The following is a 144,179-nucleotide window of genomic DNA, read 5'->3' as shown; positions in this document are numbered from 1 at the left end:
TAAAGACAGAAACAATAAGTGCCCTGCAAAGAATTGGGAACCAGAATTGTTTCAGTAACTCTGGATATTAGAAAACAATAGGAGAGGGCTTGACAAAATCTAAAACTGGAAACTAGAATTCAACATCTAAAAAGGGACTGGATACATGTAAGAACTCATAAAAAATGTGTTCCACAAAACAAAAAAGAAATCTTTGAAGGGTTAAAAATGTGCTTTGAGGAGTTATGGACTTAATACAAAATATAAAAGTAAGAAAATTACAGGATGGTATCTATACACTAAGACTAGAAACTACTAATCTAAATTAATGCAGAAGTGAAGAAGGCTCTGTGAAACATCACTTCAGAAAGTTAGTAGATTATTTTTTTAAAAATATGAATATGAAATGTGAATTTCTTCTGTCAATAAAGAAAAGAAAAAGTAATCAGAAATTTAGAAAAACACAGAAAGTTGCACAAGAAAAGTTATTCTAGGAGACAAAAAATGTGGTATGCTTTTCAATAATTAATTAATGTTTTTTCAGAACAACACTCATTTAACTTAATCTTAAAACATTCAATTTTGAGCAATAGTTTTTAACGACCTGCCATTAAACCTTTTTCCTCTGCAGTAAATTATACAATTTGTATGTCAGTGGGTATATTCTTTAAATATTACAAATGCTGTTTTTAGTTTATAAATTTTAGATTTAAGTTATTATCAAAGGTCACAAAATCTTTGCTTATAGTCATAGAGTGATTTAAGTTAAATAGCCCCTTGTTGTTGTTCAGTCACTCAGTCATGTCTGACCCTGGGACTGCAGCACACCAGGCTTCCTTGTCCATCACCAAGTCCAATAGCTTGCTCAAACTCATGTCCATTGAGTCAGTGATGTCATCCAACTATCTCATCCTCTGTCATCGCCTTCCCCTCCTGCCTTCAATCTTTCCCAGTCTTTCAGGGTCTTTTCTAATGAGTCAGCTCTTTGCATCAGGTGGCTAAAATATTGGAGTTTCAGCTTCAACATCAGTCCTTCCAATGAATATTCAGGACTGATTTCCTTTAGGATTGACTGGTTGGATCTCCTTGCAGTCTAAGGAACTCTCAAGAGTCCTCCAACACCAAAGTTCAAAACCATCAATGATGGAACACTGTCGGCAAAGTAATGTCTCTGCTTTTTAATATGCTGTCTAGGTTGGTCATAGCTTTTCTTCCAAGGAACAAGCGTCTTTTAACTTCATGGCTGCACTCACCAATTGCAGTGATTTTGGAGCCCCCCAAAATAAAATCTCTCACTGTTTCCCCTTCTATTTGCCGTGAAGTCATGGGACCCAATGTCATGATCTTAGTTTTCTGAATGTTGAGTTTTAAGCCAACTTTTTCACTCTCCTCTTTCACTTTCATCAAGAGGCTCTTTAGTTCTTCTTCACTTTCTGCCATAAGGGTGGTGTCATCTGCATATCTGAGGTTATTGATATTTCTCCCTAGAATCTTGATTCCAGCTTGTGCTTCATCCAATTCAGCATTTTACATGATGTATTCTGCATATAAGTTAAATAAGCAGGGTGACAATATACAGCTCCTTAGAATGTGAAATTATAAAAATGACTGCAACTGGAAGATGCCATGAAGAGATATGGAAGAATATGTAGGGGAGATCAATTCTCATACAATATAAAGGGAATTCAGTAGGTTACACCTAAATTTTGTGAATTAAGATATAGAACTGTAAATGTTTAAAATCACAATACTAACCACAAGAGTAATTAGAACCATAAACTGAGTGGTTCAGTTCAGTTCAGTTCAGTCATTCAGTCATGTCTGACTCTTTGCGATCCCATGAATTGCAGCACACCAGGCCTCCCTGTCCATCACCAACTCCCAGAGTTCACTCAGACTCACTTCCATCTAGTCGGTGATGCCATCCAGCCATCTCATCTTCTGTCGTCCCCTTCTCCTCCTGCCCCCAATCCCTCCCAGCATCAGATTCTTTTCCAACGAGTCAACTCTTTGCATGAAGTGGACAAAGTATTAGAGTTTCAGCTTTAGCATCAGTCCTTCCAAAGAACACCAGGACTGATCTCCTTTAGAATGGACTGGGTGGATCTCCTTGCAGTCCAAGGGACTCTCAAGAATCTTCTCCAATACACAGTTCAAAAGCATCAGTTCTTCAGTGCTCAGCTTTCTTCACAGTCCAACTCTCACATCCATACATGACTACTGGAAAAACCATAGCCTTGACTAGACGGACCTTTGTTGGCAAAGTAATGTCTCTGCTTTTGAATATACTATCTAGGTTGGTCATAACTTTGCTTCCAAGGAGTAAGCATCTTTTAATTTCATGGCTGAAGTCGCTATCTGCAGTGATTTTGGAGCCCCCCAAAATAAAGTCCGACACTGTTTCCACTGTTTCCTCATCTATTTCTCATGAAGTGATGGGACCAGATGCCATGATCTTAGTTTTCTGAATGTTGAGCTTTAAGCCAACTTTTTCACTCTCCTCTTTCACTTTCATTAAACTAAAGTTCCTCTTCACTTTCTGCCATAAGGGTGGTGTCATCTGCATATCCGAGGTTATTGATGTTTCTCCCAGCAATCTTGATTCCAGCCTGTGCTTCTTCCAGCCCAGTGTTTCTCATGATGTACTGAGTAATAAAGGAAGGGAAAGGGAGAAGTAGAAAACAGTGTAACTGTGGTCACTTTCTACTTGCAACATTGATACAGCCAATACTGCCTACATCATAAAGTACTCCACATATATCACTTAGGGATATACTAGTAACCTCCAGAAAAACCAATTTTTATCATTTTTAAAATAAGTAAATAGTCAAATGAAAATTGTAAAATTCTGTGTATCAAGGTGACACCTTGGCTGAAACCAAGTTAATTAGTCCTCATGTCATCTGGCTGAAAAATGATAAAATTCTATTATAAAGTGGTTATATATAATCCTAAAAGAATGAATTATAGCAGCTGTGTTAATTATTTTTGATGTGAATTATGACCATTCCTTAATTCAGCTAAAGAGCAAGAAATTTAAGATAAGCAAAGATGAATAAATAAAATGCAAAATGTGCTTAAACATACATATTAGGTTTTGCTACCTAACAATATCTCACTGGCATCCAGTAATAAGCTTTTATTACTATTATTACTGTTGTTGTTGTTACTATTGTTACTATTATTGTTGTTGTTGTTACTCTTATTGTTATTATTTTGCTTACAGGATTACAGGCTGGCTAGAACAACTTCAGCTTTTGGGTCCAGTGTATACTTTTGGGAGTGGCTCAAATCCATACTCCTATTAAGTAGCCCAGGCTGATTTGGGGCAGCATTCATCTGCAAAATGCTTTTCTCATGGTAAAGCCTGGAAGTTCCCGTAGGGATAAGTAAAAACATACTACCTCTTAGGGCCTCCATTCAAAATTCACACATTCATTTCTACCTTCAGTCCCCTGGGCAAAGTATATCACATGCCCAATCTCAAAATCAAAGGAGGCAAAGAATATACTTCCTGAGGAAGTAAAGAGGGGAATAAACACTTGCTCAACAATAATTTAAGCCATCATAGACTATATATGAAGTTATTTCTGCTGAATACTGTTGAATTTACTCAGAAATACATTTTAGAAAATTATTATTCCAATCATGACTTTACCTATATTTGTTTCCCCAAAAGTAAAAAGGCCAGCAAAAGCCTTGCGAGTCAAGTTACCAGTAACACTAAGCTAATAGAGTAATATACAACCAAACCTTTATTTATCATACCACTAAAACCAACACTAAGGCAAGTCACGTGATAAATTATTCTCAAAAAGGAGAAGTATCATTTTTCATTGTCTCAGCACACACAATTATGTATACATGATATTAATTCTAGAAACATAACATTTGTCATTTGTGTGAATGAGTATATATACAGCATTTGGCGGGAATTGCTCACTTTGTTGAATAGCAATATCACTTAGAATATTAAAAATAAATTAGCACATTGGACACAACAGAGTCTGGTGAAGGTTGACTAAGAGGAGCAGCATTTCTCAAAACAAACAAACAAACAAAATTATTAGTATATATTTGAAAGCTCTTTAAACATATAAAATGTTGCTTTTAACCAAATATATATATATATATATATATTATACAGTAACAGAACTTTCTTTCTTCCATCCCTCTGCAAAAGAAGAAATATTATCAACTTTTAGATAAACATTGATTTGAATTTCACAAATCAAGTATGGCTAGTCATTACTCTTTGTGACCCTATGGACTATAGCCCACCAGATTCCTCTGTCCATGGGATTTTCCAGGTAAGAATATTGGAGTGGGTTGCCATTTCCTTTTCCAGGGGATCTTCCCAACACAGGTATCAAACCCGAGTCTCCTGAATTTCAGGCAGAAACTTTACCCCCTGAGCCACCAGGGAAGTCCTTACATTATTTAGACATTGTTAAAAGATTGCCGGAAGAAATATCAATAACCTCAGATATGCAGATGACACCACCCTTATGGCAGAAAGTGAAGAGGAACTAAAAAGCCTCTTGATGAAAGTGAAAGAGGAGAGTGAATAAGTTGGCTTAAAGCTCAACATTCAGAAAACTAAGATCATGGCATCTGGTCCCATCACTTCATGGGAAATAGATGGGGAGACAGTGGAAACAGTGTCAGATTTCATTTTTGAGGGCTCCAAAATCACTGCAGATAGTGACTTCAGCCATGAAATTAAAAGACGCTTACTCCTTGGAAGCAAAGTTATGACCAACCTAGATAGCATATTCAAAAGCAGAGACATTACTTTGCCAACAAAGGTCCGTCTAGTTAAGGCTATGGTTTTTCCAGTAGTCATGTATGGATGTGAGAATTGGACTGTGAAGAAAGCTGAACGCTGAAGAATTGATGCTTTTGAACTGTGGTGTTGGAGAAGACTCTTGAGAGTCCTTTGGACTGCAAGGAGATCCAACCAGTCCATACTGAAGGAGATCAGCCCTGGGATTTCTTTGGAAGGAATGATGCTAAAACTGAAACTCCAGTACTTTGGCCACCTCATGCAAAGTGTTGACTCATTGGAAAAGACTGATGCTGGGAGGGATTTGGGGCAGGAGGAGAAGGGGACAACAGAGGATGAGATGGCTGGACTCTATGGACATGAGTTTGAGTGTACTCCAGGAGTTGGTGATGGACAGGGAGGCCTGGCGTGCTGCGATTCATGGTGTCGCAGAGAGTCAGACACGACTGAGCAATTGAACTGAACTGAACTGAAAAACAGCATTAAATTTAAACTTAGAGACATAAAGCAATATCACTTGGATCTGCTTGTTTGGCCAACATGCTCAACAATAAGTTCACTTTAGACTCAGTTTATACAAGTTAGCTGATAATAGTCCAAGCAGGGACAAAGGCTGATTGAGAAGCAGGTCATCTTTCTCTTCATGTATCTCTGTTTCTCTTTTTCATCTTCTTTCTTCATTTCCAGTTCAGGAAGTACAGTCCTCAGGCAAACCTAGTTAAAAAGCTATTGCCAAGATGCTCTCTTGGACCTCCCAGTGTATTCCCTTCCCTAAATTTCTGAACTTTTGAGATCTACACATATTTTAATGATTAAAACAAATATACATATCTGTACTGAATAGAATAAAAGCCCTATAAAACTTTGTATCATCCTCAGACTGTAGAGAACCTATTAAACAAAGAAAAAATCAATAAAATTTCAACCAAATTGAATAATTTAACAAAGCCTTTTGCTGGAAAAAAACATGTATAGATACCAATATCTGTCTGTCTATAGACAGAGAGCAAGACATTATTATATGTATACACATAATAAGTATCTTTGTATACATATGTATACATACATGTGTATATATATATGTATATATATGCATGTGTGTACAGATATATATCCCAATAAACTTATGCAAATATAATATACACTATTTTCACGATTTTCCTGAATAAAAAACATCTAAATAAACCTACCTTATATGTTTTCCTGACTTATACTTTAGTAACAAATCAATAATTTAGAGCAGTAGTGTCAGTGGGGCATACAGATTGTCCAAGAAATATATCTCAGGGTAACTTCATAAATTTTGTTTAATTTTTTTGTAAGACATATGCATATATTCTTATCTTTTGCTAAGTGATTTGTCCAGCGTTTTTGAGTTGAACTTTTGTCCTTAATGGTCTTTCAGGTCTCTACCAATCAAATATCTCGCTCTTATAATTGCAGACTTTTAAATAAGTAAATAAATTGAACTTTTCACTAATTCAAATTAATTCATGTCTTCCTAAACCAGGCAAATTTGTGATACTTCTTGGTACATATATAGAGAAAGTGGAATGCTTAGTTAACAAAGATAACCCACTTCATAGGTACTCACTAAATATTTGTTGAATGATTCAATGTATGAATTCTATAAAATCAGAACTGAAAGACTAACTTGGTTCATTTTTCTTTATTTCACAAAACTTCAACCCCCCAAACATGAGGAAAATTACTTAGTGAAAGAGAATGTAGGTATCTAAATTAATTCCTTCTGAATGCTTCAAAGATTTAAGTACAGATTTACAAGATGAATTTGTCCTGGATATATTTCTTAAATGATCTTTTTTTTTTTCACTTTCACGACTCCTTTAAATTATTGATTAGTCACTAGAATATAAGTCAAGAGTATATTTAAAGAACGTTTAGTGAGAGTCATTTATGCAGGAGCACCATGAAATGGACATGAGTTTGAGTAAACTCCAGGAGTTGGTTGATGGACAGGGAAGCCTGGCATGCTGCAGTCCACGGGGTTGCAAAGAGTTGGACATGACTGAGCAACTGAACTGAACTGAACCATGAAATAGGATTCTCTTTAAGTTTTGGGGTATGAGGTTCCCTGAAGACTCAGTGGGTAAAGAATTCACCTGCAATTCAAGAGACACAGGAGATGTGTGTTATGGGGAAGATCCCCTGGAGGAGGAAAATGGCAACCCACTTCAGTATTCTTACCTGAAAAATTCCATGGACAGAGGAGCCTAGTGGGCTACAGTCCAAAGGATCCCAAAGAGTCAGACACAACTGAGCAACTACATACACATGTAAATATTCCATTAAGGGATTTGGTGATGTGGTCATGATAATGTGCTGCTTATACATCTTGCGGGAAGCAAAATTCATTGAAGGCCTCAGCAGCCAAAGCTCCTTTAGATCCACCCCATTTGGAGACTGATTACATCAGGGTTATGGGCTTCCAGACACAAACTGAACATGGTGAAGGGGAAAAGATTAGGCTTACAAGACATGGTACTCTTAATGAGTGGCTTTGGCTCAAGGACTCTCTGTTAGACTGATCAGAAGTTTCTCAGAACTGAGCTTCAGTTTAGAACTCTTCGCATTGGTCTATCCTTCCTCCTCCTCTCTTCACAAGTATCAAACCCACCTGGCAGTCTGAATGTTCTCCCCATTTTGGGGGGCACCGATCCCTTTATCTTTTATACCCAATAAATCTCATGGACCTCTAATCTTCCATTGGTTTCTCAGACTACCCAAACAAACAACTGAACAACTGAGTTGAAATTATTTTTTTCTCTTTAAAATCTTCTCCAGGTTGGAGAATAATGTAGGCTTTTATAGAACTCTTACTCTGTCCAGTACAGATATATGAATTCGTAGTAACCATTAAAATATGAATAGATTCCAACAGTTTGAAACTTTGATTTACGGTAGAAATGGCAGAAGGGCAAGGCAAACCCAAAATAGCTTTCAGCTAAGTCTGCATGGGTATATTACGCCCCTGGGTTGAAAATGGAGATAGGAGATGAAACAGAGACTTATGGCCTACTTCTCACTAGTCCAGAGTGTCTCTGCTTAGAGTTTCACTGGCTAATTCATTCAAAATGCCTCCAAAGTGAAGTCAGGTAGCTAAAAACAATGGTTGTTGAACACAATCAAATCCAAGAGTTATTGCTGCTTTATTTCTGACACCAAGAATTAGTATTTTTTTAAGCACAGTTTAAATGTCATTAAAAAAATTTTTTTTGATAGGTAGCCAAGCTTCATTTGTGAAATTCAAAGCAAAGTTTATCTTAAAAGATCTGATCAAACTATTCTGTTTTAGTACAGGTAAAAAAAAGTCAGGATTTTTTTTTTTTTTTTTTTTGCCAAAAAAGTCTGTCTAAGGAGGCCTCAAATACATACTTATATGTTATCTAATTTTTAAAACAGCAGTTTATTCCAATTTAACTTCCCTAGGTTGGCAGCAATGCTTTGGATGTACTTTACCTATTCAATGTAGCAATTCTTTTTTTTCATTAATTTTACAGTTTGTTTTATTGAATTTTAATATTATTTTCTTATTATAAATATGAAAATAGTTTTGAAACAATGCCTGGAAGAAGTGATGAATTGCATAAGCTGTAGAAATATTAAAATATAACATTAAAACTACAATATATAAATACTTGCATTGGTTGACAAAACAGAGGAAACATTACTTGAAGTCATTACAATTGTATACCTACACAACTATCAAAGAAAAATTATCTTAGTATGAACTATTTAACAGACACTACTGGGACACCTTGAGGACATCTAGAAAAAGAATAAAATGGTGTTAAAAATATTGAATGTAAATGAGAATAAATGGAGACAGTAGATAGTGTTGCTTAAAATGGGTGTGGGACTCACTGGCCTATAGAGGAAATCATTACAAAGACCCACTAAGGTAGCAAGTTCCTTGGTCCCAGACATATTACAGTTTCTACTTCATAGGTACAAAGTTAGTTTTCCTTGGCCCAGCAAATATGCCTTTGGGGGCTTCACTGGTGGCTCAAAGGTAAAGAATCCACCTGCCAAAGCAGGAGACATGGGTTCAATCCCCCATCTGGGAAAACCTCACATGCCGCGGAGCACCTAAGTCTGAGCACTACAACTATTGAGTCTGTACTCTAGAGCCTGGTAGCCACAACTACGAGCCCATGCAGTCTAGAGACTGTGCTCTGCAATGAGAGAAGCCATCTCAATGAGAAGCCTGAGCACTGCAACTAGAGAGTAGCCCCCTGTTGCTGAAGCTAGAGAAAAGCCCACACAGCAGGAAAGATCCAGCACAGCCAAAATAAATAAATAATTTTTAAAGTGTCCTTTGGAGGATATGTAATTATAATTATATCGTTACTTGCCCACTCAGTGTCTCTGCTTGACCATGTATGAGTGGAGATGAGTCATAATGTAACCGTTTCAAGTGAAGGGAAATTATGACACAGGCCAGCCATACCTGCCTCCAAAAACCTCTGACAAACACAAATCCTGGGTTTAAATCAGAAGATTCATCATTTACTAATATATTTCCCTGATTGTAAATCGGCTGTCTTCCCCAAAACCACTCCTAAGAGAATATAAAGTCCTTCGGGGCAGGAGTCTTCGTAGATGTGTTCTACTGTTGCATCCCAAGCACCAAGAATAGTGGCTAGCATAGAGTACATACGCAAACAATAACTGTGTATTGAGTGAATAGGTCTCCCTCCCCTAGGAGACTGTAAGACACTTGGGAACAAGAACCATATTGAATTGGGTTTTGTACATCCAGCATCCAGTTCACTGTCTGAGACCTCTTTGCATCAGTGAATATTTGTTGAATTAATTATTCGGAAGTAGAACCAGTAGAAAAAAAAAATTTTCTTTCCAATCCAGAGATAGTGCATTGGAATCTACCTTTAGGCCAAGCATAGATGTCTTTTGTTTATCAGGTATCCTGCAACTTTTCTAGTCAGCTGTAGGGTTCAAAGACAAGTATGACAATGCAATTCATTTTTCTATGAAATTCACATAGAAGCTGATTCAATTCTCAGGAGAGAGCATGAACTAAGGTGGCATTTACTGGACCTCAAGCATTTAAATATCACTTTTAAAGTTGCTTCTTCCCCTACATCACAGCTGCACTGATATATTTTTCAATTATTTATTATAAAACAATTTTTGATTTAAAGAAGAGTTGTAAAGATAGTACATAGAGTTCCCGTATACCCTTCACCCAGTTTTCCCTAATGCTGACATCTTATACAACCATGAAACATTTGTCAACACATGGAAATTAACATTGATACGGCACTACTAATTGTATTGTACTTGTATTTTACCAGTTTTTCTACTAGCATCATTTTTTGTTCCTGAATTCAACCCAGAATACCATGTTGCATTTATAATGATTTCTTAGTCAATTTCTAAACTGTTATAATTTCTTGGTCTTTCCTCGTTTCTTCATGATCTTGACTAACAGACACTTATGAAGATTTGTGGTCCATAATTCTGTAGACTGTCTCTTAATTTGAGTATGTCTACCGTGTCATGATTAGACTAAGTTTATAGATTTGGAGGAAGACTCTCACAGAGGTGAAGTACACTAGTCCATGAATTTTTGTATTCCAAGTGATGTTGCTATTTTACAAAACAAAGTGAGCATTTTGCGTCACATGCAACACCTATCAAAACTGGTGCCAGTATTGGGTTGTGCTAAGCCTAGAAATCCTGGTATGTAGTTCTTTTGTTTTAAAGCAATGGAATACATGCACTAGAGACACAAAGGTAAGCTGGATGCCTAGTCTGGAGTGGAGGTCAAGGCCTAAATCAATTGTAAGGGTGAAAACACCTGCCCCTGTTTTGGTCCTTCCAGTGACTAATCTCAGAAGCTTCTGGAGAAAGGAAAATGAGAACGAGACTATTTGGTGGGCAAATATCCAAGTTTCTTATATAGATATCATGAGTAATGACAGCATAATAAATGATATATTGTAAATGCAATAAGTATTTGTTGATGAATAAACAAATAAATGGCCAGACAACAAAACCACATCATCTATATGACTAACAGAATACTGAGCTCTCTGGGCAGTGGATCTGACCCAAGATGTCTGGCAGTTTTTCTCTTCAGATGTCATAGTAACCTGCAAAATTAGCTTTACAATAGGTAGTTGAAGAGAAACTGCTGGTAAGATCACATCAAAGGTTACATTAAGTATAAAAGTTAGAAATTAAGTCTAACCACACATAATAAGCTTCTTCTTGCTGCCTTTTTAAGCCAAAAGGAAGATCCTAGGAAAAATCTTTTTGTTTCCCTTTTTTAATTAAATCAATATATCTAACAATCTTAAGGCACTTACATTTTTAATAACATTAAAATGAAGTATATTACAGACATGGCTGACAAGAACTTACTTTCTCTTGCCAAACTTAATGCAGAATATATTATTGGTCATATTTTATTTTCATTATTTTTAAGGGCTTCACCTGGAGGAATCTAAAAACGCACACATCACTGAAAAGGCAGTTTTGCTATTTCAGAAATAATTCCTCCTTAAAGAATGTCCCTGGCTTAAAGAAAATTTGGAAAATGTTTTCTCTTTGAAAAAACTCATGTGATTGAAGAGATTTCACCTTCAAAGAGTTTTACTCCAGAGGGAGCCCCCCCTATGAGAATTTTAAGCATTACATGGGAAATGTATTTGAAGATTTTCATGTTAAAAAACAGTTGCATGACTTGGGTATCCTCTTTGAAGCTTTTTTTAAACAATATTTAAAGGATTTCCCCCTTTGAATGTTTTCATGTTATTGAGTACTGCTTTTCTGAAAAATGTTATTCTCTATTCAAGTGGTTTGCTTTTCCTTTTTCCCTATTATTAACATACCATTAATTATTTTGTTCTAATAAGAGAGATTGAAGACATTAACATACCAGGACTCCTCCTAACTGCTATAAAACTAGGATTGGATTTCTCAGCCTCACCCTGCATCAGATCAGATTCAGAAGTATTGTAAAAATTACTACCCCATTTAAGGAACCAACATAGAAATATGACCTAGCATAGGAAGCTCTGTAAGAATTGGCAGTGTCTGGATGAATTACTCAAGAGCAGCATTAAGTGATTATAGATAATAGAGAACACCTTAATGAATTTTATCATCGTGTCCCTAAATCAGATACAGCTCAAGAATGGACAAATCTTTTAGAGTAGATTAGATGAGGCATATAAAGACTACTATCTGATTTCTTTCATTTGACTAACTTCCTATGAGACTTTACAATATTGTATCAAATAGGACACAAAATAAATAAGATATCAGCCTTATTCTTGAGAAGTTTACAATCTTACAAGAAGGCATAAAATGGACACAAATAACTATAATGTCAGATTTTATGTTAATTAAGTGCATCAGTAGTAAAAGCCCTTATCAGCACAGAGAGAAAAGAAAGGCTATTTCTGATTAGAGGGATAAAGGTCTTCATATAGGAGGGGAGGGGGACATTTTAGATAAGCATTAAGGCAGTGTTTCCAACTGGAGAATATAACAGTAACCCACAATTGGGTTGAGAAATCAATCTAATGGGATGAGATTAGCATTTTCTTTTAGTGATATGGAATGGTAGAGAACAAAACACAATACAATCAAGAAGAAGTTTTCTATGACTCAAAGTAAGGGAAAATATACTTTCAGGAGAATTTTGCTTCTGTTTTTAATGTACATATACATGTGCATTTGGTTGCAAGTAAAATACGTTTCTTTCAGTAGGTCTCAGCAACACAAAGCAAACAAGGCAAAAAGCATTTGAAACTCACTATGTTAAAAACGGAAAAGATTCAAGGAAGAAAATGAGCTAGGAAAATAGAAATAGTTTTGGCAGACGTCAAAATATAGAAACACACTGAAGAATAAAATAACTCAGTGTTTTAAAGATAGAGTTCACTAGAGGAGCGAGAAATGAGGTGAGGAAAGGAATGAATTTTGGAGAAATTTGAAGTCCAAGCCAAAGACTTGCCATATTATTCTAATATAGAAGGAACCCCTGAAAATCTGGGGGAGGAAGTAACAGTATCAGAGTTTGTAATAGGAAGATTAATCCATCAGGGATAGGTTGCAGGAAGTAGAAATTATACATGGGAGAGAGATTAGTGGTATATTGCAATACTGGCTGAACAACAGTGGAGTCTGTCATTTTTTAACTAAATATATATATAACATCATAAATACAAACTTTAAAATTCTAAAATAGGGTTAAGAAGCATGACTTACTGTGTTTTTCTTACAAAGAAATAAGCTTTAAAAAAAAAACCTTTCCTTTTAATTGTATTCTTTAAATAAGAATGAAAAAAATTACACAACATTGTGACTGCTACAAGTAAACACTGCAAAAACTGGGAATGAATTCATAGGTCTTTTCTTGTTTTTTTTTTTTTTTCTTTATTATTATTAGCTTTCTTTTTCCTAATCACTTAAAAATTAAAACTTCAAGAATTTTTGAAGATATGTCACTGTTATATTTAATAACATTTATATAAAGGCAGAATTCATATTGCTAATATGGCTAGGCATAACCATAACTTAAGAAAACTACTCAAACGCCAGAATTCTATCTCATACCCCACATATTTCAGCCTCTAGCATAATATCTGATAAATAGTAAGTTCATGGACATCACCAGATGGTCAATACCAAAATCAGATTGATTATATTCTTTGTATCCAAAGCTGGAGAAGCTCTTTACAGTCAACAAAAACAAGACCAGGAGCTGACTGTGACTCATATTATGAACTGCTTGTTGCAAAATTCAGACTTAAATTGAAGAAAGTAGGAAAAATTACTAGACTATTCAGGTATGACCTAAATCAAATTCCTTATGATTATACAATGGAAGTGACAAATAGATTCAAGGGATTAGATCTGATAGAGTACCTGAAGAACTATGGACAGAGGTTCATAGCATTGTGCAGAAGGCAGTGATCAAAACCATACCCAAAAAGAGGAAATGAAAAAAGGCAAAATGTTGCGTGAGGAGGACTTACAAATAGCTGAGAAAGGAAGAAAAGCAAAAGGCAAGGGAGAAAAGGAAAAATATATCCATCTGAATGCAGAGTTCCAAAGAATAGCATGGAGAGATTTAAAAAAAAAAAAAAAAGTCTTCCAAAGTGATCAGTGCAAAGAAATAGAGGAAAACATCCTGGAGTGTGAAGTCAAGTGGACCTTAGGAAGCATCACTAGAAACAAAGCTAGTGAAAGTGATGGAATTCCAGCTAAGCTATTTAAAATCCTAAAAGATAATGCTGCTAAAGTGCTTCACTCAATATGCCAGCAAAATTGGAAAACCCAGGAGTGGTCACAGGACTGGAAAATGTCAGTCATCATTCCAATCCCAAATAAAAACATTGCCAAAGAATGTTCAAACTACTGCACGATTGCACTCGTCTCACACACTAGAAAAGTAATGCTCACAATTCTCCAAGATAGGTTTCAGGAGTACAAAAACCAAGAGCTTTCAGATATTCAAGCTGGATTTAGAAAAGGCAGAGGAACCAGAGATCAAATTGCCAACATCCATTGGATCATAGAAAAGGCAAAAGAATTCCAGAAGAACATCTACTTCTGCTTCATTGACTATGCTAAAGCCTTTGACTGTGTGAAAGTCACTCAGATGTGTCCAACTCTTTGTTACCCTATGGACTATACAGTCCATGGAACTTTCTAGGCCAGAATACTAGAGTGGGTAGCCTTTCCCTTCTCCAGGGGATCTTACCAACCCAGGGATCAAACCCAGGTCTTCCGCATTGCAGGTGGATTCTTTACCAGCTGAGCCAGGGACTCTTTACCAGGGACTGTGTAGATCACAACAAACCATGGAAAAGTCTTAAAGAGATGGAAATATAAGACTACCTTACTTGACTCCTGGGAAATCCATATGCAAGTCAAGAAGAAACAGTTAGAACTGGACATGGAACAACAGACTGGTTCCAAATTGGGAAAAGAGTATGCCAAGGCTGTATAATGTCACCTTGCTTATTTAACTTATATGCAGAATATATCATGAGAAATGCCAGGCTGGATGAAGCACAAGCTGGAATCAAAGTTGCAGGGAGAAATATCAATAACCTCAGATATGCAGATGACACCACCCTTATGGCAGAAAGTGAAGAGGAACTAAAGAGCCTCTTGATGAAAGTGAGAGAGGAGAGTGAAAAAGCTGGTTTAACACTAAACATTCAAAAAATGAAGATCATGGCATCCGGTCCCATTACTTTGTGGCAAATAGAAGGGGAAACGATGGAAACAATGACAGACTTGATTTTCTTGGGCTCCAAAATCACTGCAGACAGTGACCACAACCACGAAATTAAAAGATACTTGCTCTTTGGAAGAAAAGCTATAATCAACTTAAACAGCATATTAGAAAGCAGAGACATTATTTTACCCGCAAAGGTCCATATAGTAAAGCCATGGTGTTTCCAGTAGTCATGTATAGATGTGAGAGTTGGACCATAAGGAAAGCTGAGCATTAAAGAATTGATGCTTTTGAACTGTGGTGTTGGAGAAGACTATTGTGAGTCTTGGACTGCAAAGAGATCCAACCAGTCCATCCTAAAGGAAATCAGTCCTGAATATTCACTGGAAGGACTGATGTTGAACCTGAAGTTCCAATACTTCAGCCACCTGATGTGAAGAACTGACTCATTTGAAAAGACCCTGATGCTGGGGAAGATTGAAGGCAGGAGGAGAAGGAGATGACAGAGGATGAGTTGACATCAGAGGATGAGTTCACAGGATGGATGACATCACTGACTTCATGGACATGAGTTTGAGGAAGCTCTGGGAGTTGGTGATGGACAGGGAAGCCTGGTGGTCTGCAGTCCATGGGGTCACAAAGAGTTGGACACGACTGTTTGACTGAACTGAACTGAATTTTCCTATGCTTAGCATGTAGAACTACAGGATTCCCATTGAAATTTGAATTTCATATAAACAATGATATTTTAGTATAAATATGCTCCATTTCAGAAAACAAATACCTTTTTACTATAAGTAGGTCCCAAATATTCAAGTTACACATTTACACTAAAAAAATTTTGTTTTTCTGACATTCAGATTTCACTGTCTCATATTTTTATTGACCAACTCTAATGTTCATTAATGTTTATTAATATTAAATTTAAAAATTAATGCTTATATTTTTTTTACTGTGGCAAAATAGACATAAAATATATAATTTTAACCACTTTAAGTGCACAATTCAGGGGCATTTAGTACATTTATGTTGTTGTGCTACCATCACTATGATCAGCCTCCAGATTTTTCACCATCCTAAACTGAAACTCTGTACCCATGCACACACTATTTTACCTTTTGTCTCTATGAATTTGTCTATTTAAAGTCTCTCATATAGCTGGAGTGGGCTTCCCGAGTGACTCAATGGTATAGAATCCACCTACAATATAGGAGACACGGATTCAATCTCTGGGTCAGGAAGATCCCCTAGAGAAAGAAATGGCAACCCACTGCATTATTCTTGCCTGGGAAATTCCCTGGACAGAGGAGCCTAGAGGGCTACAGTCCATGGGGTCACAAAGGACTTCAACATTACTTAGTGACTTAACAACAACAACAACAGCATAACTGGAACCCTGAACCTCTGACACATTTTCTGACCATGGATCCCTAACAAAGCCTTCTTCCCAACTGCTACTCTGTACTGGCGCAATAACCTGTTACAATATGTTCAGTAAGCAACCATAGCAGATATTTGTTAGTGTAAGTTGTATTCTTTTTTATTATTTTGAAAAATTTACAATCACTAATACATCACTGGCCATTTTGAAATGATGTGTGGTGACTATAAATTTAATTTTTAAAAATCTTTGAGATATGTTTGTATACTAATATTTTGATATAGCTGAGATTTGTTTAATTTTCAGCTCTATTAAAGCAATTTTGTACCATTCTCCATATAGATGAGATGGTTGCTAAGGAACTATTCAATGTAAATATCAAGTAATTCAGGTTTGGGCTTCAAAGGGCAAAGGGCTAAATTAATTTTAGAAAGCATTGGAAGATAATAGTGGTTTTCTTTTTTTTTTTGTCCCCACCTTGAAAATGCAGAGATATTCTGAAGTCTCCTTTTGTTTCTGCGCAAGATGGATCAACCATGACGCCTGTGCTTGTCTATCATGACCCTCATCCCATCTTATGGTAATTAACACCCTCCTTTGAACTAAGAATTATGCTGTGTGAAAACTGTCTTGTGTACCCTCCTCAGTTCCCTGGGTCTAATAAATTGCTATTTATTTTTGCTTTAAGAAGTCAATTATGTTTTGAAAAAATTTTTTAAATGAAGAAAAAAAATACTTCAAATATACCACATATTTACATTTTCCAACATTTTCATTCCTTCATTAGGATTCAATCCCCTCTCTAGTATAATTTTCCTTTTATCTGAGGAAACTATAGTACCAATATGCTGATAATTTTCTCAACTTTATCTGTCTGGAATAAGATTTCATTTTCCTTAACTTCTGAAAGATATTTCCTGTGAATATAGAATTCTAGTTTGAAAGGAAAATTTTTCAACACTTTAAAGATGTCATTGCACATCATCTGGATTGCAATTTTTTCTGGAAAGAGATCTGCAATCATATTTTATTTCTTCTGTCTGGTTTTAAGATTTTCTCTTCATCACTGATTTTGAACAATGTGATTATGATGTGGCATATGTAGGGGGGTTTTGTGTGCTTATCAGGCTTGGTGTTTCTTGAATTCTTGAATCTGTGAGTTAGTAGTTTTATCAAATTTGGAAATTTTTCATTCATTAATTTATCAAGTATTTCCAGTCTTTCCCTCCCTATTCAGAACTTCAATTATCCATGTTTTAGATTATTTACTATTGTACCATGGGACATTGAAATTCTGTTCATTTTGTTCAGTCTTTTCTTCCTTCTTATATATCAGTTTGGATAGTTTCTATTGATTTTTATGTCTTCAAATTCATTGATTTTTTTCTTCAGCAGTGTTTAAAAGCTCTGTTAAACCTATCCACAAAATATTTTATTTCAACTATTTTCTTTTTCAGCTCTAGAAGTTCCATGTGATCTTTTAATTTCTTAGTTATATATGTTATATAAAATAATCTTTTAACCATCTTTTATTTCTGTCATAATATTTATATTTGTCATTATATTTATAAGCATATGTATAATCACTTTTAAAACTTCTGTTGCAGGAAGGCAGACCCCTTCCAGGGCCTGAAACTGGGCTCTTGTCTAACACTCAGAAATGAATTGTTCGAGGAGACACATATGCTGACAAAGCAAGAGATTTTATTGGGAAAGGGCACCCGGGTGGGGAGCAGTAGGGTAAGGAAACCCAGGAGAACTGCTCTGCCACATGGCTGCAATGTTGGGTTTTATGGTGATGGGATTAGTTTCCGGGCGGTCTTTGGCCAATCATTCTAATTCAGAGTCTTTCCTGGTAGCACATGCATTGCTCAGCCAAGATGGATGCTAGCGAGAGGAATTCTGGGAAGTGGACAGACATGCGGTGTCTCCTTTAGACCTTTCCCGAACTCTTCCAGTTGGTGGTGGCTTATTGGTTCTGTATTCCTTATCAGGATCTCCTGTCATAAAACAATTCATGCAAATGATTACTATGGTGCCTGGCCAGCGTGGGCGGTTTCAATCAGTGTGCTTCCCCTAACACTTCGGCTAAAACCCATCATCCCTATAATTTCAAGGTATATTTCTATTAATTGACATCTTTCTTGCATGAGTCTCTTTTTCTGCTTCCATACATGTCATGTAAACTTGTATTGAGTTATAGACATAGCAAAGTTTACTTTGTTCTGTGTTATGTTTTGCTGTCTTTTAAAAAGAGTTGAATTATTTTGGTAGACATTTAAGTTAGTTTTGGGCTTCCCTGACAACTCAGATGGTAATAAAGAATCTGACCGCAATGCAGGAGACCCTGGTTCGAGCCCTGGATCAGGAAAATCCCCTGGAGAAAGAAATGACAACCCACTTCAGTATTCTTGCCAGGAGAACTCCATGGACAGAGGAGCCCAGTGGGGTACAATCCATGAGGTTGCAATGATTTGGACAAGACTGAGTGCCTAATACCAACTAATATTGACTTCAGATCAATTTAGCTACTTTCAGGTCAATTTAACTTATTTTTTGGCCAGGCGGGGGGCGGGGGTGGGTAGGTGCTTGGTCAGGGAAGGTAAAGAGTAATCCTAACACCACTAAGGGTTGTTTAGCTCCACTATTAAAGCATGACATTTCTGGGGTCTCCACTGAATACACAGGACTTTCAATGAAGACTCTCTTCCATGGTTTATATGTGTGCTTAGTCGCTCAGTTGTGTCTGATTCTATGTGACTCCATGGACTGTAGCTCTCTGTCCATGGGATTCTGCAAAAATACTGGAGTGGCATGCCATTTCCTTCTCCAGGGAATCTTCCCGACCCAGGGATCGAACCCGGTTCTCTTGTATTGCAGGCAGATTCTTTACCATCTGAGCCACCAAGGCTATACCCAGACAAAGATACTGGAGCTCAAATATCTCCTGGCCCTGTGAGAGCAATGATCATTACTCAGCTTACAGATCATCAGTCATTCTTTGACCAGCTTTACAGAGGTTTATTCTATGCATGTGTAGCTCAGTATTCGCCAGTAGACTCTAGGGTAACTTACAGATTTCTGGAGCAATTCCTCTGCTTTCCTTCTGTTTCAGTTTCTCATCAGTTCAAACTTCAAATGATTTAGCCTCTTCTAAATCTAATATCTGTCACCTCAACTTAGTGAGACTGTCATATTGTGCTTTGTTTAATTCTCTCTCCACCGTATTTCAGAAAGTGCCTTCAGGGACAAGTTGGAGAGATCATAGGGCTCACTTCATTTTTTACCTTTTCTCAGTCTTGCACTGTTTGTTGTCCCATGTATGAAAACATTTGTTTACATTTTTCAAGTTTTATAGTGTTTCTTATCATTTTAATGGTAGGAGGGCATGTCAGGTCCCAATTACTTTTTATGGCCAAGGATACTAATGAGCCTAGCCCAGATTCTTATCTGTGATTGACTTGTCTTGGCTATTTACAAGCAAAGTTTCCATTTTTCCCTGCTGTATTAGCCAAGAATTCTGATCTCACTATATAGAAATATGTTCAGGTTGATTACTCCTGGGAGTTGGAGATAGAACATAGCAATCTTAGAAGAAAAAGTATATAGAGTGGCCTACTCCCTGTGGGCATAATTTCTGCTTTAGGGCAAGGACCTTTTCCACATTGCAGCTGGGCCAGATGCCCAGATTGGTGAACTTTATTGCTACCAGGGATTTACTCAGGTCTTGGCCACTTATTTCTTAACCCAGGTGGTATTAATTCCATTAATATTCTTTGTTTATGAGCACTTGTGTCTGGTATGGATAAAATATTTCACAGTAAAAATTCAGAGTTTCACATTGCAATACAATAAAGGATTTGGTAGATCAAGGTTGAAAAATAATATAGTTTCTACCCTCAAGGACCTATAAGGTATGTGGGGCTCAGACTTAAAAAGGGAATTAGAAAATAACAGATAAAAATAAGTGATGGAGAGCCACAGGATATTATTACAGCAAAAAAAGAAAAAGTTTTAGTGTGACATATTAAATGACTCCAGTAAAGTAAGCAGAAATTAATCGGGCAAAAGAAACGTGTTATTCAGTGTAGCATACTGTGGGAAAGTTGGCAAGGTCATAAACAGGTGTAAACAAGGGCATTGAGACAAGAATGACATGCTAGGTGCAGGAACTGTTGGTGTCCTATTTGTCTGAGGCATAAAGTGGGAGGCTGGGAGTGTCCAAAAGTGAGATTCAACACCATGAAGAGTTTGCATACCATGTAAATAAGCTTGGACTTTATCTACAGTGAAAGGGAGTCATTAAAAATTTTTGAGGAGGATGATTCCATATTCAGATTTGGTTTTACAGAGATCCTGTGGAGTGTAGAGTTAATATGAATAAGAATAGTGGTTAGAAGAGTCAAATTGAGTTAAGAAAAGATGCTTGTCGCTGAACAAAATTAAGTGATAGTGGGAGTCATTGAAAGATTAAAGACCTGGATGATATAATATCCAAGAACTACAAGAGGTACCCTTCATCCTCAAAATTAGAGAAAAAGAGTAAGTGTGAATGGTTTATCTAAACTATCTCATAGGTGAGAGATGTCCAGTTGAGAAAATTATATATCATCCTCAGTTTTCTCAGTGGAAGTGGCCTAAAACTGAATGGAGGGTTTGATAAGATTTGTGCCAATTTGGATTCAGTAGTTGAGGGAGAGGAAGCTGAGTACAACTCAAGGGATTAATAAGAGAAGCTAAGGATCCAATTGAGTTTTGAAAATGTGATTTTATGGAGGCAACATCTGTAAGATTGGGAGATGTTTCACAAGTGGCACTTAACTGTTCAGGTGGAGGAAAGAGAAGGTGATAAATTAGAGCCTTGATTGGAATGCTACTAGGAGGAGTTGGGAGTATAGTACTTGGGAGTTTTGTTTTTGTTTTTTGAGCAGTAGTTAAACGCTTTCTCTAAATAATCAAATCTAAATTTTAAATCTTTTTAAAATTTCTAAATTTTAAATTCTTGTAAAATTTCTCTCTCATACTCCTATAAGGAAGGAGAGAGAAATGTAGTCATCAGAATTCCTCTAGGGAAGAACAGTATTACAAGGAAGAATTATTTCCTGATGTTTTGAATGAGACTCTCAAAGACAAGTTGAAGCAATAGGTGATGGTCACGAAAACTATACCCATGAGAGAGGAAGGACATTTTGTTTTGCTTCAAAGGAGAGGAGAGTACAAAATCAGGAAGAGAGAAGAAAAAGAAAGTCATTGTAGAAGTCTAACCTCAGCACAATATAACTTCATTTTCACCTCCAAATATTCAGGATCAATCTCCTGGACACTTGGTGGAAGCTGATTTATTATGTAAACTAAACAAGGGATTGAATTTCACATACATGTTAGTGCAAGGTGTAAGGATATAGAAAATATAGACACAGGAGCTGGAGGCAAAGTAGATCATGAGAATGTAAGCTCCCAGGAGTGGACACTGGTGATTCACACCAACTTTATCTTTAGTGGCAGGAAAGCCTCCACAATAGCTTCTCAGGGGCAGAATTCAAACCAGTCCCTCCATATCTCCTGACTGCCTGGCATATGCCTTACACATGGGGAGCATTCAATTGATAAACTCCATTCTGAGTCATCTGTCTCAAGGATGCATGCTACCTTTTATAAGAGGAACAGGAAAGAAAAGAGTGACTGGACCTGTAAACTTTCACTGCCTTCAAATAAACAACTCAAAGCACAGTTCAGCATTGTCATTTTCATATAACAAGGGCACAACATTTTCAAACACTGGAGTACTAGGAAAGCACAGGTAAATTTTCTAAGAGAGACTGGACTAACAGAAACACACTTGCTTGCATTCAGTATCCACTGTAAGTTTATGTGGCTGGGCTGCAGGTAAAGCCACCCTTATAGCAACCTGTACCCAAAGCCATAGGTATCTATTTCTAAAGGTTAAATGCTGGCTCTCTAATCTCCTCTGTCTGGTTCAGGACATTATCTGCCAAAAACTTATCATGTTGGCCACTAGAGTGCCTAATACCAATTTAACCGATAATCAAGCTAAATTCATGCTTAGGATTGTAGCAAGATAGGAGCGCCACATTTTTTTTTTCAATGAAAGGCTTCCAATAGTCACTAGAGGAAAATGTATTGGGCAAGGTTTAGGAATTTTTCCCTGCCCTAAAGTTTGGATTAAATTGTGAGCTGCAGAGATTTGGGGGGAGGGGGAGTTTTCTTAGGCCTCTTTAGAGTCCCTGGATGGGTCTATAATCAAATTGACAAAGATTAACAAGGGAAAAGCATAAAAATTTTATTGAATTTTTACATGTACAGGGAGCCTTCACAAGAGAACAAAGACCTGAAGAAGTGACTAGAACAGGAAGCTGTTATTTTATTCCTCTTAGAAAAAGAAGTAGTAAGTTTGTGAAGAATTGACCAAAGCAGTTTGGGGTATGGGTGGTGAACAAATAACTAGAAAGGTAAGGGTGAGTTTAACAAGGTTTGTTTGTGCAGATTTCCCCACCTCTGGTAATAAGAATGTTGTCTTTTGTTCTGGTACAGGGGGTGAATCTTTCACATATTGTCCTTCTTCTTCAGAGAAGAAGGGGATGTGTGTGTGTGTGTGGGCGAGGGGGTGGGGTGGGGTGGGGTGGGGGTGATGGGAGGTCAGAGTGACCTTCCTGCTTCTGCCGTTTTCAAAAAATAAGATATTAACTGTACTAAGGTTACCTATTTTAGTGAGTCCAGACCCCATATGATGGAAACTTTAATTTTGTACCTAATTATGTCTTCAAAAAACCACTCTGGCTTATAAAATATCTGGTGGATATTTTCAGCAGACATATCCAACTTGGTGGCTCAGAGGGTAAAGAATCCACCTGCAATACAGGAGACCCAGTTTTGATCCCTAAGTCAGGGAGATCCCCTGTAGAAGGGAGTGGATACCCACTCCAGGATTCTTGCCTGGAGAATTCTATGGACAGAGAAGCCTGGCGGGCTACAGTCCTTGGGGTTGCAAGAGTCAGTCACGACTGAGTGACAAACACTTTCACATTTCAACAGACATAATGGTGATGAGTCCTAAGCAAAAAAATACCAAACAAGATGAGATAGTCACTGAAGAAAGGGGAAATAAATGTCCAAGTTCACTTGACAAAGATGAAAGGCAGCAACTACTTCACCATTTCCTCTTATTCATTTGCTGTCAAGTCTGAAGAAACTCAAACTCTTCCAGTTAACAATATGCTGACTAATAAAAATCCTTAGGGGACTGATTGAACAAATAGATAAGAATTATTCATAAATTAACCATAGTTATCATATCAATTGTATGTAAATTAATTACTTCTGAAGTACTTGAGGGTGTTGAAGGTGCTTAGAAATAGTTTATAGTTAATGTATTTTAAATATTCTGCTTACACTTAGACAATTAAGTCGTGTTGTTTGTAAGTAAGGAATTCTTTTGGGGAAGATGAACTTTATATAAGTCTGACTCAATCTCTGAAGTTCTAAAAGCCACAAAAATCTGAATATTGTGGAGTTTTTCTTCTAAAGGTTTTATTGTAGCTTCTAAATCTTCTCTTTTTTCTTTCTTTTTTTTAGAGATTTTGGGAAGGAGATACAGAAGATATGCCTACACTTGACAAGTATTAAAAAAAGGTCCAAAGATATATTTCATAAATTATTAAAACCTTGGCTTAAAATATACCCTAATTGGTCACTTTGCATTCCAAAGCACATATAACATCAGAGTAGCCAGGCTGCCATCTTCTATTTAACTATATTCATGTGTCCGATGGAATGTAGGGAGGGAATAATCTCTTCCTCTGTTTATTTTAGGTTCTCCAACTTGGGCCTGTAAATTAGACTGACAAAAGACAGATTAACAAGAGAAAAGCAAACAGAAGTTTATTAACATGTATATCCCATGTATGAAAGGAGAGACTCAGGGATTAGTAACTCAAAGGGATGCCTAGACCTTCCGTTCATACAGTATTTAAACAAAGGAATAAAAAAATTTTTTAAGAAGTAACAAGACAAAGGAAGAGGAGCCTCTAGGTCTCAAATTGATATAAGATAAATATCTGTATATCCAATGGCTAGTAAAGGCTAGTTAGTAAACTTTGTTATGCTGATTCTTCTGGTGCTGTCTCCAAGCTGATAAGGGTCTAAATTTCTAAATTTGTCTCCAATGGGGGACATCTTTGTAAATGTTTGTCCTCCTTGTAAACAATTTAGGAAGAGAACAGAGGACTTTCTTTCATCTGCTTCTTCTCAATTGCCTTCAGCTCAAAATCATTCTTATGCCAAAGTGGCATATTTGAGGTGGCAAATTCTTCTACTCTCAGGGACAAGATTTGTTTGATGCTGTTAAAACTCAGCAAACCCCTGTATTGGTAGACAATATGAAAACGAGATAGCTTTTGATGAGACATAAATAAGCTATGCTGCATGTTAATAACAAAAAATATTTGTCCATTGCATTCAGTTCAGTTTAGTTCAGCTGCTCAGTCGTGTCCGACTCTTTGCGACCCCATGAATCGCAGCACGTCAGGGCTCCATGTCCATCACCAACTCCCAGAGTATACTCAAATTCATGTCCATCGAGTCGGTGACCCCATCCAGCCATCTCGTCCTCTGTCATCCCCATCTCTTCCTGCCCCCAATCCCTCCCAGCAACAGGGTATTTTCCAAGGAGTTAACTCTTCACATGAGGTGGCCAAAGTATTGGAGTTTCAGCTTTAGCATCAGGCCTTCCAAGGAACAGGACTGATCTTCTTTAGGATGGACTGGTTGGACCTCTTTGCAGTCCAAGGGACTCTCAAGAGTCTTCTCCAACACATCAAAAGCATCAATTCTTCAGCGCTCAGCTTTCTTCACAGTCCAACTCTCACATCCATATATGACCACTGGAAAAACCATAGCCTTCACGAGATGGACCTTTGTTGGCAATGTCTCTGTTTTTTAATATGCTATCTAGGTTGGTCATAACTTTCCTTCCAAGGAGTAAGCATCTTTTAATTTCATGGCTGCAGTCACCATCTGCAGTGATTTTGGAGCCCCCCAAAAAATAAAATACGACACTGTTTCCACTGTTTCCCCATCTATTTCCCATGAAGTGATGGGACCAGATGCCATGATCTTCGTTTTCTGAATGTTGAGCTCTAAGCCAACTTTTTCACTCTCCTCTTTCACTCTCCTCTTTCACTTTCATCAAGAGGCTTTTTAGTTCCTCTTCACTTTCTGCCATAAGGGTGGTGTCATCTGCATATCTGAGGTTATTGATATTTCTCCCAGCAATCTTGATTCCAGCTTGTGCTTCCTCCAGCCCAGCATTTCTGATGATGTACGCTGCATACAAGTTAAATAAGCAGGGTGACAAAATACAGCCTTGACGTACTCCTTTTCCTCTTTGGAACCAGTCTGTTGTTCCATGTCCAGTTCTAACTGTTGCTTCCTGATCTGCATTTAGGTTACTCAAGAGGCAGGTCAGGTGGTCTGGTATTCCCATCTTTTTCAGAATTTTCCACAATTTATTGTGATCCACACAGTCAAAGGCTATGGCATAGTTAATAAAGCAGAAATAGATGTTTTTCTGGAACTCTCTTGCTTTTTCAATGGTCCAGCGGATGTTGGCAATTTGATCTCTCATTCCTCTGCTTTTTGTAAAACCAGCTTGACATCTGGAAATTCACTGTTCTTGTATTGCTGAAGCCTGGCTTGGAGAATTTTGAGCATTACTTTACTGGCATCTGAGATGTGTGCAATTGTGCGGTAGATTAAGCACTCTTTGGCATTGCCTTTCTTAGGGATTGGAATGAAAACTGACATTTTCCAGTCCTGTGGCCACTGCTGAGTTTTCCAAATTTGCTGGCAATATTGAGTGCAGCACTTCAACAGCATCATCTTTCAGGATTTGCAACAGCTCAACTGGAATTCCATCACCTCCACTAGCTTTGTTCACAGTGATGCTTTCCAAGGCCCACTTGACTTCACATTCCAAGATGTCTGGCTCTAGGTGAGTGATCACACCATCATGATTATCTGAGTCATGAAGCTCTTTTTTGAACAGTTTTGTGTATTCTTGCCACCTCTTCTTAATATCTTCTGCTTCTGTTAGGTCCCTCCCATTTCTGTCCTTTATTGTGCCCATCTTTGCATGAAGTGATCACTTGGTATCTCTAATTTTCTTGAAGAGATCTTTAGTATTTCCCATTCTGTTGTTTTCCTCTATTTCTTTGCACTGATCACTGAAGAAGGCTTTCTTATCTCTCCTTTCTATTCTTTGGAACTCTGCATTCAAATGGGAATATCTTTCCTTTTCTCCTTTGCTTTTCGCTTCTCTTCTTTTTACAGCTATTTGTAAGGCCTCCTCAGATAGCCTTTTTTTTTTTTGGTATGGATGGTCTTGATCCCTGCCTCCTGTACAATGTCATGAACCTCCATCCATATTTCATCACGCACTCTGTCTGTCAGATCTAGTCCCTTAAATCTATTTCTCACTTCTACTGTATAATCTTAAGGGATTTGATTTAGGTCATACCTGGATGGTCTAGCAGTTTTCCCTACTTTCTTCAATTTAAGTCTGAATTTGGCAATAAGGAGTTCATGATCTGAGCCACAGTCAGCTCCCGGTCTTGGTTTTGCTGACTGTATAGAGCTTCTCCATCTTTGGCTGCAAAGAATATAATCAATCTGATTTTGGTGTTGACCATCTGGTGATGTTCATGTGTAGAGTCTTCTCTTGTGTTGTTGGAAGAGGGTGTTTGCTACGACCAGTGTGTTCTCTTGGCAAAACTCTATTAGCCTTTGCCCTGCTGCATTCCATATTCCAATGCCAAATTTACCTGTTACTCCAGGTGTTTCTTGACTTCCTACTTTTACATTCCAGTCTCCTATAATGAATAGGACATCTTTTGGGGGTGTTAGTTCTAAAAGGTCTTGTAGGTCTTCCTAGAACCATTCAACTTCAGCTTCTTCAGTGTTACTGGTTGGGGCATAGACTTGGATTACTGTGATGTTGAATGGTTTGCCTTGGAAATGAACAGAGATCTTTCTGTCATTTTTGAGATTGCATCCAAGTACTGCATTTCAGACTCTTTTGTTGACCATGATGGCTACTCCATTTCTTCTAAGGGATTCCTGCCCGCAGTAGTAGATATAAGGGTCATCTGATTTAAATTCACTCATTCCAGTGCATTTTAGTTCACTGATTCCTAGAAGGTCAACATTCACTCTTGCCATCTCTTGTTTGACCACTTCCAATTTGCCTTGATTCATGGACCTGACATTCCAGGTTCCTATGCAATATTGCTTTTTACAGCATCAGATGTTACTTCTATCACCAGTCACATCCACAGCTGGATATTGGTTTTGCTTTGGCCCCATCCCTTCATTCTTTCTGGAGTTATTTCTCCACTGATCTCCAGGAGCATTTTGGGCACCTACCGATATGGGGAGTTCCTCTTTCAGTATCCTATCATGTTGCCTTTTCATACTGTTCATGGGGTTCTCAAGGCAAGAATACTGAAGTGGGTTGCCATTCCCTCCTCCAGTGGACCACATTCTATCAGACCCGCCCAGCATGGCTTAGTTTCATTGAGTTAGACAAGGCTGTGGTCCGTGTGATCAGATTGGCTAATTTTCTGTGATTATGGTTTTAGTGTGTCTGCCATCTGACGCCCTCTTGCAACACCTACCGTCTTACTTGGGTTTTTCTTACCTTGGACATGAGGTATCTCTTCATGGCTGCTCCAGCAAAGCACAGCCGCTGCTCCTTACCTTGGACGAGGAGTATCTCCTCATGGCTGCCCCTCCTGACCTTAATCAAGGTAAAATCAAAATAATATCATCAGATTACTAGCATTAACTTTGTTATGATATCAGGTTCAATTTTCACTGCTCAAAAGCCAATAATTTGAGACAGGTGTCAGTAGAAAGGAAATGTGCTCTATTCAGAAAGGCAGGCAATCTGGGGAGATGGTGGATGTGTGCCCAGAGACCAACTCCAAAGATTCTGCTGTGTCATGACAGTTTTTAAAGTTTTAAAAGGGGGAAGAATCTCAGTAAGTCATCAGGTCAGGAGGATGGGTTCTAGTCACTCTCCATTGAGTGCTGACTGGCTGACTCTCTCTTCAGATGTTATTTTCAGAGTGATCTGCCTGGAGGAATCCTCTGGGAACTGTTAGGAGTTGAGAGCAAATTATTCTTTACTTAATTCTTCATTCTTCTTTATAGATAGGAAAAAAATCAACAAGTTAGACAAGGCTGCTGCGCATTCAGGAGGGCATAAGTCAGGTGTTAGTTTTGACAGGTTAGTGATCTCTTTCCTATAATTAGATTCTTTTAAGGTTAGAGGAGAATAGAAATTGGCAAACAGGAAAGGGGCAAAAAAGCTGCTTTCAGTATCAGTGGGGAAATATCCAATTCTCCTTTTAAGAAGCTTCAAATCAAAGACAATCTCCAGGCTATACTAAGTGTCATGAAAAAGTTAGTGACATAAATATCTTGGTGCTTTATGTATTTCAGTATTATAGGAAAACTATGAACTCTCTTCTGGCCTTTCCCCCTCTTCTGAGATATCAAGAGTCTGCAATGGGTAACAGTTTTATGAAACAGTCTTGTAACTCCAAAAATTTTAAAGTGGAAATATCTACCCTGAGTTCCTACCAAACTTACCAAAACCTCATATATTCTGCTGCTTAAAATATTCCAACAGCTTCTTGTTTCATTGCCTTTAGGATAATGTTCAAAATCCTTTCTTTTTGTTGTTTAGTTGTTAAGTTATGTCTGGCTCTTTGTGACTCCATGAACTGCAGCACACCAGGATTCCCTGTTCTTCACTATTTCCCAGAGTTAGCTCAAACTTATGTCCATTGAGTCAGTGATGCCATCCAACCATATCATCCCCTGTCGCCCCGCTTCTCCTCCAGCCCTCAATTGTTCCCAGCATCAGGATCTTTTCCAAAGAGTCAGCTATTTGCATCAGGTGGCCAAAATTTTGAAGGTTCAGCTTCAGCATCAGTCCTTCTAGTGAAAATTCAGGGTAGATTTCCCTTAGGATTGACTGGTTTGATCTCCTTGCTGTACAAGGGACTCTTAAGAGTCAAACTCCATAGGTAGGCATATACAGACATTTCATTACCAGGTTCTCTCTTCACACTTCATTCCTTACAACAAAATCTTCAACACCATTGTTACCTCTCTGTACAGGTTCCATGGGAAAGGAAATGGCAACCCACTCCAGTATTCTTGCCAGGAGAATCCCATGGACAGAGGAGCCAGGCGGGCTATAGTCCATGTGATCTCAAGAGTCAGACATGACTTAATGAATAAACCACCACCACCACAGGTTCTAAGCACTTCATTCTTTCTCCTGATGCCCTTTTGCACGTGCTGTTTCCTCTTATCTGAAATGCTCTTGCCTGTCTCATTTATTGGCAACCTGAGGCCTGAGGCTTCAATCACTCAACTCACATATTCCCCAATACAGTGGGCCCTCCTTTATGCTTCTGGTTTTACTAGAGCTGTATTGAATTTTTTGTTTTTGAACTGAATTTCAATAATTGATTTTCCTAGCTCCTCCTTAACAGTTCAGTTCAGTTCAGTCACTCAGCCATGTCCAACTCTTTGTGATCACATGGACTGCAGCATGCCAGACCTCCCTTTCCATCACCAACTCCAGGAGTTTACTCAAACTCATGTCCATTGAGTTGGTCATGCCACCCACCATCTCATCCTCTGTTGTACCCTTCTTCTCCAGCCTTCAGTTGTTTCCAGCATCAGGGTCTTTTCCAAAGAGGCAGCTCTTTGCATCGGGGGCCCAAAGTACTGGAGTTTCAGCTTCAGCATCAGTCCTTCCAATGAATACTCAGGACCGATTTCCTTTAGGATGAACTGGTTGGATCTCCTTGCATCCAAGTGATTTTCAAGAGTCTTCTCCAACATCACAGTTTAAAATCATTAATTCGTCAGCACTCACCTTTCTTTACAGTCCAACTCTCACATCCATACATGACTACTGGAAAACCATAGCTTTTACTAGAAGGACCTTTGTTGGCAAAGTAATATCTCTCTCTGCTTTTCAATATGCTGTCTAGGTTGGTCATAATGTTTCTTCAAAGGAGCAAGTGTCTTTTAATTTCATGGTTGCAATAACTATCTGCAGTGATTTTGGAGCCCCCCCAAAATAAAGTCTGACACTGTTTCCATTGTTTCCCCATCTATTTACCATGAAGTGAGGGGACCAGATGCCATAATCCTCATTCTCTAAATGTTGAGTTTTAAGCCAACTTTTTCACTCTCCTCTTTCATCAAGAGGCTCTCTAGTTGTTCTTCACTTTCTGCCATAAGGGTGGTGTCATCTGCGTATCTGAGATTATTGATATTTCTCCTGGCAAACTTAATTCCACCTTGTGCTTCATCCAGCCCAATGAAATACATTTTGCCTGATGTACTCTGCATATAAGTTAAATAAGCAGGGTGACAATATACAGCTTTGATGTACTCCTTTCCCGATTTGGAACCAGTCTGTTGTTCCTTGTCTGGTTCTAATTGTTGCTTCCTGACCTGCATACAGATTTCTCAGGAGGCAGATCAGGTAGTCTGGTATTACCATCTCTTTAAGAATTTCCCAGTTTGTTGTGATCCACACACTCAAAGGCTTTGGCATAGTCAATAAAGCAGATGTAAATGTTTTTCTGGAAATTTCTAGCTTTTTTGATGATCCAATGGATATTGGCAACTGAATCTCTGATTCCTCTGCCTTTTCTGAATCCAGCTTGAACATCTGGAAATTCTTGGTTCACATACTGCTGAAGTCTGGCTTGGAGAATTTTGAGCATTACTTTGCTAGCATGTGAGATGAGTGCAATTGTGCGGTAGTTTGAGCATTCTTTGGCATTGCCTTTCTTGAGATTGGAATGAAAACTGACATTTTCCAGTCTTGTGGCCACTGCTGAGCTTTCCAAATTTGCTGGCATATTGAGTGCAGCACTTTCACAGCATCATCTTTTAGGATTTGAAATAACTCAACTGGAATTCTATCACCTCCAAATTAGCTTTGTTCATAGTGTTGCTTCCTAAGACCCACTTGACTTTGCATTCCAGGATGCATGGCTCTAGATGAGTGATCACACCATCATGATTATCTGGGTCATGAAGATCTTTTTTGTATAGTTCTTCTGTATATGCCCGCTACCTCTTCTTAATATCTTCTGTTTCTGTTAGGTCCATACCATTTTTGTCCTTTATTGTGCCCATCTTCACATGAAATGTCCCCTTGGTATCTCTAATTTTCTTGAAGAGATCTCTAGTCTTTCCCATTCTGTTGTTTTCCTCTATTTCTTTGCATTAATTACAGAGGAAGGCTTGCTTATCTCTCCTTGCTATTCTTTGGAACTCTGCATTCAAATGAGTATATCTTTCCTTTTCTCGTTTATGTTTTATTTCTCTTTTCATAGCTATTTGTAAGGCTTCCTCAGACAAACATTTTGCCTTTTTTGCATTTCTTTTTCTTGGGGATGGTCTTGATCCCTGCCTCCTGTACAATGTCACAAACTCTGTCCATAGATCCTCAGGCTCTCTATCGGATCTAATCACTTCAATCTATTTGTCACTTCCACTGTATAATCATAAGGGATTTCATTTTCCCTACTTTCTTCAATTTAAGTCTGAATTTGGTAATAAAGTGTTCATGATCTGATCCACAGTCAGCTCCCGGTCTTGTTTTTGCTGACTGTGTAGAACTTCTCCATCTTTGGCTATGAAGAATATAATCAATCTGATTTCAGTGTTGACTATCTCGTGATGTCCATGTGTAGAGTCTTCTCTTGTGTTGTTGGAAGAGGGTGTTTGCTATGACCAGTGTGTTCTCTTGGCAAACTCTATTAGCCATTTCCCTACTTCATTCTATACTCCAAGGCCAAATTTGCCTGTTACTCCAGGTATCTCTTGACTTCCTACTTTTGCATTCTAGTCTCCTTTAATGCAAAGGACATCTTTTTTTGGTGTTAGTTCTAGAAGGTCTTGTAAGTCTTCATAGAACCATTCAACTTCAGCTTCTTCAGCATTGAGGGTCAAGGCATAGTCTTGGATTACCATGATATTGAATGATTTGCCTTGGAAATGAACAGAGATCATTCTGTCCTTGTTGAGAATATATTGAAGTACTGCATTTTGGACCCTTTTGTTGATTATGATGGCTACTCCATTTCTTCTAAGGGATTCCTGCCCACAGTAGTAGATATAATGGTCATCTGAGTTAAATTCACCCATCGCTGTCCATTTTAGTCCACTGATTCCTAAAATTTTGATGTTCACTCTTGCCATCTCTTGTTTGACCACTTCCAATTTGCCTTGATTCATGAACATACCATTCCAAGTTCCTATGCAATATTGCTTTTTAATAACATTGCATTTTACTTCTATTACCCATCACTTCCACAGCTGGTTGTTGTTTTTTCTTCTGGCTCCATCTCTTCATTCTTTCTGGAGTTATTTCTCCACTGATCTCCAGTAGCATATTGGGCATCTACTGAGCTGGGGAGTTCATCTTTCAGTGTCCTATCTTTGTCATTTCATATTGTTCATAGGGTTCTCAAGGCAAGATTACTGAAGTGGTTTGCCATTCCCTTCTCCAGTGGACCATGTTTGTGCCTCTTGGAGGGCACAGACAGAACCTTTTGTGCACCAGGACCCAGGAGAAAGGGGCAGCGTCCCCACAAGAGACTGACCCAGACTTGCCCATGAGTGTCCAGGAGTCTCCAGCAGAGGCGTGTTTTGACGGTGGCCTGCTGCAGGGTTGGAGGCACTGAGTGTGGCAGTGCATGGGGCCTTTGAAGGAGGTCACCATTATCTTTATAACTTCCACCATAGTTTGGCCCCAGATAAATAACAGGGAGGGTACACGGCCCCACCCATCAACAGAAAATTGGATTAAAGTTTTACTGAGCAAAGCCCTGCCCATCAGAACAAAACCCAGTTTCCCCCTCAGTCAGTCTCTCTGTCAAGAAGCTTCCATAAGCCTTTTTTCCTTTTCTGTCAGAGGCCAGATAGACTGAAAACCACAATCACAAAAAACTAACTAATCTTATCACATGGACCACAGCCTTGTCTAACTCAATGAACCTATGAGCCATGCTGTGTAGGGCCACCCAAGATGGATGGGTTATGGTGGAGAGTTCTGACAAAACATGGTCCACCGGAGAAGGGAATGGCTTCTCCTTCTACCAGAAGTCAAATTACATGAGGCTGAGGACTGTTGGACTGTTTTGTTTCTTTGCTTGTTTTCATCCTTGTGGCTGTAGTACCTCACACAGAGATTTAAAATATGGTACATTTCCAATAAATTATATGTTAAATAACTTAATTTTCAAAAATTTTGAACAGCCACAGTCAATATATTTCCATACTTACACAGAAAGTGTTAAAGTGCAGTCTCATACTGTTTTATCTTCTTTTAAGTTTCTGCTTAAATATTACTTTATCAGAATTGGCTTCCCTAATCTCCCTATTAAAACACATCACTCAGTTCTCATTTATTGCCTTTTTTTCTACCCTGCCTTGCTATTTTTCTATCTAGCAGTTATCATCTCCTGACATATATATGGACATATGTGTGTGTATGCATACATGAATATATATATATATATACACATACACACACATATAGTGTGATTATATTCCTAGTCCCTAAAATAGAGTCTGAAACATAGAAAGTGTAAATTCTTTCATTTAACAAATATTTATTGTTAATAAGATTAATATTTTATAGATCCATGCTTATAGATATAGGCTATAGATAAAGGCTTGGGGTACATTGATGAGCAAAGAGCTTTCCCTTGTGAGTGTCCATGGTGAGAGACTGTTGAAGGAAAGAAAGGAAACAAAAATTAAATTTAATACAAAAGGAAATTGCTTACTATATTGAAAGATGTTATGAAGAAGTGAGAGTAGGGTGAAGAGGATCAGATTTGCTACAGGGACAATTTACACTATTAAATAGGACAGTCAAATAAATATTTATGAATAAACATTTATTGATTATACAAATATGTACTGTGTAAATACATACTTGTCTAATGAATGAATGAATATCTCTTATTGCATGTGGTCAACTATTTTATACATATTTAAACTTGCATTAGTTAAATAACTGTCTCACCAACAACAACATGAATGGTAACTTATAAACCAGAAACTTATTTTTGTTCGAACTGGATATTTTGCCTCACATAAAAAGGAATCAAAAAATTTATGTTTTCAAGTAAAATAACCTGATCATAGACTCTTTGAGTTGGAAAGAAACCTCTAATCATGCCATTTCACAATATTTATTTTAGCAAAAAATCATTTAGTGCCACCCAGTTTAGGCAACTGACACAAGAGCCAGCTCTCCTGAACTACTTATCCTTTGCTCTTTCCATTTCTAATTCAGATAGTCTTTTCTGAATCACATTACTAGCCTTATATAAATGCAACACACTTTATATCAATAGGTAAAGTCATTTGTTTTTCTATATTTCAGTCTTCCAAACGATGAAGCAGGATAAGGAGGAAAAGATATGCCATCTACTGTCCAGGCAGATCACTAGAAATAATTTCTAAGTAAACTTTCTTCTAACTTTCCACTTTAGCTCATTTGTCTTATATATCTAATCACTTATTCATATATTCAAACATTTTTATTGAGTGTCAATTCTGGTCCAGGCACTGTGCTAAGCACGTACAATAGAGAGATGATTACCACTTGATTTAGCGAAGTCTATTCATTAATTCATTTCATAATGATTTATTGACTGTTTGCTTTGTGCCAGGCATTGTTCTAAGTGTTTGAAGAGTAACAAAGGACAAAAAATGCAAATTTATTACTCTCCTGTAGTTTGCATTTTGGGCGATGAGACAAATAATAATCAATTAAACATTTAAACATACAGTATACTCTTAGGCTATTAATTCTTAAGGAGAAAAAAAGAAGTAAGGCAGAGAATAATGGAAGAGAGTTGTTATTTTAAGCAGAACTGTTTGGGAAGGCCTCTCTGAGGTGGGGTCACTTCTGAACAAGACTAGAAGGCAGGCAGAAAAACATGCAAAGGGAGAAAAGCATTCAAGACAGAAGAGCCCAGCCTGAGGCTGATGTGCTTGGAAGTAGATTCTGGATTTAGTAAGGTGGCCTGTATCAGTGGTATGCTGGAACTGGCTTGTACACAGGCTTGAGAACCAATTAGGCTCACATCTTCCCAAATTCATGTTTGTGGCTTGAAATCAACCATGGAGGAAGTATTTGAAAGTGAAAGTGAAAGAAAGTGAAGTCGCTCAGTCTTGTCTGACTCTTTGCGACCCCATGGACTATAACCCACCAGGCTCCTCTGTCCGTGGGATTTTCCCGGCATGAAGACTGGAGTGGGTTGGCATTTCCCTCTCCAGGAGATCTTCTCAACCCAGGGACTGAACCTGGGTCTCCCGCATTGTAGGCAGACGCTTTACCATCTGAACCACATGCAAATCAGCACACATGACCAATCAGAGCTTTTCTCCCAGTTGTGAAACATTTTCCCGTGTTCTGCCTATGTTCCCATGCACTGAGGGAGAGGATAGTAGTGGTGGTGAGATTATTTCAGGGGGCAGATCTGACTTCCATGAGACCGGTTCACATGGTGGAGATCTGGCCAAAAGCTTATGCTTGTTTTCGTATGTATCCCTACAATTTCCCCACACTACATTTACTTTTTTCAATTGGCAGAGTATGCATCCCAATTAATGTGTATAGAGAATATTACCTTTACCCTTTATATATAAATGGTAGATTTCATTTATTAATCCAGAACCTAAAAATGCAGATAAACAGGGGTTAAAAGTGAAATAAAATATTTATTAAATGCAAGTAATACAAAGAATTTGACTACCTTACTAGAGCGAGAGTGAAAATGAGAACGAGAGAGACTCAAGAACAGGAAAACCATTGGGCCTTAGGAAGGACTGAAATAGGAACTGGAAAGCCTGATAGTCAAGCAGCATAAACACTCATTCAGTTTTATTTCTTTGCATCAGCTACATTCTTTTAATCCTTCTACAGACCAGTTATCTTCACTTATTAGCTCATATGGTAGAATTCATATGCTAGAATATGATTGTTCATTACTTCTGGATTCAGATGTTACCTTTCTAATCACATAAGAAGACCAGTTGAAAGATTTTTCTCCTATCTCTAAATTTCTAGGTGGAAGAATCTGACTGATTCAGTTTCCTAAGCTGCCCATTCCTAGTCTAATTACCTATGTCCAAAGGAGCTGGGTTCTCACGATACAAATCTGACTGCTGGAAGACCATCCAAGTAAAAAGAGTCAAGGAATGAAGAAAGAGGTAGACGTTTTTATGGGTAAAGCAAATATCCTAAAAGTGCTCACATCAAAATACTTCAGATCTGATTCTAGAGTAGCAAATGACTCTAAAAATCGGAGTTCAATCTACTGCCAAATGCAGTGACCTCTGCTATCCTCTCTCTGATCCATGGATGTATTCAGTATCTGCTTGGATAGCAGAAAGCTGGCTAAAGCCGGAGGCAGCTCATTCCAGAGTGAGGCAGTTTCATTGTTAGAAGGTCCATTTGTACACAGAGCTGAGATCTCTATAACTTCAATCCATTCTGCTTTGTGGAACAATATATGCCTATATTCTTCCTAGCAGCCCTTTATTTATTGGAAGATAACTAACACGTTCTTCACTGATGTTCCACAGGGTAAAAACATCTCCAACTCCTTCATTCTTTTTCTCTGGTATGAATCTCCTATCCTTCAGTACGTTAATAATTAGTTTGCTTTCAGTTGCCTAAAAAGGATATTTTTGTTTCAAGTGTATAAAGCCCTGAAGGAATCACCTTGGCTCACATCATTGGCAAGTCCACAGTCAGTTTTCTGCAAGTGATCCAGCAGCTAGGTTGCTCATTCATCCTTTAACAAAGGATTGAGGAGCACCTACTATGTGCCAGGCATTTGTAATAGGCACTCAAGGTATGTCAGGCCTCAAATAAACCACCATTCTAGAGCTTATATTCTAGTGGAGAAAGACTGATGGTAAACAATAAATGTACAAATATAAACAAATTGAATAGTAAGTTAGAATGTGGCAGGTGCTTTTAGTAAAATGAAAAAGTAGAACAGGGAAAGGGGGCTGAGATTGTTGAGAGTGGGGTACAAAGGCTATATCAGGGTAATTTTCTTTGAGATTTGAATGAAGACTTGAAGACTTTATTGCGGGTGTACATAGGAGGTGGGCAGGGGATATTTGAAGGAAGAGCAGAGAAACAGATTTAGAGAAGATACTAAGGTGAGACAGTACCTGGAATATTCTAACAACAAAGGCCAGTACATCAGTAAGGAATGAGTATAAAAAAGGAGAGTCACTACAGATGCGGAGAAGGCAATGGCACCCCACTCTAGTACTCTTGCCTGGACGGAGGAGCCTTGTAGGCTGCAGTTCATGCGGTCACTAAGAGTCGGATACGACTGAGCAACTTCACTTTCACTTTTCACTTTCATGCATTGGAGAAGGAAATGGCAACCCACTCCAGTGTTCTTGCCTGGAGAATCCCAGGGATAGAGCCTGGTGGGCTGCCATCTATGGGGTCGCACAGAGTCGGACAGGACTGAAGTGACTTAGCAGTAGCAGCACTACAGATGAGGACAGAGAGAGGACAGAGGACTAGATCATGTCAGATTTATAAACCTTTGTAAGGACCTTGCCTTTTACTCAAAGTGAAATCAAGCTCCATTTCCAGCTTCTGGGCAGAGCAGTGACAAGATTTTGCTTACAAAAGAAACTCCCTGGCTCCTATTAAAAATAGATTTTTGGAAGGCAAGAGTTTCTTTCTGTCTTTCTGTAAGGTTTATGTTTAGGCAGTCTCCTGTTGTGATTCTAGTGTGGTTACCAGCACTGATCAGAACTACATGCTTCCATGTTTGTGTCTATGGGATTTCATGCTGACTGACCCATCCTTGACCCAACCTCTGTTTTCAATGGAATGCCATGCTCTGATTAGCCTTAGGTCTGGATGACCTGATTATCACTCTGGAAGGAGAGGGATGATTACTTTGATTGGCTTACCCCTCACCAAATTGCATGGCTATCCATAAAGAGAATAGGGCTGCCAACAATATTGTTCTCTACCATTATCCTGGTACAACTATTTTTTTTTAAGAACACATTCCAACTAAACAAAGTCCATGGTAAAAATTTGAGTCAAATATAATGGAACTATTACCTTCTTAATTGAATACTTTTATTTTATTAAGAATCCTAATTGCTTTGGGTCCATGCTTCATATTTTCTGTATAGAATGTATCAGCAAACCACATACCCCTGAATATGCAGAATCTTTTACAGTTGTTTTTAAAACCTAAATAGGAGAATTTACATTTATATTCCTATTGAATTCCTTCCAATATCATTTTGAATACTGATTTTATCTTCCTAATATAAAGTACCTGTCACTTGCAAATTTGGAAAAAATACTTCACCATAAATATTAAATACATTAAATAAGGACAAAATCATATTCATTTCTTCTTCCTTAAAAACATACGTTATTTTCTCTAATAGCAAATGGGTGTAGAGGGTAAGAGATCAGACTTGAAGTAACAATGCTGCAACAGAAATATCCGTTGCAAGATAATTAAGAGATTTAACCAAATCTGAACAATTTTCAGCTCTCATTTCTCAGCTTTTCATTGCCAGTGTTAAGGAGCAAATGTATTCAAATTACTTTGAACACTCTAGATTATTAAAATAGATTTTGAAAAGGCCGAAGGTTTCATTTGTTATTTGTTAATTTGTTCATTTGTGTGAAGTTAACAAAGAAAGTTAGTTTGGAAGAGTTACTCATTCCAGGAATGAGCTTCAAAGCTGTAGTTTTATTTGCAGACCACTTGTCAGTCATCATTTGTGTGGTTATTTGCATAAAGGTAAGTAAATTATAATGTGGATTTTATAATACATTTATACTACTTCATAGTTTATGATATTATAAAGCAAAATGATGTTGTTTCTTTTGTATTTAGCATATTTTTCATCTTTTACTTTTCTGTGCATTTTTCTTTATTTTTCACATTCGCTCCCCTAGTTTAGTTCTTTATGCATGATCATTCTAAAAACTGCTGATCCGCTTAAACTATTGTGTTCTCTTCCAAGAATAATCTTTATTATATGCACAATATAGAAAGGACAGCCAGCTATGCTGAGCTTTTTTCAGTTAACATGTAGATAAGCAGTCATTTTTGCAGAATACAAAAGAGGCAATGTTTGTGCTAAGACAGTCCTTTGCTAGCTGCCATCTAATCCTTTCTTTTTTTAATGTAAAATTTATTTTTACCAAAGTAACACATGCACAAAACTTAAAAAGTAAGTAGTTTTAGAAGATTTACCATGAAATAAACAAAATCCAAACTATACTCTTTTGTCTCACCCTTTTCTTATCCCCAAGTATTATACCCCAGAAACAACTGCATTCAACTCTTCTTCCTGATTTTCCTGGTATTTATCTCCATGCTTCTGAAGAGTATGTTCATCTGCCATTTTCTCACCTATCAATGCTAGACATTATCTATTGGCTTCCTACTTTGGAATATGAGAATTTGCACTCCCATCACATATATATATGCATACATCTATGCTTCTCTTCCATCCTCCCATGAAATTGCTTCACACTCTTAATTTTATTAATATTCAATGCTTACATTTTTATGGAGATGTAACTATTTTTATAACTGATTCACAGTGTACATGATCATATCTCCTTACAACTTTTTGTTTATCTTGAAGCTAGCTTTTAAAACATTTCCATGTATCTTTTATTAATTTTTCCCTTAAGCTTGCCAACAGTGCTATAAAACTCTGCTCAATATATTCAGACACTTTCAGTCTATAAGCTCCATGTTTTTCCTTGGAGAAATGTTTCCTGGAGCTCTCTGGTCTCTGGAACCCTACGACTGCTATATGACTGTATAGCTGTTTGCCTAGGCCTTCTTTCATTGATACCTAATTTTCTTCTCTTACTTGTTGGCTCTCTGGTTTCCTGGGTACCAAGTCTTCTTTACTGATACATTGCTTCATTGGGAAATATATCTTCCAGAAGACTGCCAAATAAAAAATGCATAGGGAATAGACTTTTTGATGTTTAGTATATCCAGAGGTGGGTTTCCCTGGTGGCTCAGCTGGTAAAGAATCCACCTGCAATTTTGGAGACCTGGGTTTGATCCCTGGGTTGGGAAGATTCCCCTGGAGAAGGGAAAGGCTGCAGGTCAAGAAGAAAGAGTTAGAACTGGACATGGAACACCAGACTGGTTCCAAATTGGGAAAGGAGTACGTCAAGGCTGTATATTGTCATCCTGCTTTTTAACTTACATGCAGAGTACATCATGAGAAATGCCAGGCTGGATGAAGCATAAGCTGGAATCAAAATTGCCAGAAGAAATATCAGTACATCATGAGAAACACTGGGCTGGAAGAAGCACAAGCTGGAATTAAGATTGCTGGGAGAAATATCAATAACCTCAGATATGCAGATGATACCACCCTTATGGCAGAAAATGAAGAAGAGCTAAAAAGCCTCTTGATGAAAGTGAAAGTGGAGAGTGAGAAGCTGGCTTAAAACTAAACATTCAAAAAATGAAGATCATGGCATCCAGTCTCATCATTTCATGGCAAACAGAAGGGGAAACAATGGAAACAGTGTCCGACTTTATTTTCTTGAGCTTCAAAATCACTGCAGATGGTGACTGCAACAATGAAATTAAAAGATGCTTGCTCCTTGAAAGAGAAGCTATGACCAACCTAGACAGCATATTAAAAAGCACAGACATTACTTTGCCAACAGAGGTCCATCTAGTCAAAGCTATGGTTTTTCCAGTAGTCATGTATGGATGTGAGAGTTGGACTATAAAGAAAGCTGAGCCCGTAAGAATTGATGCTTTTGAACTGTGGTGTTGGAGAAGACTCTTGAGAGTCCTTTGGACTGAAAGGAGATCCAACCAGTCAATCCTAAAGGAAATCAGTATCCAACCAGTCAAACCTAAAGGACTGAGTATTCATTGGAAGAACAGATGCTGAAGCTGAAACTCCAATACTTTGGCCACTTGATGCAAAGAAATGACTCATTGGAAAGACCCTGATGCTGGGAAAGATTGAAGGCAGGAAGAAAAGGGGACGACAGAGGATGAGATGGTTGGATGGCATCACTGAATTGATGGACATGAGTTTGAGCAAGCTCTGGGAGTTGGTGATGAACAGGGAAGCCTGGCATGCTGTAGTCTATGGGTTGCAGAGTCGGACTGAGCGACTGAACTGAACTGAACTGATATCTAGAGGTATCTTTATTCTACTTTCACAATTGATACTTTAGAAAGGAATCCTTTCAGTACTGAGCTTTGTGTGACATTTGCCTAAGGTTGAGGAGGGAGGTGGGCATTGAACAGGTGAAATTAGTACATTAGTACAGTTTTACTTTGGATGTTTCTTGTTATAAGTGAGGCTGAGGATTTATAATTTTTGCTTTTACTTTCCTATAATGTTTGTTAAATTTCATTCATATGCTTTCCCATTTTTAAAATTTGGTTATTGGACTTTGATTTTTTTATTTTTAGGAACTCCTTGTATATTAGAGATAGCAGCCCTTTTTAATGATAAGAATTGGTAATATTTTCCTGCAAGGACTCAAGCACCTGTGGGGTAATTTGGTAGCATCCTTTAAAATAAAAAGTGAATTCTACCCAGAAATTTATAGTATCTATCCAGAAGATATATTCATACATGTGAAAAATGACCTAGAAATAGGAATATTCATCACAAAATTGTTTGTAAATAGCAAGATTGGAGGCAACATAAGTATTATCTATGAGTTCTAGTTAAAGAAATCATGATTCTTATTTGATGGAATATTATGCAGCTACATATAAAGAATGGGGGCTTCCCTGGTGGCTCAGTGGTAAAGAAAAACTGCCTGCCAAGGCAGGAGACATGTGTTTGATCCCTGGGTTGCAAAGGTCCCCTGGAGAAGGAAATGGCAACTTACCTCAGTATTCTTGCCTGGGAAATCCCATGGCCAGAAGAACCTGGTGGGCTATAGTCCATAAGGTTGCAAAGAGTCAGACATGACTGAGTGACTGAGCCTGCACATTGACATATATAAAGAATAACATAATTCTTAATGTGGTTACTGATAAGGACAGATCTCTAAGATATATTTTTAAGTTAAAAAATAAGTTACAGGACAATGTGTACTGTGGTTACTACTTTGTAATAAAACCTATGTAACTCTGTATGTAATCAATTTATACATTAAATATATATATATGGAAGAATATACCAGTAAACTGGTAGGATGGGTTTCCTCAGTAGCTAGAGTTAAAGATACGTGCTTTTTCCAGTTCACAGATTTATTGATATACAATTTGCATATTATAAAAATCACTAGTATTAAGTGTATAATTCAATGAATTTTTTAATATTTAGTATATTGTATAACTATCACCACAATTTACTTTTAGAATATTTCCATTAGCCTAAAAATACATACTCCCCTGGAATTATCTAATTGATCCTATGATCATTTCCTCTTTTCATAAGAAGAAAAGCGGCATAAAAAAGTTAAAGGAAGTCTTTAGTAATATAGGCAGGAAAGATGTAAAGCTAGGAATAAAATCAGAATATTATGAAAAGAGCCTATCTCCTATTTTTATTGCATCAATATTAGACCTCATTTTGACTTAACATACACTGAAATTTAGATTTAATCATTGTTCACATAAGTGTAAATCTCTGTAAAAGGTCAAAACATTTACCATTCAGAGGAGAAAGAACAAATCATTATACTGAAAAAAGATATTGAAATGAAAATAATACTGTACAAGCACTTTAATTTTTATTGCCTTATTTTGTTAGGAAGTCATAAACACTAATATAGTCTTGTCATATATTACAAAGGTTGATCATCTGCTAATGTTGAGATTAATAATCTCCACCATGGTTAACTCATAAAATCACATAAATCTCGATTTGGATGAGGTTTTAGAAATTTATCTATGACATTTCCCCAGATTTATTCCACTAGATATCAGCCAATCTAATTATGTTAGTGATGTGTTTAACCTTTGTGAAAGTCTCTATATAGGTTTATTTATATGAATATTATTGGTGCTAAAAAATCCAAGGGCCAAAAAATTGCAACCTGTTCCTTCTCAAGTGAATAATAATACTTAGTAACAACAACAACAACAACAAAATAGGATGATGATAGCACCCTTTATTCCTTTATTGAGCATTTACTCTATCCCATCAGTGAGCTAGAGTTCTGCTTTACATACATTAGGACTTTTAAGGTCAGTCATCTGGGATGAAGGCCTTATTTTTAATCCCATTTTTATTTATAGTAGAGGAAATCCCATTAACATCAGTGAATGCAACTTTTTCCTGGAGAGGCTAATGAACATGTCTAGTGTCACACATCTACTGAATGAAAAGAGCTCTGATTTGAATCCAATCTTTAATCAGAATGCTTTTGTGATATAGTTGTTACATTAGTCTCACTTCTGGTCCTATGTTGTATCATCCTTTTGTTTTATTTCTTTATTTCACTTTATGTATTTTACCTACTACTTTTTGTGTCTTGACTTGTAAAGAAACTTAAATTTTTTCTAGAAAGTGATGGGTCTAAACAAGCAAGCACACGGACTATTGTCTGTCCGTAGTCTTGTATTTTATTAGGAGAAAAAAAAAAAGAAAAACACGTTTTTGTGAATATTAGTTTGGTCTTGGTTAACAGGATAAATTTTGTTTGTTTGTTTTGCCACTTAAGGACAGAAGTTTCCTTTGGTGGAGCAGTTTGTCTTTGCCAAGATAAAAGAAGAGCTAATGAATCAACACTGATTGAGTCACTGTTGGGGAGTACAGCGAATTATGATGGAGTTCCTGGCCTTTGGGAGCTTACCTATTTTTAATCGCTGAGTGAAAATACATGTTCAAAACCACAAACGTTTGAAAAGTGATTATTAATGGCACTGATAATGGGTCCTCTATGTATCACAAGTTAATGTTAAAGGCAAAGGGAAGACACTGTAGGAAATAATGGTTATTATTTTTTTAAGAAATTCTAATCCGTAAAGCAAATCAAGAATTCTTAACATGTGAGTGCTCTGAAGAGTTCTGTTTGGACCAGATGTTCTCTAAGTTTTGTTCAAGTTAAAAACAATGTAATTTTATGAATCATAAAGTATATTTAGTACAGTGAAATTCCAAATAGTAAATGGATAAGAGGTTTGCATGAAGGAGATACCAGAAAACCCAGAGTAGTCATTGAGAGTAATTGGAGAGACAGACCATTTTTCATTTCCAGGATTAGAAGTGTGCGTATGTGTGTGCTGTGGTTGCGGTGTAAGGATGGAGGATAGAGAAAAGTCGCCCACTGAGCAAATTTTTCAAAAACGGATGCCTTTTCAAACGTTGAGCCTCTGATAAAAATACTTTAAAGGAATTGTCCAATATGCTTTTAAGATTTAAAAGGAGACCGGTGAGAGATATAGAAAAGGGAGTCAATTTGAGTAGCCCATCGTAGTGTTTCCTCCATCTTTAAAGATGGAGCTAGTACTTCCATCCCCACTTGCTCTTTCAAGCCTCCAAATGGTAGATCTTACTGTTGGTAGCAGATTTCTTACCAACTGTTTAATGTATCTCTCAACCTGTGTTCTTTCCCATCCAGGTATTGTGAATATTTCCTACAGGTGCACACTAATCATCAGCTGAGTGAGGTGAGAATCATATCTTCCTCCACTTGGAACTTCAAGTGTCGGGAAGCAAAAGCCTGTTTCAATCTGATGTCTACTTGCTTCAGAAGCACTGTTTTCACTAAAGCAGTGGTCTTGGTTAATGGGATAAAGTTTCTTTTGGTTTTTGGTTTTGAGAGGACGGAGGGGTCTGTTAATAAAAGATGGCATAGTAAAAATAAAAAGAAAAAAGCTATGAAATAGTTTTTTATTGGCCCATCTAAGTCGACGGTAGCCAAGTTGGGACCTGCTTTGGAGGGAAAAGTGGAGAAGGTCTTTGGGCAGTCCTGCGATCCAGGGAACACCCTCCCGAGGTCCAGGGCAGTAGGTGTGGAGGGCTGGGTGCTAGTCCACCCACACCGCCCTGAGAGGGCAACAGGGACTTCGAGGAGGAACGTACAATAGAAACCAAGCAAGCCATTCTGCTCAGCAACAGGCCGAGGCCCAGAGCGCAAAGGGCGGAGGGCCCCAGGCGCGCGGCGGCGCGTTGGAGGCCACTGCGGCGGCGCCCCCTCCCCGTCGTCCCCGCGCCCCGCCGCTCGCCGCCCGCAGCCGGGCGCCGGCGCGCTCGGCTCTTTCCGCCGCCGCCGCCGCCACGCGCTGCCCCGTGCGCTCCGGCACCTTCGGCAATTTCCGTCGGGCTCTAGCCGCCATTTTCTCTCCGCTTGTGTGTCTCGCCAGCTGCGTGGCTCGGTTCTTGTGAGCGAAGCTTTGTTCGGTTCGGCAATGGACGGGTAGGTAACGGGGTTGGCGAGGTGGTGTGTGAGAGGGGAGTGGGGCCCCGCCTGTGGCCCCGTCCGGGGTCGGGCAGAAACCCTCTGGCGGCCCCTCCCAGGGCTGGGCTGCCGTTACCCAACCCCCGCCCCATCGCACACACCCCTCCCTGGGCTTCCCCCGGCGGGCTCCGGTCGAGAAAACGGGAAGAAAGCGGACTCGTAGGCTTGGCCGGCACCGGGGCGACGACCCCGAGAAGCAGCGGGTCTTGGAGGGGCGGCGAGGGATGGGGTGGGGGCCCCAGAACGTCTCGCCCGGCCCTTCCCCCCTCCTAGGAGCCATTTCTATCCGCAGCCGGGGACCCGGACCCCGGACGAGCGGTTCTGGTGGGAGCGAGTGTAGCGGCCGGAGAGCGAGGCCTACGTTGGGGGGAGGGGGCGGCTCCCCGCTGAGAGAACGGAGGGCCCCCTCCCCGGACCCCCTCCCTAGAAGTCCCAGGCCTTCTCGGCCCCGCCTGGCTCGCCCTGGCTGGGGGAGATGCCGGTGGCGGGAGCTCCGGGGAGAGCTAAGTGGGAGCCGCGGGGGAAGGGGGGCGGGGAGGCGTGCGGCGGCGGGAGGAAGGGGGAGGGCAGATGTCACACTCCTTTGTTTTCACTGGAGTCTGCTGGTGGGGGCGGGAGGCTGAAAACTGCCTTTTTGTGCGGCCTAAGAACGTTGAAGGCTTGGCAGAAGGGCCCAGAAATTAAATCATCTCAAATACGAAGTGTTTGTGGTGGACATCAGTCACATGGGCAAAGGCTAAGAGCTGTGGCAGGAAGAAGAGCAGATAGTAAACACAGGGCCATCTTTTCAGCTACTTTGACCAGTTTCTGGAAAAACAAAAACAACTCTTAAAAAGCCAGAACCATCTGCATCTTTGAGGCTGGCGATAGAATGCTAAGTAAGTGAGGTGAGGCAAAGGCTTCGGGAAATGATAGGAGACCAGGGTTTCCCTTGTACTTAACGCTCCACACCTGAAAAGACTCTAATAGTTCAACTCATTGTTAAAGGAGGCACCCTTTAGGGAGAAATATAGCCGTATTCAGCCCGTTTGGGAGCATAGGAAAACAGTATCTTTTATTGGAATCAGTGACTGTATTTTGAAGGGTCAGAAGTAAAATACGAGGTTTTTTTAAGCATCTGGAGTTTGATGTTTTTTAAAGATACCAAGTGCAGATCTAATAAAAGTTAACAGACTAACGAAATTTGAGTCATCCTAGAGGTTCTCTAAAGATTATTTTCTAGATGAAACAAATCCAGATTTCACCGTTTTCCCCAGATCAACATGGAAATAGATGGCAAAATTTGTACTGAATTTCATGTTTCCTTATCCTATTAAGATTACTAAAGAGTTGAATTAAGTTTCTAACCTAAGTGTAGCGGGACATTATGTAGGCTTTGGGATTTTGTTCTTTTTGCTATTTGAAATTAAAAAAACAAAACAAAACACTGAAACTGTTTCCTCACACGTTTGAAAGTCATTTCTAGAGAAAGCTTGTTCCACTGACCATCTTTGTGTGTGTGTTTCCATCTGCATTTCAAGTGGAAGATTTATGAATGATGAACTACCCTAAAAAGTTTCAGTCAAACAATGACCGTTTGAATAACTAGAGGTTGAAGCTTTTGTTTGTTTGTTTTACAGAATTGTCACTGAGGTTGCAGTTGGCGTAAAGGTAGGAAAACAGTGTTTAAAACTAATGAAAACTGGGTTCCTCGGTCTACTTAGTGTATTATCATCATTAATGGAAACTTTCTGTTGACTTTTGAAAACTATAATATAGCTTACAAAAATTCCAGTGGAAAATACTTGTTGAATTTTTAAAATTGGTTTATATAAATAGTTTTAACCTAAATAGACAACCATAAATTTTTCTAGAAAAGCAGTCTCTGAGAATAACATTTTAAAGTATGAATGGTGTTCAAAGAATTGAAAAAGTTTTCAGACATGGCTTCTTGTAAATATAAAATGATAACCCAATTTTCTGAGAGGAACTTACAGTTTTAAATGGACAGATAAGTGATTTGACCTAAATGATATAGTAATATAAAATTTTTTTCACTCTGCTTTTCTGTTATGAAGTCTGAGATATTTTCACCAGTGATAAGCTTCATTAGAAATCAGTTCACCCTGATTTTTAAAGAGAATAAAGAAACTTGTTCGGGCAGTTAGCTTAAAATTTGAGTCAGAAGTTATAGAGTTGGTTTGTGTGTCTATTAAAGAAAGTTAGTCCTTACAGTAGAGATTGTTTAGAATCTTTCCTCACTCACTTTGGCCAGAAAAATTATTCATACTTTAAACCTTAGATCTAGTGCTTAGGCTTTTCATTTCCTTGAATCTTTGTACATTTTAACATTGGGATGTATTACAAATTTTTGTTTGTAAACCTTTCTGCCCTGTTAGGGCACGATTCTTAAATCTTTAATTTTCCAAACCTGGCAAAATGTCTTTCAAGCCTAGATCTCAAATACTTGTTGGATGCAAGACGTTTACCTCCTTCAAGTGTTGAGTGGTCATGAGCGGCAGTTTGCTCTCAAAAGTCCAGTTATTTCTGACCGTTCTAAATAGTTTTTGGCATTCTTAAAATTTCATCAATAACAGTGTGATATTCTTTAGAACACTTGGAGATATTTTGTGTTTTCTTGCTTATTTTCTGTCCTTTCTATCTAGTAAATTAGTTAAACGCTCGTCCACGCTGTACTATTTTGCCTTATCTGTTAAGTTCATATTGTGTAGATTGAGGGAGAAGTAATGAGCTTTTTGTGGGAAGGTGTATTTATTTTTATTCAGCAATGCTATTTTCTAAGTTAAGAGGGTCAGATGTAGTTACCATCCAAGCATATCTTCTGGTAGTGAATTTTTAAAAAGAATATAAATGATGCAAGTCTGAGTTGTCAATTACTGGATAAGGAGAAAAGGAATTCACAAAACCTAGAACAAGCAGAAAGAAATGAAGATGCTTTGAAGAGGGTGTTCAGATGTGGTTTATTGACAGTTTTATACATTAGTAGTTTGAAGAGGGAATGTTAGAAAATGATGTTAAAGTGGTTGCTAACCTTTTTTTGGTCTGTTGTTTAATATAAAAGTTTTGATAAGTTGTATTTTTATAATCTGCTAGGATAATGGTTAAGAATTTTTCCTTTGGCGTCAGATTTATGTGCCAAGTAATTAAGGTTTCATGAAATTTTAAAAAGTAATACATGTGTGTAGTTAAAAAAAATTCAAGTGAAAAATATTTCTCCCTGATTTCCAGTCCTTTTTCTTAGGTGTAGGTAATTATGTAAAAAATTTTTTGGTGCTTTTTTTTTTTTCCTGAACTTACTAGTTTACATATTACCACACATATAAACATCCTTGTTTAGTTACACAAATGGATTCATGTCATGTGTACTGGCCTATATTGTGTCTTAAAAAAAAAAAGCTTTATTGAGCTATAATTTGAGATAAACCACCTATATTTAAGGTATACAGTGTTTTGACATATATACACCTATGAACCACTACTATTATCCTGGGGATAATGAACCCCAGGAGTATCGTTTTGCCCCTTTGTAATTCCTCCCTTCTGCCTTTCTTTCCCCAACCAACCACTGATCTGCTTTCTGTCACTGTAGATTAGTTTGCAGTTTTTAGAATTTTCAACAAAGAGTCATACAGTATGTATCCTCTTTCCCTGGATCATTCCACTCGGCATTATATTGGAATTTCAGCCATGTTGTGTATCAGTAGTTCGTTCCTTTTTATTGCTTAGTAGTACTACATTGTACAGACATACAGCAGTTTGTTTTATCCACACAGCTCTTGATGGACATTTGGATTGTTTCCAGTTTGAGTCTATTATAAATAAAGTTTCTGTGAACATTCCTGTGCGGGTCTTTTTGTAAACAAGTGCTTTCATTTCTCTTGGGGAAATGACGTAGAATGGCTAGATGATATAGTTAGGCAAATGTTTAACTTTTTAACGAATTGCAGTTTTCCAAAGTGGTTAAATTTTTACATTGCTACCAGTTTACTGCTGGTGGCGTCCTCCATCTGCATCCTCTCTAGTGCTTGTTACTGTTTTTTAATTATAGACAGTCTCATGGATGTGAACTGGTAATCTCTTTGTCGTTTTATTTTTCATTTTTCTAGTGTCTTTGGTGTTGAACAACTTTTCATGGACTTTTTTGCAAGCTGTATGTCATTGGTTAAGTATTTAAATGTCCACGTTTCGAATTGATTTATTTCTGTAAGTTTTGAGAAGTCTACATTCTGGTTATAGGTTCTTTATCAGATATATGGTTTACAGTATTTTCTGCCTTTTTTGTTTTGATTTTCTCAACGGTGTTTTGAAAAATAGCATTTTTTAATTCTGATGAATTTAAGTCTAACAGGTGTTTGTTAGTGTAGCTCATGGTTTTGGTCATATCTGAGTCATCCTTAGGGCTACCCTGGTGGCTCAGTGAGTGCTTCCCAGTGGATCAGGGCTAAAGAAACCACCTGCAATGCAGAAGATACGGGTTTGATCCCTGGGTTAGGAAGATTCCCTGGAGAAGGAAATGGCAACCCACTCTAGTATTTTTCCCTGGTAAATACCATGGACAGAGGAACCTGGTGGGTTGCAGTCCATGGAGTCACAAAAGAGTCTGAAGTGACTTAGCAACTAAGTAACAAAAACAGGTCATTTTTGTGAAACCCAGGGTCACAAAGATTTCTCCTTTGTTTTCTGATAGATTTTATAGTTTTTAGTTTTACATTTAAGTTCTTTTTAACTTTTTTTAATATGATGCAATGTATGGATCAAGATTTTTTGGATTTGGATATGGACATTCACTTTTTTTAGCATGATTTGTTGAAAAGACTTTTTTTCTATTGAATTGGCTGTGCATCTTGGTCAAAAACAATTATGTATCTACATATGATTCTTTGTCTGTACTGTATTCTTTTCCATTGACCCGTTTTTGTCTGTTTAGTAGCCAAAAATGTACTGTCTTAATTACTGTAGTTTTATATCAGATCTTGAAATAAAGTAGAACTTTGTTCATTTACAAAGTTGTTTTGGCTCTTCTGGGTCCTTTACATTTTCCTATGAGTCAGTCTCTACAGAAAGGCCTGCTGGGATTTAATTGAAATTAACTTGAATCAATAGAGCAATTTTGGGAAAATTAACATTTTAATGTTGAGTTTTTTCACCCATGAACACAAATTATCTTAACATTTAATTCAGTCTTTTACTTTCTGGAGCAGTGTTTTTAGTTTTCACTATACAGATTTTTTTTTTACTCAGATTTATCCTTATTTTGTGGGTTTTTTTGGTGTTATTCTAAGTAATATTTAAAACAAATGTCCATTTGTTATTAATATATAGAAATAAAGATTATTTTTGCCTATTGCTTTTGTATTTAGCACATTTGCCAGACATTTTTATTACAGGGTACAGTTTTTTGGTAGATGCCATCAGATTTTCTGTGTACACTGTTTATCATATTTTCTATCTGAATGTCTTTTCTTTTTCTTACCTATGGCATTTAGTTGTTCAGTCACTAAGTATGAAAAGGCATCTAGTGCAATGTTTAAATAAGGAGAGCAAGCATTCTTACTTTGTTGCTCAAATTAAATACATTAAACGACATTACTTTTTTCCTAAATGTTTTGGTACAGTTCACCAGTGAAGCTATATGGGTTTGCTCTTTTTGTGGAAGGTTTTAAACTACACATTCAATTTATTGAATAGATATAGGACTATTCAGATTATCCTTTTGCGTGAACTTTGGCAATTTTGTTTTCATAGAATTAGTCTGTTTCATCAAAGTTGCTAAACTTTTGCATCAAAGTTGCTAAACTTATTTGTAGGGTTGTTTGTTGTATTACATTTTTATGTTTTTAATAACTAGCATCTATAGTGATGTCATCTCTCTCATTCCTGATACCGATAATTAGTGTCTTCTCTTTTCCCTTATCAGTCTGGCTAGAAATACATTGATTTTATTAATTTAAATAATCAGTTTTTGGCTTCATGTGTTTTCCATTTCTCATTGATTTCTGCTGTATTCATGTTCTGCTTTGTATTTAGTTTGCTTTTTTCGTATTTAATATTAAAGTTGATGTAGTTGACATGGTATCTTTTCTAATACAGAAGATTGTTATGTATTTTCATATAAATATTGCTTTCATGGCATCCCTCAAGTTTTGACATGTAAGCATCTTTTCATTCAGTTCAGAGTACATCTACTATGTTTATTTCTTTGACCCATGGGTTATTGAGAGGTATGTTATTTAATTTCCAGGTATTTGGAATTTTTCCATATACTTTGTTTCTAATTTAATTCACTGTGCCTGGAGAACATATTTTGGAGGACTTGAATCTTTGTAATTTTTTATTTTATGGTTTAGATATCATATATCCTGTTAATTTTCTTTATAGAGAGATGTATTCTGTTGTTGGGCGATGTGTTCTGTACATGTCAATTAGGTCATGCTTATTGGTAATGTTGTTCAAATGATGTCTTTCTATTGCTGTCACTCACTGAAAAAATGATATTGAAGTCTCCTATATTGTGCATTCATTTGTTTTGCCTTGCTTTTCTATCATTTTCACTTCATATTTTTGAAATTACAATTAGTGCATAAATATTTAAGATTACTATGTCCTCTTGATATATTCACCTCTTTATTATTATACAAAGACCATTTTTCGTGGTAACCTTCTTTGCTTTAAGGTATACTTTTTCTAATATTAATACAGTCATCTTGGATTTGAGTAGAGTTCACAAAAGTAGGTATATCTTTTTCCATTGTGTTACTTTCAGACTATTTGTATCCTTCAGTTTAAACTGTAGTTCTTGTTAGGCTACAGGTGGTCAGAGTATTCGAGCTTCAGCTTCAGCATCAGTCCTTCCAGTGAATATTCAGGGTTCATATTCTTTAGGATTGACTGGTTTGATCTCCTTGCTTTCCAGGGAACTCTGAAGCGTTTTTTCCAGCACCACAGTTCAAAGTATCATTTTTTAAGCGCTCAGCCTTCTTCACAGTCCAACTCTCACATCTGTACATGATTACTGGAAAAACCATAGCTTTGACTATATGAACCTTTTTTGACAAAGTGATGTCTCTGCTTTTTAATGTGCTGTCTAGTTTTGTCATAGCTTTTCTTCCAAGGAGCGAGTGTCTTTTAATTTCATGGCTGCAGTCATTGTCTGCAGTTATTTTGGAGCCCAGGAAGATAAAATCTGTCACTTGTTTCCACTTTTTCCCCTTCTGTTTGCCATTAAGTGGTGGGACCAGATGATATGATCTTAGTTTTTTTAAATTTTGAGTTTTCAAGCCAACTTTTTCACTCCCCATTTTCACCCTCATCATGAGGCGTTTGTAGTTCCTCCTGGCTCTCTGCCATTAAAGTATTAAAATACTTCTCCCCCTTTGGCCTGTGTACTATTGTTATTATAACATTTTACTTTTACATGTTATAAATTCTATAGTGCATTCTTTAGCCATTTATCTTTTTAAAAGACTTAAACAACAAGAGAAATAACCTTCTACTTTACATAGTTATGCACGTGCATTGAATACTCAGGGAGGATTCTCTGCAGAATTTCCAGAGTTCTCTGTGCAGCTCTCTCTTGAACTCTGCCAAACAAACTTGAGCTGCTTTGATCTTGGATTTTTGACTTTTAACTCTCAGGGAATTTTTGAAGATCAACCCGGTTTCCTTATTGGAGCTGGGCCTTGACCTGGACTTTCTCAAGCCAGTAAGCCGGAACAATCATGGCCTATCCCATGGTCCGTCATTGTCTAATGTCCAGTGGTCTTGAAAAACAGTGTTGTATATGTTATGTGTGACTTTTTTGTTTTCCTAAGTAGGGCAGAGATTGGTGCATTGTTACACCTTCTTGGTCAGAAGTAGAAGTTCACTTAAAAAATTTACTTAGTATGGTCTCTGCAATTATAGTTTTGTCTTCTTTGTTACATGGGTGCATCACAGTGCAGTTGCTTTACACATCACAGCTTAGTTCCGCATCGACTAATATTTTGATTTAATTATTTTTGCAGTTAACAAGTGAGCATATTAAAAGTAAAAATACTGTGTCAAATTAAATTACAGCTGAAGAGTTTATTAAAACCACAATGCCAAGAGGATTCTTACTCATTTGTTTTCCACAATTGTGTATGGGAGTGCTTGTTTTTCTGCACCCTTACCAATTCTGAGTTTTAAACAAAATTTAGAATATTAGCTAATTTTAGGGTAAAAAAAAGCTTTGTAATTTATATTTTGAAATAGCTGAGATTTTAAAACTTTGGTTTTCTGTTTCTGTGAACTGCCTCTTTGAATATATGATCTATTTTAATGATTATCTTGTTTGTCCAACTCTATATGAAAAGATAATTGATTCATATGCATTTTAGGTACTTTTTCCTACAGTTTTGTTACTTTTTTGATACAGTTTTGGGCATTTAGATGTTGTTGCCCACCAGGCTCCCTGGTCCATGGGGCTCTCCAAGCAAGAATACTGGAGTGGGAAGTCATTCCCTTCTCTGGGGGATTCTCCCAACCCAGGAATCAAACCCGTGTCTCCTGCATTGCAGGCAGTTCTTTACCATCTGAGCCACCAGGGAAGCCCATTTGAATTGTTAAGTAGTATAATTCAGCTTTTTTTTCTGTTTGATACTTAAACATTTTAAACTTAAGTTTCTTTAGAATTGAGATTACAAACTTTGAATATTAAATGTGATTGTACATAAAAAGTATTTTCCATGAACTAAGTCCTTTATTAATGTTAACCAATTTATATTACATATAGAATATCCAGTTTTTGTAGCTCTGGGGTATGTTGAAATCTCATTTTTCATTATCCCTATGAATGTTTTCATTGATTTTAGTTCAGTTAGTTCAGTCCCTCAGTTGTGTTCGACTCTTTTCGAACCCCACGGACTGCAGCACACCAGGCCTCCGTGTGCATCACCAACTCTTGGAGTTTACTCAAACTCATGTCCATTGAGTTGGTGATTCCATCTAACCGTCTCATCCTCTGCCTAGCCCTTCTCCTCCCACCTTCAATCTTTCCCAGCATCAAGGTCTTTTCAAATGAGTCAGCTCTTCTCATCAGGTGGCTAAAGTATTGGAGTTTCAGCTTTAGCATCAGTGCTTCCAATGAACATCCAGGACTGATCTCCTTTAGGATAGACTGGTTGGATCTCCTTGCAATCCAAGGGACTCTCAAGAGTCTTCTCCACCACCACAGTTCAAAAGTATAAATTCTTTGGCACTTAGCTTTCTTTATAGATCCCTTTTTATTTGGTTAGGTCAGTGAGACTGTGAAACAGAAAGGAAATGTGGTAGATTTTAATGCAAAGTTCATAGCATTTCTTTAAAAAATTTTTTTAAATTCTTTGTAATTTGTTTCAGAGGTTTATTTCTATACGCTTAACCATTTTGCCTCTGTGAAATTCTTGCAGAATAATGGGCCCAAGTAGTTAGCTTTTTTTAGGTTAAATTTCACTAGAATTTTGAAAGCACCAGTTGTAAACTGCTGAATGCAAAGACTGTTTAAGTTGTAATATGGGTATTTTATTCAGCATCATTGGCTTTCCTAGATAATTGCAATAAAATAGTACTAAACGTAACCTTTTTAATAGTAGTTGAATATAACTGATTGATGACCAGTATTTTAACCAAACACTGTTATTCAGATTTTTAGGTTTTGAGTTTTCTTAAAATGTTACATAATTCTTGCTAGGGTATTTATATTAGAATTTCAAATTAAAGACATTTATAGTGTGTCTACTAAATGACAGCACTATGTTAAAAACTGGTGATTCAGAGACACTAAGAATAGAATATATGTTTCTTGAGGGCAGAGACCTTACTTGTTTTGTTGATTTTCCATCATTGGTAGTACATATTACATAGTACATACTCAGTATACTTAATGACTCTTGAAAGGTCTCTGGCTTCAATATGTTCATAATCTCATGAGCTACTTATCAGTAAAAAGGTCAATGCCAATTTTACTGCTTAACCTTCTTCCTTTTCCCTGGAGATCCAAAAGAGCTATGTCTTCTAGGACCTCATCTAGTTAAAGACATAAATATACTAATACAAGGTTTACTAAAATGCCCTAAGGCTACAGCAGGGAACATTAATTGGTAGAATCAGAGTAGATTTCATGAAATTAGTGGATTGTGACCAGTGCATGTAAATGTTTGGGAGCAGAACTGAGCAATATATGTTGAGGGAAAGACATGTCTAAAGTTGTGCCAGTAGGCTGGCACAGATTCATAACCATTGAACAATCAGCTGAATCATTTGAATTTTACTGCAGCGTTTGTATGTGGGAGGGAGAGGAAATACAGGATGTCAGATAGGTAGGCAGAAAGATTGTACTTCATGTGGTAGGCAGTATTCCATATACCGGTTCAGTTCAGTTCGGTTGTTCTTTGTGACCCCGTGGACTGCAGCACGCCAGGCTTCCTTGTCCATCACCAACTCCTGGAGTCTACTCAAACTCATGTCCCTTGAGTCAGTGTTGCCATCCAACCATCTCATCCCCTGTTGTCCCCTTCTCCTCCTACCTTCAATCTTTCCCAGCATCAGGGTCTTTTCAAATGAGTCAGCTCTTTGCATCAGGTGGCCAAAATATTGGATTTTCAGCTTCAACATCAGTACTTCCAATGAACATTCTGGACTGATTTCCTTTAGGATGGACTGGTTGGATTTCCTTGCAGTCCAAGGGACTCTCAAGAGTCTTCTCCAACACCACAGTTCAAAAGCATCAATTCTTCAGTGCTCAGCTTTCTTTATAGTCCAACTCTCACATCCATACATGACTACTGGAAAAACCATGTACCTGTAAGCTTCCATATATGAAAGTAGCTCATTATTCTATTTTTAGAATGTCTTGGCTGAGCTGCAAAGTCCTTAGCTTTGGTATTATATGGAGCAATATGATTTAGAATCATGAGCCTCTGTAGTTAACTGTTCAGATATCTTATTTGGTTCATTTGTGTTGCTAAATTGAAAGCTAAATACCTTTCCTAATTTAGTTTTAGCTATTCATGAAGGGCTAAGGTGGCTAGGTAATTTTTTTACTTGAAAAGTAATAAAATATAACAGAAAAATTATGGAAGAAATGTGTTTTTGAGAAATGATTCTTGTTATAGCTGTTGTGAATTTTGAACATAGAAAAAAGACATAGTAGTATCATAAACTGTTATTTATTTGTCACTCAGTCCAAACAATCATCAACAAACAACCCATTCCTAAAATTTAGGCTATCCAGACTCTACTTTTCTCCTCCTATGTTATTTTGAGAAAAATTCTGGGTATTTCTTTTCATTCGTAAATGCTTTGTTGTGTCTCTTTTAAAGATAGTTCTCTCTCTTTCTCTCCCCCCAACCCCGCCCCCCACCCTCTCTAATTTAAAGGAATACAACCACAGTGCACTCCCTCAAAAGGAAAAAAAAAAAAAAGCAGCAATTGCTTAATGTTCTCAAGTGCCAAATTTGTGTTAAGATTTCTATTTGTCTTGTAAAAGTTATAGTATGTTTACTGGTTTTATTTTTAGTGGTACGGAAGGTTCAGAATCAAATAAGATCAACACATTCAGTAAATAAATTTCTTTCAATCTGCAAGTTATCCTTTTATCTTTGTGAGGCTTTTATAATTACATTTTATTTTTGAAGAAAACTGGTTGTTGGTCATACAGAGTTACCCATAGTCTGCATCTACTGATTGTATTCTGATGTTACAATTATTATGTTTTCCATATGTGTCGGTGGATGGATCTAGAGGCCATCAAGTTCTCTTGATTTTTAGTAATATTTTGTAAGTGGTGGAATATTTTTCCATTAATAGATACATGATAGCTGGTTTTTTTTTTTTTTTGCATACGTCTGTGTGATACTTTTTTCAAGAACATTCATTTAAATAACTTTGTTAAACCTGTTTATGCTCAGCATAGTCTTCTCGATAAATATCTAATCATCAGTATTAAAGGATATATGCAAAGATGTGTATCTTGAAAGTCCAAATAAAATTTTTATAATAAAGATGCAATATTAAAATATAATATAGGTTGGAATTATTGATGATGAAAAAGAAATGTTTTGTCAGTGCAGATCTTGTCAAATTAAAAACACATGATTTAGAATTAACAAACGAGTTAACATTGAACAAGGTAACCTTTGAGTTTCAGTTTTACAACGTTTAAAATGGGTTTAACGGGACCTATTTCAAAAGTTGTCTTGATTGAACAATATGTAAAAGAATTAGCACAGAATGGTACATAACTACTCAAATGATGGTGATGCTTTTTATTATAGTTCTTTAATCTGTAAGTGAGCCAGTGAGTGAGTGAAGTCGCTCAGTCGTGTCCAACTCTTTGCGACCCCATGGACTGTAGCCTACCAGGCTCCTCCGTCCATGGGATTTTCCAGGCAAGAATACTGGAATGGATTGCCATTTTCTTCTCCAGAAGATCTTCCAGACCCAGGGATTGAACCCATTGTCTCTTGCATTGTAGGCAGACGCTTTACTGTCTGAGCCAGGGGGGATGTCCTGTAAATCTGTAAATCCTAAGAAGGAGCACTTTACTAGAAGTCAGCTTCAAAGTTTTCATTTATTTTCTTGGAGTTTTATATGTTGATTTAAGGAGCTTTTCCTTTTATTGATTCTTAGCAGTTTTTATGTATTGTGGGCACTAAAGCTTTGTTGTACAAGGTACAGATAAACTTCCTGCCCGTAGCTTTTTTTTTTTAATTGATGGTTAGATTTGGAAATACTAACATCAAATTTGTTTTAGCTTTAAGAAATTTGTTTTAAATTGGTCTTTTATATAGTCTTCCAGATTTTAATTTAAACGTTAAAAATTTTTATTTTCAGTCTACTTGAAATTTAATTTTAGTGTGTTATAAAGGTTATATGATTTTTTTTCCCTTATGGCTAACAAATTTGCTACAGACTTGATTGATTCATGTTTTTCCTACTGATCTGCAGTCTTAGTTGTCGTGTTTCCATATATGTGAGAAACTTCCCTGGGCTATCTCTTCTGTTTCATTGTTTGTGACTATCCTGTTGCTATCAATACATGTCTTAATTTAATGTAACATCATGATAAGCCTTGGAATTTTGGTGAGTAAATTTCACAACTTTTCTTAAAAACTGTCCTTGGCACTTTTTTTTTTTCATTTAATATATATATTTATATATATGTGTGTGTGTATACAAGACAAGATGGCTGGGTTCCATGAAGACTTTTGATTTTTGATTATAGTTGTACTAAATTTATAAATTAATTGGAGAGCATATTTCTTCTCCAAGATATTTTCTTTATTTGTAAAAGACATGCTCAATGCAGAAACTTAATGCTTTAGGCAAAAAGGAAAATAAGTCACTGGCAATTTTACCAAAGCGAATGCATTGTACTTCCCATCATTTGTCCTACATGTTGAAAGGATTTAAACAGCTTATGTGTAAGGCATGAGGAAAGAGAGAGCCTTTTTTTTGATAGTTTGATTTCTTCCAAAGTTATTTTTCAGATTTATTTCTTTTTAATTGGAGGACAATTGCCTCTCAATATAGTATTGGCTTCTGCATACAACATGAATCAGCCATAGGTATACATATGTCCCCTCCCTCTTGATCCATGCTCCCACCTCTCATCAAAGTTTACTGATCTATTCAGTTATTCAGTACTTTGCTATTCTCAAAACTTTATAGCGTTTTTTAATTCTCCCCTTTTCTATTTTTGCTAAAAGCACATATTCATATTTTATCCTTTATTTTTCTTGTCAGAGGCCTTATTTTACTGGTTTTTTCAAAGTACCAGCTTCTGTAGTTTTTTGTTTCATATTTCACTAATTTCTGTTTTTATCTCGTTCTACCCAGCTAGATTTGTCTTATTATTTTTTGTCACTTTACATGCTGAACATGTTTATTTTCTTATTTAAAAATGCATTTAAGATTAAGAAAAATCAGTTGATACGTTTGGCAGTAAGCTTTGATTTGTAGAGTTCTCTTTTTCCTTTTTTTTTTTTCTTGAGATTGTGATATAATTGACATATATAACATTGTATTATTTTCAGGTATACAACATGATTTGATGTATGTATAAATTGCGAAACAATTACCAGAATAAGTTTAGTTAACATCCATTGTCACACATAGTTAAATTTTTTTCCTTGTGCTGAGAACTTTTAAGATTTACTTTAGGCAACTTTCAAATATTGTTAACTATATCAGCATGTGTTACACAGCTGGTAAACAATCCACCTGCAATGAGGGAGACCTGGGTTCTTTCCCTTGCTTGGCAAGATCCCCTGGATGAGGGAATAGCTACCCAATCCAGTATTCTGGCCTGGGAAATTCCATGGACAGAGGGGTCTGGCAGGCTACAGTCCATGGGGTCGCAAAGAGTTGGACACGACTGAGCGACTTCCACTTTGGCTTTTTTGCTTTATGTCAGAATTCCAAGTTTGTACCTTTTGGCCACCATCTTTACTGCCTCCCCCCACCTCCTACTGCCCCAGACTGTGCTTCTGGAATTCGGTGTTTTGGGTTTTTGTTTTTTAAGAGTTTACAGGTAAATGAGATCATACAGTGTTTGTCTCTCTCTCTCTGACTTATTTCACTTAGCCCTATTACCTAATTTGCATGTTGTTGCAAATGGTGAATTCTTCTGTTTATGGCTGTTGTGAATGTGTAGATTAACCACATTTCCTTCATCCATTGATGGAGACCTAAGTTGTTTGCCTGTCTTGACTGTTGTAGATAGTGCTACAGTGAACATGGGGGTGCTAATGTCTAGATAGTGATTTTATTTCCTTTAGATAAATATCCAGAAATGGGATTACTGGATCATGCAGTTACACTTTGTAAAATTTTTTGAGAAACTTGCATAGTGTTTTCCTTAGTGGGTACATCAGTTTACATTCCGATCATCATTGTGCAAGTGTTCCCATTTCTCCAAATCCCTGCCAGTGCTTGTTACTTCTTTTTGATAGTATCTACCCACCTAACAGGTGTGAGGTGATACTTTATTGTGATTTTGATCGGCATTTCACTGATTCATGATTACCTTTTCGTGTACCTATTGGTCATTTGTATGTCAGTTTATGTTCTCTGCCCATTCTTTAATCGTACTGTTTATTTTTTCTGAGTTCTATGAGTTGCTTATATATTTTTGATATTAACATTTCATGTATGATATGCACATTTTTCCTTCCATCCATCTTGTTGATGGTTTTCTTCACCCTACAGAAGCTAAAGTTTGACATAGTCTAATTACTTTTGCTTTTGTTGCCTTTGCTTTTGGTGTCAAATCCAAAAAGTCACTGCTAAGATTGATTTCAAGGAGCTTACTACTTACGTTTTCTTCTGGGAGTTTTATCGTTTCAGCCATTATGTTCAAATTTTTAATATATTTTGACTTAATTTTGGTGTGGTGAAAGATGGTGGTCCAATTTCTTTCTTCTGCATGAGATTGTCCAGGTTTCTCAGCATCATTTTAGAGAGACTGTTTTTCTCCACTGTGTATGTTGGCTCCTTCTGTTTAAACTGATTGACCATGGATTATTTCTGAACTCTGTACAGTTAATCTATAATAGTCTGCTTTTGTGCCCATATTATACTGTTTTGAGTTACTCTTTATATTACAGTTTAAGACCAAGAGGTGTGCTGCCTCCCCTTTTGTTCTTTCTCAAGATTGCTTTGGTTCTTAAGGATTTTTTGTTGTTTCATACAGACTTTAGGATATTTTCTATTTTATGAAAAATGTCATTGGAATTTTGATGATTGCATTGAATCTGTAGATTGCTCTGAGTAGTATGGGAATTTTAACAGTATACTTCCAATCCATGAGCATCCATGAGCACAAATGGAAATCTTTCCATTTGCATCTTCTTCAATTTCTTCCATCAGTGTCTTTTACCCTTTTCACTTTTTTAAGCTTTGTGAAAGCTTCAAAATGTACGAAAGTGGGGTGAGTGGTATAATAGTAGACTTCTTTTGCCTTCCTTTGGAAGAATATTAAAGCAAATCTTAGCAATAATTTTATATCATTCCTCTTGAAGATATTTTTATATCTAATAAAATTTTAAAGAATTTTTTTGTTGTTGTATTGAAAAGCAGAGACATTACTTTGCCAACAAAGGTCCGTCTAGTCAAGGCTATGGTTTTTCGAGTAGTCATGTATGGATGTGAGAGTTGGACTGTGAAGAAAGCTGAGCACAGAAGAATTGATGCTTTTGAACTGTGGTGTTGGAGAAGACTGTTGAGAGTCCCTTGGACTGCAAGGAGATCCAACCAGTCTATTCTGAAGGAGATCAGCCCTGGGTGTTCTTTGGAAGGAATGATGCTGAAGCTGAAACTCCAGTACTTTGGCCACCTCATGTGAAGAGTTGACTTATTGGAAAAGACTCTGATGCTGGGAGGGATTTGGGGCAGGAGGAGAAGGGGACGACTGAGGATGAGATGGCTGGATGGCATCACGGACTCGATAGACGTGGGTTTGGGTGAACTCCGGGAGTTGGTGTTGGACAGGGAGGCCTGGTGTACTGTGATTGATGGGGTCGCAAAGAGTCGGACACGACTGAGCTACTGAACTGAAGTGTAGTTGACATACTATATTATGATTTAGGAGTACAACATAATGATTCAACATTTATACACATTACACATTGGTCACTGTAAGTCTAGTAACCATTTGTGACCATGTAAAATTATTACAATATTATTATTACATTCCCCATGCTGTGCATACATCCCAGTAACTGACTTGTAACTGGAAGTTTGTATCACTTAATTACCTTCACTTATTTTGCCCATCCCACCCCACCACTAAAATAATTTTTTTAAGTTACTTCTTTTTGGTTGTGCTGGGTTTTCGTTGCTAACTTAGGCTTTCTCTAGTTGTGGTGTGCGGGCTTCTCATTGTGGTGACTGCTCTTGTGGAGCAGGGACCCTAAAAGAGTGTGGGCTCAGTTGTTCTGGTGCATAAACTCAGTTGCTCTTCTGCATGTGGGATCTTCCCGGACCAGGGATCAAATCCATGTGCCCTGCATTAGCAGGTGGAGTCTTATCCACTGTACAACTAGGAAAGTCCCTAAAATAATTTCTTAATGCCATGTAATCTCCAACAGTAGTAATCAGAATTTCCTGATCACTTTAAAGAAATCTTGTATATTTTCTTTTAAAAGCAGGGATCAAGGAAAGTCAGCTTACTGATTTGGTGTTTTTCTGTCTCTATCCCTGCCGGAGGGCATGACAACCCACTCCAGTATTCTTGCTTGGAGAATCCCTATGGACAGAGGAGCCTGGCAGGCTGCAGTCCATAGGCTGGAAAAGAGTCAGACACAACTGAAGCGACATAGCGTGCAGATAAGCAAGTCTGTTAATAGGACAGTTTTTTTTTTTCCTCCCTTCCCCTTTCTTGATTTCCTATTAGAGAAACTGGGTCATCTATTCCGTACAAATTTTTGAAAATTATGCTTTTGCTGACTTTACCTCTGTGTTGTCATTTTTTCTGTTTCTCATATCCTTTATCTCTTGTGTACTTGTAGTTAGGTAATAAAACTTGATCAGATTCAGGTTTAATTTTCAGCAAGAATACTTTGTAAATGTACTGTGTAGTTTCTAATGTATCACCCTAGAAGGAACATGTCTAGTTATCTTTTTGTGATGTTGACATTTGCCAGTAGGTTCAGGTGTTCTCTGCTTGATGCATCCAGTATAGAGTGCTCCATCATCTTTCTGTACTAGTGGGTTTTAGTAGCTAATAATTGCATAATTCCACTGGGTATTGCAAAAGTGGTGATACTCTTTTCCTGCATATGTTACTTAGTATTTTTCTATTCAGAAGAACTTTTCCTCTCAAATATTTGGTTATACCAAAACACCCTTATTAAAAGAAAAACAGGAGAGATTTTTGCTAAAAATTTATGAGCTGCTAACTCTAGCCTAAACTCCAATGTAACGTGAATTTTTTATTGTTGATCAAAGTGTTATTGTGAAAGCAAAGATTTTTACATTTAGTCTTACTGCAGTGATCATTTCTTTAAAAATGTTTAAATTTTCTCATCTTGGGCCATCAGCAGCTCATAATATCACTAATTTTGCTACTTACCTAAAGTATTATTTTTTCCTCCAAAATTTTAGTTAGCTGGAAATCATGGTCCTTTAGTGGGACCTGATCCTTAGAGACAATAATAATTGTGGGTGCAAAGGTGCCAATGTCTTTTAGGTTTGTTATTGTTTACAAATTTTTTCACTTGACAAATCTAGTAAAATAAGACATATATATTTGTGTTCATTTCCAATTTGTACATAATTTTACTATTTTTCCCTTTCTAGTTTTTTTGTTGGTATCTCTTGTAGGTTGAAAATGCTTGCTAATGTTAACATAATTGCATATATATTTCTTTAAAAAGCAACACCAGTGTTAACATTGTAGTATATTTTTTGAAATACAATATAATTTTAAGATTTGTTTTGCAATTATTTTTGTCCTCAAAGTGTATTTTATGAAAAATGTATAGTATTGGGTTTGCCACAAGTTTGTTTGTTTTTTTCTGTAAGATGACTCTAGTATTGCTTAGTTATCTTTGTATTAACTTCAGTCGAAACAATTTTGTTAGTTTTTTTTTTTTTAACTTTGTTCACTTGAAACAATTTTGTTAGATCGTATTGTCACAGCTATCATATCAGCATGCATTTAAAAAAAACTTATTAAAATTGGTGAATTTTTGTGCAGCCATTTTACAATTGAGGACGGAGGGGAAAGCAACATTTTCAGCATATTTATTTCAAGAAAGGTAAAGTGCAACTGAAACACAAAAAAGGACTTGTGTAGTATATGGAGAAGGTGCTGTGACTGGTCAAACGCGTCAGAAGTGGTTAATTGAAGTTTTCATGCTGGAGATTTTTTGCTGGATGATTCTTCAAGGTTGGGTAGATGAGTTGAAGTCCATAGTGATCAAATTGAGACATTCATTGAGAACAGTTGATGTTACACCATGTGGGAGATAGCTGACATACTCAAAATAGTCACATCAAGCCTTGAAAATCATTGGCACCAGCTTGGTTATGTTAATTGATTTGATGTCTGGGTTCCACATTAGTGAAGAAAACCTTCTCGATGCTGTTCTCTACTTGAACATAGCAAAAACGTTCTGTTTTTAAAACAAACTGTGACAAGCAGTGAAAAGTGGATATTGTACAATCAGGTGGAATGGAAGAGATTGTGAGACAAGAGAGTTGAAGTACCACCAGCCAAACACCAGTCTTCATCCAAAGAAAGTGATGTTGTGTATATGGTGGGATTGGAAAGCAGTTCTCTAATAAGAGCTCCCTCTGGGGAACCAAATGATTAATTTTAATAAATATTGCTACCAATTAGACCAACTGAAAGCAGCACCCAATAAAAAGTGTGTGGATTTATTCAACAGAAAATGTATAATCTTCTATCAGGATAATGCAATACCGAATGTTTATTTAATGACCAGGCCAAAAAAAAAAAAAAACTATTAGAACTTATCTGGGAAGTTCTGATTCATCAGCTGTATTCACCAGATATTGCACCTTTGCATTTCCATTTATTTTGGTCTTCACAAAATTCACTTAATGGAAAAGATTTCAGTTCCCTAGAAGACTGTAAAAAGCACCTGATATAGTTCTTTACTCCAAAAAAAAAAAGTTTTTAAATGATAAGAATTATGAAGTTATACCTGAAAAATGGCAGAAAGTAGTGGAACAAAATAGTGAATGTGTTGTTCAGTAAAGTTCTTGGTAAAAATGAAAAACTTGTCTTTTATTTTTACTTAAATTTTTTGGTTAGCCCAATTCAATTATAGGATTTTAAAGTTTATTGAGATAATTTTGTGTGTGGTTCTACCATCACCCTAATAATTAGATTTGTTTGTTACATTTTGATTTTCATTTTTAGGGAATAGTTTTTCACTTTGAATAAATTTTCCAAAGTTGCAAAACAAGCTACATTCGTAGATGTCTTCTACTCCTGCTCATTCTACTTTGCTTATTCTATCCCCTTACAAAGGGTTTCTACTTTCATTAATTCTTGGTTTATTCTTTTATTTAATAGAAGCAAATGTGAGTTTTTTCTGCATGCTCCCTCCTAGCATCTTAGAGAAAAGATAGCACAGAATACACAGGGTTTAATATCTTGACTTTTTAACATAATGATAAACATGCCCTGGAAGGTAAATATGCCCTGGAAATCACTCACTGGTTAAATATGGAAAATCTTCTCATTTCTTTATACTGCTGGTTATAAATGCAGGTTCCTCAGTTCTCCATAGCCTGCCCAGCATATTGAAATGCTTGGGATTTTGCCAGTCTGAGAAGTGAGATGGCATATAAGTCTAGTATTGATTTTTCTTTCTTTCTTTTTTTTTTTTTACTGTTAGCAAGATTAAGGGTAATTTTCATTTCATGTACTGAAAACTAATCTCTTGCTACTTATTTTATGAGTAACTTGTCTTTTAAAGTTTCTTATTACTCTGAAGTTTAGAGTCATTTTTTGGCTCAAATTTTTAGAAACTGTTTCAAAATCTTATCTGAATAAACTACAATTAGATTTTGTTCTGTTTTTCTTTTCTCTTATTTTCATTAAAATATCATGTTTGATCAAATATTATAATCTGTACAATTTCTTATTTTTGAAACTTACTGAGGTATTCATTACATGGTCTGTGATCCACTTTTGTGACTTACACTTATAGATAAAAAGATATTCTGAAAAATTTTAAAGTCTTATCTATTCTGTCTCTAATTCATCAAAAAAAAAGTTACTACACTATATTAGGTGGGGATCCAATTTTATTTCTTTTTGCTCATATAGAGCTAGCTAATTGAAATATGCAGTGTTTTTTTTTTTTTTTTTCCACATTACAGGGGTATGTATATGTTAGTGTAAAGTCTAAGCCACTGTGCTGCTGCTAAGTCACTTCAGTCGTGTCCGACTCTGTGTGACCCCGTAGATGGCAGCCCACCAGGCTCCCTCGTCCCTGAGATTCTCCAGGCAAGAACACTGGAGTGGGTTGCCATTTCCTTCTCCAATGCATAAACGTGAAAAATGAAAAGAGAAGTCGCTTAGTCGTGTCCAACCCTTAGCGACCCCACGGGCTGCAGCCTACCAGGCTCCCCCGTCCGTGGGATTTTCCAGGCAAGAGTGCTGGAGTGGGGTGCCAACAAAATGCAAATGCAGAACATAGTGGCATAAATAGCCTAGAAGTTTATTTTTCTTAAAAGTCCTACAACTGTAAGAAAATGGTATCATTATGCTCCATGAGGTTATTCACTGAGCTAAGTTTTTTTAATCTGGTTGCTTCAGTTTTTTCCTGAGCTTTTATTCTTATGTGCATGGATTAATGAGGTATAATTAGCTATCTTTTTTTGTTTTGTCTCTTTTGTTGTTTTCAAAAAATCAAAAGCTTGATTTTATTGATCCTTTTTTGTGTGTCATTGTTAAATTTATTTTGTATTTTTATTGATTGTGTGAGTTTGTGCTCTCATGGTGTTTAGCAAGTAGATTCTCTCTCCATGGAATCTTCCAAGTGAGAAATAGTGGAGTGGGTTGCCATTTCCTTCTCCAGGGGTTCTTCCCAGCCCAGGGATTGAACCTGCACCTCTTACGTCTCCTATATTGGCAGGTGGATTCTTTACCACTTGCATCACCTGGGAAATGCATATTCATGTATAGAAATACTCAGTATAGTCAGGATGTCAGTTCTTCCCAAAATGATCTATAGAGTCAATCCCAGTCAAAATTCCAGCAAGTTATTTTATGGATATCAACAAATTGATTGTGAAGTTTATATGGAGAAGCAAAAACCCCAGAATAGCCAACACAGTATTGAAGGAGAATAACAAAGTTGGAGGACTGATACTACTCAACTTCAAGATTTAATATGAAGCTACAGTGACCAAGAGAGCTTCCCTGGTGGCTCAGATGGTAAAGCGTCTGCCTGCAGTGAGGGAGACCTGGGTTCGATCCCTGGGTTGGGAAGATCTCCTGGAGAAGGAAATGACAACCCACTCCAGTATTCTTGCCTGGAGAATCCCATGGACGGAGAAGCATGGTAGGCCAGTCCATGGGGTCGCAAAGAGTCGGACACAACTGAGTGACTTCACTTCACTTCACAGTGATCAAGGCAGCCTGGTTTTTGTGAAAGAATAGACAAGTTGATCAGTGAAACAGAATAGAGAGCCCAGCATAGAGCCCCCTATAAATATAGTCAAACCTATTTTTGACAGAGGCAAAGGCAAAACAGTGGAGCAAAGATAGTCTCTCTGACAAGTGCTAGTGAAACAACTGAAATCCATGTGCAAAAGAATGAATTGAGACAGACGTTAAACTTTTCACAAAAATTAACTCAAGGTAGATCATAGACCTAAATGTAAAATGCTAAACTATAAAACTCTTAGAAAATAATGTGGGAGAAAAATCTCAGTGACTTAGGTATAAAGGTATCTTTTCAGGTACAACACCAAAGACATAACCTAAGAAAGAAATAATTGATTAGCTGGACTTGATTAAAATCAGTAATTTTTTCCCTGTGAAAGATAACTAGAAGACAAGCTACAGACTTGAAGAAAATACTTGCAAATAATACACGGGGCAAAGGGCTATTATCTAAAATACCCAGAACTTTCAAACTCAGCAGTAAGAAAGCAACCTGATTAGAAAGTGGACCAAACACCTCACCAAAGAAGATATACAGATGGCAGATACACATATGAAAAGATGCTCCACATCATATGTCATTAAGTAAATGAAAAATGGAGACAGTGAGATACTGCTACACTATCAGAATAGCCAAAATCTGAAACCCCAGCACCCATAAAGGCCGGGGAGGATATGGAGTGTCAGGAAATCTCAGCTTCCTGTTGGGAATGCAGAATTATATAGCCACTTTGGAAAACAAATAAGCTGTTTTTACAAAGCTGAACATACTTGTACTATATGATCTAGCAACTCCTTGATTTTTATTCAGAGGTGTTGAAAACTTACATATACACAGAAACCTGCACATGGATCTTAACAGCAGCTTTATTCATAATTGCCAAAACATGAAGTCAATCAAGATGTCCTTCAGTAGGTGAATGGATTAGTAAATTGTGGTACATAACAATGTGGTATTTATCAGTAAAACAAAATGAATTTTCAAGTGATGAAAAGGCATGGGGGGTACCTGGTAGCATAATGCAGATTACTAAATGGAAGAAGCCAATTGAGAATGCTTCGTACTGTAAGATTCCACCTGTATTCTGAAAAAGGCAAAACTATGGAGACAACAAAATTAAGGGGTTGGAAGGAGTCTGGATGAATAATAGCCAGAACACAGAGGATGTTGGGAGTAGTGAAAATAATGTTTTTTAAAAAAAGTTAAAAGATGGATATATGTCACTAGACATTTGTCCAAACCCATTGAATGTACAGTATTAAACCTTAATTTATTAAACTGGACTTTGGGTAGATATGATACATTAATAATTTTTGGTAATAAATGTACCAGTCTGGTGGAGGATGCTGATAATGGAGGAGGCTGTGCATGTGTGGTGGCAGGGAGTATATGAGAAATCTGTCCCTTCTTCTCAATTTTATTTTAAATCTAACAGTGTTCTAAAAAAATTAAAAAGAAAAAAACTAGGAAACATTTTTGTTGTTGATAGTTAACCAGTAATGTTTATTAGCAGTTCTTAAACTTTAGCATTCATTAGAAGCACCTGGAGGGCTTGTTAATGAACTCAGGTTGTTGGATCCTGTCTCCATTGTTTTCTTCAGTAGGTCTAGGATGGATCTGAGAGCATAGTTCACTAAGGAAATTTCCAGGTTTTTAATGTTGCTCTAGGGACCACAATTTAAAGATTTCTTAAGTATCTAATTCTGTATGTCATGTCTTTATAAAACATGGCCGTGCTGTATCTTCCATACCTTGATTAAAAAATTAAAGATGATGTAAATGTGGCATTAATGTGACTTGATACTGTGTTTTTATTTTTCTTCTTGTATTTCTCTGAGCTTGATGTTAATAAAAAGTTCACTTTTAAAACAGTGAGGACAATGACATATGAATATTTATCACTTTTATATTTGTTGTGATACAGCTTATTAAAGAATGAGTTTAACACAGATTAGCATGAAGCTTATGGTTAATTAGAGTTGTTTTGGACTTTCTGAAATGCTCTGATAAATTACCTCCTTTGTATATTTTTTTTCCATTTAGGTGGTTGCATTCAGCTTTGTACTGTTTGTCTAAATCAGCTAGTATTGATTTAGTTATTTTAAATATTGCTTACCAATGTATGTAAGTATATACATACTTCAAATAGGCAAAACAATTGATTAGCTATTTTAAAATTAGTGTGCTCATATATACTTTTGTAAGTATGCACATTTTAAAAACAGCTGAAATGACATTGCTTGGTTTGAACAAACTGTGTAGTTCTAAGAACATATGAACATATGATTCATATGATTTTTCTTTAAAGGATTTGAAGACATGATTGTCTCTTCTTATCTTGGCAGAAAGAAATTTCTCATTCCATAGATTTTGCCTTTGCTTACAGTGTTCTAGCCATTGAAACGTATACCTGTTTAATTTCAATGATTATGAAGATGAGTTGTCCAGATCATTAGTGTGAAGTTCTCATTTTCTAAAGACCTGAGTTATCTGGATGAGTAAAGGATATGAGGTTGAAGGATTCGGAGTGTCTGTGAGAAAGTTCAACTGCTTTGCGTATTAAAAAAATGATGTAGTTTTCCAAAGCTTTTGATTATGAAATCTAGTATTGCCTTTTGGACTTGGGTGAATGGAAGGAAGGACCTACTGTTGGCTTTGTGAGAAAGGAAGTTATGAATAGGAGAGTGGAGTTAACTTATTATTTCGGGAATTAAATTTTTTTTATTCTCACTAGTGTAACCCCTGACATTTTTCAGTGACACTATTTGAAAAGTTACAGAGAAGTGACTTTCAGATTAACATTTTTAAATTTAAAGGGGTCTTATGCTAATTTGTTCTTGTTTTTATAGAGAGGATCTGACGAACTACTCTCAGGCAGTGTTCTCAGTAGTCCAAACTCTAACATGACCAGCATGGTGGTTACAGGTAAGTGTTACTCTCCTAACCGTCTCATTATTTGCCATTTTGCAGGGCAGAATGTTACAAGTTTGGTGTGCTTTACCAGAATAGCCTTTATTTTTAAATGCTTTGTGTTGAAACATTTTAGAGGAAATTTTGCTACAGTACATACGTATCAAGTGGAAAAAAAAACTGAAGTGGGTGTCTTGTGTTCAAGTAATTAATTCTGATAGATTTTTTTTTAATGACAAATGTAACTTTTTTTTTCTTTCATTTACAAGTTTCCTCACTCTCACTTCTTTTGTACTTTCGTGTGTTTAGCTTTCATGTTTGTATGTCATAAAATATTTTTACGGTAAGTATTTCTTCTCAGTCCCACAAATCCTACAGCCCCAAAATACAAGATTCAGTTGCATAGTTGTCTTTTGTATGTGGTTTCAATATTTTTCTTAGCTGTAACAGTATTTTAATTTTTTGAATTGATTTCCTTTATTTACTTGAAAACGTAAGATTTGTTTAATCTTCACAGGATATTTAAACTTTATATATTTGAAATAACTGGTTGGTTGTATTGTCTGTCTGTAAATATGTGGACCAATATTTAGACCTTAGATTTTTGGCCAGTGGACCAAATTTGAATCTGATGAAGAATGAGTTAGTTTGCTTTATAACTGTACATTTTATGTTACTTACCTTAACCAAGGTTTCTTTTTACTAACTCTTTCCTGAATTACTTGTTTGAGGAATCAATTACATTGGGCAATATAAAGATTGTAAAAGAAGGAAAGCATTTTGGTTTTCTTTAGATAACCACGCCCATATATAGTACGCCTCAGTGCACACATACAGACCCTGCAAGTTAAATAAAAATTACAATGAAGTATTCTCCAAATATAGTTATTATAATAAGATGAATTTTTCTTCACATTGTCATTACTGAGTTTTCCATGTCACAATTACAAAGTAAAATTATTAGGCCATGATTTTGAAAGTCAGGGTACCATGTGCAAATAATTGAACGAACACACTCAGATGTCTGTATCTCTCTGCCAGTTTCATTTTTTTAAAACTACATTTAATGATTGATAATGGAAATGAAATGGCAACCCACTCCAGTACTGTTGCCTGGAGAATCCCATGGACAGAGGAGCTTGGTGGGCTACAGTCCACGGGGTCGCAAAGAGTCGGACAGGACTGAGTGACTTCACCTCACCTCAATGGAAATGTTTTAAAAGCTGATTTGTAGGGCTATGACAGACTACTGGTAGCAGCCTTTCCTTCTTTCCATCTTCCCTCAAAATGAAAAACTATAAAATAGAGTAAAATATGTAGGACAGCTGTTGTCTGGAATTGATGAGTAAATAGTATAAGATGGTGATTCTTGAGATAAACATGTGAAATGAATCTCATAGTTTGGCTTTTCTACTTTGAGGTACCCTACTGTTGTAGCACATGGAGCTAGAACCCAAGCAGAGCATGAAGGTTTCACTGTGCTGAAGAGAGTAAGATTGGTATTCAGAGCTTCTGAGACATTTGGAATTTATGGAGGAAGATCCTGAAAAAGGAACTTGTCAAGGGTTTGGGCATAGGTCAGAGGGCAGAATTTGGTGTAGGGATTCTTAAATCAGAATTATCAATAACGACTGGACTGCATATGTGCAGGTTAACACACTCATGGTCTGTCAGGAATGACCTACTGTGGGGCTGAGAGTTAGAATGGTGATTCTATAGATTGTACAGTGCTCTGAGACACTGGAGTTCTGGGAAGTTAGAGTGCGTACGTCTTGTGGATTACCTCAAACATTCTGTTTAGGCTGTAGAATGCTCAGGCTTTCAGAGAAAGGATCATACACTTATACTAATAGTAAGTGACTGTGATAGTCCAGTCTGACAAGATGTGAAGAATTCACCAGTAATTTAATTGCCTGCCTAAATAAAACAGTATCCCCTATGTGAGACAACATGATTCAGTCTTCCGACAATTATCCATAATATCCTACCTACATCAGATGTTACAATCATGTAAAGAAGCATTCAATAAGAATAGACCTCAAAATGACCTAAATATTGGAATTTGAAGACAGAGACTATAAGTATTTTTAAAGCTGTAAAAGAAAATATTGAAAGAATGAACATGGAAGATGTGTTGAGAAAGCTATAAAGAAAGCATATAGAAATGCTGTAACTGAAAAATACAATATTCACACTGTATTGGAATGGAAAAATTCACTGATTGAGACCAACAGAAGTTTGGAGACAACTGAAAAAGGTTAGTGAACTTGAGTACAGATTGATAGAAATTGTTCAGTTTCCAGAGAGAATGAAAGTATGTCTTTGGATGATCAGGCAGCCTAACATATGTGTCGTTGGAGTTTTCAGAGAGGGAGTAAAGAGAATGTTGCGAAATATGTATGTAATTGAAGCAGTAATAACTGAAAATGTCTAAAATGTGAAGAAAAATGCCAGGTAGGATAAGAAAAAAGAAACATTTTGTTGTTCAGTCACTAAGTCATGTCAGCCTCTTTGCGACCCCATGCACTGCATTACTCCAGGTATCCCTGTCTTTCACCATCTCCCAGAGTTTGCTCAAACTCATCTCCATTGAGTTGGTGATGCCGTCCAACTGTCTCATCCTCTGTCACCCCTTTCTTCTGCCCTCAGTCTTTCCCAGCATCAGAATCTTTTCCAATCAGTAGATTCTAGACATCAGGTGACCAGCATATTGGAGCTTCAACAAAGATGGATAGTTAAAAGCTAGTAGAAATTCGGAGGACTGACTCCTGTTTTCAAGTTATTGTAAACCCTAAAGTAATCAAAACAATATCATATTAAGGTAGAGGTACATAGATGAGTAGAACAGAATAGAGAGTCCAAGAAAAAAGCCACACAATTATGGACAGCTGGTTTTTGACAAAGGTACAAAGGCACTTCAGTAGAGGGGAAAAAAATAGATTTTTCAGCAGAGAGTTGTATAACAATAGGATATCCATATGCTGCCAACAACAGCAGGAGCAGCAAACTTCTTGGATCTACGTTTTGTTGTTTCGTTGTTAATTTGACTCCAAAAGCATGGTCTATGAGAGAACAAATGGGATTTGATCAGTTTTAAAAACTTAACGTTATTCAAAATACAGTTAAGAGAATGAAAAGACAAGCCATAAAGTGGCAGACATCTTTACAAAGCATGCAGTTGATAAAGGATTTTTATCCAGAATAAAAATTAAAGCTAAAGTGAGACAACATTGCCTATCTCTACAACAGCTAATATTTAAAAGAGTGACCATAGTAAGTGTTGAAAAGGATGTGAGGGTACTGTAACACTCATATACTGTTGTTGGGAATGTAAAATTTAGGACAGTTTTGGAAAACAATTTGGCAGTTTCTTAAAAACGTTAAACACTTACTGTATGATCCAACTTTGTTTCTTAGGTACTTAACCCAAGAAAAATGATAGCATATACTCATCACTCATGTAAATGTTTATAGTAGCTTTATTTGTAATATCTAAAGCCTAGAACAATCCAAGGGTCCATCAATGATGAATGGATAAATAAATGACTCTTTTGGCATTGAGTTTCATACATACAGTGAAATGCTGCTCAGCCATGTAGAGTGACCTGTTATTCTGTGAGCTTCCCTGGTGGCTCAGTGGTAAAGAACCCGCCTGCCAATACAGGAGGTGTGGGTTCCGTTCCTGGCTTGAGAAGATCCCCTGGAGAATGAAGTGGCAACCTACTCCAGTATTCTTGCTTGGGAAATCCCATGGACAGAGGAGCCTGGTGGGCTACAGTCTTTGGTGTTGCAAGAGAGTCGGACCCAACTTAGCAAGTAAACAACAACAAAGCAAAGGGCACGGGGTGGGGGGAAGGGTTTGTAAAGGACATAAGGAGTTTAGAGATGATGGATATGTATATTCTTTTATGCTGAAGGTTTCATAGATGTAAACATATGTCAAAACTTGTCAGACGATTGTAGCTTTATATGTAGCTTATTTTATGTGAATCATACCTCAGAAACACTGTTTAAAATGAAAAACCCATAGAGGAATTAAAATGGAATACTGTCAAATATTGCAAGAGAAGAACAACAGAACACTGGACAGTTAGAAAATTAATGGTTAGATATTAAACCCAGTCATAAATCTCTAAATGTAAATTGGCTAAACTAACATAGTCTTGTAGTAACCATTGGTTATATAAGGCTGTAGAGCATGTAGAATGTGACTGCTCTTAATTGATAAGTGAATGGGTGCGTGCTTCAGCGACTTAGTACTGAAAAAATAAGGATGTAAAATGACTCAAAAAATTGTAAAAGTACTGATTATATGTTGATGTGGTGGCTCAGATTGTAAAGAATCTGCCTGCAATGCAAGAGACCCAGGTTCGATCCCTGGGTTGGCAAGATCCCCTGGAGAAGGAAATGGCAAACCAATCCAGTGTACTTGCCTGGAGAATTCCATGGACAGAGAAAAGCAGCCTGGTGGGCTATAGTCCATGGGGTTGCAAAGAGTCAAACACGACTGAGTGATTAACACTTCACTTTCACAGTAATATTTCAGATATATTGGATTAAAATATATATTAAAGTTAATTTAACTTTTTTTAACTTCTCAGTATGGTTACTAGAAACTTAAAAGTATGTGACTTGTATATTTCTTTTGGATATTAGTGGTCTAAGAAGTTCAATTAAAAGACAAAGTCATACTGGATTAAAAAGTACTACCTAACTACACTGTCTACTGCTAAAGTCAGGTTAAAGTACAGAGACACAGGTTGGAAAATATTTCATGCAAATAGTAAACAGAGGAACGTTTGTGTAATTGTATTGACATCAGATGAATTAGAATTCAAGACAAGGAGTATTGGTTGTATTGATATAAAAAGACATATTTCTTAGTGTCAAAAGGGTCATTATATTGGAAAACTTTTAAGTTCCTTAATCTGTATATTAGTAATAACAGTTTCAAAGTACATTTTAAAAATGATAAAAAGCAGAGAAATCTACAATTTTAAATTTAAAACTGGACATTTTAATATTGTTCATAGTAATCAATAAGACAAATAAGTCTTAAAAAATACATAGATTTGAACAATGCTGTCGGCTCAGCTTAACTTACATTAATAAAACATGCGGTAACTGCAGAATAACTTTTTAAGCCAATATAGGATATTCAACATAATTTTAAAATAACTTACAGTAAATTTCAAATGATAGAAAGTTGTATCTGATTATCCTGTGATTTAACTATAAATAAAAAACAGTAAGAAATCTAGGTAAATTACCAAATATTTAGAAATTTCCATAATTCTGTACAGCACATGAATCATAGGATATTTCTGATTGAGTAAAAATGAAAACACAACAACATTCTATTTTCTTGGAATATAGAAGAAAATATAGAAATATTCCCCACACCACCTCCAAGAAGTGCCTGGGGGAAAATAGTTTTGTACCTATATTAGATACTTATCTCTTATCTACCTTTGTTGGCTCTATATTAAAAAAATAACGGTTTAAAATTCCTTTTGAGAAAGAAAAAGAAAACATAAATTACTTGTAGCAGTAGTGGAAGTGGAGGTATTACTATAGATCCTATACAGTGATCTATAGATCCTTGTTACAGGAAAATAAGACAGTATTACAGGCATCAGTAATGCCAATAAATTCAACAAATGAAATAGAGAATTTCCTTTATAAATCTAGTTTAAAAAACTGATATTTTAGATTACCTCTCTATATATTAATAGATAGTATTATAGGCATCAGTAATGCCAATAAATTCAACAAATGAACTAGACAGATTCCCTTACAAATCTAGTTTAAAAAACTGATATAATAGATTACCTCTTATATATTATTATAGATATAGGTTATCTTTATTATCAAAATTGAATTTTTAATTAAAGTGTTAGTCACTCAGTCGTCTCTGAGTCTTTGCTTTGTGACCCTGGACTATAGCCTGCCAGGCTCCTCTGTCCTTGGAATTCTCCAGGCAAGAGTACTGGAGTGGGTAGCTGTTCCCTTCCCCATGGGATCTTCCCAGCCCAGGGATCAAACCTGGGTTTCCTGCATTGAAGGCAGATTCTTTACTGTCTGAGCCACCAGGGAAGCCCTAAGCTATTCTTCACAAAGATTACTCAGGCAAAGGTGATTTCACTGGTCAGTGCTTTTCTCTTGAAGGTGGTTTTACTCAGGTATAGGTGGTTTCACTGTTGAATTGTATGAAATGTCAAAGAAAGAAATAATAGCCATCTTTTAACCATTTAGACAAAGAGAAGAATGCTCCTTAATTCACTTTATGAAGCTACTGAAATCAAAATCTAACAAAGATAATATAAGAAATACAGATTTCACACTAATACTTTTCATTTACATAAATGTGGACATTCTTCACAAGATACTAGCAAATCACATTCAGCAGTATGTAAAAGATAATTCATGATGACTAATTGAGATTTACCCCTTGATTGTAGGGTTTACCAGTGGCAAATGAACTCTACATAATCACAGTAATAGAATAACAGAGGGAAAAAAATCATCAGGTTAATAGAAGCAGAAAAAGCATTTGACAAAAAATACAGCATCTACTCATGATAAAAAGTTCTCAGAAAGCTAACAAGAAAAGGGAACTACAAGATACACAGAGGGATCTACTAAGAACCTACAACAAATTTCATTCATGATAATGGAACACTGAATATTTTCTTCTTAAAATTAGGAATGAAGTAAGGATGTGTCTTCCCAGACTATTTCTAGCTTTTACTTTCTTTAAGGCAAGTAAAATAAAAAGCAAAGTTTAGCAGGGAAGAAGTAAAACTGTCTTATTCATAGTCAACATGATTTTTAAAATAGAAAGTTCAAAGGAATCCAGGTGATTTTTTAGAACAGATACAGGATACAATTCAACATACAGAGATAGTTTTTTTGTGATAGTCTTAGCAAATTTTTGGAAAATGAACGTTTTAAAAATCCATGTACAGACACTTTAGAAAGAAAAAATATCAAAGAAGAAATTTAACAAAAAGTTGCATGTGTTATACTAAGGAGACTGAACTTTTTTAGAAAAGATTTGCACTTTAGAAAGGATGTTTGTTCTGTTTGTGTTTTGTTTTGTTTTTTAGGCAGAGGCCAATTGGAGATATCAAGGTCCTTAATTTTAGAGTCTGAGGAGTAGAATATGGAGAAAATGATGTATCAAGAAATCAGAAGAATTTCTGAGTTGGGAAGTAGACTTTGATAGAAGTATTAAGAGTTTTGGCCTGGAATCACTGGGTAATGGATAGTACAGTAGTTCCATTAACAAAAGGAACAAAGTAGAGAAAGTGATTTGATTTTGTTGAAAAGAAAGAACGATCTGTTAATTGTCTTCCTTTTTTTAAAGTATATTTAGAATAACAGTACTTTATGACTAAAGAATGAATCAAGTCTTTTTGTCATGATGGAATAAAGTTTCTTAAAGCCTGTTTTAACATAAGAAATTTATATGCATTCAGTTTATTTTACCTTTTCTGAACAAAGGAAACTTAAGTTTTAAATTTTTGTGTTTTTCCTAACATAGATGAGGGTAGGGTCTTTGTATACGCAGACAGATGCCAATTTGAGTCATTAAGACCTTTGAAAACCAGTAGCTGTATTTAGCTAGAAAAATAGACAGTTGTCATCCAAATGTCTCAAAAACAGACTTTACAGACAAATATTACTAGGACATTTTTATGATTGTCAGATGCAAAATAGTATTTCATTTTTATGTTCCAGCTTTTTCCATGTCTGTTCTGATTGACTTTATAGAATTCTTGTTTCCAGTAGCATCTCTCTGTAGCCTTTCCCTGTCTAGACTGTGTTCCTCTACAGCTATATTTCTGTCAAAGAAAAAAAGAATTTTAGAAGTGGGGGAAGTTAATGTTATTAGAAACTTAGTCTTGGGGAGATAATCTTAACTCAAAACTATTTTGTGTTAAACTAGTTCCTTTAGAAGTTAAACATTTCAAAGACACAGCTCTAATGGATTGGAATTGGATTTTATTGGAAGGAATATGTAATTATTTGAAAGTGGGGAGGAGGCTTGACAGTGGTAAGATAGGGTCTGTCTTGAGTCCATTTTATATAGGTATGGAAATGAGATACCTTTTTAAGTTAGGTATGTTTCTGCCAGTGCTGCTGTTAATCTGTAGTATTAGGATTTATTATTTTTGAAAGTATGACTTTTTATTTCATTACATTATGTGAATCATTTTACAGATTCTGTTACATGTTACTCAGAACTGTTTGAGATGTGTCTGTTTTAACTTTTATATACAGACGTTTTTGATATGATGTCATTTTATTTTATTGTAATGTTTTGAAAATATTCCAGCACATTGTTTCGGCTTGAATCTCTATGAGGGTCCTAACAACATGTCCTCCTGCATAGAGGTGATGAGAGCCTTCCTCTAATATAGTGTGCATGCTTGGTTGGTCAGTCGTTAGTCATGTCTGACTATTTGTGACCCTATGGAACGTAGCCTGCCAGGCTCCTCTGTCCTTGGGATTCTACAGGCAAGAATACCGGAGTGGGTTACCATTTGCTCTTTCAGGGTATCCTCCTGACCCAGGATTGAACCCACATTTCTCCTGTATTGGCAGGTGGATTCTTTACAACGGAGCCACCTGGGAATCCCCTTTGTTGTCCAGTCACTCAGTCATGTCCAGCTGTTTGCAGCATGCCAGTTTTCCCTGTCCTTCACCGACTTGCAGAGTTTGCTCAAACTCATGCCCATTGAGTTGGTGATAATCATCCAAGCATCTCATCCTCTGTCATCCCCTTCTTCTTTGCCAGCATTAGGGTCTTTTCTAATAAGTTGGCTCCTCGCATCAGGAATATTCATTGGAAGGACTGATTCTGAAGCCATAGTACTGGAGCTTCAGAATCAGTCCTTCCAATGAATATTCAGGATTGATTTCCTTTAGCATTGACTGGTTTTATCTCCTTGCAGTCCAAGGGACTCCCAGGAGCCTTCTCCAACATCACAATTCAAAAGCATGAATTCTTTGGTGCCCAGCCTTCTTTATGGTCCAACTCTCACATCCATACGTGACTCCTGGAAAAAAATCACATCCATAGCCTTGACAATAACGACCTTTGTCAGCAGAGTAATGTCTCTGCCTTTTAATACACTAAGCTTGTCATTGCTTTTCTTCCAAGGAACAAGCATCTTTTAATTTCATTGCTCCAGGCACCACCTGCATTGATGTTGGAGCCCAAAAAGATAAAGTCTGTCACTGTTTTCATTGTTTCCCCATTTATTTGCGATGAAGTGATAGGACCGGATGCCATGATCTTTGATTTTGAATGTTGAGTTTTAAGCCAGCTTTTTCACTCTTCATCAAGAGGCTCTTTTGTTCCTCCTCATTTTCTACCATATGGGTGGTGTCATCTGCATATCTGAGGTTATTGATATTTCTCCCTGCAATCTTGATTCCAGCTTGTGCTCCATCCAGCCCAGCATTTCTCATGATGTATTCTGCATATACGTTAAATAAACAGGGTGACAGTATACAGCATTGACATACTCCTTTGCCCAATTTTGAACCAGTCCGTTGTTCCATGTCTGGTTCTAACTGTTGCTTCTTGATCTGCATACAGGGTTTCCAGAGGCAGATAAAGTAGTCTGGTATTCCAGTCTAAGAATTTTCCACAGTTTGTTATGATCCACACAGCCAAAGCCTTTAGTGTCGTCAATGAAGCAGATGTTTTTCTAGAATTCTCTTGCTTTTTCTGTGATCCAAAGAATGTTGGCAGTTTGATCTCTGGTTCCTCTTGCCTTTTCTAAATCCAACTTGAACATCTGGAAGTTCTGGGTTCATGTACTGTTGAAGCCTAGCTTGGAGAATTTTGAGCATTACTTAGCTTGCATGTGAAATGAGTGCAATTGTGTGGTAGTTTGAACATTGTTTGGCACTGCCTTTCTTTGGGATTGGAGTGAAAACTGATCTTTTCTGGTCCTGTGGCTATTGCTGAGTTTTCCAAATTTGTTGGCACATTGAGTGCAGCACTTGCACAGCATCCTCTTTTAGGATGTGAAATAGCTCAGCTGGTATTCCATCACCTCCACTAGCTTTGTTCGTAGTAATGCTTCCTAAGGCCCACTTGACTTCGCACTCCAGGATGTCTGGCTCTAGGTGAGTGATCCCACCGTCGTGGTTATCTGGGTCATGAAAATCTTTCTTTGTATAGTTCTTGTGTGTATTCTTGCCGTCTCCTCTTAATATCTTCTGCTTCTGTTAGGTCCTTAATTGTGCCCATCTTTCCATGAAGTATTCTCTTGGTATCTCTGATTTTTTTGCAGAGATCTCTAGTCTTTCCCCTTCTGTTGTTTTCCTCTATTTCTTTGCATTGTTCACTTAGAAAGGCTTTCTTATCTCTCCTTGCTATTCTTTGGTACTTTGCATTTACATAGGTATATCTTCCCTTTTCTCCTTTGCCTTTCACTTCTATTCTTTTTTCAGCTATTTGTAAGGCCTCTTCAGATAAACATTTTGCCTTTTTGCATTTCTTTTTCTTGGGGAAGCCCCTAGCTGCCTATTATTTTCCAAGTCATGCATAAGTTACATTTGGCAGCTAGGCTGTGCAGCTACACAGAAATAGAGTTACAGGCAGGTTTTACAATAAACCTAGTAAGATTTTTTTTGACATCTGTTGGAATTAACTAACAGCTGAAAAGTATTCTCTATCAGTATACACCTACATTTCTGGTTAACTGTTCTTTGAAATTTATTTTCCCATGTAGGGATGGAAAGATAAGAAAGATAAGTATGATAATTTATTTTCCTTAGCTCAGAGTCTTTGTTTTTTTAAAGCTAGCAGCTTGTGTAACACTATGCTTTGCCTTGAAGTCTAACTAAAACTTTTAGTCATACAACTCAATACCAGAGAAATAAACAACCCAATGAAAAGTGGGAAAAAGACCTAAACAGACATTTCTCCAAAGAAGACATACAGATGGCTAACAAACACTTGAAAAGATGCTCAACATTGCTCATTATTAGAGAAATGCAAATCGAAAGTACAATGAGATATCACCTCACACCAGTCAGAATGGCTATCATCAAAAAATGTACAAAAAATAAATGCTGGAGAGGGTGTGGAGAAAAGGGAACGCTCCTGCACTATTTGTGGTAATGTAAATTGATACAGCCACTGTGGAATACGGTATGGAGATTCCTTAAAACACTAGGAATAAAAGCACCATATGACCCAGCAATCCCACTCCTAGGCATATACCATGAGGAAACAAAAATTGAAAGAGACACATGTATCCCATTGTTGATTGCAGCACTATTTCCAATAGCTAGAATATGGAAGTAACCTAGATGTTCATCGAGAGATGAATGAATAAAGAAGTTGTGGTACATATACACAATGGAATACTACTTGGCCATGACAAGGAACACATTTGAGTCAGTTCTAATGAGGTGGGATGAACCTAGAAACTATTATACAGCACAAAGTAAGTCAGAGAGAGATAAATATCTTATTGTAACACATATATACAGAATCTAGATAGTGATACTGAAGAATTTATGTACAGGGCAACAGTGGAGAAGTAAACATAGAGAATAATGGACATGGGGAGAGGGGAGCGGAGGGTGAGATGTATGGAAAGAGTTAACATGGAAACTTACACTACCCAATTGTAAGATAGCCAATGGGAATTTGCTGTATGGCTTAGGAAACTCAAATGGGCTCTGCACCAACCTAGAGGGATGGGATGCAGAGGGAGGTGGAAGGAAGTTACAAAAGGAGAGGATATATATGTATACACCTATGGCTGATTCATGTTGAGATTTGACAGGAAATAGCAAAATTCTGTAAAGCAATTATCCTTCAAAAAAAAATAATTAAAAAAATAAAACTATTTGGGAAAATAAATTTCAAACTATTTTTAGGATTAAAACTGCATTGCCTTTCAGTTATCATATTTGATAAACGAAGTTACTAGTGCTTTTTTATAAGTGCTTGTATCTGAAAGACTTGGAAAATGAAAATAAGAGTATACTTAAGTTTTGTTAAATAATTTTCACTGAACAGATGAAGTATGTTTTGAGATTTTGCACTTCAAGGTGGTATATACAGTTGGAAGTATACAATTAGAATATTGGTCATGAGTGAGATTAAAATAATGGGCATATAGAAAACTTTTTCCGGAGTGTTTATATGAGCAAGTAAGGATAGAAAGAACACGGAGACCAGAACAACTTGTGGCACTAGAACCATTTTGAGACATAAATGAGTTAGCAGAGGGGTCTGTGTGTGTGTGTGTGTGTGTGTGTGTATGCTTGCTTGTTGTGTGCACTCAGTCGTGTCCAACTTTTGCGACCCCATGGACTGTAGCCCTCCACGCTCCTCTATCCACAGAATTTTCCAGGCAAGAATACTGGAATGGATTGCCGTTTCCTACTCCAGGGGATCATCCTGACCCTGGTATCAAACCCAGTCTCTTGCACCTCCTATATTGGCAGGCAGATTCTGTACCACTGCACCATCTGGGAAGCAGCAGAGAGGTCCAGACAGGTCTCAAATGAATCAGGAATTAAGGAAACTGGACATGAGTATTGGGGTGCTGTGAGAAAAGAGATTTGGTAAGATGAGAGGGCCCATGGCTCTTTGACCACATATGGATTTAACAAATAACCCAGAATCTTGGTGAGACCTTTTTGTGTTAAAACTACAAGTATAAAAGCCACTAGAAAATAAACCGTGGAAAATTCTGAGACAGTTGGGAACACCAGACCCCTTGACCTGCCTCTTGAGAAATCTATATGCAGGTCAAGAAGCAACAGTTAGAACTGGACATGGAACAGCAGACTGGTTCCAAATACGAAAAGGAGCACATCAAGGCTGTATATTGTCACCCTGCTTATTTAACTTATATGCAGAGTACATCATGAGAAATGCTGGGCTGGATGAAGCACAAGTTGGAATCAAGATTGCTGGGAGAAATATCAATAACCTCAGATATGCAGACACCACCCTTATGGCAGAAAGCAAAGAAGAACTAAAGAGCCTCTTGATGAAAGTGAAAGAGGAGAGTGAAAAAGTTGGCTTAAAGCTCAACATTCAGAAAACTAAGATCATAGCATCCAGTCCCATCACTTCATGGGAATGAGATGGAGAAACAGTGGCTGACTTTATTTTTCTGGGCTCCAAAATCACGGCAGATGGTGACTGCAGCCATGAAATTAAAAGACGCTTACTCCTTGGAAGACAAGTTATGACCAACCTAGACAGCATATTAAGAAGCAGGGACATTACTTTGCCAGCAAAGGTCTGTCTAGTCAAAGATACGTTTTTTCCATTAGTCATGTATGGATGTGAGAGCTGGACCATAAAGAAAGCTGAGCACAGAAGAATTGACGCTTTTGAACTGTGGTGTTGGAGAAGACTCTTGAGAGTCCCTTGGACTGCAAGGAGATCCAACCAGTCCATCCTGAAGGAAATCAGTCCTGAATATTCATTGGAAGGACTGATGTTAAGACTGAAACTCCAATACTTTGGCCACGTGATGGGAAGAACTGACTCATTGGAAAAGACCCTGGTGCTGGGAAAGATCAAAGGCGGGACGAGAAGGAGATGACAGAGGATGAGATGATTGGATGGCATCACCAAGTCAATGGACATGAGTTTGAGTAAACTCCGGGAGTTGGTGATGGACCAGGAAGGTTAGCATGCTGCAGTCCATGGTGTCGCAGTGTGACTGAACTGAACCGAGAAAACAAAAATCAGTCAAAGAGAAAAAAAGATGGGCTGGGACTGATCAAAAGTGAAGATGTTCACTAGAACTGAGGTAGAAAACTTTGTAATTTATTTTGGAATGTTCAGTTAGAAACACTGTCTATGTCTTGTTTTTAATTTGTGAGTAGAACATCCTCACTAAGCTTTTGCTTTTTAAAATGGCATATATGGGAACTAGTATAATTCAAGACTTCTACAATTTATGTGCAGCTTATCCATATCTGTTTTGCATAAATTCTTAAAATTTGTTTTTATTATTATTGTTTTTACACACCCAAACCAAAAGTTTTGGCATTTATATGGGATTATCAAGGAAAAGGATTGTGGAAAGAAGTCCAAATTAAACTGGGGACCACTCAGTTGTGCCTTTTTCTTTTTCCAGGGTTGGAGTACTTTTATATATGAAAGTTAGCTGTTATTTTTAAAGAAATTTTCATGTCTCAGTTTTACATTCTCATAGTAATTAAGACTTTCATGATATTTTGCACTAAAATATGAATATGTGAAAGTCACCCTTTATGAAGTTATTAGCTAAGAGGAGTTTCAGGTAATGCAAAGAGTCTACATGTTGTTAGTTACATGGCATTTGGAAGAAAAGAACAAATATTCTCTAGCCATTATATGTTACATGAAGTTTGTCTTTAGAGTCTTCCAGTGGTATAGTGGGTTGAAAGCACAGACTTCAGAGTTACACTCTTCAGTTTTAATTCTTTTTCTGCCATTTCCTGTCTTTACCACTTTCGTAACTTCCTGGCCTTGAGCAACTTTAGAAGCTCTCGTTTATAAATAGGATTGATAGGTCATAAAAGCAATGTTAGAATTATGAAGTGCCTGGCCTGTACATTGCTTTCAGTGAATGTTAAATATAAATGCAAATTTTTTATAAATCTTAAAAAAAAACCCAAAACCAAGTTGTCCTCTTCTTTGCCTGTGAAAGCTGTCCCATCTACTAAACTTTATTTTTCAGTTGTTTTACTTACTCTCTACTGTCCAGAAATCATGCAACACAAAATCAAACAGTAAACTCTTCTATTCTTTTAATAATAGGTTTAGGCAGGCTTTTGCCTTTGAGAAATTATATTCAAAGAATTGTTTGATAAAGGAAGAGGTTTTCTCTCTCTGTGTGTGTAGTGATGGGTAGTATTTTTATTCTGATGTTTTTCCTTTGCTTTTTCCTGAAGGAAAAAAAGGCTAAATTAAGAGAAATAGAAGTTGAGTTTCCTGATACTATAACGTATAACTCATGTGACTGTAGGTTGGCCTGTGAAGTATTCATTCTTGTTATTCAAATGAATGTACAAGAACACAATCTCTAGAAGAATATGCATTTGTTTTGTCAGTTGTATGTTTTATGGTGTATGTATATTTTTTGATTCCCTGATTTAACTTATATTATCAGTTAAACAGATCCTATGATATTGTGAGATGCTACAAAATAAATTCAGCCTGTTCCTGATAAGTTCAGGTGCTTGTTCAGGAACAAGTCTTCCTTATTTATGATAGGAGGTGTGGAGAGCTTTTTGTAGTTTTTCCCATTTCTGGAGTGATGAAGAGCTAGCCAGCAAGATTTTTCTGGTAATATATAGTAGTAAGTATCTGGAAAAATATCTATTTCTGTTTTATTGACTATGCCAAAGCCTTTGACTGTGTGGATCACAAACTGGAAAATTCTGAAAGAGATGGGAATACCAGACCACCTGACCTGCCTCTTGAGAAACCTATATGCAGGTCAGGAAGCAACACTTAGAACTGGACACGGAACAACAGACTGGTTCCCAATAGGAGAAGGAGTCTGTCAAGGCTGCATATTGTCACCCTGCTTATTTAACTTATATGCAGAGTACATCATGAGAAATGCTGGGCTGGAAGAAGCACAAGCTGTAATCAAGATTGCCAGGAGAAATATCAATAACCTCAGATATGCAGATGACACCACCCCTATGGCAGAAAGTGAAGAGGAACTAAAAAGCCTCATGATGAAAGTGAAAGTGGAAAGTGAAAAAGTTGGCTTAAAGCTCAACATTCAGAAAACTAAGATCATGGCATCTAGCCCCATCACTTCATGGGAAGTAGTTGGGGAAACAGAAACAGTGTCAGACTTTATTTTGGGGGCTCCAAAATCACTGAAGATGGTGATTGCAGCCATGAAATTAAAAGACGCTTACTCTTTGGAAGGAGGGTTATGACCAACCTAGATAGCATATTGAAAAGCAGAGACATTACTTTGCCAACAAAGGTCTGTCTAGTCAAGGCTATGGTTTTTCCAGTGGTCATATATGGATGTGAGAGTTGGACTGTGAAGAAAGCTGAGCGCCGAAGAATTGATGCTTTTGAACTGTGGTGTTGGAGAAGACTCTTTGAGAGTTCCTTGGACTGCAAGGAGATCCAACCAGTCCATTCTAAAGGAGATCAGTCCTGGGATTTCTTTCGAAGGAATGATACTAAAGCTGAAACGCCAGTACTTTGGCCACCTCATGTGAAGAGTTGACTCATTGGGAAAGACTCTGATGCTCGAGCTATTGGGGGCAGGAGGAGAAGGGGACGACAGAGGATGAGATGGCTGGGTGGCATCACTGACTCGATGGACATGAGTTTGAATGAACTCTGGGAGTTGATGATGGACAGGGAGGCCTGGCGTGCTGTGATTCATGGGGTCGCAAAGAGTCGGACACGACTGAGCAACTGAACTGAACTGACTGAAGTAGAACTTACTAGTTTTCAGTTCAAAGTCAACCTACGCAATTTTTAAATGCATTGGCTGTATAAACTTGAATGCAACTCTTAAACTGTGACTTAATTGACACTTCAAGTTGTATGATATATCAGATGAGTTCACATATCTCTGATCATTCAGTAAAATCACTACAGTATCACCCTCTTCCAATCCTCTGTTATGTTACTTTTAATTTCATTACTGTGCTTTACTTTCTCCATAACACTACCACTCTAGAACTTATCTAGTTCATGTACTAGGTAGGCCATCTGTCTCACTAGAACATCAGGGCTCTTCCTGCTTGCTGTCATTGATGTACTCCAGAATCTAAAATGTCAGACATTTTCTTGATACTCAGTAACTGTTTAAAGAGTTGTTGTTTGAATAAATTTTAAGGACACTTTTAGAAGATCAAGATAGTCTTAGTTTTATTGTATTGAGTGTTTGGGGGTATGTACTGTGAAGTACCAAAATTTGTATACAAAAATGGAGTATACATGTATATTTCTCTCTGTGTAAGAGTTTTTCGTTTTAATAGATTCTTAGAACTATCCTTGAGTCAGGTGATGTTCTGTTTATTGCATCTTTCATAAGTTTTATGTTTTTTTTTTTGTTTTTTGTGTTTTGGTATAGTTTTCATATTTTAAATTAGTACTAGATAAATTAAATAGTATCTTTTCAGTTTTTTTAAGGTTCTGGTCAAAGTTCTTTTTCTTTATACAAATTAAAACTTGTATAGAATAAAGGTAGGCAACTAATTTGTTGTTCAAATATATCACTCTAAAGCTCAGAGTAACAGAAAAGATAATCAAGTCCATATAGTAGGTAGATGTTGACAGTGATAAAATATTTAGGTAGAGCAATATAAACCATACTGTGGGTTGACTGCATAATAATTTTTAAAGCATTGTCTGATTCCATTTTTTAGTACATTTTCCAATTTGAGCAGTTTAGAATTTTCAGGTAAAATATAGTGTCCCTAATTTTTGCTAAGTCAAAATTTTCACTGTTTTTGTATATTCCTTAGTCTGTTAAGATGATTGAATTGTAAGATAATTGTTTTGTATAGCCACTGACCATTTCTTTATGAAATTTCATTTTAATGTTTTTGATTGTCACTTGTTCCTCTACATATGCTATCCAGAAATGTCTCTACCCAATAATAATCTTAATTGATGAGATCATTTGGTAGTAATTGGTGGATGTGAGTTTTTTCCATTACTCTGAAAACCATGTTTTTAAATTTTTAGGAAGTATCACAAGTATGCTCAGCTATGTTTTTAAGTTCTCGATTGAAGTTTGTTTTGTGATTTTTTTTTTTTAATGCACGTAAGATAAACAAAACTGTTTCTTTACTTTCTTTCAGCCAATGGTAATGATAGTAAAAAATTCAAAGGAGAAGATAAAATGGATGGTGCTCCTTCTCGTGTACTTCATATTCGAAAATTGCCTGGTGAAGTGACAGAAACTGAAGTTATTGCTTTAGGCTTACCTTTTGGTAAGGTGACCAACATCCTTATGCTGAAAGGAAAAAATCAGGTATACTTATTTCTGGACTTAGAAAATGTTAAGCTCCAAACTATCCAGCAAGTGTGATTTAGCTGTGGCCTGATGAAATGATAGTTTATATTATTATACATAGTAGGTTACTTTTCTTAAGGAACATGACAGAAGTTTTACTCTGACTTTTCCTGGTAGCTGTGTATAAGAAATTAATGCTAGGGAATTAAAATGAGTAAGTCACTATAGTTTTCAAATTTTGCTTTGTAAATTCACTTTAGGACTGTAGCTAAACTATTGTTCAAGGAGATTGTGGGAAATACAGATGAAATACTTTTTTTGTTGTGGCTTTGCTCTTTGTAATATCAGAAATCAGTAGGGACATTAGTATCATCTTACCTTTTAAGCTTATCCCAGGGAAATATTTATCTGATAGCATTAGAAAAAAATAGTTATTAGTCCCAGATATTCTGTGCTGAATAGATAGATCTGTAGCAGTAGGGTCCAGGTGTATTAAAAATCAAATTTTGTTTTAAAGTTCTTAATACCGTTTAGAAGAATTTAGAGAAATTTAATGCTCTCTTAAATATAGTTAATATCACTAATAAGATGGCATTTAATTTTTTCCTTCTACTAGATTATAAATGCTTTAAAAATGACTTGGAGATCTCATGTTTTCTAGGTTAGGCATGGTAAAATTCTGGTTCTAGAAAATGTTTGGATTTTATTTTCTCTAGCCCTTTTTGGAGGAGTTACATTTGTAATGTATGGAAATCAGAGGTGGAAGGCAGAAATACTGTGTATGCTAAGAGCTTTCTACTGAGGTTAGCTTTAATTGTATTTCTAAGCTTCAATAAGGATTTCTGATTCTACCTATTAGGGCAATTCTCAATAGTGATTTTTTTAATGAGCCCAATAGATTACACAGATATTGAAGTTTATTTGAACTTAATTCATAGTATTATAATTTTTGCTATTTAAATTTTCAGGCATTTTTGGAACTAGCAACAGAGGAAGCAGCTATTACCATGGTTAATTACTATTCTGCTGTGACACCTCACCTTCGTAACCAACCGATTTATATCCAGTACTCCAATCACAAGGAACTAAAAACAGATAATACATTAAACCAAGTAAGTATGTGTAGGTTTATAAACAAAATGTCCTAGAGCATATTAAGACTCATATTAGGAGAAAATTTTTAACCATTGAGAAGATTTTTGTATGATCTTATTAATTTTTTGTTGTTGCTATATTTTCTTGCAGTATGTCTCTAAGTATTAAACATTATGTTACTTTACAGAACATATGTGCAGTCTTTTATTTTCATATTTTAAATTAGTACTAGATAAATTAAATAGTATCTTTTCAGTTTTTTTAAGGTTCTGGTCAAAGTTCTTTTTCTTTATACAAATTAAAACTTGTATAGAAACTGTCTGAGGTAGGACTTAACTATAAACTCTTTATACAACTTTGATTAGATTTAATGTGTGAAATTCAGTACCTTTGGTTATTTGACGTTTTATAGGTTTTAATTTCTTATGGATAAATTCCTATTAAAGATGAATTAATGATTTTCCTGGAGGGAAATATAAGAATTGAGACTATATGAATGTGTTGATCTTTTAAAAATGCAAGGTAGAATTTTCTAGTTATATAAAATTAATGTTTCTTTCAAAAAGTATCATAGAAAAGTGGATTTAGATATAAACAGGATTGCAGTAAACAGTGATATAGAAACTTTAGCTCTTTTAATGTAGCTTTTAGCTAATTATATCTGTCTTAGTAAAATATAAAACTGTGTCTGGCTCTTGCCTTAGCAAGTGGAAAATAATCCTCACAAAATTTAACCTTTGTAAAAAATAACTTAAGATCATTTTGATAATATATGAACAATAAGCTTGTAAAACTTTTTGCCTAAAAGATAAGGCTAAGATTTCAGTGTTTTTTTTTAAGTTTGGTAATTTTCATTACTTTTGAACCAGAAGTTGTACTTCGTACAGTTTATCAAAAGAAAATACCTATTCTCTATTCTTTTTACTTAAAGTGGCATTTAATATCCCAGTTGGGTTTAACATACTAATATTTTCAGTAAAGTAATTAGTGAATACATTCTCATTTTAAAAGATTGAAATGAAAAGGATGGGAAAGGACAAAGATAAGGCATCTATAGATAGATGTCTGTGGTGGGGTGTGGAGGGGGGCTTGTAATTTCAAATAGATAACCAGTGGAAGCCTGATTGACAAGTGACATTTGAGTAACAAACCTCAGAGATTAAAGAGTAAAACACTTATTACAGTTTTGATTATTTTTGACATAGGAAATAATCAGTGCAATGTTCCAGTGTTCCTTCTGTTGAAAAAAAGGTTACAGCCATATTTTTGACTTACAAAAGTTCTTCTTTGATAGCCTTTTTTGTATTACAACTGGTCATTGTTTATGGATACTAATTAATGGTATTTTTAAACACTCCGCTATCTTTTACTTTCCTTAGTATTAGCTGTATGTTTAACTTGCTCTCTTTCTTCATCCCACCCACTCTCATTGCCTGTTTTATATTTCAGAATGGACAGTTAGGTTTTATTGAACTTTACATGCTTTCCTCTAGAGTAAAGTAATGAGTTGGATACTGAGCTGGGATCCCCCCAAATGCCAAAGAGGTCTTTACTTTGGCCTTTAAAACCCTCTTTAGAGTTTCTGTTCTTTTAAGGGGGTGTTTAGTTGTTGATTTTGTTTTTATTAAGTTGGTTGATGGTGAGGAGGAAGAAGAGTTTAGCTGTTTGTTAGCCAGGCTTTCTGTTAATCCTTTTATTTTCACATTCCATTTTACCTCCTTCTGTGTACCTGCCAGTTTCTAATTTGATTCCTATGGCTGCTACCGGTGCAAATGCTGTTTGCTATATGTTCACTGTGTCTTCAGTCCATGCAGTTTGTGTGTTCCAGGAATATGATAAAATTATTCTTGGCCAGTGATGACCTCTCTTCAGTGTCTGCATTTTCCATTTTGTATTTATTTATAGGCATTTTAATAGTGTTTTATAACAAAAGAGAGACGAATGTGTACATCAACCATGAATTCTACAACCTTTTATCAAGTTGCAAGTCCTGTGAATTCATTCTTCTCAATATCTGCCCAGTTTTCATTTCTTTTTTCTACTTCAGTTGCTTAGACACAGCCATTTCTTAGTTATATAATAATCTTACCTAATAACTCTCTTGAAGTGAAGTGAATTTGCTCAGTTGTGTCCGACTCTTTGGTGACCCCATGGACTTTAACCTACCAGGCTCCTCCGTCCATCGGATTTTCCAAGCAAGATTACTGGAGTGGTTGCCATTTCCTTCTCCAGGGGATCTTCCCAACCCAGGGATCAAACCCAGGTCTCCTGCATTGTAGGCAGACGCTTTACCGTCTGAGCCACTAGGGAAGTTGGTAACTCTCTTACCGATCTTTAATTTTTGTCTTGAATACTTTCTCCCTAGTACAAATGTGTGTCTCTCTTTCTAAAATGCACAGATCTAACTTGCTCCCCTGCAGCAATTTCTTTTCATGTTCAGGATAAAGGCCCTGTCTGAGATGACTACTGTTTCTGTCTGTGGCTGCTCCCCCCTACATTTTCCTGTGCTTCTATCTCAATAGTAATGATAGATCCTATAACTTGGCATACCTTCTCTTATTTTGTCTTTGGAGTCCACTGTTTCTGTGATGTAACTTTTGCCTGAAATATTGTGGCCTGCCTATGTTTGTGTCAAGTTTCCATCCTACACTTCATATGACCAGTTGTTAGACATCTTCAAGTTTCCGTAAGCCAGTTTCCTTGAAAGCCATCCTCTGATCTACAAAGTGGATTAGATTTGGATTAAGAACCTTTAATGCAGTTTAAAATCACTGTGAGATATTGCCATGTGCTACCGTATTGGATACAATGAGGTAATTCCAAGTGTTGAAACAAATGTAGAAAAGCTTAAACTCTTATAAATAAGTGATGGGAATGTAAGTTGGTAGAATAGTTTTTAAAATCTTCATTTATCTGCTAAAGCTGAGCATATTCCTGTTCTTTGACTTAGTAATTTTACTAGTCACATATCTGAGAAAATTTATATATATGTGCATCAAAAGATATGTATGGGAAAGTTCATCACACACTATATGTAATTACCCAAGGCTGGAAATGATCTAAATGTTGAGCAGCAGTAGAATGTGTTGTGGTATATTTATTTGTTGGAATACTCTGTGGCAAACCATTTATATAACTGGGAGAAAACGTGTGTGGCTTTTGGAGTGTTGGTAATGTTCTGTTCTTTATCTCAATAGTGCTTTCACAGATATGGTTTATTTGATATTTTATTGAGCTTTGTATACTCATGATTTGTGTCCTTTTATGTGTATGATTGTTTCAGTACAAAGTTTAATTAAAATCTAGATTGGCAGGTCACTTCTGCTCCATGAATATTTTTAAAACATGTATGAAACATGAATGAAGTTATTTGTTAATGATAATAGAGAACATAATTGTTAAAGTAAAAAAAGGAAGATGTAGAGAGTGAATATAGTATTGGAAAGAAAAATATGCAGTAGATAAGTATTTATATGCTTGTATGGAGTATATATATATATATACACACATGCTTGAATATGTAGGTGCTCTCTCTGGAAGAATACCCAAGATTATCGTGAGGGTTCGTAGGGGAAAGTATACAGGATGAGTGAGTTGCAGAGGAAAGTTAACTTTTTATACTGTTTGGATAGTACACCATGATCATGTGATTCCTGTTTAGAAAGGTATTCAATTATTTGATTCGATCATTTGAAATAGCAGCAGCAGAGTTGTTCTAAGTTGTGATATTTCCATGATTATTATAATAAATGTATGTAGACATGTTCACTTGGAGAAGGCAATGGCACCCCACTCCAGTACTCTTGCCTGGGAAATCCCATGGACGGAGGAGCCTGGTAGGCTACAGCCCATTGGGTTGTGAAGAGTCAGACACAACTGAGTGACTTCACTTTGACTTTTCACTTTCATGCACTGGAGAAGGAAATGGCAACCCATTCTAGTATTCTTGCTTGGATAATCCCAGGGACGGGAGCCTGGTGGGCTGCCATCTATGGGGTCACATAGAGTCGGACACAACTGACGTGACTTAGCAGCAGCAGCAGACATGTTCACTAATGAAGAAAGTGATATTGCAATGAGCTACTTAAAATACTTTATTTAAATTTGTATTGGACTAAATATGTTCAAATATTAACAAACATTGTTCTAGAAATACTTTCATCCCTCTTTTATAATAGCTATAATAGTTGTGTAAATGTGTCCATGGTATTAAATATTTATATATTTCAAAATGTTGGATTTTAGTCACTTTAGCTAACATAAATTTATAGGTCATGTTTTATTTAATTATCATTTAGATGATGAAGTTTGACTAGATGAGTGTGTGATCTCTTTGAGATTATACTATGTGATTTCCTAGCTATGGTATATATTATTTCAGTGAAATGAGCATCCCCTCACCTTTGTTGAGATATAATAGACATATACATTGTGTAAGTTTTAAGATACACAACTTATTTATTTGATTTATTTATGTTTTGCAAAATGATTACCAACACCACTTTAGCTAACAGGTCCAGAAAAAAAGGTGACACTTCATGAATTTGGGGGTCATATTTGCATACGACCATGCTAAACTCTGTATTGTTTCAATATTGGTATGTGTGCTGCTAAAGGGAGCACTGATCCTTCCTTATACATAAGTGTTCTTATTCCTCTGTGTTTGTCTTCCTTTTCATTTATCACTGTGCTTTGTTTATATATATGCCTATTCATCTGCCAGTACAACTTCTTCAAAGTATAACGCAGCATAGAGGTGTTAGTTACTATTATATTTAACAGTTATTTGCCTATATAAAGGTTTTTTGACCCCCAGATAAGGTAGAAAACAATTACTTCCTTATCAGTGAATCTGTCAGAGAAATAATAGAAAAGACATAATGGTAATAAAGGCAGTCTTTTTGGAGCATCTAACATAGATTTAGTTGACATATTTCCTAAAAATACTGTATTTTCTCAATTCCATGTGTATTTTTTTCACTTTTTAAAATCTCACAAGATGTGTCTTATAAGTTGATCTGTCATGGTTCAATTAGCAATATCTTATTAGTTCTACATAAAAGGATAGTGCATTTTACCATTAATGATATATTAGAAATAATAACATGGATGGAAAAGATTATTTATCTTGAAGTATTCCGGAAAATTTTATGGCTGTGTACTGTGGTATACATCAGTTTCTGTTGTAAAAATTTTGGTTTCAAAAGTTACACTAGTATCAAAAAAAAATTTGTATCTGAATGTTTCTCTTTTAGGATTTATTAGAAATAATAAGCTTTATAGGAGTTCTTTTGGATAATCTAGTAATTTCCTTTTAAGGTTTGCTATTTGCCTTTTTTATGGAATGAATAATGTTAAAGTTTCATTGTTCTGTAAAAGTTTCTGTTTAAAACATTTTCTGAATCTGTCAGACTACATCATGTTGTTTTGAGAATAAATTATGTGGCATATCTATCTTGTTCAGCATTGGTCCCAAACCCTCAATAACTGTTTTGAGGTAAATACTAGTATGATACTTGAATTGTAAACAAACAATATGTGGCTTATGGCAGGTGCTTAAAAGTGTATTCACTGAGTGAGTGTTAAGTTTTTTTTAATCCGTATGTGTTCTAGAAAAGAATTTAATACTGTAGCATGTAGCAAAGTATAAGTGAATATACCAGGAATGTTTCTAAAGTGCTTATGTTTTGATTTTTAGCGTGCTCAAGCAGTTCTTCAAGCTGTGACTGCTGTCCAGACAGCAAATACTCCTCTTAGTGGCACCACAGTTAGTGAGAGTGCAGTGACTCCAGCCCAGAGTCCAGTGCTTAGAATAATTATTGACAATATGTATTATCCTGTAACACTTGATGTTCTTCACCAAGTAAGTGTAATTTAATTTCCATTTTATCTATAAAATGGAGAAATATTAATACAGTAGATATAATTTGTTTTGATTTTAATATTTTAACAGATATTTTCTAAGTTTGGTGCTGTATTGAAGATAATCACATTTACAAAAAATAACCAGTTTCAAGCTCTTCTCCAATATGGCGATCCAGTAAATGCTCAGCAAGCAAAACTAGTAAGTCTGGGTTTTTTTGAGAGCAATAGTTTTCAGTGGCAGATATATATACACACACATATGTATGTAATTAATATCATTAATACGATTTATTATTGTTTTATATATTATTAATATTATGTCAGTAACTAATACTGACATAACTTAGCAGTACCATATAGCATTTTAGATGACACAGATTAGTGTCATAGAGATAGTATTAGAAAGTTTAGTGTTTGTGATAAAAAGAAATGCTTATTTTTAACAATTGTCATATTTGTAGTTATGTGTAATATAGGCTTATATTCTGCATTTTTGTTTTATTTAGGTCCAAATGCTTTGTGCTCTTGAGGATATAGCAGGATTATATTATGCATGCATACCTATATAAGATTTTACATTTTCCAGTGGGAGTTTCAAAGTACTTAATTAGCTGTAAGGTACTTTGGCTGAAATATATTAGTACTCATGTGGCTCAAATGCTGTGATAAGCTCTCAGTTGATTTCCAGTATTCTTTTTAAGTATTTTTTTTAAAGATAGGTTTTTTCAATATGCTCTTGGTCTCCTTTTTATTTCAATCACTTACGTTTTTGTTCTTATATATGGAGGGTAAGAAACTATTCAAAGCAGTAAAATTTACTCATGTCACAGCTACCTTTGAAAACTGCATACCAGTCTTTGCCTTATTTAAATCTTCCTTTGTCTCTTTAACTTCATGTGCTGTAGTATAATATTGTTATTTTTATTCCACTCTTACAAAATTAAATATTAAGTGTGTGTAAAGTGTTAGTCACTTAGTCATGTCCGACTGTTTGCAACCCCATGGATTATAATAGCCTGCCCCAGGCTTCTCTGTCCATGGAATTCTCCTGGCAAGAATACTGGAGTGGTTAAACCTTTAAATTAGCGGTCTGTGCTTAAAATTGTCTTACTACCTCTTTTTTCTGTCTTTCACTCTTTTACTTTCAGACTGATTATGGTGCATTACTTCAGTGCTTCCTCCAGATCAAGATAGCTTGTTTGAAACCAGGCCATTTTTAACTACTGTTTGATTTCCATTCTTAGAATCTCATTTGGGAAGCAGAAGTAGCTTCAGGTAGCAGAAAGACTTTACTAGTAACAATAGCATAATTGAAATGATTTACCAAGTACTATTATCTCATTCTTTTTCTGACAACTCTGTATTGTAAACTGAACAGGAATTTTTCCTGTTAGCAGATGCTAAGATTCAAAGAGGTAAATGATTTATAATGTACACATCTGTAAAGTAGACATTTTTTCAGTCTACTCTTCTCCAGTATATTTCTTTCTACTCAGTGGTTCCAATTGCATGATCTAATCATATCTCCCTTTTCAGGAATAAATTAGCAATTATAGGGTTATTTTTTCAAAAATAATTATCTTTCCTAACATGCTTCAGCCCTCCAACTTTGGAGATACTTTATATTTAAAGAGATACCAAAATAATTGTGGTATGAGGTTTGCTTAATAGCAGACAATCTAGAAGCCATGTTCTTGATGGCATTTTTCACAACTTCAAACAAATTTAAATATAGTGCACATTTTTCTTAAGGTGAAGTATTTTCTGTCATTCCCTTCTGAACCAGAGGAAGACTGTTTAGTAAAGGACCAGTGAAATGGAATTTGTTTCAAAATTGTACCTCATTTGGGCTATGTGATGGGGAAAGTAGTTTATATATATTTTTCAATATTTAATAGGTTTTCATTTAACCAATCTTCTGCATAGAAAATAAGCATTAAACTACCGGCATTTGTGAATGTTTATATACACTCAGGTCTTCTCTACAAAAATCTACAAAGAGATAATTACTTTGTTAAGCTTTTATTCTGGTATCTGAGCTCACTATATTTCACTTATTGGTGAAGAAAAAAAGGAATATATTTTCTAATCTTGCTTGTCCCATTATCTTGTAATCCAGACTCCTTTTAAAACCTATACTTTTGATGACTCTAGTATTTTTTCTTCATACCTTATCTGGACTGTTGAGTATAGCCAGAGAATATCACATAATCTAACCAGTTGATACCAGTTTAAACTCATCAGCATTAACTACAAATAGGCCCTCTACTCTGCTTGCAAAATCTTACCACGTTTCTTCAGTCAGCATGTTCTCCCGTTTTCCACAGTTGTCTGTATCGGATAGAAATTTGTCTTTCTACCAAGTCGCTTTTCACTCTTACGACCTTGCCTACTGCTTCTCAGAAAAAAATAGAAACTATCAGATGGAAACTCTTATCAGCTTTTCTCACAAAATATACTTATACCCACACATTTCTTTCTTCTAGATATAAGGCATAGATATTTCTAAGACCAGTAAACACCAAATACCACCCTCTTCTGCCTCTTAGGAGTCTTTGTACTTTTATCTCCCCTTTCGCTACTTATTGTAATTTGGTTTCAGCACCCATTTACTCAACAGATTCTCCCCAGTGTCACCAGGGATCACTGGAGTAGCTAAATCTCAACAGAATTGTTCAGTCCTTATCTTACCTAACCTCTAGGTAACTTTTGACACTGAATCTGTCTTTCCCTTTCTTAAAATCCTTTTTTTTCCTGGTCTTTAACACTTCTCACCTAGATATATCCCACCTCTCTGTTCATTATTTGTTATATCCCTCCCCTTCTTCTAGGGGGACCTCACCTGTTATACACAGCTTAGTTACACTTTGTGATTCTGACAGTACTCACATACCTTTATTTCTAGGTCACACATCTTCTAAGAGACCCAGACTGGGACTGTGGAGCACCTTCAAACTTAGTGTGTTCAATTAAACTCCTGTCAACCCCACCACCACCACCAAAAATACTAAAATCTGCGTTTCGTATACCTTTCTCTAGGTATTGATCAGGTCAAAGTATCATCAATCTAAGAAACAAGACAGAAAACATTGACTCTTCCTTTCTTCCTCCTCCTTTCAGCCTATCACCAAATCTTACTAATTTTAGATCCTAAATTTCTGTTCAGTCTATCCTTTTGTCTCCAACTCTTTTTGTCATCACCGTAGTCTAACCTAGTGTTTTTCAAAGTGCTAGTCTCCAATGCTATTAGAAGCTTGTGCCAACATACAAATTAGTTTACTTTTAGCTATAGTTTGTTTAGTGTCAATATTGATCCTAAATTCTGATACAAACTTCTCTTCATGCAAGGTGAACTGGGCTGCAAGTCCATGAACCAAAGTTTGAGTAGCACTGATCTAAACCATCAAGCCATCTCTTAAATCTGTGCCTCATTGGCCTTCTAGTCTAAATCCAACACTTTGTTTTAAGAATGATCTCAACTTAAAGTCATATTTCTTCCTTTCTCTGTACCTTTCAATGACTGATTTTTGTCCTTGGTATAAAAATGCTCTTTCTTTAACATAGCTTATAAAAACTAAATCTTGCCTCTCCAGTCTCATCTTATATCTCTGTAACCATATTGGGCTTTTTTTTTTTTTTTAATGTTTTTTTTTATTGTGGTAAAAGTCATATAATATAAAAAATACTATTTTAACCATATTTAACTGTACAGTTCAGTGGCACTAAGCACATTCATTGTTGTTCAACTTTCACCATCATCCATGTCCTGAATTTTCCACGTTCCTAAACTGAAATTCTGTCTCCATTAAACACTTAACTCTCCAGTCCCCCTCCCCAACTTCACTCCCAGTCCCCTGGCATCTACTAGTGTACTTTCTGACTATGAATTGGAGTATTCTAGGTATCTCATGAATGGAATCAAACAGTATTTGTCTGCACCTAATGTGTATTGGACTTCTTTAAATTCTTGTGTATGCTGTATATTCTCTGATCTCATAGGCTTACAACTTGCTATATTCTATGTACAGAAATACTTTTCTCTTCATCTCTTTATGACCAACTCCTCATTTCCCTCTTTCAAGTTTCAGTTTAGAAGTCTCTTCTCCAGAGAGGTCTTCTATAACATTTCAACTAGATTTGATTCCTTCTTTTCTTAGTTCTCACCACCACAGATCAAATTTATAATTACTTATTAAGTGTCTGAATTCTGGAGAAGGAAATGGCAGCCTACTCCAGTATTCTTGCCTGGGAAATCCCATGGACAGAAGAGCCTGGTGAGCTATAGTCCATGGGGTTGCAAAAGAGTTGGGCATGAGTGAGCAACTAAACAAAAAAGTGTCTGTGTTACGTGCTGGACTATAAGCTGTCTAAGGGTGGTTGCCATGTCTGCTTCGTTCTGTGCTGTGTTCTTAGAACCTAGCACATTAGAGGTGTGAGGGCATTTTTTTCAACATGACACAACTTACCCGGCAGCTGGTGTGCTGTAGATCTCTTCCTACCTTTCAGCCATCCATGTACATCTCAGTGTATGATAAAATGAGTCAGATCTAAACTTTGTAATTCAGTTGCTACATTTTTATGCTTGTTAAAACAGTAGAAATCATGTAAACTTTACAGGTAAGGAATAATAGTTTGGGAAGAGAATTTCAAGCCTGCTTCTCTACGTCTGTAGTGATAGTTGTCCAGATGATTGAGAGAATGAAAAAATATCACCTATGCCTTGGGAATTCATTTAGCAGGCATAGTGTTTCTTTAGGTTTGGAGGGGAAGAGAACTTAGAGTGTTCTTTTAAAGTATGGTTCAGAACCTTCTTTTCGTATAGATTGCTTATTAAAAAATGGGACTCTTAGGCTCCTCTGAGCTAACAGTTATAATCTTTGGGGTTGGAGCCCACTGCTCTGTTTAGTTTTTCAAGCCCTGGGAATCACTGCCATGTAAAGGGAGCCTGAGTGACATTGCCAACCAGACTCTTGCCATATATTAGTTAGGATCTTTGGCAATTACTTTCAGTTAATTGGAATTATTTCTCCCTAGCATTTTATTTTATAAGAGAATAGTAACTCAGGAAAAAAGCATCTTAAAAATGGAGTTTTATTAGTGAGGGTTGGAGGGGAAGAATTTAACCATCTTCTGAATTTGTTCTGAGGTTTGTGTATATTGCAGTCCAGTCTGTTTAAAAACCTCTGAAGTCAGGGGGACACATGTACACCCATGGCTAATTCATGTTTATGTATGGCAAAAAACATTACAATATTGTAAAGTAATGATTCTCCAATTAGTTAATTAAACAAAAACAAAAACCCTCTTAAGTCAACCAAAAAGGTAATGCTACGTATATTGAGGTTGGCATTTAGGGTGGTAGTCACCACCAGTAATCACCAATCATTGTAAAAATAATAATTATCAAATAAAAAGTAAATTATTTTAAATGATCCTCAACATTTAAATGATCCTCAACATTTATTATTATAAAAAGGCCCTAATGCCTTTTTCAGAAATCTTTTTCAATGTATTGGCAAACAAAAATATCATTCCCTTACTGTGGCTTTCTAGTTCAGTTTCTGTATTTTCAAGGTGTAGAAAGTGAAGTTGCTCAGTCGTGTCCTACTCTTTATGACCCCGTGGACTGTAGCCTACCAGGCTCCTCTCTCCATGGGATTCTCCAGACAAGAGTACTGGAGTGGGTTGCCATTTCCTTCTCCAGGGGATCTTCCCGACCCAGGGATCAAACCCGGGTCTACCACATTGCAGGCAGACGCTTTAACCTCTAAGCCACCAGGGAAGCCTTCAAGGTATAGAAGTAGACTCCTTTTCATCTGTATCTTTAAAATTTATTTAATTTATACAACCCTGAAATTGTAACACACTTGGTAGAAAATTGTAACACAGCTTTTAGGGGTATTATCTACTTTTATTAGGAATACGTGCAGTTCACACTGCACACTGACACTGTGTCTTTTGGAAATCCTATCATTAATGATTGCTTCCAGGAGAGTATATTTCATTGTTTCATTAGTGGCTTTTCCTATTTTTAATCCATATGCAGTGTTTCATTGTGTTGTTAATTATGCATTCTGTATTTAACATCTTTACTGAGTTTATTATGTTTTTGACATAAATGTTATATTTACTATGAAGATATTTTTTCCTGATTTGTTTTCATGTACTCTCCAAACTTTCCCTTTGCATAGATACATTTGAGAGGCTCTTTTGCAAATTAACTTGGGCTTTTACTGTCAGAAATCTTTGCTCCAGCAAGAGCACTACAATCTTGATTGCTGAACACTGACTGACTTGTGTACCACTGTTATTTCCTGGAAGTTGGCAAATAACAATGAGCTTAAAGTGAGCTTGCATATATAGTCTAATTTGATTTTTCTTCTTACTTCACTTGTTGTCGTTTTACCTCAGCCAGCTATTGAAAATGCCTGGATTTCTATTATCATGTATCCTTAGCTCTTTTTCCTCTCCCCTGTTGCTAATATACATATTGTTTCCTGATTTCTTTAGCTCTTGTATCTAAGGTACAGTTTTGTGTATGCCTTGTGTGTATTCCTTGTGTGTATCTTAGGTATACCTGTGTATAATACCTACATAAAGGGTTTTTTTTTTTGTTTTGGTTAAAGGTTTCTAGACAGCTTTCAAGCAGTTAGCATATTCATTGTAGATATTTGGCAGTCAACCTCTTTGATAGAACTTGGCCCCACAGAAACTCTGCTTGTTTTTAAATTAGTCATTTTGCATCAGTACCTTACTTCTTGGGTTAATCGAGGTACTATGATCCAAAGCCAGGTCCGTTCTTACAGTATATCAGACTTTTTATATATTATTGAAATAGTCACCTAAGAGTGAATTTTGACATTCATATATAAGGTAGAGACAGATCTATTCCATGGCTTGCCATTTCCCCTATAGGAATGAGTAAATGAAGACCTATTTTCAGTGCTTTGTTTGCTTTTACAGCAGAGTATTGAATTAATTACTTTTAAGTATTGAATAAGAATTAATTACTTACGAAGTTTGAATTAATACATTACTCTGCCTGAGAGTGTTGATACTTCCCATTCTCATGTGATGATAGGTGCTTTCCCTAATTCGAATAGAATTCAAATCCTGATGTGTATGTAGTTCCTTTATGTGAATATAGAAATGGGTAAACGTGTGTTGAATTGTGTTTTTAAGTTAGCTTTTAGCTTGGTAAATATATTCACTTAAATCTTAATTTTGTATGTTAAAGGGTTTTCCTCTTTTCACAGAGTGGGAATATTTTAAATATAATACTTTAACTATAAACTTTATATACAAAGCAGCTATTGAGGTTTCCTTTTTCCATAACGGAACACTCTTGACTATTTTTAAGTCTGTTTCAGTTAAGTTCCTTCTCCAATAATACAGCCGTTACAATAGTCATATTGAAGTAATATAAAAATTCTCTTTCAAACATCAAGTGTGAAAATATGTTTGTCTACTATTAATACAGTTCTATATTTACACACCTAGTAGATCTTGGTCTACATCGTATCAGGCTTGATCTGTTTATGTATTGTTACCTGAAGAATTGTTGTTTTATTTTTGAAGTGAATTAGAGCTAAACATGTTCTTCATTTCTGAACTGTTACTTTATACAGAAAATGTTTATTTTCCTAATAAAAAATCAACAATATATTCCCCTGTTCTCTAGTTCGTTCCAGGCTTCTGTCTAGCTGGAGTATAAATGGCGATTATATAGGAAGAGAAAAAAACATAACAGCAGCATATTTTTTTAATATGTTTTATATGCCTTTTTCTATGCTTTATAATTCATGATACACTTGCACACATGTGGTCTTTTATCTAATCCTTAAAATAATCCTGCAAGGAAGCATGGCAGCCATTGTCATCTGTCTTCCAGATTCTGAGATTAGAAAAGATTAAATAACTTGTTCAAGGTGACCTAATTGAGTGGTCTTTCAATTCTAGAGCATAAGTATTACCATCCAGCAAAAAATATGTGTGTAATAAAATTAACTTTAAACTATTGTGCAAAGTATTGATATTACAGGGCTACTTTGGCAGGATGAACTATATTTGTGAACTTTGTTTTTTTTAATGAAAATATTTGCAGGTTTTTGAAATTAAAAGTATATTAGCATATATATTTAACTGGTTATATTTTATATTTAAGTAGCACTTTCTATTTAAAGACAGTAGTATTTGTGGAAAACAATATACATACAGCTAGTGTAGCAAAGAAGAGTATTTAATTTGATCCCTTTTCTGGCAACTTTTATTATGTGCAGCTTTTCATTGTTGAGTTTTTTGTCAGTTGTACTTTTTCTAATTTTTATCTCTTAAAATTGCTGATATACTTTATTCACTTTTACAGGCCCTAGATGGTCAGAATATTTATAATGCTTGCTGTACTCTAAGGATTGATTTTTCCAAACTTGTGAATTTGAATGTAAAATACAACAATGATAAAAGTAGGGATTATACTCGACCTGATCTTCCATCTGGGGATGGACAACCTGCATTGGACCCAGCTATAGCTGCAGCATTTGCCAAGGAGACATCTCTCTTAGGTATGATTTTTATTGTCTGTACCACTTCTGCCAAATGGGCAAGTGCCTGTTAAACTCCAGTAAGTATAATGAATCTCCCATTTTGAAATTTAAGAAATTATGTTAGATTTTCCCCCCCCTCAGGTAAGAATGTATATGAATACTGTTGGAAGAAAAACATAAATTCATAAGTATAATTAAAGTTGTGTCAGCATTTCTTTCACCTATCTTACCTTCTCTCCCAAAATAGAAGAGGAAAAGCTCTAATGAAAAAATACTGTTGAGTTCTTAATAAAACATTTACACTTTAAAGTCATGCTATCTAGAGGCCATTGTGCATATTCAGTCTTAATTGTTTCAGATAGATTGGTAAACCAGTCTGATTGTTTCAGTTTAGCCCTGCACAAAAAAACCCAGAAAGTTAACAGAGGCAGCATATAATGGGAGTAGGCGTATGGATTTTTCAAAGCATATTGTAGTCTTAAAACACAGTTTTAACTAGGAAGAATTTTATATAAAATTTATTTTGGTATTTATTTGTATTTTGTCTTAGTTATTATATTTCACCTCATTCAGCAATGGGTTTGACCCACCTAATAAAAAAACCACAAATATTTGCAATTAATAGTTGACAGAGTCAAGATGAAGAAAAAATAACAGAAAATGTTTTGTAAGTAAAATAAGTGATTTATAACTTCAGATGAAATTTTAGTTTCCTTTTGATGTATTCAGGAAGTTCTTGGTTTCTGAAGTTTGTAAGATTATCATTAAATGAATGTTTCTGGACATATGGAACCTAAGATTGATGAATCGCAAACTTGTTCTTACAGTTGATCTTATCGCTGTTATTCAGTTGCTAAGTATTGTCCAACTCTTTGTGAACCCATGGACTGTAGCATGCCAGGCTCCTCTGTCCTCCACTGTCTCCCAGAGTTTGATGAATATAAGCTGAGCTTATATTCATCAATTTAAAAAGAAAAAGCGTTAAAATAATTTTTAGAAATACTTATTTAGTGTGGATATGTAACACGTGTTATCCATTTATAAATATGTTATATAAGTGATACATCATCTATGAACAGAGAGACACTAATGCACAAGAGAAGCATTTGATATTTGAAATGAATTCTGATAATTTTAGACAAAACTGACCCCTTATTCTGATTGTCTAACACAACTTGCAGAAGTTATAGCAGTTTATCATCATAATGAATTCTTTAGGTTGATAACATTCTTTCCTGAGAGAATCTCCATCACTATGTGGGCTTAGTTTAAAGCTTTATTTCCTCAACTTGGCTTGTAAGTAAATAATACTAACTATTTTATGGTGTACCATTTTTTTAAAGTCAAGAATGAAACAGTAATGAATGATACATGGCCTTTGCTTGTAATTGTTACTATGAATTCTTAATTTTTTACTGATAGAACTTATAGAAAACACAAAAATCAACATTTATTGAATAGCTTCTAGATCCCAGGGGTTCTGCAAGGTACTTGGCAGATACATTATTTAATTCTTAAAATAACCAAAGTAGAAGATGATGTGAAGATTTTATAGTGTTTCTAAGAAGTTTAAAATTTTATGTTCAACTCATTAAAGAAACAATGGTAAAAGACCGAGAAATTTCAGCTAGTTTCAAACATAGGACTTTCTTAGACACATAATCACTTCCTCGGACCCTAAGAGCTATGTGTATTTGCCCATTGGAAGGGGTAGTTGATGAATTCATGTATGTTTTTTGGATTCTGGGTGGAGTCATGGATTTGTCTATGGAATTTATCATTTTTCTTGTAATGACCTTGATAGAATTCTTTTTTAAAGTAATAAGAAATCTTTCTCATAAAAGATTATACATTCCTGGCATAACTAACTTTTGTCTTATTCAGTGCTGTTACTATTTCTTAAGTGTTCTACATTTTTGCATTAAAAGAATTTGAGTAAAGTTGCTCAGTTTTTAGTAAATTAATTTGGTGTCTTCTTGCTGCTCTGTCTTTAAGATTTCGATATAATATTCTGGCATACCTTGTTTCAGTGTGCTTCACAGATACTGTGTTCTTTTACAGATTGAAGGTTTGTGGCAGCCCAGCATTGTCAGATGATAGTTAGCATTTTTTAGCAATAAAGTATTTTGTAATAATGGTAAATGCTTTTTTTTAAACATAATACCTTTTGCACACTTAAACTACCATATAGTGTCAACATAGAAAAATATTTTGGGGTGAAAATACGTGAATTCATCTTCCTTTATTAAATGACTTCATTGTTTACATGTTTTAATGGTTTTAACTGGGATTTTTAAAATTTTAAATATCCTCAAATAGGTTTTGAAAGGTGAGTTATAAATTCTAAAAATCAAATAAAGGAATTTATTTATAATTCATAAGAGATAACTACCTATATTTTGATATATTTTTTCTTGTTATGTAAATACATATTTGTAAAAAACTAACATCACACTAGTTGCAGTTTTGTGTTTGTCGTTTTATTGAGGTTTTTTTTTTTAAAAAACAGTAATTGTAATAGCAAGATAGCCTGCTAATGGATATAGAATACTTTTGGATTTATGTTGGACGTTTAGTTTCCCGTCATACTTTTCATTCATATAAATGGCATTGTGACCACCAATACCTGTAACGTTTTTGTCCTTTATTTACTTAGACTAGATTCTAGAACTAGAATCATTGTGTCAAAGAAATGTTAAAGCCTTGTGATTCTTGTTTCAAATTTCTTTCCAGAATGGTGATAATTAATTTAACATACATGGTATATGAGGCTGGCTATTCTACTTTTTCCTGTTCAGCATTGAGTATTAATACTTTTATTTGCTAGGGTATTAATAAGGATGTCAGATTATTTTAATTTTTATCATTTTATGAACTAGTTTATAATTTCTAAATGTTCATGAGATATTTACAAATCTGAATTGGTTGTGTGGATTCTTTCTTTTGGAATATACAACACATGTTAAATGTATATTAAGGATATTTTGCTCATATTCTATGATCTAAGCATTCAGCTTTATTCTGTTACTGTAGATTGGCCGGTTATGGAAAAAGATGTTTTAAAATAATTCATCATAATCCAAACATTTTCATTTATAGGACATTAAGGTAACTTTTTTTGTACTCCCGCCCCCTTCACTCACCTTTGGTGGATAGTATAATCTTTATGAAGAATTACTTACTATTTTACTTTGTAAAGTAGTCATCAGACACTGTAGTGACTAGTGACATGCAATATTGCTTTAGTCAGGTCATACCTTCTGGAATGGTGATTAAATTTTTTTCTCTGTTTATTTGCTTTCATTGATATCTAATCAGGTGACTTCAAATTACAACAAAATGGATAGGATCCATCTTCAGCTTGAGTCTTTCTTAAGCAGTACTTGTTCAAAGTGAAATAATTTATAGGTATCCCGGTATTTCAAAAATTCTGTAAGAACACAGGTAGAAAAGAAAGTGAGTGAAGTCGTTCAGTCGTATCCAACTCTTTTGCAATCGCGTGGACTGTAGCCCACCAGGCTTCTCCGTACATGGGATTTTCCAGGCTAGAGTACCGTAGTGGGTTGCCATTTCCTTCTCCAGGGGAATCTTCCCGACCCAGAGATCGAACCTGAGTCTCTCACATTGTAGGCAGCTGCTTTACCATCTGAGCCACCAGGGAAACAGATAACTAGGTGATAATTCTTTTCTGCTAAATATTTAAGGAGATTCACTTTATTTTGTTTCATTTTTGTATCTAAGCAGTTGACTGAGTTTAGTCATTTTGAAATCAATATTATAAATTTTAATTGGTTTATTTTATACAGTAAGTTTTTAAAACTAGCAATTTATATGTGGCTTCTCTGCTTCTTTCAGTTAGGAATCGCTGTGTCGTCACAAAATGCAGTTTAAGAATGGAGATGAGTGCTTTGTAATTAGTTAGAAATCTAATGTTTAAATACATAATCACAAACCTGGCAGACTATTAGTTATTCATATTCTACATCAGAGAACAAGGTGATCAAAAATCCTTTAGATTATAAATTGAGATGTTGTTATAATGATCATTTTATCATGTTTAAGAAGTGTAGTTAATTTATTAAGGGGTGGATCACTTTTAGAAAATTGCTAAAAATAATTTTTCATTATCATGCTATCTACATTTTAAAAATTAATGCAGTTAATACGTTCCAAGAATACTTTAGAGCCTTCTGTGAGCAGCCATTCTCATCATATAGTTTTAAAAGAAAAGCAAACTTTGTATAAGATATTTTGATGTTAAAATAATTGATTGAGAATAGATGTAACAACCATCTAGGTAAATCTGTAATCCTTATAGATCTGTGCTTCTCAGTTTTCCTTCACATCAAAGTCACCAGGCCCTACCCTAGACTGAAAATCACAAGTGGGGTTCCATGCATTTGTAATTGTTTAAGATTCCAAGATGGTTTTTCTATGTAGTGGGAGTTGAGCATTACTGCTATAGAGAAAGTATGTAATATTTTAGATGCTTTATTTTAGCTTTTTAGCACAGTTATTAGTGTTTTTATAAAAACATTCTTCATAGCTGTTGACCCACTATTTTAATACTTTTCTTTTATTCATGCCTTGTAACTCTGCCTTGATAGTTCCACTGATAGATGTTCAGTTTAACTGTTAAATTGAATTTACTTTGCTTTGCTTTTCTATGTGTTTATGATATATAGAATTAACAAGCAAACTTGTTTTTAAAATATTTTTTAAAACTTAATATTTTAAAACTTTAAATGACTTATGAACGCTTTTTTTTGCATGGGTTATTTACATGGTGATTTTTTAAAAGCTTTTATTAAAGTTTTTTTTATCATATACTGATGTAATAAACCCTATATATTCATCATCTCAATTCACTAGTTTCCACACTTGTTATTTTTTCTGTTATATTTTAAAGCAAATCCTCAACATTATGTCATCTCAAACATTTCCATAATTTCTCTAAAATGACATTTTCTTACCAACCATACCTGATGGAAATCGATTAAAATCTGATCATAAAACTTACCAAAATTGAGAATGGTCTCTTAATGTTGAATACCCAGTTCATCTTGAATTTCCCCAATTGTCTCAAAAAATGTTTTTTAAGGGTTGATTTGTTCAGAATAGGATCTTTTCAAGAGCCACATATGGCATTTGTTAGTTAGGTCTCCTGAGTGTCTGTTATTCTGAAGATTATTAATATAGAGGTTATTTTTATATAGAGGTTATTAAAGTCCTCTCCTTCCACCCAACCCTCAGTTTCATTGACTTATTTATTATAGAAACCTAGTTATATCTTTTTAGAAAATGCCACAGTCTGGATTGGTCAGGTTATTCTCTTTTATAGTATCATTAGCTTGTTCTTCAGTCCTCTGCATTTTTTATATAAAGAAGAAACCAGCTCCAAAAGCTTGATGAGATTCAGATTCTGTTACATGTTCCTTGTGATCTCAGTTGGAAGCATAAAATATATGGTTGGGTCACTTAGTGATGCTTTAAGATTGTGGTTTCAGGTGATGACATTCTGTTCATTCCATTTTATTTTTCTACTAATGGTTTTAGTATTGACTAATGGCTGCTGCCTTTATTTCATTTGGAGGTTGCAAATTTTGGATTTTTCTTCTGATTTAAACATTTCTTCTATAATAATTTGTTGAAAGTGTTTATTGTTCCTTTGTCAACTTAGGGCTCTTTACAGTTTGTGCAGGACAGTTAGTTAAGTTCTTGAATTTATTTGCTAATTTTTAGTGGAAGAAGTTAGTCCAGCTTTTGTTTTTAGTTTATTATGTATGAGTGGGTACAGACTAGATTCTTCCCTACTTCTGCTTTAAACTTGAAACTCTTGGTTACTTCCAGACTTTGATAGCCCTAGAGTGGTTTGAGATGGTGACCTTACCCTAGAAGTGAGTGTTTTTTAATTTATTTATATTATTATTATTCGGTCTTAATGGCCCCAAAATGGAAGAGGACTAAATGAGTTAAAGGACTAAAGAGAGTTAATCAAATTTAGATATATTTTTCTCAAACAAGAATTCATCCCATGAAATAACCAGGAAGCATAAAAACTTTTTTCGTAAAACCTAATGGACTAAAATCACTTCTCTCTTAAAACTAACTGTGTGGTGGGGGGCGCGGCGGGGAACCCTCCACCAGTGTGTTACTAATTCAGTCAAAAAGTTGGCATCTTTTTCCTTGTATCCATATGTATGTTTGTTCTGTGTCTTTTTATTCCTTTTGTAATATGATTCCGTAGATATGCAGTAAAATACATCTTCTGTGAAAACATTACTGTCTCATGTATCCCATTACAATAAGAGTGATGGGGGCAGGGAACTACAAAATTGGATATTAGTATTGAGCTAATAGAGCAGTAATTGAATATTGTCTTAACAAATATATGTAAGTGCTGCCTGTGATTTTCCTTTTGTGTATGTGTTTTAGAAAATATATTTAGTGTTGTTTGCAGATACTTGGTAATAAATTTAAGCTGTTCATGGTTTCAGTATCCTCCAAAGGTGAATGTTATTTGGAAATTCTTGTTTGTTTCAGTGTTTTTACTGAACCATTCAATAGCACCAGAGCTTAGAAAGAATAAAATTGCCACTTGGTATATTGTAAGGCCACTTACAGTTCATCTTTGTGATATAGGTAAATAAATACCTTTGAGAAGGAAATGGCAATCCACTCCAGTATTCTTGCCTGGAGAATTCCATGGACAGAGGAGCCTGGCGGGCTGTAGTCCACAGGGTCTCAAACAGTCTGACATGATTGAAGGACTCACACTTTCTAGAAAGAAATGCTGGTGAAAAAGGAGTCTTAAAAATACACATATACCAGTTTCTAAGGAGTTAGGTTTTTTGGATGATTGGTATTGATAGAAGGGGTTAGCTTTTTTCCTACCACTGTTTTCTCTCCCTATAAAAGTTTGGCTCCACCATCAAAGTGCCTTAGGGAGATCCTTTTTGGGATAGTTCCTACCACAGGAATATCTTTTCAGAAAAGTAGTTTAAAAGTAATTATTTAAATTCCACCTTTGTTGCTTACAATTCTTCATTTTATATATTTTGAGGCAAAAGCATTTAAAATATTGTGCTTTAGAATGGAATTGTCCCAATCTCAGGAACCAAAAGGTTGATGCATATGGATATTGATAATAGCCTATCATTTATTGAGTATATGCCAGTGCATCATTCTTAACCCTCTTGTGAGTTAATCCTCACCATTCCTAAATGAATTTATCCTTATTGCCCCCATTTTATAGATTTAGAGACTGGAACACAAATTGATTAGCAGTTTGCTCAAATTCCCATCATTAGTGAGGGCCTGAGCCAGCCAGGCGGTGTGGCTCCACCAATCTGTCCTAATAAACATTAAAATGAAATGCGCTACGGATTAGCTAAGCCTTTTAGCTTGCCTTTTTTCCCCCCTATGGAGTTCATGTAGAATAATGTCATGCATATATAGTAAATTGGTAAGCCTGTAGTTTTAATTTCCTTCTTTTTTTATATAGTGAGATATTTTCTGTTGCCATGACAGATTTTTTGTTGCCAAGTCCATCCAGTGTTTAACCTGGTTATTTCATGATTACAAAACCAAATATGAGTATTACTCATATACCTACTCTATAATTGGATCCAGAATAGGAGCTGTGTGCCTGTGTATATATATATATATATGATCATTCATATACATATGATATATGTAAACCAATATATATATGGTCATTCATATACATGTGTATATTATATGATAGTAAACTGAATTTATTTTTTTTTTCACAAAATATACATTAAAACTTACATACCAAAATCTTAAACTTAGCAAAATCCTAATCTATAATATTCCATTATAAGACTAATTATAGCAAAGACAGTTATGGCCAGAAAATCAAACCAAATAATTCATTTATTGCAGTCACATTTGAAAGCTCCAAGAGACCAAAATAATTACTCACAAATATGAAAACATCCTAGAAATATTTCCTGGAAGTACTGAACCACACCCAAAAGTATATCACTGAGTCTCAAACTAACAAAAGTTTTTAGAAACTACATAATTTAAAAGCCAGTATTTTATAATTTTCAACATAAATCAGAATTTTTTCATCCAAAGTTCATGAAAATACCTATCCAATAACTTTGATTTTCTCATTTTATTTGTTTTAACATCTAAGAGTTAAGAAACCATAGTTGAGCTTGCCTACTTTTTCATGTGTGCATTTTTAGAAAACGTTGAGTTCTTTGGATTATTAAACTATCCTCTATTTTTCTATGGCTGAATTAAAAAAAAATTTTTTTCAGTTTTTAAAATATCTCTTCTAAAAAGGAAGTTGCAAGAGGTGAAGTTGAATTGTTCATTTTTAAATTTGGATAAAATTTTCACTTGTGAATCACAAATTAACTTGAAGCAGTGACCTTTAAAGAGTTTAATTCTTTTAGTAGATTTTAAATAATACTTGAATTAACGTTTTAAATCTTGAAGTTGTTTTTTTTTGTTTGTTTGTTTTGTTTTTGTTTTCTGAGCAAATGAAATGGTAATAGCATACTTTGAAGATACAATGGGCCGTAAACATTAGGAGAAAAACATTAATGCATCAGTTGGCATTTACTTATGCACCAGCATTCTCAAATGGAATAAACTCGTAACTGTAGGACTAAAATGTTAATTCATAGGCTGCTTTTTAACTATCTTGGATGCAAATTTTCATTCCCAAGTTCCTAATGGGTGATAATATAGTCTTTGTTAACTGATTTTGTTATGGTCATTGATTATGTTGTTCTCAGCTGTAGCTTTAAGGAATTTCTTTTATTAATCCCGTGTTTACCTTCTCCTTTTCCATGATAGCCTGTCACATATTTGAAAACATTTTTCCTATTTATTTTGGCTTCATATTTTTAAAGCTAAACAGCCTGAGTTCAGTGGTAATCAACTTCGCCTTTGGATGTAGATCATTCTAAATTAAATCAGATGGTAAATTTAATCTTAAAAAATTTTTGCTTTTAAGAATTGACAATTATGTATATGTGGTACGACTAAAAGAAAAGCCTTCTGAAGTATATTACTGCTGTCTCTGCAGTTAGTAGAAGAAGAAGTATGTATTTGTGACCAAGTATGAAATGCGCCTCTTATTTGAAGGAGGTAAATATTATGCAGAAGGTTTTGAGTCTCTAAAGATGCACCAAGAAAGCAATAGATACATATAGGAAATTTCATTTAGATTTTTTTGTGTGAGTTCTTCCTAGCTTCCTATTTCTCTTTTCATTTGTCAATATTTCTTTTTCCTGTTAATCTTAATTTTAAAATGGTATTTTATCTCCTAGTCTTCCTTTTCTTTTTTGCCCCCTTGTGAATTTTTCTTACCCTTCTTAAGTAATTGCACTGAGCTTTTCACATTCTTAGAAGGATTCTGCCTCAACTCAGTAGCATCCTGCTTAATTCATTCATTGCATTTTTTGATGGTTTTAGCACTGTGCTGGGTACTATAGGGTCTCAGAAAAATTACACAATTTCTGTGCTTATAATCTGGCAGCAAGTATCTGAATATATATCTATTATGAGGCAAACTGAAATATTTAATAGTTATTATAGTATTAGAGCATAATCAAATGGGCACTCTATCATCCAAAGGAGAAAGTTGAAGGGCATTGTAGGCCAAAAGCCATTTGATTGGGATAAAAAGACAGGATTTATTTATTTTTACTTAGTTTTTTTTTTTTTTTTAGCTATGCCAAGTCTTCATTGCTGTGTGAGGGCTTTCTCCAGTTGCAGTGAGTGAGGGCTGCTCTTCATCGTAGTGTGCGACTTTTCCTTAGGGTGGCTTCTCTTGTTGTGGAGCATGGGCTCTAGAGTTCAGGCTCAGTAGTTGGGGTTCACAGACTTAGTTGCTCTGCAGCATGTGGGATCTTCCCGGACCAGAGATTGAACCCATGTCCCCTGCTTGGCAGGCAGATTCTTAACCACTAGACCACCAGGGAAGTCCAGAAGAAAGGATTTTGAAAACACTGCATGAGCAGATGTGATGAAGAATATATCTTGCATATTAGGAAGTGACAAGTATTCAGTTGTGAATGAGGCACAGGGGCATAGGAAAACATGAAAGGCAGTGAGGAGAAAACGAATTAAGTTTGGGACAGGATCTATCCTAAGGAGTATACTGGAGACTATTAGTCTAAGTAAGCTAAAATTGTGAATCTATACTAGGGATAGAAATGAGAGTGGAAAGAAACAAACATGAGGAAAATTAAACATAAAAGTAGTAAGACTTGGAATTTATGATATGATGACTCACTAGGAGTTAAACTTGAGAAGTCGACCTAGACAGTAGGAAATTCATTCCTAGGACTTAGGCAAGAGTTCTTTGCTGTTGAGAATTTGAAAGGCCAGAGGATTGATACTTAAAATTTTGGTTTAAAGAGATTGGATCAGACCAGAGGGCTTGAGGATGGGGAGAAATTGGATAAAGGTGGACTAAACAATACAAACGTCCGGTTATAGGATAAATAAGTACTAGGGTTATAAAGTATTACATGATAAATATAATTTACACTGCTGTATGTTATATATGAAAGTTAGAATAAATCCTAAGAGTTCTCATTAAAGGAGAAAAATTTTTTTCCTGTTCTTGTTTTTATCTGTGAGAGGATGATGTTCACTATACTTAACTGTGGTGATCATCTCACGGTGTATGAGTCAAATCATTATGCTGTCTGCACACCTTAAATTTATACAGTGCTATATGTCCATTCTCTCTCAATAAAACTGAAAGAAAAAAAAAAAAACACTTTAAGATTCCCAAGTGTAAAAGAGCAGGAGGGCTAAAGTCTTAAAACTTTAAGCAGTGTACATTTATGTTGTGGGAAAAGTAAAGAAGCAAGAGATCAAGGGATAAAATAAGATTAAAATTAGAAGTGCTTTTTCAGTTTAGTAGTGACCATAAAGTTTATTCTTATTCATAAGAATGGGTATAAATCAAATTATAATTAATTAGGAATATAAATATGATAAAATATTTACTCTTTGAAGTAACACACTCTTGGAAGGAAGGAGAAATGGGTGGTAGTTGAAAAGCAAGGAAGTATGCATAATCATTTTGAGGGTAGGCTCAAAATCCAGACATCCTTAGTTCAAAATCTGGCTCAGCTTTGCTGTCTTAGATTTTGCATTTGTCATGGATATGATAGTAATATCCATATTCTAAGGCTAGTGTTGTGAGAATTAAATGTGTTAATGCATACAGAGAACTTTTCACAATACCTGACATATAATGAGTGCTAATTTCATATTAGCTAGTATTTGTTTTGAAGGCTAGCTTAAATCCTAGAAGTGATTGTAGTAGATTGGATTCAGAATAGTGGAAGTGTTGGGGCAAAATATATAGAAAATTTTTAGGACCATTGTGAGAACTAAAAGGAACTTTTGTCAAGCTCACATAGAAATTTAGGAGCAGAGTTAGAGCCAGAACTGAAGTTGTCAGTTTTTTACAGTCTGTATTCTTTCTTCTCGCCATTTGTATCTTTATAAAGAAAGGGGAACAGATGAAAGAAGGGAGTAGTTTTGAATTGGTTGAACATTTTGAGGGAATTCTCATCTCAGTCTTCCAATATACTTGCTGAACATAAGAATGAGGGTCAGGTACAGGAGTCTAGTGGATTTTTTGGGAATTCTTGAAAACAGACTAGTAAATCAGCTAATGTTGAATAACAAAATGTGGACTCAGTTGCTTTTTGAGTGTGTGTGTATTTTCACTTTAATATTTTACAAACCCATCTGAAGACATGTCCACAATATAAGATTTAATTTATCCAAGCCTGGCATAGTAGAGCATTAACAGATTAGTAGCGAGTAAGCCAAAATGCTCCAGCTACACAGTAAAGTCTAATCAAGGGAGACTAGAAAGGGAAGTGGATTTATCATATAGTCTAAAAATGGCTTAAGTGGTTGGTATAGAAGTAGAATCAAGAAGATGGAAGAATGAAGTCAGGAAAGAGGATTTAAATGTTAGCAATGAATGGCGAAAGAAGAAAGTCCAAGATGTAGCAGAAGAAGCTGATAAAATAGATTGATATAGTAAAATCAAGGTAGAAGGAATCATGAGACCAGCATGTCAGATTGCAGGATGACAAGAGCTGAGCGAGGAGAAGGAAATAAGGTGTGAAAGTCTTTATGTCATGAGAAACAATATCCCAGTGACTGACTGTTTTGATGAGAGATGTTTACATGATATTAACATCAAAGGCATTCTAATTGGTGATAGTAGAACAGCAGTTGGAAAGTAACATTGGATGGTGGGATAGTAGGATGAATAATGCATCCCTTATTTCCCTTGGAGAAGAGTTTAGGGAGATAAAAATGAGAGTTATAAGAGAAGTTTGATTAGGATCAAGCAAGCTTTTAGTTAAATGTTTTCTCTAAGGAACGTATTGAATAAAAGTGAAATTGTTAATGACAGAAAAAAATGGGTTCTAGAGGGTAAAATAGAAATTAAAGGGAAAGTTGGTGGAAGAGGAGGAATGGGTTGTTTCAGGAAAGAATAGCAGTTGTCATTCTTGTCAAAGGTAAAATTTTTATTTTCAAATCAGGAAATATACTACAGGACCCTATACTACATGAATTAGGATAAACCTCAAAGGTCCTACCACCCAATCCTCTGTTGAGTCATATGTGAGAATAACAGTCAACAGATAGATGTCTTGAACAGGGCAAAGAAGTATAAGATCAAAAGATAATGGTATAATTGACATTGGATGGAAGTTTTAGAATAGGAAATGAAAGGATAAAACAAATTATGCATCTTTAAAAAGCATAGACAAAACTGCCATAGTCAAGAGGAGCCTTAAGGAGCATGACTAAATTTAATCATAGCATCCTGAAATAAAAGACATGAATGCATTCTGTGCTCAGTCATGTCCGACTCTTTACAACCCCATGGAGTGTAGCCCACCAGGCTCCTTTGTCCATGGAATTTTCCAGGCAAGAATACTGGAATGGGTTTGCCATTTCTTTCTCCAGGGGATCTTCCCACCCCAGAGATCAAACCCGTGTCTTCTGCTTTGGCAGGCAGATTCTTTACCACTGCGCCACCTGGGAAGCCAGGAAAAGAGGACATTAGATGCAAAATAAGGAAGTCTGAATACTTTATGGACTTTAATAATAACATATTAATACTGGCTGATGAATTGTAGCAAGTATATCATACTACTGCTAGATGTTAATAATGGGGGGAAAGGGGTGCCCAGGTTATAGGAACTTTGGAGAATGTTTAATTTTTCTACAAATCTAACTGTTCTAAAATAAGCTTATTAAAAATTACAGATAAAATTGGCAAGTGGTTTAAGAGAAGTTATCAAAAACAGTTTAATTCTTTCTTCTGTTGTGATGGACAAGGAATGTCTGTGTGCCTCAGCAGAATGTGACCTGAGGGGATAGAGGGATAGAGGGATAGATGTATAACTTAAAATCACTTCATTCCCATGGACTTTGAGTCTCTGTCAGATAGATATGCGGCAGTGTGGCCATCAGTTTCAGTGGAGGCATGGCTAGTAACGTGTCAGAACTATTACAGGAAATTTATAAAATGGCTGAATCACTCAAAATGCTGGGTGGCCCAGCTAATGAAGATCATTTCACATAGAAAGGATCCCTGTGACATCTTCCTTTTCTTTAGCATCTGGCAGTATATGAAGCTCTTTGATGTTACTTGATTCTTAGAACAATAGCAGTCCTAGAAGTAAAACAGGTGTTTTTATCCCTCATCATCAGTATGCATAGTGTTTTTTACAGCATATTTGCTACCTTAAAGATGTTAATCATTAAAATTATTTTTACAGCTAAAAGTAATCCATTAGAGGCAATGTGTATAACATGTTCTATGTGTTTTTTTACAAAAGGAAGATAGTAAATGTATTGTTTTCTCTCATGGCTAGAAGTTAACATTACTGTGAAAAATACAGAATTCATTTCCAGAGTTTATTATTACATATAAATAGTGCATCATGAAATACTTTGTAGGTTTTGTTTTTATGTAGCAGATGTTAAGATTTACCTGGTTGACAGAATTTTTAGAGAAGAATATACTGAAAGAAATTGTGGGATCTATCTTCAGAGGCTTTTAAAGGTCCAGTAAAAACTGCAAGACTATTCTAGTGACTTAGAACTGCAAAAGATGACTGAAATAGTTTTCTAAGTTACCAGCCTGGGAGAAGGAATAGTGAAGGAGAAGTACACGCTAGTGGCACTAAGCACAGTGACTCCCCTCATCTCTGAAAGTATTTTGCACCATGCTCTGGACTGCCTAAAATGAAGGAACACCATTTGGCAAGATGATAGATCATCTGGCTTAATAGCATGGTAAGAATAAATGGAGAAGCATGGAGACTGTGCAGTAGCATTTGGGCAGTAGCAACAACATTGGGGACGTCACAGCTTACAGTGCACTTTTTGCCAAGCTTTGCATTGCTACTTTACTAGAAGGAGGTAAATTGTATCTGCTTTGAGTCACAAAATTTCATGAGAAAATTAATAGTCTCGTTTTTACTAAAGCGTAACATTTATAAAATCTGGCATTCTGGCTTTTTTTTAAGTCAGGTTTTTCACACTTAAAAAGGGGCTTTAGCCTAGACTTTAATTCTTAATTACTATTTTAAATTAATTTTACTTATTCTTTTAATTCTGATTCTTTTTTCATGATAAGGCTTGATGATTTAAGTAATATAAGTTTCTTTGAACAAAATTTCCATCGTCTTTGAATATTTTAGTGAAGTTTTATGATTGTTTAATTGTGTATTGGCATGATAGAGATATATTTTAGAAGAAACCATTTTCTATAGAAAGGAAGTGTTTGTTTACCTAGACTTGTGTGTAGACTGATATATCGAATGTATTGATGTTTTATACGTGTTTCATTAATTAATAGTTTTTCTTGAATTAACAACAAAGAAAACTTACTTAGAACTATAAATTTGGGAACCTACATATCTCAGAATATGCAGGAACAAAATGACTGTGAGTACATAGGAATTTGGAATGTATCATTACATTGGGAGCATTTTAAGATATCCATTGAATGTTAAATGGAAACAACCTATGAAATATAATGGGATCTATGGTATTTGACATGGAGAAGTTAGTAATACCATAGAATAAGTGGTAGATCCTAAAAGGTGCTAAAGGTTACTTAGTATGTATAGTAATTATTAGACATGAGGAGTTTCTGTGTTAAAATTAGATCCTTATTTCTGCATTTACTTTAAAAATAAAATTGATGAGTAAATGAAACAAGATTGGCCTTAAGTTAGTAATTGTTAAACAGTTATGATGGATACATGGGGCTCATTATTCTAATCTCTGTACTTGTGTATATGTTGGAAATTTTCCAAAACAAAGAGTGAAAAATCTAAAAAATAAAAGTGAAGAAATAATAAAAAGGGGGGACTCCCAAAATATTGTATTGGGGGAGAAAAACTGTAAACTCACCCAGAGCTTGAATATATATGAGAAACACCATTCCACTGATGAAAGGTGCTCAGTAAAGATCAAAGCAAATCAGAGAGAAAATTTTTCCAAGTCAAAAACTAAAGAGGTTAAGAATTGTCAATCTGGAAGAAGCTTCAGCCTGCCAATAAAAGGTCATAGTAGTTTCTGTAAAGTAAACACATAAACAAACCTGGCTGAAAGAGTTAAGATCTGACACCAGAGTTAACAGTACATCCTTATGACATGTACAAGAAAGCTGAAAAGAAGAAATAAAACATGAACTTATGGGACAACAGTACTAAGGCCAGTTCTACCCAGGTATGTCATGAATTAATTTTATATAGGTTGAATGTTTATCTCCTTTATCATGGGAAGAAAAAAAACATGTAATTTGTTTCTTTAGTGAACTGATATTTATTAAGAAATAAGCTAGTGTGTAAGAATATAAGGACTGAAAGGAATCAAAGTTTATTAATTGTTGAAAAGTAGATTAAAGATGCTGAGACAAAGGGAATTCTGTGGAATAAATGAAGAATCCTGAAGATGACAGAGCAATAGTAAGACTAGAAAGTAGAACACTAGAAATAAGAAGGAAATGTTCACACTGGTAGGTAAAGCATAGGAAAATGCTGGTGTGCTATGTTGACTTTTTCTTATTCTTTCTGTGGGGCAAGTGTTGTGTTTGAAAAACTTACACCTACCTGAGTATGGAATTAAGGAAAACAAATTTTGGTAAGATTTTCTTTAGGTCAGTTGAATACATTATATAATGTATGTTCAGGGTGATTTGTTTCTAAGAATGAAGGATTTGCTATATATGTTTTGTGAGCTATAATTGTCTGATTTCAAGTAAGTTTATGAAGAAGATAGCACTTGTTATTTTTTTTAGATTTGACTCCTCACTGTGTGAACCATGGAAGTGAATTTTACAAGTCTCTGACTTGGAAGTACATTCTTTTTGCTTTGTTTGCTTTTCCATAGGAAATGGAATGTTATATATTTAATTTGTGACATAATACAGGTATGTACCTTGGTTCTAATACTTAATGATTTCATTGAAACCAGTGAATTTTCTCTGCTACTTACAACAACCAATTTTTCTAAATGTTATAAAAATTAACTTTCAGGAACCATTTGGAACGGTCAGCCCCAAGCCATCAGCCATCGTGCTTAAATTGGTTTTTGTAAACGACTTGTGTGTGTTTCGTAAAATATGCTTTATTTTAAAATTAGGGCTTCCTGTTGCAGCTGTTCCAGGAGCTCTGAGTCCTTTGGCTATTCCAAACGCTGCTGCAGCAGCTGCTGCAGCTGCTGCTGGCCGAGTGGGTATGCCTGGAGTCTCAGCTGGTGGCAATACAGTCCTGTTGGTTAGCAATTTAAATGAAGAGGTTAGTAAAATAATTTTCTAATGTCTATTTTTTAACTCCATTTCATTTGTGAAAGTTTTTCATGTTTATTTCATTTTGCACTTGCCTTTCTTTTTATGTACATTCATTAGTCAAAGTATTTTCTGTGTGTTTCTACTTCCAAATAAAATCTATGTACTTGTTTAGGTAATACTTTATTTCTGTAGCTAGTCATATCTCTTTTTATATATATATATATATATATTTTAAACTAACTACCTATTTTTCCTAAGAAAAATATGGTGAAGTACTGTAGTTTGGCTTTTTATCTTTTTGTTGTTCTCAAAGGCAAATATCTAATTTGCAGATGTAACTGTAAAACAATTTTGCTCTTTGCCTTTTCTAATTGTTTGCTTGTTCATTTCATGCTTATGTGTCATTGCATTTTTTTAAATCTTATTTTATGTGAACTACTCTAATACATTTTTCTTTGAAGGTTCTTCCAAAGATCTTGATGAGGCACTCTTCCAGTCTTTCTTAGTAATTTTTTCTTTGCAGTTATTAGTCATTGTCTTCTAAAAATATTTTTCAACTTTACCTCTCCCCAAACCCCTCCCACCCTGTTAAATAAAATGTATTGCTGAGTTATTTTCTTTAGTTGTACATCTTATGTCTGGTATATTTTATTTTGATTGCTATGGAAGCTGGTATGAAATGTGGGAAGCTCAGTGTATCAGTTTATGATGTCTAATTTGAATATTTCATTTTTAATTGGCCTCTGTTAATATGAACGTTAAGCTATTTTATCATTTAATACTATAGTCATTCACAGTTGTGCATGCTAAAATGTTTGAATCAGAGTGCCTTTGTTTTTCTTTTTTAGAATTTTGCCTGCATTTCATAACCAGCCATGCTTATGCAGTTAAAAGTTCAAAGTTTAAAATTCCTATGCATGCTTTCCTTCCCTATGTTGAGATGAAATGCTGTAATTTACTCTTTGATATAGATGTACTTTACCCATATTTGTCTTGGATGACTACATTTTACTCAGTTTTTCTTGTACAGTACATAAACCAACCATTTTCTGACCAAATCCTGCATTTCCTATGTACTGACCTATATTTTATTTTTTTTTTTGTTCCCCAATTCCTTATTTTTTTCTTCTGCATTGCTGTTTCCCTTCCCCATTTCATCCTTTTCCCTGTGTGTTCACCTTCCCTTTCCTTGTCTTTTCCCAAATGCCCATTCCCTTCCCTGTCTTATCCTTTATTTTCCTTGTCCTTGTCTTCATTCCCTGTCTCCATTCCCTATGTTCATGCTTCTGTGCTTGAACAAATGTTCCTCGGACCAACTTGCCCCAATTAACCGCCTTGAACCATGATCCATGACCACCTCACCATTCTGCGGGAACCACCCTTCGTTATGGATGATCTGTTCATCTCCGCTCTTCCTCGACTCTTCTCTCTTCTTGTCTTACGCTGCTTGCTCTTCTCTCCTTCTAAAGATGGTTACGCCCCAAAGTCTGTTTACCCTCTTCGGTATGTTATTGTTAGCACTATACTTTTATTATTGATTTGATTTTTGTTTCACCTTAATTCTTATTTGTAGCTAGCACTTTGGCTTAAAGTTGAATAGTAAATCTTTTGCTATTTTTCTTTGCTATTTAAAACTTTCCATAGACACAAAATTTGTTTTAATGCATGCTGATTTATTTTGCATGGTCTTTAATTTAATATCATTCACATAGCTTTGAGGGTTTATCAGAAATTATTCTTTTCAAAATTCACTGTTCAAAATCTTGATCTTCTTTATTCATTGGTGAGAATGATGAGTTTGAATGAGTGATCATGTTGATGTCTGAATGTTTCATTAATATGTCAGAAAGATAATCTTTAGCTGACTTGCATGTAAAAATTAATTCCATTTTTGGATTACCTCTCTGTGGCTTCAAAAAAGGTGTTTATGGAGATGTGCAGCGTGTGAAGATTTTGTACAATAAGAAAGACAGTGCTCTAATACAGATGGCTGATGGGAACCAGTCACAGCTGGGTAAGAGTGAACTGTGTGTCATCTGACGGCTTCAGTCTGATGTCAAATGTATAATGTAAACCTGCGAATAAAAACAGACTCCTTTATATCAGGAAGAAACCGTTTATTAATAGCCAGGGTTCACGGTGTCATGTTAATTTTCATATTTTAACGTGAATAGTTGTACATGAACATATTTGTATTTTTGCTATTACCATTTCTTGCTTGGAGTTTAATGGAAAAAGGTTTTGGTTTCAAGATTGAAATAACAGTTTCACCTAAGAATTATGATATATGTATTAAAAGATTCTTAGCATTTTTCATTTCTGGTTACTCCTTATAATTGAAGTTAACTGTTAATATAGTCCATGGAATCCTGATTAACACCATGTTAATTTAATTCTTCTAAGGTCATTTGAAAGTATTTGACAGAACGTAGTAAAGAGTGACATGAAGTGTATTTTAGAGATTCCAGGTTACTATAAAATGAAAAACCAGATGCCCCACTTTAATCCTTTTTGGAACCTTAAAATGTACTTCAACAAGTTGCACTTATATTATTAGATAAATGATTGATCACTTAATTAGCATCTCATTCAGTTTCATGCACAAAGTCAAATCAGATAAATCCAGAAGGTAGTTGCATATTCACAGTGTGATTGACTGTAAATGTCAGTATGATGTTAGCTTATAATTCTGTTCGTTAAGATTCGGGGATGATGGTACTTCACACCGTGTGTACTCACATTATTAATTTTGAAATTTGCCATTTTTGGTGTAAAAACTAGTGTATTTTTGCTATTATATCCAGTGAGATTCACAGACTAACAACATGATAAACCAGACCTTTTAGCCTTTGGCATCAGATAGAAGTTTGAAATTCAGTTTTTAGCAGCTATTAGGGTAGCCCAGGCAATGTATTGCTGGCAACCCACACCAGTACTTTTGCCTGGGAAATCCCATGGACGGAGGAGCCTGGTAGGCTATAGTCCTTGGTTGTTGCTAAGAGTCAGACATGACTGAGTGACTTCATTTTCACTTTTTACTTTTATGCATTAGAGAAGGAAATGGCAACCCACTCCAGTATTCTTGCCTGGAGAATCCCAGGGACAGAGGAGCCTGGTGGGCTGCCATCTATGGTGTCGCACAGTCGGACATGACTGAAGTGACTTAGCAGCAGCAGGCAATGTATAAAATTTTATATATCTGGCTTTCCATTTTAAAAAATGGAGATGTCTATCTTTAGTGGAAGTTTTGTAAAAGTGCTGATTGTGTCATTGTGTGTGTGTGTGTGTGTGTGTGTGTGTGTTATTCAATCCTGTATGACTCTTTGCCACTCCATGGACTATAGCCTGCCAGGCTCCTCTGTCCATGAAATGTCCCAGGCAAGAATACTAGAGTGGGTTGCCATTCCCTTCTCCAGTGATATTTCTGACCTGGGGATCAAGAGCAGGTCTCCTCCTGCATTGCAGGCAGATTTTTTACCATCTGAGCCACCAGGGAATCTCCTTGATTATGTCATAGATGCTCATTATTCCTTTCTTTTTTATCTGCTTATGTACACTTCTGTATTCTGGTTAGGGATAGTCATTGCCATTGTTATGTGCTTTATAAGAAGCCTTTTACTGTGTTTCATAGTTGACAAAGCATTCTCACATGTTTGATTTCTTTTTTCTCATTGTGTGAGATGTGGGTGGTGTTTGTTGTTGTTCATTTGCTAAGTGGTGTTCGATTCTCTGCACACCAGGCTCCTCTGTCTTCCACTATCTACCAGAGTTTGGTCAAATTCACGTCCTTTAAATCAGTGATGCTATCTAGTGATCTCATCGTCTGCCACCCCCTTCTCCTTTTGCTTTCAGTCTTTCCACATTACCCTTATAAATAAGGGATACACAGTCATTATGGTTGAAAGTACCTATTCAATCAAATTCTTCTGGATACTTTTTGGTTTCTTATATAAGGACTGTTTAAATAAGTGATGCTTTAATTTTTACTATACTTGTATTAGTCTGCTTGGGCTACCAGAACAAAATACAACAAACTGAGTGACTAAAACAACAGAAATTTATTCTTAAGTTTGGAGACTAGTAGTTAGGTGAGAACAGATGTGGTTTCTGGAGAGGACTTTCTTCCTGGCTTGCAGACCAGCTCCCTTCTCCATATGTCCTCACATGGCCTTTCCTGGGAACCTTCCTCAGCCTCTAAGGTGCTGATATCTTTTCCTGTACAAAGACATCAGTCTTACTGGATTAGGGCCTCACCCTTATGACCTCTTTTAACCTAAATTCCCTCAGTAAAGGCCCTGCCTCCAAACAGTCACATTGAGGGGTTAAAGCTTCAGTATATGAAGTTTGGGATAATGCAATTCACTGCCTAACAGTATTTATTTACATTTTAAAATCTTTTATCCCTAATTTTTATAAATTATAAAAGATAAAATTTTTATCTTTTCACTAAAGCTTTGCTTACTAATAGCATGACGTAGTTTTTGGACTATCTGTAGTGGCAAATTTCTCATTGCTGCTAGGTTAGATTTTGCTTTCTTGAAGTATATGTCCATAAAAATATGGACTCAAACCATTAATGACTTTAAAACACACACAAATCCTATGCAGAAAACTAGTATGTGCTATTGAAAAAAATAAGTGAAACTTTTTTTAATATAATATACTTTGTTTGTGGACTCTTCTTTTTGGTTTTCATGGGACTCTATTTGGGAAATACTCAGTTGTTTTATAATATAAGCAAATATTTTTATGTTCAGAAAGTAGTATGGGAAGGAGAAATGGCAAGGTATAGTCAGTAGTATTCAAATGTGAATGGAATTTTTGCACATCTTAGAGGCCATGTTAAATCATTTTAGACCAGAATGTTAAAATTTGCAGACAGTAAAGGTGTTTCCATTTCTACAATAGCCTATTTAATTAATATACTAGAATTTTCATAAATTAGGTAGTCTAGGAATAATAGAATTTGTAAATTATGTTTGAAATAGTGTACTGATCTTCATTGATTAAATGAATTCTCAGGAAGTACCAAAGAGTAGTTCTTTGTTAAAATAATTCTTATTTCTCCAATTCATATTTTCAAGAACTACTTACAAAAGAGCCTCAACTGTTTTTAGTTCATGTGTAGCTGCCATCTCTAAAGTATACTTAGTTTTTCATAAGAGATCTTTACCTACTCTCTAGCAAAATGTGCTCTAGAGGGAGTATTTATAACATGCAGCAGTGTTAAATATATTTGTCATGTTGTACATTACTTCCTTAGTACCTCTTTATCTTATAACTGGAAGAGTAAATTTGTCTTTACAAACTAGGGATGCTATAAATGAAAAAGATTTTTCAGAATGGTACCTTATACTTTTATAGCATTTTCCTTTTCAGACCTGTTTTATATTTAACTGGTTTATTCTATACAAGTAAGTATGACAAGATGCATGGATTTAACAAGTTCTGGGTATCTCCTGTGTCAGACTGTGTACTGTAGTGTACTAATCAAATTAAAAACATTTGAGAGTAGGGATTTTGTTCTCAGTTCCCTGCTCTTCCATATATTGTCTTTACCTCTCTGTTGTTAATACGCTAATACTTTGATTTGAGTAGTCAAATAGACGTTCAGTTTAGCTAAACTATATGACTTATGACATGGTTTTCTTCAGTTGTGACTACTTGAATAAAACATAAAACATATAACTGTTCTCTAATCTCAGACCAGTTCATTTAGTTCAAAAGTAACCCAACTGCTGCCTCAAGAAGTAGGCATGTGGTGTTCTGTGTTTAGGCACTGTGCTGTGTGCTGGGGTAGAGACACTTGTTCCCGCTTTCATGTATCTTACAGTCTGAAGGAGGATAATAATTAAAATGTGATGAATTTATAAAAAGAAATAGAACTGTATGGGGACTATCTAGTAAGATTCTGAACCTTTTCTGAAGAGTGAAGAAAGGGTCCTAGGAAGTAACACTGACAAATAGCTTAGGAAAGTTAGTGTAGGAGATAGGAAGTTGTTATAAATAGAAAAGCATGCACCAGGCTAAAGGCAAAATACTAGTATTTGTTTCAAAAAAAATGTTTTGTACACCTGAAAACTTAAGTACAAGGAAGATAGTACTAAGATACTGTAAGTTCCATGAGGGTCAGGATGGTTTTTATCTTATCCTTTGATTCTCAACGCTAACAAAGTTACTAGTATTATAAATCATCAATAAAATATTTATTCAGGGAGGCTTAATAAAGATGTTAGGGTCAGACTGAGAAATGTAGAAGACATGTTGAAGAATAAGTTGAGGCTTCATCCCTAAGGATTTTAAGCAGGTAGTGACATAGATTTGTATAAAATGGAGGAACATAGAGAAAAATCCAACAAGACAGATCGGAAGACTGATTTGAGTTATACAGATAAAAAGTTATGGCAGTGAAAAGTGTAGAAATAGATGAATTTGAGGGATAAGTAGGAGAAAGGGTTTCATAGAACTTGGCAATTAGGAAGGATATGGAGCAGAAGGGAGAAAAAGTTAGTTTCTTGGGCATTATCAGCAGGACTGTCAAGAAAGATACTCATTCTGGATTTTCATTCTATGAAAGAAGCTGGCTTCTTTGCCTCAGTGCCTTGTTGAGTGCAAATGAATTTGTTTTGTCACCAGTGGCTATTATAAATTCGTGATTTATTTTAAAACCATAGGAAAATTAGGTACTTCAACTATTCTAAGAATTATTGTAATATTTTTGCTTTGAATATTGATATTGTGTATTAATAGGCATTCTTCCTCTTTATAGCCATGAATCATCTTAATGGACAGAAGATGTATGGAAAAATTATTCGTGTTACTCTGTCTAAACATCAGACTGTACAACTACCTCGAGAGGGACTTGATGATCAAGGGCTAACAAAAGATTTTGGTAATTCCCCATTGCATCGTTTTAAGAAACCTGGATCCAAAAATTTTCAGAATATTTTCCCTCCTTCTGCAACCCTTCACCTATCCAATATCCCGTAAGTATTAAAGACGGAGTAGTTTATTAAGGATATACATTTTAGGAATAAAATGTAAAATTTTTTTAATAATGTTTTTACTTTTTTTTTTCCATCTAATTTTCCCAGTCCTTCAGTAGCAGAAGAAGATCTCCGAACACTGTTTGCTAACACTGGGGGCACTGTGAAAGCATTTAAGTTTTTTCAGTAAGCAAGCTTTCTTGTCTTTAAATTAGTGACTTGGTAGAAGTAAAAGTTTTCTTCAAGTAGTTGTTTTCATTTCTAGATATCTTTTGATCCTGAAATGAGCAAAAGTATTTAAGCCATTCTGATTTTTATGAAGTATCTAATTTCATAATTTTGTTTCAGAAGAGATCACAAAATGGCTCTTCTTCAGATGGCAACAGTGGAAGAAGCTATTCAGGCCTTGATTGATCTTCATAATTATAACCTTGGTGAAAACCATCATCTGAGAGTGTCTTTCTCCAAGTCAACAATTTAAAAAAGGGGGGAGATGAAGATTGAGGGTGAATCACATTGTTTGGTGTCATCACCTATTGACTGTTCAGAAAAGTGGGGACCAGAGTTTGATTTTTTGTTTTTGTTTTTTTTTTTCCATGCTGTTATCATTCCTTGGTTATAAAAATGAAATGGCGTATGTAAAGGCAGAGTTATTAACTGCTCTCTTTCATCTGTTCTGTAGGGAAGCCATTTTTGTCTGTTTGAAATTTTAGTTTAATTTTACTTTCCTTTTTCAACTTAGTTGACATACGTGCCTTAAAAAGGAAACTAGTGTTGCTGTTGTGCATTTACTAGAAAAAAGGAATTGGTTGTCTAGGGCACATTGTTAAATGGGAATTAACAATATGTTTAGGCAGGGGTGTGTAAAAAGGTTAAGTTTTTTTTCCCTCCTGCTTGGAACTTATTTTGAATTATCGGCTTGTCATATTTCTTTATTTAATCAAATAAGATACATGATATTGAAAGAATAAAGCAGCATTTTTTATTTTTTCAGTTTTTACTACCTTAGGCTTTATTGCTTTAAAAAAACATTGGCCTTTTGTATCTCACAATTCTGGTCTAGATTCAGTTATGAATGTAGGCATTAGTTAAAATTAACAAGATGCAGAGTATTACTTTCTTAAGACAACAAAGTGATTTCTGTAAGTTTGAGCCCTATGTGGAAAAGCATTGTGGAATCTTAACCTTTTTGTACACACTCTTGTGGGACGTATCATATAAATGTCAGCACTAAGTAATGTCTTGTTTGTGGCTGAATATTTTTCGTAGATGTTTTGAAGTTGACATGACTTATGTGCATTTAAATATATATTGCCATCCTTAGTTTGTAATTAAGATTTGGAATATGGTTGTGGATTTCTGAGCATGTGCAGACCGGTCTAGCTAGTTCAGGAACTGGTGCATGTATTTTTCAAAGATAAAAGAAAGTGTACTGCGAAAATATGCAGGAAGATTAATTTTGTGGCAGTTTTCTAAAACTGACAACCAGGTGGGACCAAAGTTTATGTGCCTTTAGTCTTAATTTACCTTGCATTGTAATATTCAGTTTTAATAAATCTTCAAAATATTTTGTATTTAGGAATAGATCTGACTTTAATAAAAACATGGCTCAGAATCTACAGGTCAAATTAATTTGAACAGTTCTTGTCAATCTGAATTGTTGATTCTGTTTAAATGACCAATACTTTTTTGAAATTGATGTACTTAGTTTCAAGATTCATAGATTCTGTTATCTATGTAGACAGAATGGTCATGTATATTTTCTATTAGTTGAGTTTTTACATCTTTAGAAATGTAAAATTCAGTATAGTTTGAAAGCGGCACAATTAAAAATTAATTTTCTAACAAAGTTGGGAGGTTTGATGGTTGTTTAATTTCCTTTTGTGTGTACTCTGCTTACCTCTGTAGCATGCTCAATAAACACTTCTGTAGCTCTGTATTCACCTTTTCTGTCTTTCTCTGCTGCCTTTTCTCTCTCTTCTTTGTTTTCACTCCACTGTGCTTCTGAATTCATGTTTATTCTCTGCCAGGGTGGGAAAGGAATAATAATAATACAATTCTATGACTTTATACCATAAATAAATCTAGATGCTGTGAAAATATACCAGCTGTTTTTTTTTTTTTTAATTTGAAGATGGTAACTGCTTTTCAGGAGGACACCTATTAAACATTTCCCACCCTGTTACAATCTACTGCTTTAAAGACATAACTTTTATTGTATCTTGTTAATTCTTTCTATCTCTTTTGTTGTTGTTGTTTTTTTTTCCAGTAGACTTCTGCACTAATAGATCTTTTGGATTTGCCATGCTCTCTTGCTGCAGTTTCATCTTTCATCTTTTGTGTCTGCTAAAGATTTCCTACTTTGTGAGTTTTAACAAAGGATACTTGATGTTACTGGGAAGAAACAGAATCACACCATCTGCTTTTGCTTTGGGTGGGAGGGAAGATGCACATTAGGGTATTTAAAAACTTAAGGGTAATTACAGTTTTCACTTTTTAAATGGTTTCACTTAGGGTACTGTTTGTATTAAAATTTTTTTGGCGGGTGTTCACTTTTGTCAGCAGTTAGGCATATTGGTGTCAGATAACTTTGCAGTTACTCAAGTTCCTTAAGTTTGTTCTAACTGACAAGTATGCAGAACTCACACATTAGGGAAATTAAAAACAAATGAAGGAGTATGCAATACCTTTCAGTGTGCTATATTAATGCAATAATTAGTTATCTCCAAAAAAAGAGTCTAGTAAATAAAAATAATTGTACGTTTGAATTAACATGAGGATTTGAAAGCTAAGTAATCTCAGTTTTTTTTTCAAGTATCATTGTAGTACAGAAGAACTCTAGCAACAGCAGATGTGCCTAATATCTTAAAAAAAAAAAAAGGAAAAAAAAAAAACCTGTACCATGAATGACTAGTAATTGAGCAGTTTCTTCAAGTGAAGTTTTTCTCAGGATGATTGGGCAGTAGTTGAAATATCTGAAGTGAAGTGAAAGTTGATCTGTTGTGCCCAACTCTTTGTGACCCCCTGGACTGTACCTCTCCAGGTTCCTCTGTCCATGGAATTTTCCAGGCAAAAAATACTGGAGTAGGCTGCCATTGCCTTCTCTAGGGAATCTTCCCAACCCAGGGATCGAACCCCCGTCTCCTGCATTGCAAACAGATTCTTTACCATCTGAGCCACCAGGGAATCAAGTAGGTGCTATCCCTTTTCAGATAGTCCCTTACGGCGTGGATTGGTTTGTAAGAAGAAAACAGAGGTCCTGAAATGTGTGTAGGAACTGAAGTTGCTTCGTTACTAAGCTGGGAAGAGTTCCCAGTGTTTCTGATGGGGGAGTGACCAGAAACCCAAGTTTTTCCTGCCTAGGAGTAACAGATTCTTCAGTTTTCTACAGTGCACTCCAGTGCAACCTTCCTTCCAAACTTTAAGCCCGTGAAGTGGGAGTTTTGACATTCTGGAATATTTTCATACATTAACTCAGTCCTTAGCATATAGTAAATTGTTTTTAAGTGTTAATGTGAAAACAGCTTTGTCCTTGTCATTATTACCACTTAGATGCCTCTGTCTTCTCTCTTCGATATCTCTAAGATAAGAGGAGTAAACTAGCTAACAGTGTTCTTAAGACACAGCTGCTTGTTCCTAGAGGCCTTACCTTGAATATTAAGAGGTAACTTGATTTTTTTCTACAACAGAGAAAAACTGATTTCTTTTTACATCAAGATTTTTAAAAATATCTACTTAAGGAATGGATTCACATATACTTAATGTTAGAAATCTAATTTAGTATTTGAAAACAGCTAAGAACACCCTAGCTTAACAAGGGATAATAAGGAATCATCATATTTAGTTAACATTAGAGATATATTAATACTTTAGAGGTATTTTAACTTCAAAATATTTTAATATTAACCTTATTAATTATGTGGTGGTTAATTAGTTCGTTAGTTCTATTTTGGATCACCATACAGTTTGAAGGGAAAGGACAAGTTACTTTTCTAAGCCTCAGTATCCCTTATGTATTTATACAAAATGTAGGCAATAAATTCTGCTCTTCCACCTCACAAGGTACTGTGAAACTCAAATAGTACGAATGAAGAAATGCTATGCAGTTGATAAATTGCTGTGTAGGAGGAATAGTTGCAATGCCAGTTTCATGTCTGCCAGATCTTAGTTATCAGCAATAAATAACACCCTAATGTCTTTCTTTTTGCCACAGAGGAAGATTTCTTTTCATGTTTTTAAAAAGTGTTGCACCTGGTAAAGCAAAAAGATATAGAAAGCAAGTCTATAATGCATCCCAAAGCCAAATGAAAGGAGACTGGAAGAAAAGATTGTCTCATGAATAGCTTGGGACATCAAGATTTCCTCACTGCCTTAATATTTTTAAATAGCATAAATCTGAAAATTTTTTCATTCAGACAAAAGGATATGGAACTGTTTAGGGAAATTGAACATACATGGGTTTCTGTTTTGGCTAAATACCTGTTTCAAGACATATTCAGTAGAAAAATCTCAATTTTAAGCCACAGGATTAGAGTATGTGTACCAGTTATCAAAACCTTTAATTTTGGAGCTACTCTTTATTTTCCTAAATACACTTGTTCCCTTTATCTTTTTTTTTTTTTTTATTTTACAAATAAAGTATAAATGTTAAAGACAAAAAGAGATTGCCCCACATTAAAGACAAAATGAAGTATTCAAATATGCAGAAAAATATGAAGAGCATATAATAAACACCTGTGCACATTTATTCTCGCTGCCTAATACTTCCCATACTTTGTGTAATTTTAATATATGACTTAAAACAGATTGAACTGACATTTTTGTACTCTCCCTAATCTGAACCCCCATATACCCCCTTCTACAGGTAATCATTACCTTGAATTTAGTATGTTTTAAACTCAGTGGTTGATTTACACCAGGTATTTGTTCTGTAGTCTATGGCTTTAAAAAAATACTGCAAAATTTATGTTTAAATGGTACAATATTTTGTTCAACACACTTTATAATTTTTTTAAGATTAGGATATCTGAACATTAATGGCTCCTTACCAAATCTCATGACATTTAACCAGTTTTAAGGTTTTTAAATCAATTCCTTTTCAGTAAATATTGTTTTAAGTTTTTTGAGTCTCAATTTTCTTCTAAGGCAAAGTTGTGAAAAGTAAACAGGAAATTTTTATTTGTGAGATCCTCAAATACAGACGTACCCTTTCTAGCTTTAGATTATAGCCGCCCTTGGTGCAACTTAATGCCTCCCTCTCATTTCAATGGACAGAAATAGTATTCCCTTTAATTGGTGTTAGTGCTTAGAAAATAGTAACAAACCTCCATCATTCAGCTTCATCTACCAACTTAATTTTCTTGTTCTTCTGTCCACTTACCGCCCATATTAGCACAAATCCCAGACATATTACATCATCAGATTTTCTGGGATATTTTCCATGTCATGTTTTACTCCTGCTCATAGTTGCAATTGTGTAAGAATATCAGGGCTAGCCAAGCTTGTCAGCATTACAATTTCTTCAGATACTAGAACTTTGCTACTCAAAATGTTGTCCCTGTACCGAGGGCAGTTAGTATCATCTGGGAGCTTATTAGAAACTCAGACTCTCTAGCCTTGTCTGTGAATCTTCATTTTTACAAGATTGGCAGGTATGACCCATCTGGACATTAAAATTCTATGCTAGTCAAGGCTATGGTTTTTCCTGTGGTCATGTATGGATGTGAGAGTTGGACTGTGAAGAAAGCTGAGCGCAGAAGAATCCATGCTTTTGAACTGTGGTGTTGGAGAAGACTCTTGAGAGTCCCTTGGACTGCAAGGAGATCCAACCAGTCCATTCTAAAGGAGATCAGCCCTGGGTGTTCTTTGGAAGGAATGATGCTAAAGCTGAAACTCCAGTACTTTGGCCACTTCATGTGAAGAGTTGACTCATTGGAAAAGACTCTGATGCTGGGAGGGATTGGGGGCAGGAGGAGAAGGGGACGACAGGATGAGATGGCTGGATGGCATCACCAACTCAATGGACATGGGTTTGCGTAGACTCCAGCAGTTGGTGATGGACAGGGAGGCCTGGCATGCTGCAGTTCATGGGGTCGCAAAGAGACATGACTGGACTGAACTGAACTGAGTAAAACATTCTTTTCAGTTCAGTGAAAACCAGCTTTTTTCCTTGTGGAAAAATTACCAAGAAAATGTTAAGTTATTTGAAAGATCTGTACTGTTAGTAACACTAAGGAGTAACTGTACAGCTGAAAAGGACCCTGGGTATATGGTTTTAACCGGTAGTTGAGGTAGGTCAAATGACTAGCAACACGTTTGTATTGACTTATCTGTAATTATAATACAGGTCCCTGGGTTTCCAATTTAGTCCTATAATGTGTTATATTAATTAAAGCAAATAGAGACCTGCTGTTATTCATAAAACTACTGGAATTAAGTGTGCAAGTTAATAGGTAAATAGCTAATAATAGTAATGATTTTTTTATTTAGTAATAAACACCAAGTTCATGGAAGATCTTCCACATGAATTGATTTTGTTGAATGAATTGAAATTAACACTCTTAAGCCCTGTCTGTATTACATCATGCTTGCATATGTGTGTGCTCACTCAGTCATGTGTGTCACCCCGTGGACTACAGCCTGCCAGGCTTTATCCATGGGATTTTCCAGGCAAAAGTACTGGAGCTGGTTGCCATTTCCTTCTCCAGGGGATCTTCCTGACCCAGGCATCCAAGATGAGTCTTTATCTCCTGCATGGGCCAGCAGATTCTTTACCACTCATCCATGTGGAAAGCCCCTATTACTTCATTCAGTTCAGTTCAGTCACTCAGCCTTGTCCAACTCTTTGTGACCCCATGAACTGCAGCATGCCAGGCCTCCCTGTCCATCACCAACTGCTGGAGTCTACACAAACCCATGTCCATTGAGTTGGTGATGCCATCCAACCATCTCATCCTCTGGTGTCCCCTTCTCCTGACTTCACTCTTTCTCAGCATCAGGGTCTTTTCAAATGAGTCAGCTCTTCGCAGCAGGTGGCCAAAGTATTGGAGTTTCAGCTTCAACATCAGCCCTTCCAGTGAACACCCAGGACTGATCTCCTTTAGGATGGACTGGTTGGATCTCCTTGGAGTCCAAGGAACTCTCAAGAGTCTTCTCCAACACCACAGTTCAAAAGCATCAATTCTTCGGTGCTCAGCTTTCTTTATAGTCCAATTCTCACATCCATACATGACCACTGGAAAAACCATAGCCTTGACTAGAGGGACCCTTGTTGACAAAGTAATATCTCTGCTTTTTAATATGCGGTCTCGGTTAGTCATAACTTTCCTTTGAAGGAGTAAGCGTCTTTTAATACCATGGCTGCAGTCTCCATCTGCAGTGATTTTGGAGCAAAGAAAAAGTTAGCCACTGTTTCCCCATCTATTTGCCATGAAGTGATGGGACTGGATGCCATGATCTTAATTTTCTGAATGTTGAGCTTTAAGCCAACTTTTTCACTCTCCTCTTTCAACAAGAGGCTCTTTAGTTCTTCACTTTCGGCCATAAGGGTAGTGTCATCTGCATATCTGAGGTCATTGATAATTCTCCCAGCTATCTTTATTCCAGCTATTACATCATATGATATAATAAAACGACCCTTGAGTCATTTTGGTAAATGGACAGCTTGCCTATTCATTGGGCTTCCCTGGATTCATTGAGTGCTGCTTCAGTTCCTTTCCCCACTCCAATGAATAGCACAGTTCTATAGTTTAAATACCTAAGCTTTATTGAGTGATGTTGCTATACTCTTTGAGTTAGAGCTGTGATACATAGATTCAGCTGTGCCATACTGTGCCTTCAGGGACTGTTACCGACACCCTTAACATAGTTTCTCATGTTCTTGTGACTAACAGTTTTTTCTATTGTCTTGCTGAGTGTTTCCTCTTAACCACTCTCATTGCTCTCTAAACCTTGCTGTGGCTTTCAGTTCAGTTCAGTCGCTCAGTCGTGTCCGGCTCTTTGCGATCCCATGAATTGTAGCACGCCAGGCCTTCCTGTCCATCACCAACTCCCGGAGTTCACTCAGACTCACGTCCATCGAGTCCGTGATGCCATCTAGCCATCTTATCCTCTGTCATCCCCTTCTCCTCCTGCCCCCAATCCCTCCCAGCATCAGAGTCTTTTCCAGTGAGTCAACTCTTCACATGAGGTGGCCAAAGTACTGGAGTTTCAGCTTTAGCATCATTCTTTCCAAAGAAATCCCAGGGCTGATCTTCAGAATGGACTGGTTGGATCTTCTTGCAGTCCAAGGGACTCTCAAGAGTCTTCTCCAACACCACAGTTCAAAAGCATCAATTCTTCTGCGCTCAGCCTTCTTCACAGTCCAACTCTCACATCCATACATGACCACAGGAAAAACCATAGCCTTGACTAGACGGACCTTAGTCGGCAAACTAATGTCTCTGCTTTTGAATATGCTATCTATGTTGGTCATAACTTTTCTTCCAAGGATAAGCGTCTTTAAATTTCACGGCTGCAGTCACCATCTGCAGTGATTTTGGAGCCTATAAAAATAAAGTCTGACACTTTCCACTGTTTCCCCATCTATTTCCCATGAAGTGATGGGACCAGATGCCATGATCTTCGTTTTCTGAATGTTGAGCTTTAAGCCAACTTTTTCACTCTCTTCTTTCACTTTCATCAAGAGGCGTTTTAGTTCCTCTTCACTTTCTGCCATAAGGGTGGTGTCATCCCCATATCTGAGGTTATTGATATTTCTCCCGGCAATCTTGATTCCAGCTTGTGTTTCTTCCAGTCCAGTTTTTCTCATGATGTACTCTGCATATAAGTTAAATAACCAGGGTGACAATATCAGCCTTGACGCACTCCTTTTCCTATTTGGAACCAGTCTGTTGTTCCATGTCCAGTTCTAACTGTTGCTTCCTGACCTGCATACAGATTTCTCAAGAGGCAGGTCAGGTGGTCTGGTATTCCCATCTCTTGAAGAATTTCCCACAGTTTATTGTGATCCACACAGTCAAAGGCTTTGGCATAGTCAATAAAGCAGAAATAGATGTTTTTCTGGAACTCTTGCTTTTTCCATGATCCAGCAGATGTTGGCAATTTGATCTCTGGTTCCTCTGCCTTTTCTAAAACCAGCTTGAACATCAGGAAGTTCACGTATTGTTGAAGCCTGGCTTGGAGAATTTTGAGCATTACTGTACTAGCATGTGAGATGAATGCAATTGTGGGGTAGTTTGAGCATTCTTTGGCATGGCCTTTCTTTGGGATTGGAATGGAAACTGACCTTTTCCAGTCCTGTGGCCACTGCTGAGTTTTACAAATTTTCTGATATATTGGGTGCAGCACTTTTCACAGCATCATCTTTCAGGATTTGAAATAGCTCTACTGGAATTCTATCACCTCCACTAGCTTTGTTCGCAGTGATGCTTTCTAAGGCCCACTTGACTTCACATTCCAGGATGTCTGGCTCTAGATGAGTGATCACACTATCGTGATTATCCGGGTCGTGAAGATCTTTTTTTACACTTCTTCTGTGTATTCTTGCCACCTCTTCTTAATATTTTCTGCTTCTGTTACGTCCATACCATTTCTGTCCGTTATCGAGCCCATCTTTGCATGAAATATTCCCTTGGTATCTCTAATTTTCCTGAAGAGATCTCTATTCTTTCCCATTCTGTTGTTTTCCTCTATTTCTTTGCATTGATCGCTGAAGAAGGCTTTCTTATCTCTTCTTGCTATTCTTTGGAACTCTGCATTCAGATGCTTATATCTTTCCTTTTCTCCTTTGCTTTTCGCTTCTCTTCTTTTCACAGCTATTTGTAAGGCCTCCCCAGACAGCCATTTTCCTTTCTTGCATTTCTTTTCCATGGGGATGGTCTTGATCCCTGTCTCCTGTACAGTGTCACGAACCTCAGTCCATAGTTCATCAGGCACTCTGTTTACCAGATCTAGGCCCTTAAATCTATTTCTCACTTCCACTGTATAATCAATCATAAGGGACTTGATTTAGGTCATACCTGAATGGTCTAGTGGTTTTCCCTACTTTCTTCAATTTAAGTCTGAATTTGGCAATAAGGAGTACATGATCTAAGCCTCAGTCAGCTCCTGGTCTTGTTTTTGCTGACTGTATAGAGCTTCTCCATCTTTGGCTGCAAAGAATATAATCAGTCTTATTTCGGTGTTGACCATCTGGTGATGTCCATGTGTAGAGTCTTCTCTTGTGTTGTTGGAAGAGGGTGTTTGCTATGACCAGTGCATTTTCTTGGCAAAACTCTATTAGTCTTTGCCCTGCTTCATTCTGCATTCCAAGGCCAAATTTGCCTGTTACTCCAGGTGTTTCTTGATTTCCTACTTTTGCATTCCAGTCCCCTGTAATGAAGAAGACATCTTTTTTGGGTGTTAGTTCTAAAAGGTCTTGTAGGTCTTCATAAAACTGTTCAACTTCAGCTTCTTCAGCATTACTGGTTGGGGCATAGACTTGGATTACAGTGATATTGAATGGTTTGCCTTGGAAACGAAGAGATCATTCTGTCATTTTTGAAATTGCATCCAAGTACTGCATTTTCAACTCTTCTGTTGACCATGATGGCTACTCCATTTCTTCTAAGGGATTCCTGCCCACAGTAGTAGATATAATGGTCACCTGAGTTAAATTCAACCATTCCAGTCCATTTTAGTTCGCTGATTCCTAGCATGTCGACGTTCACTCTTGCCATCTCTTCTTTGACCACTTCCAATTTGCCTTGATTCATGGAACTGACATTCCATGTTCCTATGCAATGTTGCTCTTTACAGCATCAGACCTTGTTTCTATTACCAGTCACACCCACAGCTGGGTATTGTTTTTGCTTTGGTTCCATCCCTTCATTCTTTCTGGAGTTATTTCTCCACTGATCTCCAGTAGCATATTGGGCACCTGCTGACCTGGGGAGTTCCTCTTTCAGTATCCTATTGTTTTGCCTTTTCATACTGTTCATGGGGTTCTCAAGGCAAGAATACTGAAGTGGTTTGCCATTCCCTTCTCCAGTGGACCACATTCTGTCAGACCTCTCCACCATGACCCACCCATCCTGGGTTGTCCCGTGGGCATGGCTTAGTTTCATTGAGTTAGACAAGGCTGTGGTCCTAGTGTGATTAGATCGACTAGTTTTCTGTGAGTATGGTTTCAGTGTGTCTGCCCTCCGATGCCCTCTTGCAACACCTACCATCTTACTTGGGTTTCTCTTACCTGGGGCGTGGGGTATGTCTTCACGGCTGTGCCTTACCTTGGACGAAGGGTATCTCCTCACTGCCGCCCTTCCTGACCTTCAACGTGGGATAGCTCCTCTAGGCCCTCCTGTGCCAGCGCAGCCACCGCTCCTTGGACGTGGGTTGCTCTTCCCAGCCGCCGCCCCAGCTATGGCTTTAGCTATCACTTATATTTATCTTTCCATTCACCTTTCATCTGTCTCTTCCTTGCAGCTAATTTCTTGCTCCTGTGACTTACATTTTTATAACCATAACCAATTAGATAAAATCTTTTCAACTGGTTAATGAACTGATAAATGACAGTGAATTACTGAATATGTAATATTCAGTTCTGTTTTTGTCTACTTCAGCTTAAAATCCTTCCTTTTAAAAAATTTTGTTTTTTAACTTGTGGTATTATAACAATTCCAGGTGATAGAAACCACCAAAGTATCCAGAAATCTGAAATATTAATGTATTTATCACTAGTGTGTTCAGTGCTAGTGGAGGAGAATTTGTCAAAGAATTGGGGTTAAAGAGCTCCCTATAAGGACACTTGTAAAATTCTAAAAGGTGGTTCCAATTCACTCAATCACGATTCATAGAATTTAAAAGTGCATATGTTCAAAGGAATAATTACTGTTGTTTCTTAAAGATGTAAGTAAAACAGCCCCTTGAAGAGCATAATTACATTGCAGTAGTTGTCTCTTGCCTAAGTTTGGCGTTTTATAATTATAAATGCATTAAATTATAACTTTTTTCTTCTGGAAAAAGCATAGGCATTGACATTAGACTAAACTATTCAAAGACCTTTTTCTGCTACCCAGTAGTTATGAGACCTTTCAAAGTCTTGATTTTCTCATCTGTAAAATAGAGATAATATCTACCTCATATAGAAAGATCCTCTGAAAAAGGAAATGGCAACCCACTCCAGTATTCTTATCTGGGAAATCCCATGGGCAGTGGAGCCTGGCAGACTACAGTCCATGGAGTTTCAAACTACAGTCCATGGAGTTTCAAAGGAATCATGCTTAAGATAATGCCCAATAGTTTATTTTATAGTTTTTGTTAATCATACTCTCTTGAGCATTAGTTTTGAATTTTGGCATGGTATTTCTCTTTCTTGAAATAATAGCAGCAGTAATTTCAACCAGTCATGAATAGTAAAAATATTACACTGTATGTAACAGTGGTATATTTATTGCTAAATCAATATATAGATCAACAGCACCGGCAATAAAACATGGCAAATGTTAAAAATATTTTCAAAATAATTCATACAAGCACTTTTAAAAATATCAACTGCTGTAGAAACACAGCTTTGGAAATACCTAGTAATATTTTTTAAAATCACCTTTTGAATCTATTTTAGGGTGAGATGGTTGTAATATTTTTCTGAACAAATGGAGGTTTCTTTTAAACTCAAAGTCCATGGCTGTTTCCTCTGTCCACCACAATGATATAAATTATTTATTGTTAGTTTTTTCCTTTTCTATTTTTGTTTTGTTAGATAGTAATTGAGTTTAATTATTTGTCCACATTTATAAAATATAGGAGAGCACCTGAAGAAGTAGATTTCAGTTTTAAAACATTGTCAGTATAAAACATCCAGTATTATGGATGAACCACTAACTTCTAAACCTGAATTTCTAACCAGAAACATAAACCATACTGACCTGTTAACATCTGCTTGGACAAATACTATTAATGCTACATGGTAAGTAGATGCTGTGAATAAGCATGAAACACAGTTCCTTCTTATCAAGGGGCTTTCTGTGTGGTTTGAAATAATGGCAGTTGTATAAGTTTTATGGAGAAATTACTGGGTGCTATTGGCTTCCCAGGTGGCTCTGGTGAAGAATCTGACAGCCACTGCAGGAGACCTGGGTTCAATCCCTGGGTAGGGAAGATCCCCTGAGAGATGGCAGTCTACTCCAGTATTCTTGCTTGGGCCATCCTGGGCAGAGGAGCCTGGTGGGCTACAGTTTATGGGATTGCAAAGTAGTTGGTCACAACAGTTAAACAACAATGGGGTGCTATTAGAATACATTCAACTTTTATCTGTTAGGATTCCTGGAGGTACATTTGAAACTTGAACAACGTGGTGGTCAGGTGTTTATAAAGTTTTCTAGTCCTTCCTCTGTACCCTTGGTTCCACATGTGGGGATTCAACTGAGGATCCTGTAGTATCACAATATGTATTGGAAAAAGCCCATGTTTAAGTGGACCCATGTAGGCCAAACCTGTGTTGTCCAAGGGTAAACTAGTTATAGTTGAAAGCTGAGTTAGAGGGAGGGGTGAGGAAGAAAAGTGTTGAAGACTGAATAGTTTTTTTTTTTGTTTTTTTTTTTTAAATAGTACTGAGTCAAGATTATGGCACCCTGGAGGAACTAGAAGTTCAACATTGCTAGGTCATATAGCGATGACACAAGAGAAATGTATTTTGGTATGCAAAGTTCAAATTATGGTCCAAGCTAAAGCATTTGGACTCAAGATCAGTGTTTTCAAACAATTATGAGTAAAATGGGTTTAAGAGAAGGGTCTGAGTTGGGGTGACAAAACTGATCAATTTATCCTGGTTATTAAAATATCTCTTTTAAATGTAAGCTCTTTGTTCCTAATTGTAAAAAATCAAACAAGTATTACATTTATTTAAACCTGTTTTTACAAGAAACTCAAATAAAACTTGATTTTAAATTCTTTTAACATATAAAATTAAGACATCTAAAAATACCATGTTGGGTGTCATTAAAAGGAAGACCCTTACTCTAAGGCTGGATTATCCTCTGATGATTTAAATGTCATGGCCATCCTATTCTAATTGTATGAAAAGGATTAGAGAAATTCATGAAACAAACATGATACATGATTTTGGATTGTCTTTTTATATGGTAATTTAAGAATATTTTCCCACTAAAACATAGACATATGAGAAGAATGGGAAACGAAGCAATTACAAAAAAAAAAAAAGAAAGAAATTTCAGACCCATCTTAGTCACTGTACTTTTAGACCATTTTAGACTGCCTCAGATATCCCTAGGAATATTGGTTCACCCTCCTAAGCTGTTCATGGTGCTCTTTTGGCTTTAATTCTACAATAGAATTACTGTTCTTACATAACACAGAAATTTAAAATCTGAAATAATTAGTTTTGTTGAGTCAAAAGGATTAATGTAAAAGAGCAAAGACCCCCTCCATAAAAATGTTTTAACCTTTAAAAATCGCTTCAAGTCCCACCATAAGTTTAAATATTACCTGCCAAATAAGAAATAACCATATTTTTAGTTTGATTCATGTGCAGAATTACACATGCAATGTATTCTTGAGTTTACAACCACACTCAAAACCAGCTTGACTGAAAATTCAACATAGTTTTCTTCACCATCTGAGATTCTAAATTTGCTCTTTACCTCAGTTTATCATTCTGTACACAAAAGCCAGATATATTTGAGTTTAATGAGAATTACTGACACTTGAAGTCAAATAAGATGTCTTTGGGAATATTGAGTTTTTACAATAAATAGAATTGCCAACAATATTTATGGGCATTTGCTTTCTTCTGATCACTAAATCACTAGAACTCTAGAAGTTCTTTACCAATATATTGTCTCCCTCTATATTTTCTTTCTGTGTCTCTTGTCTTTGTTTTTAGGTCAAATCCCACTTTAAAAATTCTAAAGGCTGTCAATTTTGTTGACAAGTTTTAATTAGTTTAATAGTGTTTGGCCTAAGGAGATCAAAGGACTCATTCGTCTATATTTAATATATTTACTTCATAAATTCCATGCCATCTTGGTCTAACTCATGGTGTAATAAATGCAAAATAATTGGCAAAATTAATCCAAATTTTGTTTCCATTTACCATCTATTTTTACTGAATCTTAATCTGAACATGTGTACACAAGTACTAGTATACCAGTAAAAAAAAAAGTTTTTTTCTATTAGGGAAGGAGAGCTTAAGTATGTGGTTCCTTGTAGATTTGTTGAAGCAAGAGATAAGAGACAATTCAGATGATTTGAACAAGACACAGAAAGCAGCAGTCATACAATATTGTAACAGGATTTTTGAAAGAACACGAGGTTGGATGCGTCCTTTTCTTCTTTGTATTTATACTCAACACTTGTTGAATATAGAGGTCTGGAGTCATGGTGTACTCTTTTCTTTCCCTGTCTGAGCTGGGGGAAAGTATTATGTGTTCTCTAAGAACCTAAATTTATAGTTTTATTTGCTATGATAAATGTTGAGGTCCTTTAATGGACCAGAACCTGGTGGTCCAGAGTCAACGATAAGAAAGTAAAGGAGAGAGAAAGAGGCTGATATTCCTTGGTTTATGCAGAAAACCAATAAAGTCCCTGACATGGGGCTTGCTCTGTTCACGAAGGCCTCAGGTGCCCTCTCGATGGGGTGAAGGCACAGAGCACCTTCTCGAGAGGGTCTTAGAAGCCCGGGCAGGAAAGTGAACCCAGAGGGCCTCTGAGCTCCAAAGAAATAACCTGAGGGAGAGAGAGAAAGAAAGAGAGACAGAAGACACGGGGACCAAAGCTCTGAAGGACCAAAGGTGTTTTAATCAACATGGTGTGGGCATATATACTGTCTTAC

General features: G+C 36.0%; 1 protein-coding gene and 1 non-coding gene across 5 annotated transcripts; one reads left to right on the top strand and one right to left on the bottom strand.

The window, feature by feature from the left end:
- Positions 1-45,817: 45,817 nt before the first annotated feature.
- PTBP2 (polypyrimidine tract binding protein 2) lies at positions 45,818-130,452 on the top strand. Of its 4 annotated transcripts, none has more exons than XM_040232248.1 (14): positions 45,818-45,922; positions 47,584-47,614; positions 70,962-71,037; positions 88,861-89,033; positions 89,984-90,127; positions 95,809-95,973; positions 96,064-96,174; positions 104,341-104,536; positions 121,217-121,371; positions 122,834-122,867; positions 123,286-123,378; positions 128,134-128,350; positions 128,459-128,536; positions 128,699-130,452. In XM_040232248.1, the coding sequence occupies exons 1-14, from the start codon at positions 45,915-45,917 to the stop codon at positions 128,829-128,831; spliced, it is 1,614 nt and encodes a 537-aa protein (XP_040088182.1). In that variant the 5' UTR covers positions 45,818-45,914; the 3' UTR covers positions 128,832-130,452. The 4 variants fall into 4 exon arrangements, with proteins under 4 accessions (XP_040088182.1, XP_040088183.1, XP_040088184.1 ...); XM_040232249.1 differs by having other exon boundaries at positions 45,820-45,922; positions 128,702-130,452; XM_040232250.1 differs by having other exon boundaries at positions 45,820-45,922; positions 121,232-121,371; positions 128,699-130,289.
- On the bottom strand, positions 94,631-94,733 carry LOC120857110. The gene has a single exon (XR_005719588.1). It is a non-coding gene; the product is annotated as a U6 spliceosomal RNA (small nuclear RNA).
- Positions 130,453-144,179: the final 13,727 nt, after the last annotated feature.

The sequence above is a fragment of the Oryx dammah genome, unplaced genomic scaffold (assembly GCF_014754425.2).
Source record: "Oryx dammah isolate SB20612 unplaced genomic scaffold, SCBI_Odam_1.1 HiC_scaffold_28, whole genome shotgun sequence".
In the NCBI taxonomy this organism is placed as follows: domain Eukaryota; kingdom Metazoa; phylum Chordata; class Mammalia; order Artiodactyla; family Bovidae; genus Oryx; species Oryx dammah.
The sequence above is the reverse complement of the archived record's forward strand: the minus strand, read 5'-3'. Positions and strand labels throughout refer to the sequence as shown.

Coding starts and splice junctions, on each gene's coding strand:
- PTBP2 (XM_040232248.1), top strand. Junction 47,615..70,961: donor AGGTTGCAGTTGGCGTAAAG/GTAGGAAAACAG, acceptor TTGTTTTTATAG/AGAGGATCTGACGAACTACT. Junction 90,128..95,808: donor CAGATAATACATTAAACCAA/GTAAGTATGTGT, acceptor TTTGATTTTTAG/CGTGCTCAAGCAGTTCTTCA.